We start from the raw sequence: 144179 nt of genomic DNA on the forward strand, positions 1-144179 counted from the left end.
GAAATTGACAAGGAGGATTCTGATGGTGAGGTGGTTTGTTTAAGTCAGGCACCCGGGGAGACACCTGTTGTCCGTGGAAGGAATATGGCCCTTGACATGCCTGGTCAAAATACAAAAAAAAATCAGCTCTTCGGTGTGGAATTATTTCAACACAAATGCGGACAACAGGTGTCAAGCCGTGTGTTGCCTTTGTCAAGCTGTAATAAGTAGGGGTGAGGACGTTAACCACCTCGGAACATCCTCCCTTATACGTCACCTGCTGCGCATTCATCATAAGTCAGTGACAAGTTCAAAAACTTTGGGTGACAGCAGAAGCAGTCCACTGACCACTAAATCCCTTCCTCTTGTAACCAAGCTCCTGCAAACCACACCACCAACTCCCTCAGTGTCAATTTCCTCCTTACCCAGGAAAGCCAATAGTCCTGCAGGCCATGTCACTGTCAAGTCTGACGAGTCCTCTCCTGCCTGGGATTCCTCCGATGCATCCTTGAGTGTAACGCCTACTGCTGCTGGCGCTGCTGTTGTTGCTGCTGGGAGTCGATCGTCATCCCAGAGGGGAAGTCGGAAGACCACTTGTACTACTTCCAGTAAGCAATTGACTGTCCAACAGTCCTTTGCGAGGAAGATGAAATATCACAGCAGTCATCCTGCTGCAAAGCGGATAACTGAGGCCTTGGCAGCCTGGGTGGTGAGAAACGTGGTTCCGGTATCCATCGTTAATTCAGAGCCAACTATAAACTTGATTGAGGTACTGTGTCCCCGGTACCAAATACAATCTAGGTTCCATTTCTCTAGGCAGGAGATACCGAAAATGTACACAGACCTCAGAAAAAGACTCACCAGTGTCCTAAAAAATGCAGTTGTACCCAATGTCCACTTAACCACGGACATGTGGACAAGTGGAGCAGGGCAGACTCAGGACTATATGACTGTGACAGCCCACTGGGTAGATGTATTGCCTCCCGCAGCAAGAACAGCAGCGGCGGCACCAGTAGCAGCATCTCGCAAACGCCAACTCGTTCCTAGGCAGGCTACGCTTTGTATCACCGCTTTCCAGAATAGGCACACAGCTGAAAACCTCTTACGGCAACTGAGGAAGATCATCGCAGAATGGCTTACCCCAATTGGACTCTCCTGGGGATTTGTGACATCAGACAACGCCAGCAATATTGTGCGTGCATTACATCTGGGCAAATTCCATCACGTCCCATGTTTTGCACATACCTTGAATTTGGTGGTGCAGAATTATTTAAAAAACGACAGGAGCGTGCAAGAGATGCTGTCGGTGGCCCGAAGAATTGCGGGCCACTTTCGGCATTCATGCACCGCGTACAGAAGACTGGAGCACCACCAAACATTCCTGAACCTGCCCTGCCATCATCTGAAGCAAGAGGTGGTAACGAGGTGGAATTCAACCCTCTATATGCTTCAGAGGATGGAGAAGCAGCAAAAGGCCATTCAAGCCTATACATCTGGCCACGATATAGGCAAAGGAGGTGGAATGCACCTGACTCAAGCGCAGTGGAGAATGATTTCAACGTTGTGCAAGGTTCTGCAACCCTTTGAACTTGCCACACGTGAAGTCAGTTCAGACACTGCCAGCCTGAGTCAGGTCATTCCCCTCATCAGGCTTTTGCAGAAGAAGCTGGAGACATTGAAGGAGGAGCTAAAACAGAGCGATTCCGCTAGGCATGTGGGACTTGTGGATGGAGCCCTTAATTCGCTTAACCAGGATTCACGGGTGGTCAATCTGTTGAAATCAGAGCACTACATTTTGGCCACCGTGCTCGATCCTAGATTTAAAACCTACGTTGTATCTCTCTTTCCGGCAGACACAAGTCTGCAGAGGTTCAAAGACCTGCTGGTGAGAAAATTGTCAAGTCAAGCGGAACGTGACCCATCACCATCTCCTCCTTCACATTCTCCCGCAACTGGGGGTGCGAGGAAAAGGCTAAGAATTCCGAGCCCACCCGCTGGCGGTGATGCAGGGCAGTCTGGAGCGAGTGCTGACATCTGGTCCGGACAGAAGGACCTGCCAACGATTACTGACATGTCGTCTACTGTCACTGCATATAATTCTCTCACCATTGAAAGAATGGTGGAGGATTATATGAGTGACCGCATCCAAGTAGGCACGTCAGACAGTCCGTACGTATACTGGCAGGAAAAAGAGGCAATTTGGAGGCCCTTGCAGAAACTGGCTTTATTCTACCTAAGTTGCCCTCCCTCCAGTGTGTACTCCGAAAGAGTGTTTAGTGCAGCCGCTCACCTTGTCAGCAATCGGCGTACGAGGTTACTTCCAGAAAATGTGGAGAAGATGATGTTTATTAAAATGAATTATAATCAATTCCTCCGTGGAGACATTCACCAGCAGCAATTGCCTCCAGAAAGTACACGGGGACCTGAGAAGGTGGATTCCAGTGGGGACGAATTAATAATCTGTGAGGAGGGGGATGTACACAGTGAAAGGGGTGAGGAATCGGAGGATGATGATGAGGTGGACATCTTGCCTCTGTAGAGCCAGTTTGTGCAAGGAGAGATTGATTGCTTCTTTTTTGGTGGGGGCCCAAACCAACCAGTCATTTCAGTCACAGTCGTGTGGCAGACCCTGTCACTGAAATGATGGGTTCGTTAAAGTGTGCATGTCCTGTTTATACAACATAAGGGTGGGTGGGAGGGCCCAAGGACAATTCCATCTTGCACCTCTTTTTTCTTTCATTTTTCTTTGCATCATGTGCTGTTTGGGGACAATTTTTTTGAAGGGCCATCCTGCCTGACACTGCAGTGCCACTCCTAGATGGGCCAGGTGTTTGTGTCGGCCACTTGTGTCGCTTAGCTTAGTCACACAGCCACCTTGGTGCGCCTCTTTTTTTGTTTGCATCATGTGCTGTTTGGGGACAATTTTTTTGAAGGGCCATCCTGCCTGACACTGCAGTGCCACTCCTAGATGGGCCAGGTGTTTGTGTCGGCCACTTGTGTCGCTTAGCTTAGTCACACAGCCACCTTGGTGCGCCTCTTTTTTTCTTTGCATCATGTGCTGTTTGAGGACTATTTTTTTGAAGTGCCATCCTGTCTGACACTGCAGTGCCACTCCTAGATGTGCCAGGTGTTTGTGTCGGCCACTTGTGTCGCTTAGCTTAGTCACACAGCGACCTTGGTGCGCCTCTTTTTTTCTTTGCATCATGTGCTGTTTGGGGACAATTTTTTTGAAGGGCCATCCTGCCTGACACTGCAGTGCCACTCCTAGATGGGCCAGGCGTTTGTGTCGGCCACTTGTGTCGCTTAGCTTAGCCATCCAGCGACCTCGTGCAAATTTTAGGACTAAAAATAATATTGTGAGGTGTGAGGTGTTCAGAATAGACTGGAAATGAGTGGAAATTATGGTTATTGAGGTTAATAATACTATGGGATCAAAATGACCCCCAAATTCTATGATTTAAGCTGTTTTTTAGGGTTTTTTGAAAAAAACACCCGAATCCAAAACACACCCGAATCCGACAAAAAATTTTCGGTGAGGTTTTGCCAAAACGCGTCCGAATCCAAAACACGGCCGCGGAACCGAACCCAAAACCAAAACACAAAATGCGAAAAATTTCCGGTGCACATCACTAATAAAAAGTACAAAAGCACATGTAGAAAAAGTGCAGCAGAGGCATGTTGATGGTTATCAGACATATGCACATGGGGTACCTGACAGCTATACCAAGTTACTACAGCAATAGCGCAACAGCAATAGGATGTAAATGGCACGCCTCTGCAAGCTGGTAAGTCAACAGCCGTTTCGGTGCTCGTATGTATATCTGTATATATTTTTATATATATATATATATATATATATATATACAGATGGACCCGCGCTCATCTGAGGCGGCCTCATCGTAGGCACGCACTCCTGGCATGACTAGGTGGCCGCCTTGTCATGCTGGAAGGGCACAGGGATGCTCCCATTGCGAGCGTCTCCGTCCGAGCGCGCAATGGCGTTCTAGTGAATGAAACGGAGACGGTCTCGGCGTTAGGCGCGTCTGAGCATGCCCGCCTAGGCACCGACGGTGCCACGACTAGAGTGGCTCCATTTGTACTTCCCATCCCAAGGTTATTTATATTATACCTTACAACAATCTGGACTTAATCGAAAAGGGGGTGAGGACTACTGGGATAGGGACATGGTACACTTAAAATAGGTGTAGCATGACAGATCAGGGAATAGTTTTACGATTATCAGACTGTATAAGTATACGTTAAACCAATTTAGTTCTATTTCTTGAAATAATAATAATATACATATTGGACCTGATTCTGAGCTTGGAGCAAAGCAAAAAGACCAAGTAACTGTGCACCTGGACAAAATATGTTGCACTGCAAGGGGTGCAAATTCATTATGTTTTTTTTTAATTTTGTATGCAGGGTAAATAGTAGTGATGTGCACCGGACATTTTTCGGGTTTTGTGTTTTGATTTTGGATTCGGTTCCGCGGCCGTGTTTTGGATTCGGACGCGTTTTGGCAAAACCTCACTGAAATTTTTTTGTCGGATTCGGGTGTGTTTTGGATTCGGGTGTTTTTTTCAAAAAACCCTAAAAAAACAGCTTAAATCATAGAATTTGGGGGTCATTTTGATCCCATAGTATTATTAACCTCAATTACCATAATTTCCACTCATTTCCAGTCTATTCTGAACACCTCACACCTCACAATATTATTTTTAGTCCTACAATTTGCACCGAGGTCGCTGGATGGCTAAGCTAAGCGACACAAGTGGCCGACACAAACACCTGGCCCATCTAGGATTGGCACTGCAGTGTCAGGCAGGATGGCACTTCAAAAAAATTGTCCCCAAACAGCACATGATGCAAACAAAAAAAGAGGCGCACCAAGGTCGCTGTGTGACTAAGCTAAGCGACACAAGTGGCCGACACAAACACCTGGCCCATCTAGGAGTGGCACTGCAGTGTCAAGACAGGATGGCACTTTAAAAAAATTGTCCCCAAGCAGCACATGATGCAAAGAAAAAAAGAGGCGCACCAAGGTCGCTGTGTGACTAAGCTAAGCGACACAAGTGGCCGACACAAACACCTGGCCCATCTAGGAGTGGCACTGCAGTGTCAAGACAGGATGGCACTTCAAAAAAATTGTCCCCAAACAGCACATGATACAAAGAAAAAAAGAGGCGCACCACAGGTATAGAATGTAGATGGATAGTATACTTAATGACGACACAGAGGTAGGCACAGCAGTGGCCTTCCGTATCGTACTGCTATATATAGTATACTGGTGGTCACTGTGTCAGCAAACTGCAAAACTAAAATGCACCACAGGTATAGAATGTAGATGGATAGTATACTTAATGAATGACGACACAGAGGTAGGTACAGCAGTGGCCTACCGTACTGCTATATATAGTATACTGGTGGTCACTGTGTCAGCAAACTGCAAAACTAAAATGCACCACAGGTATAGAATGTAGATGGATAGTATACTTAATGAATGACGACACAGAGGTAGGTACAGCAGTGGCCTTCCGTACTGCTATATATAGTATACTGATGGTCACTGTGTCAGCAAACTGCAAAACTAAAATGCACCACAGGTATAGAATGTAGATGGATAGTATACTTAATAAATGACGACACAGAGGTAGGTACAGCAGTGAAATTCCGTACCGTACTGCTATATATAGTATACTGGTGGTCACTGTGTCAGCAAACTGCAAAACTAAAATGCACCACAGGTATAGAATGTAGATGGATAGTATACTTAATGAATGACGACACAGAGGTAGGTACAGCAGTGACCTTCCGTACCGTACTGCTATATATAGTATACTGGTGGTCACTGTGTCAGCAAACTGCAAAACTAAAATGCACCACAGGTATAGAATGTAGATGGATAGTATACTTAATGAATGACGACACAGAGGTAGGTACAGCAGTGGCCTACCGTACTGCTATATATAGTATACTGGTGGTCACTGTGTCAGCAAACTGCAAAACTAAAATGCACCACAGGTATAGAATGTAGATGGATAGTATACTTAATGACGACACAGAGGTAGGCACAGCAGTGGCCTTCCGTATCGTACTGCTATATATAGTATACTGGTGGTCACTGGTCAGCAAAACTCTGCACTGTACTCCTCCTATATAATATTATACTGGTGGTCCCCAGTCCCCACAATAAAGCAGCACACTGAGCACAGATATGGAGTGTTTTTCAGGCAGACAACGTATACTGGTGGTCACTGTCAGCAAAACTCTGCACTGTACTCCTGCTATATAATACAGCTGCTCCCCAGTCCCCACAATTAAGCAGTGTGAGCACAGATATATTATGCAGCACACTGAGCACAGATATGGTATGGAGCGTTTTTTTCAGGCAGAGAACGGATAAAACTAGTGGTCACTTATCAGCAAAACTATGCACTGTACTCCTCCTAACAGCTGCTCCCCAATCCTCCCCACAAATAAGAAATAAAGTAAACCAATCAACTTCTACAATAAACGGAGAGGGCGCCAGCCACGTCCTCTCCCTATCATCTCCAATGCACGAGTGAAAATGGCGGCGACGCGCGGCTGCTTATATAGAATCCGAATCTCGCAAGAATCCGACAGCGGGATAATGACGTTCGGGCGCGCTCGGGTTAGCCGAGCAAGGCGGGAAGGTTCGAACCTGCCTCGGACCCGTGTAAAATAGGTGAAGTTCGGGGGGGTTCGGTTTTCGAGAAACCGAACCCGCTCATCACTAGTAAATAGTGGCTGCTTTTGCATACAGCCTACACATGCTGGACAGATTTTTTATTAAACTAAAATTTAGATTTTAGTTTGGACTTTGCGCATTTTAAATCTGTCCCACCTGTTGTGCAACATGTCTCTCTCAAAGTGCACAGTTACTTGCTGTTTCATGCTTTTCTCCCAGCTTAGAATCAGGCCCATTGTCAAGTGTTTTACAGAATGTCTAGTAACCATGACTTGTACAAGCCCATAATCACTATTATTATTTTATTTTTATAAATGTAAATATAATTACAGGTGACAATGGGTTTGGTGTAAGAAGCAGTTTTAAGAGTAGGGAAGTGGACAAGTGGAAAAGTTGCCCATAGCAACCAATCAGCTTTGAGGTAGCATTTATCAAGTACATTCTATAAAATTATAGGTAGAAGCTCACTTGTTGCCGTGGGCAACTTCTCCACTAGCCCACGTCTCCATTCTTATTACTTATTCACGCATCTACCCCTTAATTCTTAGTTACAGAATCTTTCTGCGCAAATATTGCTTGTGTAATGCATATTGTTTAATAATATACTGTTCTAACATACTGCTATAATGATAACAACAGTGGTAAATATAGTCACTAATATGACTTTCTTTTCATCTCACTATTCCCCAGTTTTCACTCAAGGTACGTAATGTATCCCTCTATCCTTTATGCTGGTATAATAAGAAAGTGGTAAATATAGTTGTGAGGAAATGAGGTCTGTGACAATTAATATAACTATGCCTCATTTCCCATGTCAAATATGTACTTTTATACCCATATCCGTACACATTCAATTCATCTGTTTGTTCATTCTCCCTAACATGTCCATTGCTGCTCATCCAATATTGTGGTGAAATCAATCTTAATATTGTTAATATAGTATATGCAATTGTGTTAGGTTATCTGTTACCCTTTAGATAATGTATTCATTTCTAGTTTGCTATTGTTTACTAACACCACAGTGGACACTCAAAGGGTGAGTCATATAAGGTACCACTGTCCCTTTTTGTTTACACCCTATTGTCCAACAGTGATCTGACCAGACAGGGTGGATCTCTGGCTGATGTAATCACCTTGATTAGAATTTGTATTGTATTCCAATGCTGTAAGATCCGAAGACAAAGAAGTCACACACACACACCTGCAATATGAAGCTTCTGGGGGTATAAGTAGAGCTAACCAGAGAGCTGGAAGAGAGATTCTATGCTCCTTGACTAAGAAGTAATGTTCTGTCAGGAGTTTGTAGTGGGAATTGTTGTGTGGAATTGGATTACAGGAGTGTGCCGAGCTGTTTATAACCCATTCTGTTCAATAAACCACTGTTGGCTTTTCATCTACCATCATGCCTGATTGATTTGGAACCCGGTATCTTCACAATAGTTATTAATATAAACTTTACCATTTTCTTTTCCTCTCACTATTCAACAGGTTTTACATCAGGTAGGTAATTTCTCCCTCTATTCTTTGCCAGGCTCTCTTCAAAACAGTGTATTAATTACTTTTTCTCACTTTATTACAGATTCACTTTACACAAACTGTGGTGGTCTCTTGACCCAAATGTATGGAAATATAACAAGCCCATTGTACCCCAGCTATTATCCTAACAATGCTCGCTGTACATGGGACATACGTGTCCCGGAAGGATATCGCATACAGCTGTCATTCCTTAATTTTGAGTAAGTTTAAGAAATTACTGTGGCACTCACAATGCACAGCTACTGTAACTGTATTATGTTTTATTATCTGGACCAATGGACCATGGAACTCATGTATGTAAGAATCATTAGATTGTTTGCACAGCACACACAGCAAAAGAAGCAGTGTCCTCACAGCTGTATTTTATGGCCTGCTGTAATTAGCATAGGGCCACATTCAGAGATGGACACAGGAGACACAGCAGCTGCGCTTTGGATACGTCTGCTGTGTGAAAATACGCTAATGCCGCAGGTGGCATCTTCTGTTAATAGACACGTCCTGCTGGCTTGTTTGATTCGCTGCTGCATCTTTGAACCATCTGTGTGAACTTCAGACAACCGAGTAACCATCAGCTTGCTTGGGATGGCTAGTGAATTCACGCTGCTGGGGCTAGTGAGGTCACGTTCAAGTACACAGCCATTGGCCTTGGCATGCCCAGAAAATGAGGGGCTGACATACCTCCACTTTTTGAAATGCAGCCGATGCCCACGCCTTCCGCACCGCCAAATGTCAATCATACTGCCGCTTTAGGCAGACATAGATTAGCACATGCACTGTACAGATCCTGCGCATGCTGAGATCTACAATCAGGGAAGAGCGCAAAACAACCGTTTAGCATATATATCTGAAATAGGCCCGTAGTATATGTAGAAGTGGCCAGCATAATGGGCCAATTGTAATGTGCCAGTTTAGCGTTCTCCCCCCCTCCAAAGGCATAACAAGGCCCGAGGTCATTTAGGTGGTCCTGGGAAAAATTACTGAGTTCCCCATGTATTCTAACAAACAGGACTAGGCTCTCGGACTGGTCCTGGTCCCAAAAGTATTGGGGCAAAAGACATAGGGTCCCCCGTATATTTTAAACCAGCACCGGGATCCACTAGCCAGGGAGGAAATGTAACAGCCCGGGGACACACTTATATGGGTCCCGGTGGCTGTAGCATTGCCCCCAACTAGTCAGCCCTGGCCAGGGATTCCAATAAAGACCCCTGCACACGTGTGTACACACACACACACACACACACACACACACACACACTGCCCAAAGCCAGGGCTGAAGCCTGAGGCTGTCCCTGGGCCCCTGAGCGGTGGGTGCCAAGTTAATAGCTTTGAACTGTAAAAAGTAGATATCATGTCTTTTTCAGTAGGACTACAGGTCCCAGAAAGCCCCCCTATACCCCAAGTACCGGAATGTGGGGCATTAAAGGGACTGATGATACCTGTAGTCCTAGCAGTACAAGGTTTACAGTTGTGTTTGCAGTAATGTATATTTCAAATAGGAGTCTGGGGTTTAGCTAATTTAATGACGGTTTGTGCATTGATGAATATACAAACATCAGTAAAAATCAAATAAATGACTTCCAAGTTCCTATATTGTTTTATTGTTCCCAAAGAAACATTTAGAGCATTAATATGAAATTAATAATCATGATTTTTTTTTTTTCTTTTCTGTCTTCCATATCACAGAATGCTCGGGATATCACAGAATCGTCGGGATAGCCACGGGTTCTATTCCCACTCTATGAGTGTCTTGGACACCCACGAGTGGAAATAGTCCCTGTTGGTTGGTATGCCGATCATCGGGATAGTGAGGGGACGGGATTCTGGGGGAGGTCATGTGACCGTCGGTCTGCTGACCACCGATTACATGAATACCACCCAATGAGAGAGGGGGGGCTCCTAACTTTATCCCCACTACAGGACACTGCGGCCAAGGAGTGTCTAAAGTAAAAATATGCCCAATGCAAACTTCTGTGATCCGCTGCTATGTTCAAAGATGCTAACATGCAGCATTAGATCAACTGGATAATTATTGGACACATGAGTAACCCTCCGGTTACTCTGGATGTCTAGCAAATCAAACTGCCAGGGCCCAATGAAGCTAAGTCCAAGGCAGTGGCGTATCTGTAATGGGTGCAGTCTGTGCGGTGCTCACGACCCCCTTGGTCCAGAGGTGGACCACACCACACACACTGCACCCATTTCTTCTATACTTACCTTTCCCGCGTCTATCGCTGACCGTGTGTGGGCCCCCTCCTCTCCCGTAGCCAGCACCACCACTGCTAGCACTCTGAGCACTAGAGACTCTGGCACAGTGCCAGAGTCTACAACACATGCACAGGACTCCTAAAAAATGTCGCGGTGGCCATTTTTTAGGAGTTCTGTGCTTGCACTGTAGTCTCTGGCACTGTGCCAGAGTCTCAGTGCTCAGAGCGCTAACGGCAGCTCTGAAGGCTACGAGAGAGAGGGGGTCCACACATGGAGACTGCACACGTGTCCCCTCCTCTCTAGATACGCCTCTGGTCCAAGGACACAGCCACTGGCTTTGGCACACTGAGAAAACTGGGCTGACACACCCACATTTTCTCGAATGCTCCCTGTCGACACACCCAAACACCAACTGCATGGCAATCATACTGCAGCTTTGGGGCACTGCTACTGACATCGCAGGACAAGATCTGCACTTGCACAGTGCAGCTCCTGTACATGTGTAGATAATGAAACATCATGGGGGAATGTAATATAGTATGAGATTCAGAAAGTGAGAGATTTTGTAAGAGTTCTCCTGTATTTTTTTTTTAAGTAGCAATCATTTACATGGCAAAACCAGGTTGACTTTGCATGTAAATGATTGCCACTTAAAAAAAATCAGGAGAACTCTCACAAAATCTCTCACTTTCTGATTCTCACACCATCACTCCCCCCTGATTTAGAGAATTACGTATCAGATTTACATAAATCTCTGAATCAGGCCCATGGTTTGAGTGATCGCCACATACTGTTATGTATGTTACCCCCCTCCTTTGTTTATACCTCTTTTGCCAGTATACCTCAACATCTGCATGCAATCCTCATGTACAAATCTTTGTATTTACTGTATTTTTTGCAATTAATCATTTTATTTTATTTTGTCTTTCACTTACTATGTACAAAGAAACAAATAGATTAGTCAAGATACCAGAAATAAAGCAAAGATTATTTACAGAAGTGATTTAGGTCTATTTTCATAAAAAATTTTCTTTATATGGACAGCCTGGAGACTCATCCCTCCTGTCATTATGACTGGGTGACAATATATGATGGGATTCCTGAGTACTCTCCCCAGCTGGCGAGAATGTGCAGTCTTCAAAACAATGTTTTCTTCTCATCATCTAACATCATGAGCATCGAGTTCATAAGTGACTCTTCTGTTCAGCGCACTGGCTTCTCGGCTGTGTTTTCAGCAATTTCAGCAAATGGTTAGTATTATTAGGTGATATGGTTGTATTATTAGATAATATTTAATGTTATACATTATGAACAAAAATATGAATCTAGTTTGTGGAGCTAGAGTAACTAGGCAAAAAAATATTAAGGATATGTACCGTCATTCATGGAAGATTAGTGTGGATTAAAGGGGTGATTCAGACCTGATCGTAGATGTGCTAAATTTATCACATCTACAATCAGTTTCTCTGACAGAGCTAGTCCACCCCGCATGTCAGGCTCTGCCTCCACGCAGGTGTGAAAGTATCCCACGGCGGTGTTACTTTTGCACCCTCCAAGTAGCCCCCTAGCTGCACAGCCTAGCTGCACTGGCAAGCGGTTACCTGCCGAATTCTGGGTCGCAGCACCTGCGTGTGACATCAGGCAGCGTCCACGGCCCACCCCTGCAACAGTCCGGACACACCTGCATTGTTCGGACTGCGCTCCACCAACGGCTTTCTAATGCCGTTGGCACGCTCCCTCCTGCCCCGCGACTGCCTCTGCCTGTCAATCAGCAGAGGCAATCGCCCCAGTGAGATGCTTTCACATCTCACTGGGTCTCACTGGGTACGCACGCACAGTGCAGCCACTGCGCGCGCGCATTCCAGAAAGCGCTTCAGGCTGCGTCGGGTCTGAATTAGGCCCTAAATACAGTACCAGTGATGGAAGCAGGCAGTTTTTTTTCTACAACCCTGTGATTTATTACTTATTATACTTTTTGCCATGCTGAATTAAAGCAGAGAATAAGTCTAAACAACACTGAGTAACTTACTTCCACATTGTTACATAATGTGACCTCCACCACAAACTGTAGTACACAGAGATCAGCCAACCCATTTAATCAGCAGAAGAGGGGAAGGGCTCACACCTTCCTCTGAGAGAAATAATTTCAATTCATTGACAATAAAATCACTCACTTTTATGGCTTGAATTGGGTGCTCATTGATACCACCATTGAGGGTAGTAAGTGTGGGCTTGTTGGGGTCTGATGTACAGTTAAACTCTAGTGGAAAACATGGAATGTGACAGCATGTGGGGCATATTTTTGCAAATGGGGCTCTGAGGGCATATAAGGGCATTTTGGGAATGTTCAAACTACTGAGATACTGTCAAATGCTTGGCTTTGGGGGCCACTTACTGGCTCAGCAGCTGGGTCCTCTCTCTGTACTTTTCAGCAGTGTTGCAGCTTCATGCCTGTCTGCCACCATCTTTCCTAAATTATAGGGAATTATCCATGCCCCGTTGTTGGCTCTGGTCATGTGACTGGTCTGGGGGCAGTGACACAGTTATATTGTCCTGGATGGCCTATTTAAACCTGCTAGTTGTGGCAATCAGTGCTAGTACTTCTATTCTTCATGGAATAAGCCTCTGGCTCCTGGTGCAGTTGAGTGTCCTAATTCTTTGAGAGCTTTTATCCCCAACTTGTTTGGTCTTCTCTGAGGTGCCTCATACATCACAACTTGCTGTTAGTGTCTGTATCTCTGCAGTCCTTTCTGCTATCCTTTGGTGTTTTAGCTCCACCTTCAGCATTACTGGTACCTCCTCGTTAGTAAAAACCCGCTGTGCTGCCTATTTTGTGCCTCTCAACTCACAATCCTAGTCAGCCGTGTGGTGTGCTCCATCCATCTTCTTTATCGTTCTCAACCAGTGCTACTTTGCAGGGCCATGACCTATGGATTCCAGGTAGTGCCCAGTTTATCACACTTTGCTGTGCTTCTTGGTGAAAACTAGGGAGTCCGTTAGACTCTGTGCCTCCTGGTTTAATAGTGCTAAAGCATGGCAGATTGGCCCAGGATCCTTCAGTTTGGAGCTTGCAGGCAAGTCAGCTTCAAATATTGTTCCAGTTCAGTTTTGGTTAAACAGGAAGCGACCCAAGCCCAGCTTAAACACTAACTTCAAGATTTTTCTTCTTGTGTAGATAATCTACAGTTTACTCTACTTTATAAAGTGTCTAATCAGTTGTATGTGACTATAGTTTTGTCTACACTCCCATGTGCAACTTCTAATCTCTGCTTTCCAACTCTCATAAAATATCCCTATAGGTATAAATTTGCTTACATTATCTCCCTCTTCTCCATTCAAGCTGATGCTGGGGCTTCTCCTTTTTGGGAGAGATATGATCCCAACTTCTTGGATACATTCTGAAGCATCTTTCTTGAGTCATATTGGGAATCCTCTTTTGCCTTTTCACAGCCTCCACCTTTGATTGGGGTCCCCTACTGTCTAGCCATATGTTATTCACTACTACTAAGGAGCTCCCAGATTCACTTGATGAACTCATCTCCTTGTGCAATAAAATCAATCTGGGTAAACTTGCCTCACACACTTTCTTAACTCACACTACTTATTGGATCCACTTCAGTCGAGCCCAACACTCCGCAGAGACAGCGGTGACTAAGGTAGTGAATGATCTGGTCACTGCAAAGTCTAAAGGCCATTGCTCACGTCTTATTCTACTAGATCTTTCTGCTGTTTTTGACACTGTTAACCACACTTTTCTTATACAAACACTACAATTCACAGGTCTTCAGGACACAACCATTTCTTGGTTCTCATCCTACTGAATTGCTCTTTCAATGTTCGTTTCTCTGAATACATCTCCTCTTTGCTACTTCTATCAGTTGGAGTACCGCAAGGCTCAGCCTTAGGTCCTCTGCTAATATCAATCTTTAGCACACCTCTTGGCAAACTCATCAGCTCTTTCAGATTTCAATATAATCTGTATGTGGATAATACTCAAATCTACCTATTCTTCCCAGATTTGTCACCATCTGTATTGGTCTATATCACTGAATGCATTTCTGCCATTTCAACTTCAATGTCATCTTACCACCTCACATGTAATATTTCCCAAAACAGATTTAATTATATTGCCTCTGGCAATTAATAGTTACCAATTGGATATCTCTATCACTCACCCTAATCTGGACAGGAGAGGGGGGGGGGGGGTCCACTTGCTGGAGGTGCAGGGAAAGCGGTGAGGTCCGGCGGCTGGGCAGTGAAGGGCACCGGTGAGGTCCGTCGGGTGGGTGGCTGACTGAGCAGCATGACTTCACGTCATGCTGTGCAGTGCGCACAGCTGGGGGAAGGGGTTCTGAGCAGAGGGAGCCAGGCAGCATCTGAGCCTCCTCAGGACACTCAACACTGCCCAGCATAGAAAAAAACTGAGGTGGTGGCCAATCCCGAAATCCTGGGATGTGAAGCCCCAATCCCTGGATTGAATTCTGGTTAATTTTAGGCTGGGATCACGCCAATCCCGATCCCGGCATTGGCCACCCTACAGCAGGGCAGTTGGCAAGGCAAATTTAATAACAATTACAAGAACTTAATTGTTGCAGACAAATAGATAAACTTTATTGTAAGCTTGAGAAGTGCTCCTTTAAATTAGGCAGCATGCCATACATTGTGTACATTATTTCTTTACAGTACTCCAAATGTATCTAGAAAAGGTACAAATGTCTATTTACATACCTGTAACTGCGTTCATTCTCCCCCCAGACATTCCTGGGTGCACATTTCATGGCACGCATTTACAGTGACTCTTTTGCAGGATGAGAGGGGACATACCTTTACCTTCAATTGGTTCAGTGCTTAAATCTTACACAGGCCCTCTACTTTTCTCACATTTTGATAATTGTATTACCTTTCAGCCAGGCCATAGAAACCAAAAGCAGCTGCTTTATTTCATTCTATTGTTACCTCCCCATTTGTGTACATAAACCTCTTCTATCTAATCATCAATACCAGTTGTCTCCTTGTCTCAACCACCACAATATCTACCACTCCTCTATACCCTTTATAGCAGCTAACTTCTGCAAAATCTGTTGAAGTGGGCGCATAATTCCTGACTCACAATTCATAAAACTCAAAAACGTATCTTCCAGATTATCGGTGGCCAACTCCTGTTCAATATGTGGAATAATTCGTTGGCACTAATTCTAAGTGTTCCCAAAAAAAGTTTCCCCATAAATACCCCTCTGGTCCCTTCCCTACACTCCCAGTCACAAAGTTTGGTTATATATTTCCATAGACTTTTGTTCTGAATTTGCCATCTTCATGTAAATAAAATACCATCTGGGTGGTAGTGAACCGCTTTTTTGAGATGACTGATTTCATTCCTCTGAAAGATTTTCCCTCTACAGTCGTTCTATCAAAGCTTCTCCTCAAGGAACATTTTAAAATCCATGGTTGCCCAGAAAAGATAACCTTTAATCCAGGTATCCAGAGATTCAGTTGTTCCAAAATACTGGATACCACCTTCAATCTAATGGCTATACTGAATAGGTCAATAAAGACTTGGAAATGTTCCTCTGGATGTATATTTCCTCTTCACAAGACAACTGGTGGAGCTTCTTCCTGCATCGAGTTCACCCATAATAACTATTTCCTCTACTCCATTTTTACATTGTTTGTACTTTGTGGCATGCACATCTTTCTGCTCCTGTTGTACAGTACCTGCTGCCAAATCTTTACTCCCAAGATTTTTCTAAAACCTGGCAGGTACAGTAGAATCTTAGATATAGGGTATGTCTTTCATCTCAAACTCTTCGAATTCCTTCTTGATAGTTTGCCACACTACATGAGGATGAATTTGAGGTCAACCAGATTCTGGATTCCTTATTTTATTTTTTGTTTGACAACTTACTTTCCCATTAAAAAGAAGTCGGGAATGTAACAGTGTGGCATCAGCATGCTTCATTCCTAGTTAATCTATGTCCACTAAAAACGCCCAGGACAGTCTCACCTCTCAATATAGCCATGTGATTTTTAGGGGTACAATGATTATACTTTGCATAAATGTGTATAATGTTTTATCAAATATCACAGAAGTAGAAAAACAAGTTTTGTTCTCCATATTAAAATGAATAAATTAGCTTTTTATCTAGAAAGGAAAAACATAGGAACATAGAATCTGACGGCAGATAAGAACCACTTGGCTTATCTAGTCTGCCCGTTTTTTACCATGTTTTTATCCAAACCTTATTTGATCTTCATGTCTTTGTAAGGATATCCTTATGTCTATCCCATGCGTGTTTGAATTGCTCTACTGTCATAGCCTCTACCACTTCTGATGGGAGTCTATTCCACTTGTCCACTACCGTTTCTGTGAAGTAATTTTTCCCCTTAAATTTCCCCTGAACCTACCTCCCTCTAGGTTCAGTGCATGTCGACGTGTTCTAATACTTCTCTTTATTTAAAGAATGTTTCCCTGCTGGACGTTGTTAAAACCCTTGACATATTTGAAAGTTTTTATTATGTCCCCCCTTTCCCTTCTCTGCTCCAAACTATACATATTGAGATTTTGTAGTCTTTCTGGGTATGTTTTGTGATATAGACCATGCAACATTTTATTTACCCTTCTTTGTACAGTCACTAATGTATTAATATTTTACTGAAGATATGGCCTCCGGAACTGAACACAGTATACTATATGAGGCGCTACCAATAACCTATAGAGTCATTGGTACGGCCTCATCTAGAATATATATATATATATACACATATATATGTACGCAATACTCCACCACTAGGAGCACACATTTAATATAAAACCGACCATATGTATCAACAACAATATGCAGAAAGGTCATAGTTCTAATTTATTCACAAATACTGTTTATAAACATAAATAAATCATTAAAATCAATAAATTACCATAAAATTGACCACATATAAGCTAATGTTAATTAATGGTCGTTTTTGAATACCACATCAGTTTTAAAAATGTCCCAGTGCCATAGTCCAGCCCAGTGATTTTAGTCAATTATAGTCCTACACATATGCATATACTGTAGCTGGCTAAAGCACTGTAGTATATTAATCAAAACTTATTCTCACCACTTCAGTAGTATTGCTTTTATAGTATTAGAAGCAGTCTTTGTTAGTGGCCTTTTACATACATGGAACTGGATTAGAGCAAACTGGGTTAACTGGGTTAAACACCTGATTAGATGTTGTGACACGCAGTTTGTTCTAAACCAGGCCAGTAACAAAGACTGTTTCTTTATTTTCTTTATACTGTAGCTTCTATTTTACTTTTAAATGATAGGACCAATTCCATGCAAAATAGTAACACAACAGTACCACATTGTTTGACCATCTGAACATTTCCTTGTATCAGTAACACTTTTTATTCTTAGACTCAGAATTCATTCATCTATGAACTGAAAATCCATTTCTTTGTTTTAGCAAGTAACCCTCTCCGTCTTGTGGGTGGCTGGGACAGATGTTCTGGACGTGTGGAGATCTACCATAATTCCTGGGGAACAGTATGTGATGATGGCTGGAACATCAATAATGCACACGTTGTATGTAGGCAGCTGAATTGTGGATATGGAGTATCAGCTCTACATAATGCATACTTTGGGCAAGGTACTGGGAGCATTCTTCTGGATGATGTGAGATGCAATGGAAATGAGCAGTATCTCTCCCAGTGTATTCATAATGGATGGGGAATACATAATTGTGTACACGGTGAAGATGCAAGCGTCATCTGTTCAGGTATGCCTCTGTCTGAATAGCTTAGCATTAATATCATAAACTTGTTTATTGTACATAAAGTTAATACACAGTAAAAATTCAAGATAAATATGCATGAAGCAATGTGAAACTATCTGAACCTAATATTCATCACCCTGTTAACCATTTATTATTTTATGATGTTGGCACTATTTAAGTAGCAATAATGTAATAAATACTTCCCTGGGGGGGCCCATGTGTAGTCTCTAGGAGGGATTTTTGAACTGCACAAGCACAGATCTTTGGGAAAATGGCATCTCCCGCCTGCACCATTTTCCAGTTGATACAATGGCATCGTCATAGAGGGGAGGAAATGCTAGGAGTCCAGGGTATATGACATATGCCTACCTGCATGCATCCATGACTATGGGCCTAATTCAGAGTTGATCACAGCAGCAAATTTGTTAGCAGTTGGGCAAAACCATTGACCCGATCGAACGCTGCAGTTTATCACAGCGGTGCGATCGGGTCAGAACTGCACATGAGCCGGCGCCGCAGTTCGCCGGCACATGCCAGACGGCCAAAGGCCATCATTGCCTAGCGATCGCCTCTGCCTGATTGACAGGGGGCTGGACGGCAGCGCAGTCCGTCCAACGCAGGCGTGGTTGGACTGTTGGGGGGGTGGGCCGCAGCGGCTGCGTGACATCACATGCACCCGCTGCGACCCGGGCAGCAAAGAGGCTCTCCCGGTCAGCCGCAGGAGCTGCGCAGGCAGGGATGTACTCTTGAAATGCGAAAGCATCACCACTGTGCAATGCTTTTGTACTTCTGCGGAGGGGTGGGGTGGCACTGACATGCGGGGCGGACTAGCCCTGTGCTGGGCATCCCCCCACATGTCTGAGTGCCTGATCGTAGCTGAGCTAAATTTAGCACAGCTACAATCAACTCGGAATGACCCCCCCATGTGCACTGCAGGTGGGACAGATATAACATGTGCAGAGAGAGTTAGATTTGGGTGGGGTGTGTTCAAACTGAAATCTAGATTGCAGTGTAAAAATAAAGCAGCCAGTATTTACAGAATCAAAATAACCTACCCAAATTTAACTCTCTCTGCAAATGTTATATCTGCCCCCACCCCACCCCCCGCAGTGCACATGGGGGGTCATTCCGAGTTGTTCGCTCGTTATTTTTTTCTCGCAACGGAGCGATTAGTCGCTAATGCGCATGCGCAATGTCCGCAGTGCGACTGCGCCACGTAAATTTGCTATGCAGTTAGGTATTTTACTCACGGCATTACGAGGTTTTTTCTTCGTTCTGGTGATCGTAGCGTGATTGACAGGAAGTGGGTGTTTCTGGGCGGAAACTGGCCGTTTTATGGGTGTGTGTGAAAAAACGCTGCAGTTTCTGGGAAAAACGCGGGAGTGGCTGGAGAAACGGAGGAGTGTCTGAGTGTTTGTGACGTCAAACCAGGAACGACACTGACTGACACTGACTGAACTGATCGCAGATGCCGAGTAAGTCTGGAGCTACTCAGAAACTGCTAAGAAGTGTCTATTCGCAATTCTGCTAATCTTTCGTTCGCAATTTTGATAAGCTAAGATTCACTCCCAGTAGGCGGCGGCTTAGCGTGTGCAAAGCTGCTAAAAGCAGCTTGCGAGCGAACAACTCAGAATGACCCCCATGGTTTTGCCCAACTGCTAACAAATTTGCTGCTGCGATCAACTCTCAATTGCACTGTTATTTTTTTATGTCTTGAATTAAAGCCCTACAATGTGTAGCAACAATATGGTTAATAAACAAGATTTTTCATTTTGAACACTAGCAAACAAACTGCATTAAATGAGGGTGTCCCTGTTTATATTTACAACAAATTGGGGGGAACCAGCCATCTCTTAAAAATATAATTTTGTGGTCATTGACATGTTATCATACAGTATGTGATATATTACCTTACTAGGTTAAAAGAGGAGAAAACCTAATTCAGATCTGATCGCAGCAGCATACAGTATTTGTTAGCTAATGAGCAAAACCATGTGCATTGTAAGTGGGGCAGATATAACATGTGCAGTGAGAGGTACTGTAGATTTGGGTATGGTGTGTTCAAACTGAAATCTAAATTGCAGTGTAAAAATAAAGCAGCCAGTATTTACCCTGCACAGAAACAATATAACCCACCCAAATCTAACTCCCCCTGCCCCCCCCCCCCCCCCCTCAGAGGCGTAACTAGGGTTTTCGGAGCCCAGGGTAAGATGAAGAGTGGCGCCCCCCCCCCCCCCAAAAAAAAAAAAAAAAAAACAACACACAAAATGAAGTATGTGCGCGCGCGGCGTGGCCAGGCACCAGAAGGGGTGCCTCTGCTATGTGAGGGGAGGAGAGCGCATCTCCTGCCCCTCAACGCTTCATGAAAAAAAAACACAAACACACACACACACACACAAAATGAAGCATATGCACGCGCGGCGTGGCCAGGCACCAGAAGGGGTGTGGCCACTGAAAATGGGGCGTGCCAACATGACTATCACCTACCCCCGTGTCGCCTCTCAGCACACCTTCATTCAATTTTTGCACAGGACGCATGCAGAGTCCCCTTTTTACACAGTGCCAGATACACAATTGCCCCACAGTGCCAGATACACAGTGCCCCACAGTGCCAGATACACAGTGCCCCACAGTGCCAGATACACAGTGCCCCACAGTGTCAGATCCACAGTGACAGATACAGTGCCCCACAGTGCCAGATACATTTTACCCCAAGGTGAAAGATACATATTGCCCCACAGTGCCAGATACAATGCCCCACAGTGTCAGATACAATTCCCCACAGTGCCAGATACATGCCCCACAGTGCCAGATACAATGCCCCACAGTGCCAGATACATGCCCCACAGTGCCAGATACAATGCCCCACAGTGGCAGTTACAATGCTCCACAGTGCCAGATACAATGCCCCACAGTGCCAGTTACATACCCCACAGTGCCAGTTACAATACCCCACAGTGCCAGATACATGCCCCACAGTGCCAGATACAATGCCCCACAGTGCCAGATTCATGCCCCACAGTGCCAGTTACAATGCCCCACAGTGCCAGATACAATGCCCCACAGTGCCAGGTACATGCCCCACAGTGCCATATACAATAGCCCACAGTGCCAGTTACAATGCCCGACAGTGCCAGATACACAGTGCCCCACAGTGCCAGTTACAATGCCCCACAGTGCCAGATACAATGCCCCACAGTGCCAGTTACATGCCCCACAGTGCCAGATACAATAGCCCACAGTGCCAGTTACAATGCCCCACAGTGCCAGATACATGCCCCACAGTGCCAGTTACAATGCCCCACAGTGCCAGATACATGCCCCACAGTGCCAGATACATGCCCCACAGTGCTAGATACATGCCCCACAGCGCCAGTTACAATGCCCCCCTGTGCCAGATACAATGCCCCACAGTGCCAGTTACATGCCCCACAGTGCCAGATACAATAGCCCACAGTGCCAGTTACAATGCCCCACAGTGCCAGATACATGCCCCACAGTGCCAGATACAATGCCCCACAGTGCCAGATACAAGACCCCCCCCGCCGCCACCGCTTACTTCAGTCAGGATCTCATCAGGCCGTCAGTCACCGCTGCCCTCTGCTATGTGAGGGGAAGAGAGCGCAGCGCACCGCCTCTCCTGCCCCTCAACGCTTCATGAAGTCCGGTCTCCGGCGGCGGCTATGTTAAATGTGGCGCCAGTTTGTTAGCCAATCAGAGCTCGCGGACCGGCAGCCAATCAGGAGCCGGTCCGCAAGCTCTGATTGGCTAACGCCACCGGAGACCGGACAGACACGCAGCGCGGCAGTGAACACATTGAGGAGCAAGAGAGACACTGCGCTCTCCTCCCCTCACTTTGCAGCGGGATGGGGGCGGATGGGCATGATGCCCTGGCCGCCGGTGGCACCCCCCTTTGCTGGGCCTGCCAAGGCACCCAGGGAACGTGCCCCACTCGCCCTGCCTTAATTACGCCTCTGCCCCCCCCCCCCCCCCCTGCAGTTCACATGGTTTTGCCCATTAGCTAACAAATTTACTGCTGCAATCAGATCTGAATTAGGCCCTATATTTCTCTATCGTCCTAAGTGGATGCTGGGGTTCCTGAAAGGACCATGGGGAATAGCGGCTCCGCAGGAGACAGGGCACAAAAAAGTAAAGCTTTACTAGGTCAGGTGGTGTGCACTGGCTCCTCCCCCTATGACCCTCCTCCAGACTCCAGTTAGATTTTGTGCCCGAACGAGAAGGGTGCAATCTAGGTGGCTCTCCTAAAGAGCTGCTTAGAGAAAGTTTAGTTTAGGTTTTTTTCTTTACAGTGAGTCCTGCTGGCAACAGGATCACTGCAACGTGGGACTTAGGGGGAAAGTAGTAAACTCACCTGCATGCAGAGTGGATTTGCTGCTTGGCTACTGGACACCATTAGCTCCAGAGGGATCGAACACAGGCCCAGCCGTGGAGTCCGGTCCCGGAGCCGCGCCGCCGACCCCCTTGCAGATGCTGAAGCGTGAAGAGGTCCGGAAACCGGCGGCTGAAGACTCCTCAGTCTTCATAAGGTAGCGCACAGCACTGCAGCTGTGCGCCATTTTCCTCTCAGCACACTTCACTGGGCAGTCACTGAGGGTGCAGAGCGCTGGGGGGGGGCGCTCTGAGAGGCAAATATAAACCTTATACAAGGCTAAAAATACCTCACATATAGCCCATAGGGGCTATATGGAGATATTTAACCCCTGCCTGACTGGAAAAATAGCGGGAGAAGAACCCGCCGAAAAAGGGGCGGGGCCTATCTCCTCAGCACACGGCGCCATTTTCTGTCACAGCTCCGCTGGTCAGAACGGCTCCCAGGTCTCTCCCCTGCACTGCACTACAGAAACAGGGTAAAACAGAGAGGGGGGGCACATTAATGGCTATATATATATATATATTAAAGCAGCTATAAGGGAGCACTTAATATAAGGATATCCCTTGTATATATAGCGCTTTGTGGTGTGTGCTGGCAGACTCTCCCTCTGTCTCCCCAAAAGGGCTAGTGGGTCCTGTCTTCATTAGAGCATTCCCTGTGAGTTTGCGGTGTGTGTCGGTACGTGGTGTCGACATGTATGAGGACGATATTGGTGTGGAGGCGGAGCAATTGCCAAATATGCAGATGTCACCCCCCAGGGGGTCGACACCAGAATGGATGCCTTTATTTGTGGAATTACGTGATGGTTTATCTTCCCTTAAACAGTCAGTTGAGGACATGAGGCGGCCGGACAATCAATTAATGCCTGTCCAGGCGCCTCAAACACCGTCAGGGGCTGTAAAACGCCCTTTGCCTCAGTCGGTCGACACAGACCCAGACACGGGCACTGATTCCAGTGACGACGGTAGAAATTCAAACGTATTTTCCAGTAGGGCCACACGTTATATGATTTTGGCAATGAAGGAGACGTTACATTTAGCTGATACTACAGATACCGTAAAACAGGGTATTATGTATGGTGTGAAAAAACTACAAACAGTTTTTCCTGAATCAGAAGAATTAAATGACGTGTGTGATGAAGCGTGGGTTGCTCCTGATAAAAAGTTGATAATTTCAAAAAAGTTATTGGCATTATACCCTTTCCCGCCAGAGGTTAGGGCGCGCTGGGAAACACCCCCTAAGGTGGACAAGGCGCTCACACGCTTATCCAAACAAGTGGCGTTACCCTCTCCTGAGACGGCCGCACTTAAGGATCCATCAGATAGAAAGATGGAAGTTATTCAAAAGAATATATACACACATGCAGGTGTTATACTACGACCAGCTATAGCAACTGCCTGGATGTGCAGTGCTGGAGTAGTTTGGTCAGAATCCCTGATTGAAAATATTGATACCCTAGATAGGGACAATGTTTTACTGTCGTTAGAACAAATAAAGGATGCATTTATCTATATGCGTGATGCACAGAGGGATATTTGCACACTGGCATCTCGGGTGAGTGCTATGTCCATTTCAGCCAGAAGAGCCTTATGGACACGACAGTGGACAGGCGATGCGGATTCAAAACGTCACATGGAGGTTTTGCCGTATAAAGGGGAGGAGTTATTTGGAGTTGGTCTATCAGACTTGGTGGCCACGGCTACTGCCGGGAAATCCACTTTTTTACCTCAAGTCACTCCCCAACAGAGAAAGGCACCGACCTTTCAACCACAGCCTTTTTCGCTCCTACAAAAATAAGAGAGCAAAGGGCTTGTCGTACCTGCCACGAGGCAGAGGAAGAGGGAAGAGACACCAACAGGCAGCTCCTTCCCAGGAACAGAAGCCCTCCCCGGCTCCTGCAAAAACCTCAGCATGACGCTGGGGCCTCTCAAGCGGACTCGGGGACAGTGGGGGGCCGTCTCAAAAATTACAGCGCGCAGTGGGCTCACTCGCAGGTAGACCCCTGGATCCTGCAGATAATATCTCAGGGGTACAGGTTGGAATTAGAGACGGATCCTCCTCATCGTTTCCTGAAGTCTGCCTTACCAACCGTCTCTTCCGAAAGGGAGAGGGTGTTGGAAGCCATTCACAAGCTGTACGCTCAGCAGGTGATAGTCAAAGTACCCCTATTACAACAAGGAAAGGGGTATTATTCCACTCTATTTGTGGTACCGAAGCCGGATGGCTCGGTAAGGCCTATTCTAAATCTGAAGTCCTTGAACCTCTACATAAAAAAGTTCAAGTTCAAGATGGAGTCACTCAGAGCAGTGATAGCGAACCTGGAAGAAGGGGACTTTATGGTATCCTTGGACATCAAGGATGCGTATCTACACGTTCCGATTTACCCCGCACACCAGGGGTACCTCAGGTTCATTGTTCAAAACTGTCACTATCAGTTTCAGACGCTGCCGTTCGGATTGTCCACGGCGCCTCGGGTCTTTACCAAGGTAATGGCCGAGATGATGATTCTTCTTCGAAGAAAAGGCGTATTAGTTATCCCATACTTGGACGATCTCCTAATAAGGGCAAGGTCCAGAGAACAGCTGGAGACAGCTTTAGCACTATCTCAAGAGGTGCTAAGACAACACGGGTGGATTCTGAATATTCCAAAATCCCATTTAATCCCGACAACTCGTCTGCTGTTCCTAGGAATGATTCTGGACACGGTTCAGAAAAAGGTTTTCCTTCCAGAGGAAAAAGCCAAGGAGTTATCCGATCTGGTCAGGAACCTCCTAAAACCAGGAAAAGTGTCAGTACATCAATGCACAAGAGTCCTGGGAAAAATGGTGGCTTCTTACGAAGCAATTCCATTCGGCAGATTCCATGCAAGAATATTCCAAAGGGATCTGTTGGACAAATGGTCAGGGTCGCATCTGCAGATGCACCTGCGAATAACCCTGTCACCAAAGACAAGGGTGTCACTTCTGTGGTGGTTGCAGAAGGCTCACCTATTAGAAGGCCGCAGATTCGGCATTCAGGATTGGATCCTGGTGACCACGGACGCCAGCCTGAGAGGCTGGGGAGCAGTCACACAAGGAAGAAACTTCCAGGGAGTATGGACGAGTCTGGAAAAGTCTCTTCACATAAACATTCTGGAACTAAGAGCAATCTACAATGCTCTAAGCCAGGCGGAACTTCTCCTGCAAGGAAAGCCGGTGTTGATTCAGTCGGACAACATCACGGCGGTCGCCCATGTAAACAGGCAGGGCGGCACAAGAAGCAGGAGTGCAATGGCAGAAGCTGCCAAGATTCTTCGCTGGGCGGAGAATCACGTGATAGCACTGTCAGCAGTGTTCATCCCGGGCGTGGACAACTGGGAAGCAGACTTCCTCAGCAGACACGATCTTCATCCGGGAGAGTGGGGTCTACATCCAGAAGTCTTCAACATGTTAATAGACCGTTGGGAAAGACAAATTGTAGACATGATGGCGTCTCGCCTCAACAAGAAACTGGACAAATATTGCGCCAGGTCAAGAGATCCACAGGCAATAGCTGTGGACGCACTGGTAACTCCTTGGGTGTACCAGTCAGTGTATGTGTTTCCTCCTCTGCCGCTCATACCAAAGGTATTGAAGATCATACGGCAAAGAAGAGTAAGAACAATACTAGTGGTTCCGGATTGGCCGAGAAGGACTTGGTATCCGGAACTTCAAGAGATGCTCACGGACGAACCGTGGCCTCTACCTCTGAGAAGGGACCTGCTACAGCAGGGTCCCTGTCTTTTTCAAGACTTACCGCGGCTGCGTTTGACGGCATGGCGGTTGAACGCCAGATCCTAAAAGGGAAAGGCATTCCAGAAGAAGTCATTCCTACCTTGATTAAGGCACGGAAGGAAGTCACCGTGAAACATTATCACCGCATTTGGCGAAAATATGTAGCGTGGTGCGAGGATCGGAGGGTTCCGACGGAGGAATTCCAACTGGGTCGTTTCCTACATTTCCTGCAATCAGGATTATCTATGGGTCTCAAATTGGGATCCATTAAGGTTCAAATTTCGGCCCTGTCAATATTCTTCCAAAAAAGAATTGGCCTCTGTCCCTGAGGTCCAGACTTTTGTCAAGGGAGTACTGCATATACAGCCTCCTGTGGTGCCTCCGGTGGCACCGTGGGATCTAAATGTAGTTTTAGATTTCCTCAAATCCCATTGGTTTGAACCATTGAAAAAGGTGGATTTGAAATATCTCACATTGAAAGTGACTATGTTACTAGCCCTGGCCTCTGCCAGGAGAGTATCTGAATTGGCGGCTTTATCTTATAAAAGTCCTTATCTAATCTTCCATTCGGATAGGGCAGAACTGCGGACTCGTCCGCATTTTCTCCCTAAAGTGGTATCAGCATTTCATCTGAACCAACCTATTGTGGTGCCTGCGGCCACTAGCGACTTGGAGGACTCCAAGTTGTTGGACGTTGTCAGAGCCTTAAAAATATACATTGCAAGGACGGCTGGAGTCAGAAAATCTGACTCGCTGTTTATATTGTATGCACCCAACAAGTTGGGCGCACCTGCTTCTAAGCAGTCGATTGCTCGTTGGATTTGTAACACAATTCAACTTGCACATTCTGTGGCAGGCCTGCCACAGCCTAAAACTGTAAAAGCCCACTCCACAAGGAAGGTGGGCTCATCTTGGGCGGCTGCCCGAGGGGTCTCGGCATTACAACTCTGCCGAGCAGCTACGTGGTCGGGGGAGAACACGTTTGTAAAATTTTACAAATTTGATACCCTGGCAAAGGAGGACCTGGAGTTCTCTCATTCGGTGCTGCAGAGTCATCCGCACTCTCCCGCCCGTTTGGGAGCTTTGGTATAATCCCCATGGTCCTTTCAGGAACCCCAGCATCCACTTAGGACGATAGAGAAAATAAGAATTTACTTACCGATAATTCTATTTCTCGGAGTCCGTAGTGGATGCTGGGCGCCCATCCCAAGTGCGGATTATCTGCAATACTTGTACATAGTTATTGTTAACTAATTCGGGTTATTGTTAAGGAGCCATCTTTAAGAGGCCCTTTCTGTTGTCATACTGTTAACTGGGTTTAGATCACAAGTTGTACGGTGTGATTGGTGTGGCTGGTATGAGTCTTACCCGGGATTCAAAATGCCTCCCTTATTGTGTATGCTCGTCCGGGCACAGTACCTAACTGGAGTCTGGAGGAGGGTCATAGGGGGAGGAGCCAGTGCACACCACCTGACCTAGTAAAGCTTTACTTTTTTGTGCCCTGTCTCCTGCGGAGCCGCTATTCCCCATGGTCCTTTCAGGAACCCCAGCATCCACTACGGACTCCGAGAAATAGAATTATCGGTAAGTAAATTCTTATTTTTAAATATCAATACAATTGCTTTATTTTATTACCAAAATTTTACAGATTATAAACTTTCATTTTCAGACTCTCAGAATGTATTCCCTACTACGACAACAGGTAAGCCATAAAATTAATGTATTTATTTTCCTTGTACAAGGAACAATGGGGGTTATTCAGGTTGCACTGCACTGCAAAAATAAGAATTTACTCACCGGTAATTCTATTTCTCATAGTCCGTAGTGGATGCTGGGGACTCCGTAAGGACCATGGGGATTGGCGGCTCCGCAGGAGACTGGGCACAACTATAAAGAAAGCTTTTAGACTACTGGTGTGCACTGGCTCCTCCCACCAAGACCCTCCTCCAGACCTCAGTTAGGATACTGTGCCCGGAAGAGCTGACACAATTAGGAAGGATTTTGAATCCCGGGTAAGACTCATACCAGCCACACCAATCACACCGTATAACTCGTGATACAATACCCAGTTAACAGTATGATAACAACTGAGCCTCTCAATAGATGGCTCAACAATAACCCTTTAGTTAAGCAATAACTATATACAAGTATTGCAGACAATCCGCACTTGGGATGGGCGCCCAGCATCCACTACGGACTATGAGAAATAGAATTACCGGTGAGTAAATTCTTATTTTCTCTAACGTCCTAAGTGGATGCTGGGGACTCCGTAAGGACCATGGGGATTATACCAAAGCTCCCAAACGGCCGGGAGAGTGCGGATGACTCTGCAGCACCGAATGAGAGAACTCAAGGTCCTCCTCAGCCAGGGTATCAAATTTGTAGAATTTTGCAAACGTGTTTGCCCCTGACCAAGTTACAGCTCGGCAAAGTTGAAGAGCCGAGACCCCTCGGGCAGCCGCCCAAGAAGAGCCCACCTTCCTCGTGGAATGGGCTTTTACTGATTTAGGATGCGGCAGTCCAGCCGCAGAATGTGCAAGCTGAATCGTACTACAGATCCAGCGAGCAATAGTCTGCTTTGAAGCAGGTGCACCCAACTTGTTGGGCGCATACAGGATAAAGAGCGAGTCAGTCTTTCTGACTCCAGCTGTCCTGGAAACATAAATTTTCAGGGCCCTGACTACATCCAACAACTTGGAAGCCTCCAAGTCATTTGTAGCCGCAGGCACCACGATAGGTTGGTTCAGATGAAAAGCTGATACCACTTTGGGGAGAAACTGGGGACGAGTCCTCAATTCTGCCCTATCCATATGGAAAATCAGATAAGGGCTTTTACATGACAAAGCCGCCAATTCTGAAACACGCCTGGCCGAAGCCAAAGCCAATAACATGACCACTTTCCACGTGAGATATTTCAAATCCACGGTTTTCAGTGGCTCAAACCAATGTGACTTTAGGAAATCCAACACCACGTTGAGATCCCAAGGTGCCACTGGAGGCACAAAAGGGGGCTGAATATGCAGCACTCCCTTAACAAAAGTCTGAACTTCAGGTAGTGAAGCCAATTCTCTCTGGAAGAAAATCGATAGAGCCGAAATCTGGACCTTAATGGAACCCAATTTTAGTCCCATAGTCACCCCTGACTGTAGTAAGTGCAGGAACCGGCCCAGCTGAAATTCTTCCGTTAGGGCCTTCCTGGCCTCACACCACGCAACATATTTTCGCCATATGCGGTGATAATGGTTTGCGGTTACTTCTTTCCTAGCTTTAATCAGCGTATGAATGACTTCCTACGGAATGCCCTTTTCCTTCAGGATCCGGTGTTCAACCGCCATGCCGTCAAACGCAGCCGCGGTAAGTCTTGGAACAGACAGGGCCCCTGCTGCAGCAGGTCTTGTCTGAGCGGTAGAGGCCATGGGTCCTCTGACATCATTTCTTGAAGTTCCGGATACCACGCTCTTCTTGGCCAATCCGGAACAATGAGTATAGTTCTTACTCCTCTTCTCCTTATTATCTTCAGTACCTTTGGTATGAGAGGAAGAGGAGGGAACACATAAACCGATCGGTACACCCACGGTGTTACCAGAGCGTCCACAGCTATCGCCTGCGGGTCTCTCGACCTGGCGCAATATTTTTTTAGCTTTTTGTTTAGGCGGGACGCCATCATGTCCACCTGTGGTTTTTCCCACTGGTTTACAATCATTTGAAAGACTTCTGGATGAAGTCCCCACTCTCCCGGGTGGAGGTCGTGCCTGCTGAGGAAGTCTGCTTCCCAGTTGTCCACTCCTGGAATGAACACTGCTGACAGTGCTAACACGTGATTTTCCGCCCATCGGAGAATCCTTGTGGCTTCTGCCATCGCCATCCTGCTTCTTGTGCCGCCCTGTCGGTTTACATGAGCGACCGCCGTGATGTTGTCTGACTGGAACAGCACCGGCCGGTTTTGAAGCAGGGGTTTTGCCTGACTTAGGGCATTGTAAATGGCCATTAGTTCCAGAATATTTATGTGCAGGGAAGTCTCCTGACTTTTCCATAGCCTTGGAAGTTCCTTCCCTGTGTGACTGCCCCCCAGCCTCGAAGGCTGGCATCCGTGGTCACCAGGACTCAGTCCTGTATGCCGAATCTGCGGCCCCCTAGAAGATGAGCACTCTGCAGCCACCACAACAGCGACACCCTGACCCTTGGAGACAGGGTTATCAGACGATGCATCTGAAGATGCGACCCGGACCACTTGTCCAACAGATCCCACTGGAAAATCCTTGCATGGGACCTGGCGAATGGAATTTCTTCGTAAGAAGCTACCATCTTTCCCAGGGCTCGCGTGCATTGATGCACCGACACCTGTATACGTATTAGGAGGTCTCTGTCTAGAGACAACAACTCCTTGGACTTCTCCTCCGGGAGAAACCCTTTTTATTCTGTTCTGTGTCCAGAACCATACCCAGGAACAGTAGACGCGTCGTAGGAACCAGCTGCGACTTTGGAATATTCAGAATCCAGCCGTGCTGTTGTAGCACTTCCCAAGATAGTGCTACTCCGACGAACAACTGCTCCCTGGACCTCGCCTTTATAAGGAGATCGTCCAAGTACGGGATAATTATTTCGGCCATTACCTTGGTAAATACCTCGGTGCCGGGGACAGACCAACGGCAACGTCTGGAATTGGTAATGACAATCCTGTACCACAATATTGAGGTACTCCTGGTGAAGAGGGTAAATAGGGACATGCAGGTAATCATCCTTGATGTCCAGTGATACCATGAAATTCTCCAGGCTTGCAATAATCGCCCTGAGAGATTCCATTTTGAACTTGAACCTTCGTATATAAGTGTTCAAGGCTTTCAATTTTAGAATGGGTCTCACCGAACCGTCTGGTTTCGGTACCACAACATTTTGGAATAGTAACCCCGGCCTTGTTGAAGGAGGGGTACCTTGCTTTCACCTGCTGGAAGTACAGCTTGTGAATTGCCGCCAGTACTACCTTTCTCCGAGGGCAACCGGCAAGGCTGATGTGAGGTAACGGCGAGGGGGAGTCGCCTCGAACTCCAGCCTGTATCCCTGTGATACTATTTGCAGAACCTAGAGATCCACCTGTGGGCAAGCCCACTGGTCCCTGAAGTTCCCGAGACGCGCCCCTACCGCACCTGTCTCCACCTGTGGAGCCCCAGCGTCATGCGGTGGACTCAGAGGAAGCGGGGGAAGATTTTTGATCCTGGGAACTGGATGCTGGTGCATCTTTTTTCCTTCTTCCCTTGTCTCTGTGCAGAAAGGAAGCGCCTTTGACCCGCTTGCTTTTCTGAAACCGAAAGGACTGTACCTGAAAATACGGTGCTTTCTTAGGCTGTGAGGAAACCTGAGGTAAAAAAAATTCTTCCCAGCTGTTGCTGTGGATACGAGGTCCCAGAGACCATCCCCAAACAATTCCTCACCCTTATAAGGCAGAATCTCCATGTGCCTTTTACAGGCAGCATCACCTGTCCACTGCCGGGTTTCTAATACCCTCCTGGCAGAATGGACATTGCATTAATTCTGGATGCCAGCCGGCAAATATCCCTCTGTGCATCCTTTATATATAAGACAACGTCTTAAATATGCTCAATGTTAGCAAAATATTATCCCTGTCTTAGCGTATTAATATTATCTGACAAGGTATCAGACCACGCTGCAGCAGCCCTATTTATGCTGAGGCAATTGCAGGTCTCAGTATATAACCTGAGTGTGTAAATACAGACTTCAGGATCGCCTCCTGCTTTTTATCAGCAGGTTCCTTCAAGGTGGCCGTATCCTAAGACGGCAGTGCCACCTTTTGACAAACGTGTGAGCGCCTTATCCACCCTAAGGGATATCTCCCAACGTGACCTATCCTCTGGCGGGAAAGGGTACGCCATCAGTAACTTTTTAGAAATTACCAGTTTCTTATCGGGGGAAACCACGCTTCTTTACACACTTCATTCATTCATCTGATGGGGGAACAAAACACTGGCTGCTTTTTCTCCCCAAAAATAAAACCCCTTTTATGTGGTACTTGGGTTCATGTCAGAAAATGCGTAACACATTTTTCATTGCCGAGATCATGTAACGGATGTTCCTAGTGGATTGTGTATATGTCTCAACCTCGTCGCCACTGGAGTCAGACTCCGTGTCGACATCTGTGTCTGCCATCTGAGGTAACGGGCGTTTTTTGAGCCCCTGATGGCCTTTGAGACGCCTGGGCAGGCGCGGGCTGAGAAGCCGGCTGTCCCACAGCTGTTACGTCATCCAGCCTTTTATGTAAGGAGTTGACACTGTCGGTTAATACCTTCCACCTATCCATCCACTCTGGTGTCGGCCCCACAGGGGGCGACATCCCATTTATCGGCCTCTGCTCCGCCTCCACGTTACCTTCCTCATCCAACATGTCGACACAGCCGTACCGACACACCGCACACACACATGGAATGCTCTGACTGAGGACAGGACCCCACAAAGCCCTTTGAGAGAGAGTATGCCAGCACACACCAGAGCGCTATATAATGCAGGGATTAACACTATAACTGAGTGATTTTTCCCCAAATAGCTGCTTGTATACATATATTGCGCCTAAATTTAGTGCCCCCCCTCTCTTTTTAACCCTTTGAGCCTGAAAACTACAGGGGAGAGCCTGGGGAGCTGTCTTCCAGCTGCACTGTGAAGAGAAAATGGCGCCAGTGTGCTTAGGGAGAAGCCCCGCCCCTTTTTCAACTGACTTTCTCCCGCATTTTCTGTAATACTGGCAGGGGTAATTTTACATCTATATAGCCTCTAGGACTATATATGATGTAGATTTGCCAGCCAAGGTGCCATATATTGCCCTCAGGTCGCCGCCCCCCCCCCCCCCCCCCCAGCGCCCTGCACCCATCAGTGACCGGAGTGTGAGGTGTACATGAGGAGCAATGGCGCACAGCTGCAGTGCTGTGCGCTACCTTGGAGAAGACTGAAGTCTTCTGCCGCCGATTTTCCGGACTCTTCATGCTTCTGGCTCTGTAAGGGGGACGGCGGCGCGGCTCCGGGAACGAACACCAAGGTCGGGTCCTGCGGTCGATCCCTCTGGAGCTAATGGTGTCCAGTAGCCTAAGAAGCCCAAACTACCACCAGTTAGGTAGGTTCGCTTCTTCTCCCCTTAGTCCCTCGCTGCAGTGAGTCTGTTGCCAGCAGATCTCACTGTAAAATAAAAAACCTAAAATATACTTTCTTTCTAGGAGCTCAGGAGAGCCCCTAGTGTGCATCCAGCTCAGCCGGGCACAAGAATCCCAACTGAGGTCTGGAGGAGGGTCATAGTGGGATGAGCCAGTGCACACCAGGTAGTCCTAAAGCTTTCTTTAGTTGTGCCCAGTCTCCTGCGGATCCGCTAATCCCCATGGTCCTTACGGAGTCCCCAGCATCCACTTAGGACGTTAGAGAAAAGCCTGACGGCAGCGCTAGTGCACACGTGCAGGTCCCGTCCTGTGCATGCGCTAGCAGTCAATGTGATCTGATCAAATTGGCTGCAAACGCATCTGCCTGATTGACAAGCAGAGGCATTCGGGGGGGCGGTGACGGTGCATTGTGGGGGGGGGGGGGGGGGCGGCGTGGGGAAAACTGGGGGGGGGGGGCGTTTTCGGGTTGACTGCGTGATGTCACACGCGGCCACTCTGATCAAGAAAATGATGATGAACCGCCTGCATATGCAGCCTAGCTGCAGGGGGTCATCCACAGTTGCTGCGACAGCAATTTAATTGCAGTCGCAGCCACTAGGCAGGCCATTTAGCATGCAGGGTGGCCTTGCCCTGCGATGGGTAGCACCCATCATGCAATAGAAAGGATGCACAATCTTCTTTTTTAATACATTTATTTACATTTGCACATGTGCTGTATGTCTCTGGTAGTGCTGCCACGGTTGTGCACCATGTAACACTGCTATTTAAAAAGCACTGTGAAAACAAATATAAATTATCCTCCTAAGTCACTAATTTATTTCTCAGATTGTTCCTAGTATCCATGGAGTATCCTCTTTTTCTGTCCCAATTGGCATAAGATAAAAATAAAAATCCCTCCAGCAAATCTGAAATCTATTTGTTAGTCTACCTATCAGTTCTATTTTCTCATTACAGGTTGAGTATCCCATATCCAAAATGCTTGGGACCAGAGGTATTTTGGATATCGGATTTTTCCGTATTTTGGAATAATTGCATACCATAATGAGATATCATGGTGATGGGACCTAAATCTAAGCACAGAATGCATTTATGTTACATATACACCTTATACACACAGCCTGAAGGCCATTTTAGCCAATATTTTTTATAACTTTGTGCATTAAACAAAGTGTGTGTACATTCACACAATTCATTTATGTTTCATATACACCTTATACACACAGCCTGAAGGTCATTTAATACAATATTTTTAATAACTTTGTGTATTAAACAAAGTTTGTGTACATTGAGCCATCAAAAAACAAAGGTTTCACTATCTCACTCTCACTCAAAAAAGTCCGTATTTCGGAATATTCCGTATTTCGGAATATTTGGATATGGGATACTCAACCTGTGATAGTTTAATAGCATCAGCTCTGCATAGTCTAATCCTGATATGAGCATCCTCAGGTGTCCCTATGAATTCCTCCACCCAACTCCCTACATTGTTTCTGTAAATTGTGTCTAACTACATTAGTTGCCATGGGGTATATTTACAAAAGGTAGATTTAATCAATTTTTATCGATTTTAAATTGAAGAAAATCAGTTCAGGAGCTAAAACACACACATTTAGTAACCAATTTTGTATATTCATTTTTAAATGTTAGTAAATGTGTGTTTTAGCCCTGGAAACACAACATCGACTTAGATCAATTTTAATCAATTTTAAAATGCTATATATACCCCCTAGTCTCTAAGATTGCCCTGTATTATTCAAGCCATGTGATCACTGCAGCTTTATGCAGTTGCTGCAGATTTGTTGCCTGCACCTTCATGCTGCAAATCTCCAGGGGCAGATTAAAGTTTGTGGGGGCCACAGGCAGGGCAATAATTAAGAGGTGTCTATGATGGCACTCACCAGGGGCCTTAGTCAACAGTTAATGAGGCAACAACCCAGCTCAGCCTGCCAACTCCTATGGAACCTTTATTATTATTTATTACATTGAGCGTCATTCAGTAGTGTCCAGATTCTTGACAATCAGCGGAAGGGAGTCCATGTCTTCTGTGTCTTAGTTGGCCGGTCCAGCGGTTGTACTTAGACCAAATGTTCCCAAACACGGCCCTCAAGGCACCCCAACAGTCCAGGATTTAAGCATATCCATGGCTCAGCACAGATGGTTAAATAAAATTAACTTAGGTGCTAATTAAGTTACCTGTGGCCAAGCATGGATACAATTAAAACTTGGACCATTGGGGTGCCTTGAGGACCGCGTTTGGGAACCTCAGACTTAGACTGCAGAGAGTTCTGGCTCCACAGTAGGGGTGAGCATCCAAATGGACGTTTTTGCACTGGTATTATTACATACCTCCCAACATTTCTTCTTTCTAAATCGGGACACACGCGCGGCAAAGCCGCGCGTGTGCTCCCGAAAAGGGGGCATGTCCTAAGAAAATGGGGGCGTGGCTTCATGGGAGGACCCGCGATCGCAAGCCACGCCCCATTTTCGTCACTGAGGGGGCATGCCCAGCGCTCTGTGAGCCGCTGGCATGCCCCCTCTCCCTCTGACTTCAGTGAATAGACGCTGTGCGCATGCGCACAGCGTCTATTCGCCGCTGTTCTGCTAAGCAGGGCAGCGACAGACAGAGCCTCCCGACTGCCCCCCACCGCGGGACAATGCGGCCCGCGGGTGGGACAGCGGGACAGTCCCCAAAAAACGGGACTGTCCCGCGAAAATCGGGACAGTTGGGAGGTATGTTATTAGTATACAAAAATGTACATAGTTCTGATTATACACTGCAGAATATCGTACCATAAAATGGTGTTGATGAACCCACACGCTGTGTGGAGAAATGCGTAAGGACTTGTGGGCTATACGATCATTGAACTGCTAATCGCAAACTGGCTTCCATGTAACCAGCCACTGAGATGGAGCCTACTTAGCGGAGAAGGTTTCCTCTGCTCACCGCTCCAGGTGCTGTGACTATGTTGCATTGGTGGGTCTGCGGGCCTCCAGGTGGTCCTCTGTTCAGCAGGGTGTCCAGGGTGCAACACCGCCAGGAGAAGCAGGGACATACCTAGGGTGTTAGTGTCAAGTGTCCTCCATGTGCTCTGGGAGCAGGGCGCCGCCATGTTACCCGAGGTCAGCAGACCGGATCACTGCCAATCCTGAGCTGATATTGAATTAGCTGACTTCTGCAGCCAATCCCCGCTGGCCAGGGTGGATAAAGGGGGCAGGCCAGGAAGTCTCCAGCTGCCAGTGTCACTGTATTCACAGCCCTTGCTGCTTGAGCAAAGAGCGCTTCTGTGTTAGAGCCTCAGTGTGATTCCTGTGCAATTCCATCTAGCACCATCCACCATCCACGATCGGTTCCAGCCGATAACCACAGACCATCAGCTCCATACGACCCCTACATCCTGCCCATTCAAAATCCTAACAGTCGGCATGCCGACTAACAGGGACTATTCCCACTCGTGTGTGTCTACGGCATCCATAGAGTGAGAATAAAACCACTGAGCCCGCAAGGGGCTTCATTGCGCCCCGCCCCGCCCCCCCCACCGGCATTCTGTGGCCAGGATCCCGGCGTTGGGATGCTGACCATTGGGATCCTGGCCACCGGTAACACAGCCCCAACCCATAACTACAGACCATTGGTTTCAACCAATAACCACAGACCAACAGTTCCCACCGAGAACCACAGACCATTGATTCCAGCTGACTTTTACTGCTCTGTGCACAGCAAGCAGTGACTGGTTATATACCCGGAGTCATGTTTTGTACAAGTGGAATTTTGACACTTGGATAAGTATGAGAACTTGGATTTCACTTCTTTCCAGAACCTGGTATATGGATGAAGTGCCCGATAGAGATGAGCGGGTTCGGTTTCTCTGAATCCGAACCCGCCCGAACTTCATGTTTTTTTTCACGGGTCCGAGCGACTCGGATCTTCCCGCCTTGCTCGGTTAACCCGAGCGCGCCCGAACGTCATCATGACGCTGTCGGATTCTCGCGAGGCTCGGATTCTATCGCGAGACTCGGATTCTATATAAGGAGCCGCGCGTCGCCGCCATTTTCACACGTGCATTGAGATTGATAGGGAGAGGACGTGGCTGGCGTCCTCTCCATTTAGATTAGGGTTGAGAGAGAGAGAGAGAGATTGACCTGAGGCTGTGATACTGTAGAAGAGAGTGCAGAGTTTAGTGACTGACGACCACAGTGACCACCAGACAGTGCAGTTGTTTGTTTTATTTAATATATCCGTTCTCTGCCTGAAAAAAACGATACACACAGTGACTCAGTCACATACCATATCTGTGTGCACTGCTCAGCCCAGTGTGCTGCATCAATGTATATATATATCTGACTGTGCTCAGCTCACACAGCTTATAATTGTGGGGGAGACTGGGGAGCACTGCAGTGCCAGTTATAGGTTATAGCAGGAGCCAGGAGTACATAATATTATATTAAAATTAAACAGTGCACACTTTTGCTGCAGGAGTGCCACTGCCAGTGTGACTAGTGACCAGTGACCTGACCACCAGTATATATAATATTAGTAGTATACTATCTCTTTATCAACCAGTCTATATTAGCAGCAGACACAGTACAGTGCGGTAGTTCACGGCTGTGGCTACCTCTGTGTCGGCACTCGGCAGCCCGTCCATAATTGTATATACCACCTAACCGTGGTTTTTTTTTCTTTCTTTATACATACATACTAGTTACGAGTATACTATCTCTTTATCAACCAGTCTATATATTAGCAGCAGACACAGTACAGTGCGGTAGTTCACGGCTGTGGCTACCTCTGTGTCGGCACTCGGCAGCCCGTCCATAATTGTATATACCACCTAACCGTGGTTTTTTTTTCTTTCTTTATACATACATACTAGTTACGAGTATACTATCTCTTTATCAACCAGTCTATATTAGCAGCAGACACAGTACAGTGCGGTAGTTCACGGCTGTGGCTACCTCTGTGTCGGCACTCGGCAGCCCGTCCATAATTGTATATACCACCTAACCGTGGTTTTTTTTTCTTTCTTTATACATACATACTAGTTACGAGTATACTATCTCTTTATCAACCAGTCTATATATTAGCAGCAGACACAGTACAGTGCGGTAGTTCACGGCTGTGGCTACCTCTGTGTCGGCACTCGGCAGCCCGTCCATAATTGTATATACCACCTAACCGTGGTTTTTTTTTCTTTCTTTATACATACATACTAGTTACGAGTATACTATCTCTTTATCAACCAGTCTATATATTAGCAGCAGACACAGTACAGTGCGGTAGTTCACGGCTGTGGCTACCTCTGTGTCGGCACTCGGCAGCCCGTCCATAATTGTATATACCACCTAACCGTGGTTTTTTTTTCTTTCTTTATACATACATACTAGTTACGAGTATACTATCTCTTTATCAACCAGTCTATATTAGCAGCAGACACAGTACAGTGCGGTAGTTCACGGCTGTGGCTACCTCTGTGTCGGCACTCGGCAGCCCGTCCATAATTGTATATACCACCTAACCGTGGTTTTTTTTTTTTTCTTTATACATACATACTAGTTACGAGTATACTATCTCTTTATCAACCAGTCTATATATTAGCAGCAGACACAGTACAGTGCGGTAGTTGACGGCTGTGGCTACCTCTGTGTCGGCACTCGGCAGCCCGTCCATAATTGTATATACCACCTAACCGTGGTTTTTTTTTCTTTCTTTATACATACATACTAGTTACGAGTATACTATCTCTTTATCAACCAGTCTATATATTAGCAGCAGACACAGTACAGTGCGGTAGTTCACGGCTGTGGCTACCTCTGTGCCGGCACTCGGCAGCCCGTCCATAATTGTATATACCACCTAACCGTGGTTTTTTTTTCTTTCTTTATACATACATACTAGTTACGAGTATACTATCTCTTTATCAACCAGTCTATATATTAGCAGCAGACACAGTACAGTGCGGTAGTTCACGGCTGTGGCTACCTCTGTGTCGGCACTCGGCAGCCCGTCCATAATTGTATATACCACCTAACCGTGGTTTTTTTTTCTTTCTTTATAGTCATACTAGTTACGAGTATACTATCTCTTTATCAACCAGTCTATATTAGCAGCAGACACAGTACAGTGCGGTAGTTCACGGCTGTGGCTACCTCTGTGTCGGCACTCGGCAGCCCGTCCATAATTGTATATACCACCTAACCGTGGTTTTTTTTTCTTTCTTTATACATACATACTAGTTACGAGTATACTATCTCTTTATCAACCAGTCTATATATTAGCAGCAGACACAGTACAGTGCGGTAGTTCACGGCTGTGGCTACCTCTGTGTCGGCACTCGGCAGGCAGTCCGTCCATAATTGTATACTACCTAACCGTGGTTTTTTTTCTTTCTTCTTTATACATACATAGTTACATAGACATCTCTTTATCAACCAGTCTATATTAGCAGCAGACACAGTACAGTACGGTAGTTCACGGCTGTGGCTACCTCTGTGTCTGCACTCGGCAGGCAGTCCATAATTGTATACTAGTATCCATCTCCATTGTTTACCTGAGGTGCCTTTTAGTTGTGCCTATTAAAATATGGAGAACAAAAATGTTGAGGTTCCAAAATTAGGGAAAGATCAAGATCCACTTCCACCTCGTGCTGAAGCTGCTGCCACTAGTCATGGCCGAGACGATGAAATGCCAGCAACGTCGTCTGCCAAGGCCGATGCCCAATGTCATAGTACAGAGCATGTCAAATCCAAAACACCAAATATCAGAAAAAAAAGGACTCCAAAACCTAAAATAAAATTGTCGGAGGAGAAGCGTAAACTTGCCAATATGCCATTTACGACACGGAGTGGCAAGGAACGGCTGAGGCCCTGGCCTATGTTCATGGCTAGTGGTTCAGCTTCACATGAGGATGGAAGCACTCAGCCTCTCGCTAGAAAAATGAAAAGACTCAAGCTGGCAAAAGCAGCACAGCAAAGAACTGTGCATTCTTCGAAATCTCAAATCCACAAGGAGAGTCCAATTGTGTCGGTTGCGATGCCTGACCTTCCCAACACTGGACGTGAAGAGCATGCGCCTTCCAAGATTTGCACGCCCCCTGCAAGTGCTGGAAGGAGCACCCGCAGTCCAGTTCCTGATAGTCAGATTGAAGATGTCAGTGTTGAAGTACACCAGGATGAGGAGGATATGGGTGTTGCTGGCGCTGGGGAGGAAATTGACCAGGAGGATTCTGATGGTGAGGTGGTTTGTTTAAGTCAGGCACCCGGGGAGACACCTGTTGTCCGTGGGAGGAATATGGCCGTTGACATGCCAGGTGAAAATACCAAAAAAATCAGCTCTTCGGTGTGGAGGTATTTCACCAGAAATGCGGACAACAGGTGTCAAGCCGTGTGTTCCCTTTGTCAAGCTGTAATAAGTAGGGGTAAGGACGTTAACCACCTCGGAACATCCTCCCTTATACGTCACCTGCAGCGCATTCATAATAAGTCAGTGACAAGTTCAAAAACTTTGGGTGACAGCGGAAGCAGTCCACTGACCAGTAAATCCCTTCCTCTTGTAACCAAGCTCACGCAAACCACCCCACCAACTCCCTCAGTGTCAATTTCCTCCTTCCCCAGGAATGCCAATAGTCCTGCAGGCCATGTCACTGGCAATTCTGACGAGTCCTCTCCTGCCTGGGATTCCTCCGATGCATCCTTGCGTGTAACGCCTACTGCTGCTGGCGCTGCTGTTGTTGCCGCTGGGAGTCGACGGTCATCCCAGAGGGGAAGTCGTAAGCCCACTTGTACTACTTCCAGTAAGCAATTGACTGTTCAACAGTCCTTTGCGAGGAAGATGAAATATCACAGCAGTCATCCTACTGCAAAGCGGATAACTGAGGCCTTGACAACTATGTTGGTGTTAGACGTGCGTCCGGTATCCGCCGTTAGTTCACAGGGAACTAGACAATTTATTGAGGCAGTGTGCCCCCGTTACCAAATACCATCTAGGTTCCACTTCTCTAGGCAGGCGATACCGAGAATGTACACGGACGTCAGAAAAAGACTCACCAGTGTCCTAAAAAATGCAGTTGTACCCAATGTCCACTTAACCACGGACATGTGGACAAGTGGAGCAGGGCAGGGTCAGGACTATATGACTGTGACAGCCCACTGGGTAGATGTATGGACTCCCGCCGCAAGAACAGCAGCGGTGGCACCAGTAGCAGCATCTCGCAAACGCCAACTCTTTCCTAGGCAGGCTACGCTTTGTATCACCGCTTTCCAGAATACGCACACAGCTGAAAACCTCTTACGGCAACTGAGGAAGATCATCGCGGAATGGCTTACCCCAATTGGACTCTCCTGTGGATTTGTGGCATCGGACAACGCCAGCAATATTGTGTGTGCATTAAATATGGGCAAATTCCAGCACGTCCCATGTTTTGCACATACCTTGAATTTGGTGGTGCAGAATTTTTTAAAAAACGACAGGGGCGTGCAAGAGATGCTGTCGGTGGCCAGAAGAATTGCGGGACACTTTCGGCGTACAGGCACCACGTACAGAAGACTGGAGCACCACCAAAAACTACTGAACCTGCCCTGCCATCATCTGAAGCAAGAAGTGGTAACGAGGTGGAATTCAACCCTCTATATGCTTCAGAGGTTGGAGGAGCAGCAAAAGGCCATTCAAGCCTATACAATTGAGCACGATATAGTAGGTGGAATGCACCTGTCTCAAGCGCAGTGGAGAATGATTTCAACGTTGTGCAAGGTTCTGATGCCCTTTGAACTTGCCACACGTGAAGTCAGTTCAGACACTGCCAGCCTGAGTCAGGTCATTCCCCTCATCAGGCTTTTGCAGAAGAAGCTGGAGACATTGAAGGAGGAGCTAACACGGAGCGATTCCGCTAGGCATGTGGGACTTGTGGATGGAGCCCTTAATTCGCTTAACAAGGATTCACGGGTGGTCAATCTGTTGAAATCAGAGCACTACATTTTGGCCACCGTGCTCGATCCTAGATTTAAAGCCTACCTTGGATCTCTCTTTCCGGCAGACACAAGTCTGCTGGGGTTGAAAGACCTGCTGGTGACAAAATTGTCAAGTCAAGCGGAACGCGACCTGTCAACATCTCCTCCTTCACATTCTCCCGCAACTGGGGGTGCGAGGAAAAGGCTCAGAATTCCGAGCCCACCTGCTGGCGGTGATGCAGGGCAGTCTGGAGCGACTGCTGATGCTGACATCTGGTCCGGACTGAAGGACCTGACAACGATTACGGACATGTCGTCTACTGTCACTGCATATGATTCTCTCAACATTGATAGAATGGTGGAGGATTATATGAGTGACCGCATCCAAGTAGGCACGTCACACAGTCCGTACTTATACTGGCAGGAAAAAGAGGCAATTTGGAGGCCCTTGCACAAACTGGCTTTATTCTACCTAAGTTGCCCTCCCACAAGTGTGTACTCCGAAAGAGTGTTTAGTGCCGCCGCTCACCTTGTCAGCAATCGGCGTACGAGGTTACATCCAGAAAATGTGGAGAAGATGATGTTCATTAAAATGAATTATAATCAATTCCTCCGCGGAGACATTGACCAGCAGCAATTGCCTCCACAAAGTACACAGGGAGCTGAGAGGGTGGATTCCAGTGGGGACGAATTGATAATCTGTGAGGAGGGGGATGTACACGGTGATATATCGGAGGGTGATGATGAGGTGGACATCTTGCCTCTGTAGAGCCAGTTTGTGCAAGGAGAGATTAATTGCTTCTTTTTTGGGGGGGGGTCCAAACCAACCCGTCATATCAGTCACAGTCGTGTGGCAGACCCTGTCACTGAAATGATGGGTTGGTTAAAGTGTGCATGTCCTGTTTTGTTTATACAACATAAGGGTGGGTGGGAGGGCCCAAGGACAATTCCATCTTGCACCTCTTTTTTCTTTTCTTTTTCTTTGCATCATGTGCTGATTGGGGAGGGTTTTTTGGAAGGGACATCCTGCGTGACACTGCAGTGCCACTCCTAAATGGGCCCGGTGTTTGTGTCGGCCACTAGGGTCGCTAATCTTACTCACACAGTCAGCTACCTCATTGCGCCTCTTTTTTTCTTTGCGTCATGTGCTATTTGGGGAGGGTTTTTTGGAAGGGACATCCTGCGTGACACTGCAGTGCCACTCCTAGATGGGCCCGGTGTTTGTGTCGGCCACTAGGGTCGCTAATCTTACTCACACAGCTACCTCATTGCGCCTCTTTTTTTCTTTGCGTCATGTGCTGTTTGGGGAGGGTTTTTTGGAAGGGACATCCTGCGTGACACTGCAGTGCCACTCCTAGATGGGCCCGGTGTTTGTGTCGGCCACTAGGGTCGCTAATCTTACTCACACAGCTACCTCATTGCGCCTCTTTTTTTCTTTGCGTCATGTGCTGTTTGGGGAGGGTTTTTTGGAAGGGCCATCCTGCGTGACACTGCAGTGCCACTCCTAGATGGGCCCGTTGTTTGTGTCGGCCACTAGGGTCGCTAATCTTACTCACACAGCTACCTCATTGCGCCTCTTTTTTTCTTTGCGTCATGTGCTGTTTGGGGAGGGTTTTTTGGAAGGGACATCCTGCGTGACACTGCAGTGTCACTCCTAGATGGGCCCGGTGTTTGTGTCGGCCACTAGGGTCGCTTATCTTACTCACACAGCGACCTCGGTGCAAATTTTAGGACTAAAAATAATATTGTGAGGTGTGAGGTATTCAGAATAGACTGAAAATGAGTGTAAATTATGGTTTTTGAGGTTAATAATACTTTGGGATCAAAATGACCCCCAAATTCTATGATTTAAGCTGTTTTTTAGTGTTTTTTGAAAAAAACACCCGAATCCAAAACACACCCGAATCCGACAAAAAAAATTCGGTGAGGTTTTGCCAAAACGCGTTCGAACCCAAAACACGGCCGCGGAACCGAACCCAAAACCAAAACACAAAACCCGAAAAATTTCAGGCGCTCATCTCTAGTGCCCGATACAGGTTCTATTGCTGTCTCACAGATAGAAGACTATTGTTGAAGTTTAGCTGAAGTAATATATCAGTTTATTGGCTTAGTATCACTGCTGAGTGAAACAGAGAAAAGCTCTTAAATATTAAAACAAACTTGTATATCTATTTGCAATAGTTACAGAGGTAAATTTACTAAGCACCGTGATCATTCGAGTTTGCAAATATGGATGAATTTTCTATCCTGGTAATTTACTAAATGCAAACTATGGCAGTGTTTGTTCAAAGGACAGATGTCACGTAGAGGCCCGCCATTCGGGAAAGGGAATCCATGGGGTATATTTACTAAGCTCCCGATTTTGACCGAGATGCCGTTTTTTCTTCAAAGTGTCATCTCGGTTAATCTCGGTCATTTACTAAACACTAATCACGGCAGTGATGAGGGCATTCGTAATTTTTTGCAAGTTCAGGTAAAAAATTACGAATGAATACACCATCGGTCAAAACGCGGCTGTTTAAGTATGAATCTCGGTCATTTACTAAGAAGTGCAAAGCCAAAAAAGAACAAACACTGCCGTGAAAAATTTCAACTCGTAAAAAAGTGCTAAAAAAAAACAGAACTTTTTTTTTAATTCGTGATTGGATAGGCATGCACGGATCCATGAGATCCGTGCATGTATATCAGTGGGAAGGGGTGGGAAAGTGCTTATTTTTAAAAAAAAAATTGCGTGGGGTCCCCCCTCCTAAGCATAACCAGCCTCGGGCTCTTTGAGCCGATCCTGGTTGCAGAAATATGGTGAAAAAAATGACAGGGGTTCCCCCATATTTAAGCAACCAGCATCGGGCTCTGCGCCTGGTCCTGGTCCCAAAAATACGGGGGACAAAAAGAGTAGGGGTCCCCCGTATTTTTAAAACCAGCACCGGGCTCCACTAGCTGGACAGATAATGCCACAGCCGGGGGTCACTTTTATACAGCGCCCTGCGGCCGTGGCATCAAAAATCCAACTAGTCACCCCTGGCCGGGGTACCCTGGGGGAGTGGGAACCCCTTCAATCAAGGGGTCCCCCCCCCCAGCCACCCAAGGGCCAGGGGTGAAGCCCGAGGCTGTCCCCCCCCCATCCAATGGGCTGCGGATGGGAGGGCTGATAGCCTTTGTTGTAAAATAAAAGATATTGTTTTTAGTAGCAGTACTACAAGTCCCAGCAAGCCTCCCCCGCATGCTGGTACTTGGAGAACCACAAGTACCAGCATGCGGCGGAAAAACGGGCCCGCTGGTACCTGTAGTACTACCACTAAAAAAATACCCAAAAAAACACAAGACACACACACCGTGAAAGTATAATTTTATTACATACATACACACATACATACATACTTACCTTATGTTCCCACGCAGGTCGGTCCTCTTCTCCAGTAGAATCCAAGGGGTACCTGTTGAATAAATTCTACTCACGAGATCCAGGGGTCCAGGCTCCTCGGCAAATCCAGGGATAATCCACGTACTTGAATAAAACAAAAAAACGGTTGCCCGACCACGAACTGAAAGGTGACCCATGTTTGCACATGGGTCACCTTCCCACGAATGCCAGAAACACACTTTGCCTTCTGGCTAAGTGGGTTTCTTCAGCCAATCAGGGAGCGCCACGTTGTAGCACTCTCCTGATCAGCTGTGTGCTGCTGTCCTCACTGACAGGCGGCACACGGCAGTGTTACAATGTAGCGCCTATGCGCTACATTGTAACCAATGATGGGAACTTTCTGCCCTGCGGTTGACCTAAAGTGACGTCACCGCTGAGCAGAAAGTTCCCATCATTGGTTACAATGTAGCGCATAGGCGCTACATTGTAACACTGCCGTGTGCTGCCTGTCAGTGAGGACAGGACCACACAGCTGATCAGGAGAGTGCTACAACGTGGCACTCCCTGATTGGCTGAAGAAACCCACTTAGCCAGAAGGCAAAGTGTGTTTCTGGCATTCGTGGGAAGGTGACCCATGTGCAAACATGGGTCACCTTTCAGTTCGTGGTCGGGCAACCGTTTTTTTGTTTTATTCAAGTACGTGGATTATCCCTGGATTTGCCGAGGAGCCTGGACCCCTGGATCTCGTGAGTAGAATTTATTCAACAGGTACCCCTTGGATTCTACTGGAGAAGAGGACCGACCTGCGTGGGAACATAAGGTAAGTATGTATGTATGTGTGTATGTATGTAATAAAATTATACTTTCACGGTGTGTGTGTCTTGTGTTTTTTTGGGTATTTTTTTAGTGGTAGTACTACAGGTACCAGCGGGCCCGTTTTTCCGCCGCATGCTGGTACTTGTGGTTCTCCAAGTACCAGCATGCGGGGGAGGCTTGCTGGGACTTGTAGTACTGCTACTAAAAACAATATCTTTTATTTTACAACAAAGGCTATCAGCCCTCCCATCCGCAGCCCATTGGATGGGGGGGGACAGCCTCGGGCTTCACCCCTGGCCCTTGGGTGGCTGGGGGGGGGGGACCCCTTGATTGAAGGGGTTCCCACTCCCCCAGGGTACCCCGGCCAGGGGTGACTAGTTGGATTTTTGATGCCACGGCCGCAGGGCGCTGTATAAAAGTGACCCCCGGCTGTGGCATTATCTGTCCAGCTAGTGGAGCCCGGTGCTGGTTTTAAAAATACGGGGGACCCCTACTCTTTTTGTCCCCCGTATTTTTGGAACCAGGACCAGGCGCAGAGCCCGATGCTGGTTGCTTAAATATGGGGGAACCCCTGTCATTTTTTACCCCATATTTTTGCAACCAGGATCGGCTCAAAGAGCCCGAGGCTGGTTATGCTTAGGAGGGGGGACCCCACGCATTTTTTTTTATTATTTTACAGTGTTTAATTAAAAAAAAAAAAAAAATTAAACCCCAGCACGGATCACACAGATCCGGCCGAGATTGATTGTAAAAAAAAACGGCAGTGTTTTGCTAATCACTGCCGTAAAAATAGGTAAAAAAAAACGAATGACATCGACATCGGAAGAAAAGAAAAACCCGAATACGACAGCTTAGTAAATCCATCGTAATCAATTCAAAAAGTTGCAGTTTTACACTGTCGATGTCATTCGTGATTGAACTTTGACCTTTTTTCGGAAATTACGAATCTTAGTAAATTTACCCCCATGTGTACAGATATGGTTTCCCTTATGTTTGCTGGTTTGGGCTTTTTTTTTTATTTTTTAGTTTTAACCACTGGAGTGCCGGCATGGAATGGAGAGGATCTATACAGGAAATAGGTGAGTATGTTTTTATTTTTTTTACAGGTTACCTATGGATTACTACTGGACAAGTGGGCCAATAACACTACGGGGGGGCAGTAGAAAAGTATGTGTGAGAGAGTGTGTGTATGTACTGTATGTAAGTGTTAGTGTGCAAGGGTGTTTTATTAAAGTTGTACTGTGTACAGTGTGTGTGTCCCATCTTTTATGTAATATTTGTTATACTGATGGGACTACAGGTACCAGCAAGCCCTTTAATGTCCCACATGCTGGTACTTGTGGTTCTCCAAGTACTAGCATGGGAAGGCATGCTGGGATCTCTAGTTGCACAAGCAAAACACAACATTAATTCTAATTTCTATAGTGAAATGCTACCAACACGGCATCCATGACCCAGAGATGCTGGGTATAGCTCCAGGCTTCATCCCTGGCCCTTGGGTGCCCCGGAGGGGGGGGGGGGGGGGGGCTTTATTGGGGATCCCTGCTCCACAAGAGAACTCTGGCCAGGGAATACTAGTTGGGGGGGGGGGGGTAATTCTATGGCTGCAGGAACCAGTATAAATGTGTCCCTTGGCTGTGGCATTATCTCCTTGGCTAGTGGTGACTAGCCCGGTAGTGGTTTTAAAAATGTGGGGGACCCCTATGTCCCTTTTCTCAAGTATTTTTTAAACCAGAAAAAGTCCACGAGCCCAGTGTTGGTTCTTTAAATACAGGGGGACCTTTTCCCCTGTAATTTTAGAAGCAGGACTGGCTCAAAGAGCCCAGGGCTGGTTATACTTAGGAGGGGGGACCCCATGCATTTTTTTATTTTATTTGAACTCTTTGATTAACTTTTACACAAAGAAGCACTGTACGGAACTGACTGATCTGTTCATGTTCGGTAGTGTTTGGCTGCTGGCAAACCCAACAGCCAAACACGAATGCATACACCATCGGAAAACACGAATACAGCAAACACGATTACCCAGATTTTTTTTTTTTTTTTTTAATAAACCTGTTTACGTTCATAACCAGCCAAGTTTAAACTTATCCAAAATACGAATCTTAGTGAATTTTCCAACCAAAATTATGTTTATTTCCCTGGAAACTCAACTGTGTAGTCTTCTTTGGCTGGAAGAACCTCTGTTTATTCAGCAATTATACCTTACAATAAATGCTAATATTACAAGGTTGTATAAAACAAGAAAAACAACAGTTTACAGTATCAGAAATATTTTTCAAGAAACAGTATAGTCACTTATAATTTCTTTCACCTTGGGCCCCCATAGCATTGAAAACTTGGGAATTTGGTGCTGTCGAAGGGAATATTGAAAATAAGTCAGGTTAAATCAGAGATGGAAAAGCACAAGAGGAAAGAGAGCCCTGCTTGTGAAAGCTATTTCTAAAGGTTAGGGGCACACAGACAGGGGTGACACAGATGGGGTTGGAAGTGAGAATGGGACAGAGAGCTTAGGATGAGAGACAGCTGTGTTTGGTGAAAAGGTGGTCTTGAGAGCCCGTTTTAAGTTTTGTAGAGTGGTAGATTGCTCGGATTTTGCGTCCCACCACCTGTGATCTGGAGCTAGCCTCAACCAAGCTTCTAGTAGGTTGTATGGATATAATTGGTCCTGTCTTTGCAAAAATTGTTCAATGCTCTTTGCAGACAGGCATTTTTCCTGGACCCCTAAAGGAAGCAATTGTTAGACCACTTCTTAAAAAACCTAATTTAGATCCCGACTGCATTACCAACTACAGACCGGTATCAAACCTTCCTTTCCTAGGAAAGGTTATTGAGAAAGTGGTTGCAAATCAACTGGAAACCCGCCTGACAACCCATGATATTTATGATCCATTTCAATCAGGATTCAGGAGAAGACATAGCACTGAAACAACCCTGGTGTGTGTGTTAAATGATCTTCTGATGGCAAGAGACAGAGGTGACTGTTCAATATTAATCCTTCTGGATCTCTCAGCAGCATTTGATACCATGGACCATGGGCTTCTGATTGAGCGACTGATACATTTCTGTGGTCTGGATGGCACAGTCCTAAGCTGGTTCAAATAATTTCTCACAGGCAGGTCACAGAGAGTATCATCTGGATTATACTCATCACCACCAGTGCCTTTGCCATGTGGTGTCCCACAAGGTTCTATACTATCCCCCATGCTTTTTGCAGTATACATGCTCCCATTGGGTGAAATAATCACGCGCCATGGCCTGGTCTACCACTGCTATGCAGATGATACACAACTGTACATGTCCTTTGCTCCGGGCACTGATAACCCAATAGCAACCCTAAATGGCTGTCTAGCTGAGCTACAGGAGTGGATGAGCACCAGTTGGCTGCGACTGAACCCGGATAAAACAGAGGTCCTTATGATATGACCGCAACATCAAAGGACAAGACTGCAGCATAGCCAACCAACTGGAATTACACTCGGGGATTCAGAATTACAGACCAGTGATCGTGTGCGGAATCTTGGCATTGTCCTGGATGGTGGCTTGACACTTAAACATCAGATATCAGCCACAATCAAATCCTCATTCTTTCACCTGAGGAACATAGCCAGAATCAAGCACATAATTCCCTCAGATGATATGCCAAAAGTCATACATGCATTTGTTTCATCTCGATTAGACTACTGTAATGCCCTCTACCTTGGTCTCCCAGCAAAAGAATTGCAACGCTTACAGCTGGTGCAAAACACAGCTGCCAGGCTGTTAACCAACCAGCCCCGTTCTAGCCACGTAACACCAATCCTCTACTCCCTTCACTGGCTGCCTGTAAGATGGCGAATCATCTTCAAGATTGGCTTACTGAGTTTCAAAGCATTACATGACCAGGGTCCAAGGTACCTGAAACAGCTTCTGACCCCATACTGCCCCACTCGATTACTGCGATCTGTAGATGAAGGACTTTTAGCAGTACCTAGAATCTACCGTAATTCATCTGGGGGTCGAGCTTTTAGTCATGCGGCTCCAACTCTATGGAACTCACTTCCCCGCACAGTGCAGAGGCCCCAACTATAGAATCCTTCAAAAGTAGACTCAAGACTTTTCTGTTTACTCAAGCATTTCCATAATGTCCCTTTTAGTATCTTCATGCTTCTGTATTTTATGAAAATGTACTTCATTATTTTCTGTACTATATTATGCTATGTATCTGTTAAGCGCCTTGGGTCCTATTGGAGAAAGAGCGCTATATATATATATATATATATATATATAAAATTATTATTATTATTATTATTATTATTATTATTATTATAGAGAGTCTGAGGGGGAGAGGTAGAGAATTCCAAAGAAAGTAGAGAATTCCAGAGTAGCAGTTGTCCTCTCTGTAATCCTCTCACAATTGATACTTTCTACTTTCCTCAATTGGCAACAATGTTTCTGTTTCTTCTGTGTATCAGATGGTCTCTAAACTCAGTGTTTTTACTGGAGGTTTAGCTGACTGAAGATTTTGGCAATTGTATCCTCTCACTGCTCTCTGGTTGGACGCTAGATGCTATTAGTTTCCAGTATACTAGGATTCGGGTATCCACATTTCCACTGCTTATTCCTGGTCTTCCCTGAGAAGTGTGGCTACCAACTGTGTGTGGACGGCTGGCTGTCTTACAGTAATTTCTTAAAATCAGACTCCTGGTCCAGCTGAATAAATGTAACTGTCTAGTCATTTAGGCTATGAAGCTATCATCGATGGCAGCAGCTGGTCTAAACTTGAACTTGCTAAAATATGGGATGAAATGTCTCTATTACTGATGGTACTCTGTTGTTAGTGTGATCAGAGTTGTGGGGCTACCTATTTGCCTTTCAGGTGCTAGTGTCATTTCTGTATTGAGAATGGGGTGTGATTAGTGTCTCTCTCCCTCTACGATGCTGTAGATCCCAGCACTCTGAATACTGAATGGCTGGCCAGCTGTGATCCAATCCACCACCAAGGGCTGGCTCTCACTTTTGCCAATGTCACTCACATGGACCTCCCCTTGCAGTCTCTTCCCTGTGTTCTCTTTATAGCTGCTGGGGTCCAGTGACAAACCTTCAGTCCCTCTCAACACCACCTCTTGGGACTGTTTAGGCACTCAGTGTACCCCTCAGCCCTTAGGTCCTTCTCTGCTCACTGCTATCCGTTGACTTAAGATGGCTGCATCAGCACACCAACTGTCTTTTTTTTTTAGCCTAGCAATTAACTGACCCAGTGCATGCTGACTCCTGCACATGTGACTCTCACTGAGCCAGCAGTGTCCCTCTGCCAGCTGCAGCATGGGACATGTCTTTAACCCTGTCCCTGCTGCTAGGCACAAAGAATTCAGACAGACTGCGTTTTGTAGGGGGAGTGCACAAAAGTCCATAACACATCTGCAGCAGCTTTGATAGGTTGACAGAATGATTGAGAAGTACCAGAGAGCTTACTGACACTATATGAGACTCTGCCTCTCTTAATTGAAGTCAGCAGCATTGTGACATTAGCATTGCAGGAATTATTGGAGACCTTCCCACATTCCCAGCACAGGTTATTATTACCTCTGGAGATGACTGATGTTTGTAATATTGGAAAATAAAAGGAGTGTAAATCCTCATAGAATGTACTTCAAATGATGTGAATGTGAGTGATGGAACCTGTAGTAGAACTGTGTATGTGAAAGATTGGGATAGTAATAATTCAATCCCACCTCCTTTACTGTTACCAGGCCTAGAGGTATGTGTGAAAAGGAGACCACCATATGACAGTGCTGCAGGGGAGGCCATGTATTATTGTGTGAGCCATGTTTCTGTTATAGCCAGCAGGCTGAAGTTGTTAGATATGAAAAGGTCATGGATGGATATTAATTTGCTACAAACAGAGCATGCATTCCATAATGCAGAATTTAGTGATTTGGAGGCTGATGGGAGTTGTGATATTTATGAGGTTAGCTGGATATCTATATTACTGCAACTCCAGTCATTGTGAGTGGGGCAAGTGGTCGGTGCCTGGATTTGGTGAAATGTCACCAGCTAATAGAAGTAAGAGATAGATACATATAGTTGCAGTTTTTTGAATATTTTTTATGGTAACATGTTGTTGATGTTATTGTCAAAGTATAAAGATAAGTCAAAAGCTCATGTATGTTAATAAGAGGGGAGTAAATAATTGAGGCGGCAATGTGTATAGAGGGATGGGTTGCATGGAGATTTAAGGGTGTATATGCATTGGAGAGAATGCCATGGAATGCAATGAATAAAATACATTTTTGGTACATGGTGTGTTTGAAAAAAAATGGTCAGTTGACATTATGATCATGTCCACATTCTCATGGTGACATGAGAATGTCAACATATACCAAACCCAATACAACCATAGACAGATGTGTTCTTGCTCATCTTACCCGCAAATGGGTCACACGTGTAATATACGTGTGTTATGTAAGTCTGAATATATGCATTGAAATTGGAGGACATAAGTTTTCAGTTATACTGCACCTGATTTCTTACCTATAATATCTTAATAATATGATACACAGTGCAAACCTTAAACTTTCCAAAATTCAGAGTTGCATATACAGTAATTGCACTTGCCATGCCTATTTGCATATGAAGAGATAGGTAATCTATAACCAGCACCTGCTACAGTCTTCAGTTAGGTCTTACTGTGGTTACCCGAATCATAAGGTTGATGCAGAGGTAGATTTTGATGTTTAAGCTAAACATCAATGTTTTAAGATCCGCATATGCTCAGTAGCTGCACTGCGCATGTGTGGATCTGGGTCTGTGATGTCACTTGCAGTGCTCAAAAAACGCAGCATAATTTATATGCTGCAGGCATTTGGGGGCAGTGACGAGCAGCAATCCTGTAAACAGGGGAGGGGGGGGTGATTGCCCTATTTTTGGGCATGCCAAAGACAGTGGCTGCATCTTTGTATGCAGCTTCACTGGATACAGCAGCATGATTTCACCAAATATCCTGAGGAACCTCAGGGTTACTCAGATGTCCGATGTTCACACAGATGGCACAGTCTTCTGATGCAGCAGCAGATCACAAAAGCCAGCAGTGGGCGTCTTTTTACTTATGATGCCTACTTTACATAATTTCACACATCCATTGTGTACAAAGATGCAGTGGCTGTGCCTTGTATACCATGTTCGGCCGGCACCCCGCATGGCCGCTGAACTCGAGCATCCTTACATCCGGCCCCTGGTCTCAATCAGCCACCATATTTCACTGGACCATACCAGGGAAATATTCAGTGTGTTACTCCCCTATTTTAGTGAAATACAGCCACAAATGTAAACACTGATACTACTGTATATATGGGATGGGGGGAATGCCACATTTGTCTTAGAATTTATGTTTGTTTGTTTTTTTAAATATATTAATAATGGTGATAACTGCCATATATTTGCTCTAGCCGGCTATATATAGTTTTAAGTAGCATGCATCTATTGATATGCAAACACTCATTTGTATTTCTGTACAGTATCTCCATTTTTAGACACATCTAAAATCCAACATTAAGTCAGGGCCATTTTGTTGTCTTTTTTTTTTTTTAATATAACTTGTCACTTTTTTTTTAATATAGTGAAAGGCTACATCATATGACACTTAGGTCCAGATTTATCATGCCTTGGAGAGTGATAAATTGCATGGCGATAAAGTATCAACCAATCAGCTCTTAACTGACATTTTTCAAACATAGCCTGTAACATTGCAGTTAGGAGCTGATTGGTTGGTACTTTATCACCATTCAATTTATTACTCTCCAAGGCTTGATAGATCTGGGCATTAGTTCTCGATTATGTCCAGAAACAATTGTGAGCTATGTTGATACTTATATTGTATTGTTTTTTTCTTAAACTGGATCATAAATTCTCCTGTTGACTTTATTTTCTTTATTTTGCAGTTTACCCCAATTTCACTTGGTGGCCGACAGCAGGTGAGTAAATTAATATTATTTTAATAAATCATTTTAGAGTACCACTGGTTGAACAAAACCTTCACTTATTTTTATTTATGTTTTAGCACCTAATTACACATGTGGAGGGCTTCTAACTCAGCCAACAGGAACATTTTACAGCCCACAGTTTCCAGGACTTTATCCTGATAATGCTCTCTGCATATGGGAAATCAGAGTTGCTCCTGGAAAAACGGTGGATCTTTCTTTTGTGTATTTGGAGTAAGTGTTCATGCAGATTTTTTTTTTTCTTCATTTTATTTGCTGTGGTTATAGTAACCAACATGGGGGCAGATGTATTAACCTGGAGATGGCATAAAGAAGTGATAAACCAGTGATGTCTGCAAGGTGATAAAGGCACCAGCCAATCAGCTCCAATATGTAAATTAACAGTTAGGATCTGATTGGCTGGTGCCTTTATCACCTTGCACATATACCTGGTTTATCACTTCCTTATGCCTTCTCCAGGTTAATACATCTGCCCCATGATTACTTCACGTGATAATGTTTTTTACAGCCATTAAAAAGTAGTACATGAGATGAACAATACCTTTGCAATTTTCTATTTACCATAAAATGAAATGTTTTGCGGCTCGAAAAAGGTGAAAACAATGGGTGAAAAAATGTCAAAACTTTAAAAGGTAAACATTTGAGATTGCAGGGATTCATCACACGCACGCAGTGACGTGCAGTAAGGTCAATGGCTGGGGAGGCACTGGCTAGTATCAGAGCCAGATTTACCCCATATACCACCCCATATACAGCCCATCCACTCTGCAAGCAGTACAGTAATGGTCAGCAATCATGGCCCTATAGGCATACAGTCCTGAGATGACAATCCATGTATCCATACAGATCACACTGCCTCCACACAGCCCCCCTAAGATCACACTGCCACCATAGTGTGCCACAGGGAATACACAGCAAAGGGGGCACAGGATAACACATGGCACAGGGTAATACATAGCATAGGGGAGCACAGGTTATCACATGGCACAGTGGGGCAACAAATGGCATAGGATAATGCATAACAGGGGGCACAGGTTAACGTATTGCACAAAGGGGGACAAGGTAATAGATGGCACAGGGTGACACATGGCATAGAGGAGCACAGGGTATCACATGGCATATTGGGGCAGCACATGGCACAGTTTGGTAACACATGGCACAGCATAATGCATAGCATGGGGGGGCACAGGTTAACACATTGCAAGGGAGGAACAAGGTAACACATGGCAAAAGGGGGCACAGGGTGACATTTGGCATAGGGTGAAAAGGGTAACACATGTCCCTGGCTCCTAGTCTGTATTTTGCTACTGTTATATGCTGGTTTCTCTCACACTGAAGGGGGGCGCCAGGCTGTCCCTGCAGGGGCTGTTCATCCATCGGGTGGCGGCAAGATCACCTTCAGCCTAACAGACTAGCATTTCCAGGGACAGTGGCATGACCACAGGAGAAGGCTGCTGAGACTGTGCAGCCAGGCAGGAAGCATAAGCACAAGGCACCCATAGACAGATCTGATAGCACCTCACTGGGTCCTTTTTCTATGTAGCATTATTGGCTGCAGCACAGCCCCGCCCCCACTTCCAGTCACTGTCTGACATACAGAGAGGAGTCTGAGCTGGTCACTGCCTGCCTCTCCTCTCTCCCTGCAGCTCTGTGTATTTGGAGACATTTGACTAAGAAAATTACTAGAATTACACAAAGAAGATATTTATAAGTTATAAATATCTTCTTATTATTCTAATAATTTTATAGTGAAAACTCTGGAGAAGTATAGCATGTGAGGCACTGCCTCTACTGACTGCGAGTCCCTGCACAAATGCATATGGAGATAAACCCTGCTTCCTAAAGACAATTTTATACCATTAAATCAACTTTCTACATATGCTTTTTTTGTTTGAACCATTCTAAAAAATTATGTTTGTCTAAAATAAACAAATATGCCTAATATTAGATTTTATCGGGATGCAGTCAGGATGCCGGCAATCGACATTCCAGCGATCGAAATACCAGTGCCGGAATCCTGACACGTGGCCAAAACCCAAACACCGGCATCCCGTATCGCACCCCATTTTATCATGTATGATAACAGTGCAAGGTTTAAAACAATAACAGTTTTGAAATAACTGACATATTAACAAAGACATAATTCATATATGAGGTTTGTGAAATGATATTTATTACTGATACAATATTTTCTAACAGCCTGGAGATTGCCAGTTCTTGTGGGTATGACTCTGTGACAATATACGATGGCCTGCCACTCAGTTCCCCACAGCTAGGCAAAATCTGCACTCCTGTCAACTATACATTTATGTCTACCTCTAATGTGATGGGTGTTGTGTTCCGAACTGATGGAAGTGTACGAAAAACTGGATTCCAAGCTGTTTACTCATCATCGCTCAGAAATGTCACGGTTCCAGGTAGCAATTTTTTCTCTAACCCACAGGACATGATCTGCATTATATATAGCTGCATTAAATATTACACTGATAAATTTGGCTTTCATCTGTTTAGGTTATACATTATTATGGTGGGTTACATTTTGAAATGTAATTGTTAATCTGAACTAAATTCGTTAGGATATCATTAAAACATATAAAAGTCCAAACTGTTTCCTTCAATTATATCAGAGCTTAACAAAGGAAAAAAAGCAAAAATCTTCCTTTTTCATCTAAAAGTGTCATATATAACACTGCCTTATTTCATACTAAAAGTTTTCCTTGTTTTCTTTCAAATGTAATGTGTTACTTTTATACCCTATGCAAATGAAAAGATTTAACTTTAAAGTACTTTTCTTGCAGTTAATTGTGGTGGGATCCTGACTAACCCTTGGGGAGTCATTGAGAGCCCAGCTTACCCTTATTCCCGCAACCCTGCAGACTGTGTTTGGCATATTCAAACCACAAATAGTATTATTCAGATCAACTTTAATGACTTTGCGTAAGTAATAAAAAAAGTTATGTGTTTTTTCCATTTCACTTTGTGAAATTTATATGTTATTCTGTGCAGGGTACAGATGTGTTCTCTTAGACTGTGGCTGCGATGTATTCACATTGCAGTACACAGGTCGCTACATAGCGTACGCTATACACTGAAGTGAATGGGAGCCAAGCGCGCTCCCACTCATTCTAATGGGAGCTGCTTGTGATGTGTACACATGCGGCATACTGCACTGCGTGCACATTGCAGTCCCGCTACAGATGCTGTTATATGCAGCTGTGCAGCAACACTGTAGAGAGACACATCTGTAAATACTGGCTGTTTTTGCATGTCGACCACAAAAATTAGACAGATTTATTTTTACACTGCAATTTAGATTTCAGAGTGGACACATTCCACCCAAATCTAACTCTCTCTGGGCCTAATTCAGACCTGATCGTAGCAGCAAATTTGTTAGCAGATGGGCAAAACCATGTGCACTGTAGGGAGGGGGGGCAGATATAACATGTGCAGAGAGAGTTAGATTTGGGTGGGGTGTGTTCAAACTGAAATCTAAATTTCAGTGTAAAAATAAAGCAGCCAGTATTTACCTGCACAGAAACAAAATAACCCACCCAAATCTAACTCTCTCTGCACATGTTATATGATATCTGCTCCCCCTACAGTGCACATGGTTTTGTCCATCTGCTATCAAATTTGCTGCCACGATCAACTCTGAAATACCCCCTCTGCTCATGTTACATCTGCCCCACCTGCTGTTCCGCATGGTTTTGCCCAGTTGTTTCCTTTGTGCTTTGCTTGCAACTCTGAATCAGGCCCAGAGTACAACATTAGAAGATGTGTGTGCTATAGCAGTGTGACAAGCACGCTAAGAAAAGGGCAAGAGACCGGGGAGCTGATATGTTTGAGCCACATCATGCGTCCCGCCAGGAAACATCGTGCCAATATTCACCACCACTTGCAAAAAACATGCACTTGTAAACCCTCAGAACACTACAATCCTGTTTGTGTGCAATTGTCCTCCAGGACATTCTTGCTCTTGCAGATGAGGGGGAGCACTGAGAGGCTCTATCAGTGCAAAAAACCCAAGTCAGGAAACATCATATTTTGATATCCAAGAGTGGATCAGGTTTCACATATATTAACTATAAACTGGTTTCGTAAAAAAGCTATAATACTTACCTGGACACATTGAATCAAATACACACACTGTTCTTCTCCAATTCTATTAAATATAGAATCAGTTGATAGGTAGTTGCCTTGAGTTTATTATCACTTTACTCACTTTTCTAAATGTGTAAATGTATTGTCTTCAATTCGTGATGGGATTTTTTCATTATATAAATGAATAAAGTTATATTTTAATAATTAACCTCTCAACGTGCGTCAACAAAGAGACAATCTTCCCTTTCGATTTTTTGTATCTATCTATCTCTCTTGTCTGTGACAGCACCCCCGAGAATGAATGGGACAGGTATATTCTATTTATAGTCCTTAATCGGGGTCATTCGTACACATAATACACCAAAAATTATTGGACTTGTGCAGAGTCTCACTTCCCCTTTCACCTCCCCTTTATGAAGGCTCTAACAGTGCTAAGAAATAATCAGCTCTGCACTAAAAGGCCAGGAAATTGGCATTGCCATGACTATTCTGCAGGAAAATACAAGTAACAAAGAGACCTAATCGCTACACAAGTTATAAGGCATAAGTAAAGTTGTATTTTCCATTTCTAACCTGTTGTTACTAGTGTATAGTTTGACATCTGCAGCCATAGTGTGTCCATATGCACAGTACTGGCCCGGCACATGCACAAAATACCAAACATCGGTACTTTGCAACATGCTGTCCTCTTGCATCAGAACTTTAATCAGGCCCAATGTCAGTATACACTACAGTATCTTGACTACATAATGCAGACATGTACTCTCTGTCAACAGAGTACATGTTGACATGTTCATCATGTCCAGATATACGATGTTAACTTGTTACATGCTGATACTGTGTCCATGTCAACATCATAATTCAACCTTCTTATATACGGAATGTTGAGAATCAAAGATAACTCTGGCAATTCAGTAGTAGTGACCAGTGCAAAAAATGAAGTAGTTATAAGTAGAATCTACCAATAACTGAAAAGAAGTATTAAGCTGCTGTATAAAGTTTACAGTTGCTAAAAAAAATATAACCCCCCCCCCCCCCCACATAAAAAAAAAACACCAGAAAAACGACTGAACTAGGCAGCGCTGCTTAAACCATAAAATCTTTACAACGAGTAACGAGTTGGCAGGAGACAGATGCACCAACATAAAATAAAACTTTAATAAGCAATGCAAAACACAGTAAAAACAGACAATGTAAAAATGTATACCCTGGAATGAAAATTAAAAAAATTAAAATATAAGAGTGCATTCATCGGTATAACCTCATAATAATTAGCGGACCAGATTGTAAATATATATAGTCTTTGCAGGACCAAAATTAACGTGGACATAGTCAATACATACTGGTCTTGGGGTTGCTCTGATAGGTGGCACATTCAAGTGGTTTTCTCCTGGAAGCAACTATTACTGTGATAGAAGAAGTGGCCTGTGTGGATAACATTTATTTTGTTTCCATACTCTTTGAGTGTCTATTGTTCCAAGGTGTTTCATATCAGGACTGGAACAGGTCTCTATGCTGCACTGTGCCAATCCATCCCTAAACCAGTGATACACTATGTCTGCCCAGAGCATCCAAGCCACATGCAGGTGCTGCTGGTAAGTGACAGTGCAACCCCAGGACCCTGCACCCTGGGTGAAGGCACCGCTCACACTCTCCTAGATACAGCCCTGTTACATATGTCAGTATATTTTGCTGATTTGTACACCTTGAAAGTTCACATTCCATTGCATTGGACTACTAGAATGTAATGACAGCTGAACATTCTGTAATCTATGCTGCACATTAACCACATTTTCCATTTCTAATTCTGTCTAAAATGGATTTGTTGACCATTATATTGTGTGTGCTGGAGTTGTTTAGTTAAGCACAGGAAAATGGACTTTTAAATGCTGTAGACTTTTATCCAATTTAACAATTGTTGGTAAGTGGATTCAAATTTTCCATATATGTGAATGATATTCTATATTTTAGTTTTCTGTAGTTTTATCAAATTTCCTAAACTAATCATATAAATGATTGGTTATATTGTTTCTTGGGAACCAGCTAGATAAACTAATTTTTAATCTTGTAACATATCCCAACAGACTTGAAAACTCAATTTATTGTTCATCTGGATCTGTGTCGGTATATGATGGGACACCCTCTGGTTCCTCATTGTTAGGACAGTTTTGTGGGACAGTGAGACGCAATTTCACCTCCTCATCTAACAGCCTAAGTGTTGTCTACACCAGCAGAGGAAGCAACAGCAACTATGTCCGTGGATTTCAGGCCAACTACGTCTCTATTGCCCAAAATAATCAGAGTGGTAATTATACACTGTGATGTAAAAATCCTCAATTGCTAATAAGCAACTGTTATTATTTTAATTCTGATAATTGTCAGGTGTAAAAGTGAGAGGAACTTTTGTTTTAACCATAGTTGGGACCCATAATGCAAGTCTACCAAGATCTGGAAAACAATGTGGCAGTTTAAAATTTTTCTGGTTCCTCCAAAAGAGGCAGCATAAAATAGATTGTGCATTTATAAACCAAGTACATAGTTTACACTCCTGTAATGTGCACACACACATATATATATATATATATATATATATATATACACACGTAGCAGATATTCGGCACTCCCATATGTGAAACTAGATCAGCTGGCCTGGTGCCCTCCACAGCATAGCAGCAATGTAGAATGTACAGATAGGCGGCACTCACGGACTTCTTGTGTACAAGAACAGAGATGACCCCCACTTGTTAGCTAACAAGAGGGGGTCATCTCTTTTCTTGTACATAAGTCCGTGAGTGCCGCCTATCTGTACATTCTATATATATATATATATATATATATATATATATATCTATATCAAAACGCCACATGAACCACCCTTTACCTGGGCCCATTGGAGGGGCCCCCCTTCTTCTTTCCTATCACAGAAAGCTGGACAGGAGAGAGGGAAACTAACTGCCGCTGCAGTAGCCACTCTCACCAGCCCAGCATATGCTGCTCAGTGCTGTGTGCTGAGCTGGGGAGAGAGGCAGCTTCAGTCTGTCCTCTCTCTTCTTGCATTGGTGGTGACCTTCATATAACCCTGTTATATGGTTATATGGTTATATGAAGGTCACCATCCAAAATTGATTGAACTGTATGATGGTTGATGTGGAATTGTTTTTAATGAATTCTGTTTTATGACAATTTTATTAAATAATTTGTTCTTGAGATTTGCCTTCTGTTGGTCAAAAATCTTGGTAAATATTCACATTTGAGTGCCCTCATAATATTGGTTTATATATATATATATATATATATATATATTATGGACAAGAATAATTTCTGACAGTGCATCTTATCTTAACACTTTGTATTTTATCGCATTTTCCATCTCTCCTTTTTACAGCGATCCTCTCATGTGCATCACACTATATGGAAGCTCAGATATCAATTTGGTATTTACAGTCTATGGGATATTCAGTAAATGACATTTTTCTGAATGATCCACAATGTCGTCCTCAAATTTATGGCAACTGGCTGATATTTTACATCTCATATGATCAATGCGGGACAATCAGACAGGTGAGATGAGTATATCCAACAAAAAAACGTTATCCATGTATGGCTGATTAGAAAATGACACAGAGAAAAAAAATCACACTTTAACTGAATTTGCTATTTCCTGCTTTAAATTATTAGTTACAAAAAACATATGGAGTAATGGTTTCTAACTTTCCCTAGATGGTATATTCAGAATACACACAGACTAAAAGGAAATCTTAAAACTAAATTACTGTAGATTGAGTTTCATGACTTATTATAGAAGACCAGTATGTAGTCCATAGATCTACACTAAAAAGGTCTAAAGTCAATAGGTTGACCACTAATGGTAGACATGTATTAGGTCGACGGGGTCAAAAGGTCAACATGTAAAAGGTAAACAGTTCAAAAGGTCGACAAGTTCAAAAAGTTTACACACATATGGTCGACATAAGTTTTTTGTTGTTCTTTTTTTCTTTTTTATACTTTACCATCCACATGGACTATTACTGGGAATAGTAACCTTCCTGAAGCCCGAGCCATGCGAAGTGACACGGTACACTAATGGGACTTTTTGTGGCAGAAAAGTGACAAAACACCCCAAAAACTAAAAAAAATGATGTTGACCCTTTTTTTATGCCATTTCCATGTCAACCTTTTCACCCTGTTGACCTTTTGCATGTTGAGCATTAGGTGTCAACCTATTTACTGTAGATTTTTTTTAGTGTAGATCTAATCATCCACACCTTTAAGACCACAGGGCAAGGTGCATATACTGTATACAGGGTATGGAATTTCAAGCTGATTTCTCATAAAAGGAAAATTTCCCAATCAGTGCAGTGATGACTTTAGCACTCCCAAACATATGTACAGTCCAGCAGCATTCAAAAAGCTTCAGTTTACTAAATTAATTTGCCATGACAAAGCTGCTCCTAATTTCCTTAAATACACTGAGGGTCATTTAGATGTGGATGGAGAAGCTAAATGCCTCCTGTTGCAGTATTGATCTGCAAATATTGATCTGATCTGCGTCCTGCAGCACTGGATTACTCATGAGGACGTGCAGCCGCCTGTTGCAGAGGCCATGAAATCTCAGTGCAACAACGGAGATCCCTGGTAAAATAGTGCAGCGGGCATCTTCCCAGTGTTTTACACAGAGTCTACTAGTGCTTGATACTAATTAGCTAGTAGCTAGAGAGGAGGGGTCCCAGAAGGGGCCTGCACATGGGCCCCCTTCTCTCTTAGTACACCCCTGAGGAGTGTACCAAAATGTCACTTCAAGGTTTATGCCAAATTGGTGCTTTATGAAAAAGCATCAGACACCCAGTGTTGGACTAAGCCTTGAAGTGTCCAACCGGGGAATACAGTGGTAGGGGCCCATGCTTAAGGGTGTGGCCAACCTCCGGAGGGGGTGAGGCTTAGCTAACAATTAGAGAGTCTATGGTCTGGGCCCCTTTAGAAATATATTCCTTACATGATATTTTACGAGATTAACGCACATATAGAAAATGCACCACAGTCCTGTGTAGTATAATGTAGTATAATGTGTCATATATACATAATGTACAGTTCAAATTCTCAATATGGAACCTGATCCCTAGAGGAGGGGGTGGACCCTCAATCAGTGTGGCCCACCGGGGGCTTCCCCTGTGATCTTGTGGGCCAGTCCAACACTGCATACACCTGTGTATGGTGGAAAAAGTGTAAATGCCACTTCAACTAAGTCCAACCCACAGTACTCTACTCTATTGTACTGTGATATCACTTAAGTACCAACTCATTTTGTCACCACTAATTTGTGTTATTGAAAGTTTTATTAGAATGCTTGAAATTCACTAAAAATGCTCTATTCTTCCATAGTGCAACTGGAATGTATTCCATTAAAATTCAGCTGCATGCACACATTAAAACTGGGGACTCATTTCTAAATGTGCTTTCCTCATCACATCCGTTGATTTAAATAATCCCTCACTGAAAATTATTATTATTTTTTTTCCACTTGTGAGCACTAGCCTTTTGGCCTACATAACCAAGCGGATGTTCATAAGATTGTGTGAAGTAGAGCAGCAGTAAACCCACAACACAACATTTGTGCTGCAGCTTTGTGCTTTATTGATAAATGAGCCTTAATGTGAGGAAAAAGTAATTGTGTTATCTGATGTCTGCAAGTGATAGAATTTATAATGGAGTTACAATGTCAACAGTGTTGAAAATTTTATGTGAATAACAATCTGTGGAACCGTCACATTTTCCATGGAGTATTACCGACCACTTCAGTTAATAATTTAAGTAACTACAAATATTGATATACTGTATTTATGCAGCTTCTAAGGTATATTGTGATACAATTACAATTCACTGAGGATATCTGTGACTAAATATAGGTCACAGAATCTACATAAATCTATGTATAATATACATTCATAATCATAATTTTTTTACTACACTGTAAACTACATTATTCGCTGTGCTACATTAAACTGCTGAACCAGCACTCAAAGCCAAACTGAAGACACTGTGGCCGTATATAGTTTTCAGTGACCAGTGCAAACAATATGACTTTAGAATCAAGAAATTAGTGTTTATAAAAATTGTGCATGATACATATTTTGGTGTTTATGGTGTTCATAGGTAATGATAACACTATTAGACATGCAAGCATCCACGGATATACATTTTAGGAGGCATATGTTTTTTGTGTTATATGAATGCTGCACACGTTTTGTCCACACAAAGTTATTTGACTGCACATGTCTTACAGGAGCTTTTGATCGCATTCACCTGAGAGGTAATCGGGCGACAGCTGTAGCACTGTGTGAACTAACATACTGTAGATATTTACGCAGAAACACCTTTTACTAATCTGTCACTGACTGCTCTCTTTCCAATCACAATAGGCAAATTAATGTCTGGGCAAATTCAGACACAGATTTTAGATATACTGTATACTAACTAATAGGTGTGGATCATCAAATCGACAGTGTCTAGGTCGAGACAATGTTTAGGTCGACCACTATAGGTCGACAGTTACTAGATCGACAGGGTCTGAAGGTCAACAGGGTTTCTAGGTCAACATGTGCTAGGTCAACAGGTCAAAAGGTGGACATGAGTTTTTAATGTTTTTTTGGTGTTGTTTTCTCCGTACAGTGACTGGGAAGCCCAATTAGTGCACCGTGTCCCCACAAATGGCTCGCTTCGCTCGCCATGCTTCGGGCAAGGTGCCTCACTTTGCTCGGCACAGATTACCGTTCCAATCATAGTCCACGTGGATCATTAAGTATGAAAAAGTAGAGAAAAATATTTTTTTTTTAAAAACTCATGTCGACCTTTTGACCAGTTGACCTAGCACATGTCGACCTAGAAGCACTGTCGACCTTCAGACCCTGTCAACCTAGTGACTGTCGACCTATAGTGGTCGACCTAAACATTGTCAACCTAGACAGTCTCGATCTCCAGACCAGATCCAGTCCAGCTACTCTTATGGCTACAGTAGTGTCACTTACATCCAAATGGGCAAAAAGGAGATCTGGTTTGGCAGTTTATATAGTCTTACTACTCCACTCATAAGGGACTCATAAGGGACTTTAAACTGGACTATGTTGTTTTTATACATTTATTCTCTTTATTTAGAGTTTCTACTCTTATTTGCGCTTGTGTGAGATACTTATTGTATCTGGTGTGTGTATATGAATATATGTTGTAATAAATATTTCTATTATATGTTTGGGCTTGTACAGTGCCTTTGTACAGATGATAATTTCTACAGCAGGGTACATTATGTTCCACATGGAAACATACAGGTGTAGAGTGGATCTTGATCCAGAGGCACCAACAGGCTAAAGCTTTAGGCTGTCCCAGATGCATTGGGGCCTCCTCTACAAACCCCGCCTTCAGGCACTGGAGTTAAGTTTCCAGATGGTGCCTGCAGCAGCAGGTCACTTAACAGGGGGGCTGCACTGGGTAGCCCTGAAAAGCTTTCTAAGAAGACTTCAAGGACCGCAGTGCTGATACAGTATGTCAGTGTGACATTGTGTGCTGCGGCTCCATCACCTCCCAAGTGGTGTTGCATACTACCGCAGCCTGTTCCTGGGTACTTGCGGTTGAGACACTCCGGCTTTAGGCACATGGTCACAGACGCTCTCCTGGTTTGTGTGGCTGCTATGGGGAGGAAGTAAGAGGCTCCCCCAGATGGGACCTGCTACTAAATCGCATTCCTGTCATGGTCTAGGGCAGGCCTGTCCAACCTGCGGCCCTCCAGCTGTTGTGAAACTACACATCCCAGCATGCCCTGCCACAGTTTTATCATTTCCTGAAAGCAAAACCGTGACAGGGCATGCTGGGAATTGTAGTTTCACAACAGCTGGAGGGCCGCAGGTTGGACAGGCTTGGTCTAGGGAGTCGGACCATGACGGTGGAGTGGACACTGTCACCGAGCTTGGACCCCACTAGACCGCCAGGGCATAGGAGTACAAGTTGGGTGTACTAACGCCCATTTTAATAAGACTCCGTAGTACCGGCAGTGAGGACAAGCATAGGGGAGCCGGCGCCTGACCTGTAGCCACTCCCCAGGCCCAGGGTGCCGTCTACTGCAGATTTTCCCACCCTGGAGCTGCCTCACACTCTCCCTCACTCCCTGACTGAGACACTGGGTGCCATCTTCTAACCATAGATGCAGCTGGTCTCCGGGACTGCAGGGCAAGATCTCCCTTGTAAAGCTGCCTGTATACAGCGCTGTGACTTTACAAACACTAGAGTATTCTACATGTCTTTATACAGACAGCATTAGTTAAGAAAAATTGTACCTATTACAGGATATATTGGCCCTCATTCCGAGTTGTTCGCTTACAAGCTGCTTTTAGCAGCATTGCACACGCTAAGCCGCCGCCTACTGGGAGTGAATCTTAGCTTATCAAAATTGCGAACGAAAGATTCGCAATATTGCGAAAAGACTTCTCTGTGCAGTTTCTGAGTAGCTCGAGACTTACTCTTCCAGTGCGATCAGTTCAGTGCTTGTCGTTCCTGGTTTGACGTCACAAACACACCCAGCGTTCGCCCAGACACTCCTCCGTTTCGCCAGCCACTCCCGCGTTTTTCCCAGAAACGGTAGCGTTTTTTCACACACTCCCATAAAACGGCCAGTTTCCGCCCAGAAACACCCACTTCCTGTCAATCACACTCCGATCTCCAGTACGAAGAAAAAACCTCGTAATGCCGTGAGTAAAATACCAATCTTCATAGCAAATTTACTTGGCGCATAGCAAATTTACTTGGCGCAGTCGCAGTGCGAACATTGCGCATGCGCAGTTAGCGGACAATCGCTGCGATGCGAAGAAAATTACCGAGCGAACAACTCGGAATGAGGGCCATTGTACGACTATTCTGATATATACCTCCGGTCTAGGACGGTGCTGTGTTATATATATATATATATATATATATATATATATATATATATATATATAATCAGAGAAACAAAGAGGCGGCACTCGGAGACTTGAAAATTCAAAGTGTATTCACAACAAGTGACATCAACGTTTCGGGGACCTATTCCCCTTCGTCAGGATAAAGTGACAGTGCATCAAACCAGTTTAAATAACATGACCCATTACTCACCCCATGTGCACATGTGTTCTATCATCTGCTTGTTACCAGCTGGCCACCCGTCGGAGCCTCCGCTCGGTGCTTCCGCCCGCGTCAGCGCGGACCGGAAGTGACGTTGCGGGACCCCTCCGCTGTGTCCATGGCAACACTGTGTGCAAAACAAATAAATCATCAGTGTAAACAGCGGCTACTGTAACAACATACCATGACAAATATCACATATTCCTTACTAAGTGCTTCAGTGTCAAGCATTAAAACAGTGTTGTGCATAACTTACTTAATATATTCCTATATTATAAAAATATTGTGAAACCTTATAGCTGTGACATCATAAAATTCTGATTAAAAACAATGGCGCATCGCAGATACCCCTGTAGCCCTACTCTCCTTCTTGTATTACCCGCCAGACACACTCTGTCTCCGGCTTCATTTCACCATATAACATTCACGTTGCTGCTAGAGTCTAATGGACAGCTTATCCAGTATGGCAGTCCTCAATCACAATCATTAGCCACATAGCTTACTAATTTGTCGATGTTGGTAACCGGTATGGGGACCACCTGAAGATATCTGAACTTTTATGGACCTATAAACGAGCCCTAGAAATGGATAGAAAACATTTTTTAAAAAGAAAATTATTCATGCAGGCGACCAAGCTGCAGAGATTTCTTTATACAAAGTTAATTAAGCCCAAATTATCATTGAGCCCGTTAGGTTTTAACGTATTGAGCCTATGGATCCACATGGATTCAAGTTGTAGGAGTCTTTTGCCCCTATTGCCCCCCCGACCTGACTCTGGGATATGGTCTATAATACGATGTTTTAGGGTGGCCATACTATGGCGATGTTCCACAAAGTGCTTCGCAACGGGCTGGTCACCCCCTCCTGTAGCCAACGCATTTCTAATGGCCTGCCTGTGCTGTGCAATCCTGACCTTGAACTGGCACTCTGTTTTGCCTATATAATAGCGCCCACAGGGGCACATAATGGCATATATCACAAATTTTGAACTACAGGTTAATGGCCATTTGATTTTATATCTCTTCCCTGAGCAGGGGTGGGCAATGGAATCGCCAGGTGACATATAGGTGCAAGTAGTGCACCCGGTGCATTTAAAGCACCCATTTTTTCTTGTCATGAAATGGGTGGGTTTTGTTTTAAATTGCGATGCGAAGAAAATTACCGAGCGAACAACTCGGAATGAGGGCCATTGTACGACTATTCTGATATATACCTCCGGTCTAGGACGGTGCTGTGTTTTATATATATATATATATATATATATATATCTGTACATATACTAGTCCAGTGCAGTTTTATTGTCACAATAATTATCTGCATTGCCCGTGACTGTGTGTCCCTGTATCTGCTGTGTGGTTTCACTTTAAGTGTTTCCCAGATATATCTATCACTATATTTTGTACCCTAAGGGACTAGGTGCATCAGGGTCACATATATAGTGCATCACAGTATTTACCCATTACATGTATTCTACTGTATACTCAGTCACATAATACCGGATTTATTCGCAGGTGTTGTATACTGTGTATTCAGTCACATACTAACCGATTTATTCGCAGGTATTGTACTTTGTCTTGCTTTATTATACTAAACCGCTAACTAAATAAGTCTTTGGACACTCCTGCCTCATGCAGAGCATGTGCCAAGGATTCACTAGAGGGGGAAGTTTTGTATGATGGTCTGTGTACTGTGTGTTATACATCTCCTAGTCAGTCCGCAGCTCCTGTAACCAATCAGGAGCCTACCTGGGCTGTGTTCACAAACCTACTAGGTACTCTGGTGGAATTCCTTACGCCCCCTATGGGACCGCCTGTGCAACTACAGCCACATATTGTCCCTATGGTTACTCCACCTTGGGTGGAAAATTTGTCTAACCAATTGCAGCAATTAAATCAATCTTTGGTCAGACAAAAACCTACTCCAGGTCACTCCTGTATCTCTGGGTCATCTAAGCAGGCTGCTTTCTCCTCACAATCCACAAATTTCTCAGATGTTTCATCTGAAGAAGAGGGGGAACATACAGTCCTGTCAGACACTGAATTAGGTGTTTCTGACGAGGAGTCTCCATTGCAAATTGATGTCCCTGCCCTTGTGGTTGCTATTAAGCAAATCCTACAAATCACTGATGATGAGGATTCCACTACTGTGGCTAAGAAAACTGATATGTTTAAACAGCAGAAGGTGGTTAAAAATCTATTACCCCATGCTGACCATTTGGTGGATATCAGGCAGGAACCCTTGTCTAATCCAGGGAAGAAATTCCCTCTGTCTAAATGGGCCTTGGCTCGCTATCCTCTCCCTGCAGAGTTATGAAACAAGTGGGAAAATCCACCGCCGGTGGATTCTCATGTCACCCGCCTAGTGGTGTCATCCACTCTGCCTGTCACCACTGTCACTTCACTGAAGGAACTGACAGATAAGCGGGAGGGATGCCTGAAGTCTATTTATTCCCTTACAGGTGCTGTATATAGACCCACTATTGCAGCCTCCTAGGCAGCAAAAGGTATTGAACCATGGGTTCAGGTATTAGAGGAAGAGCTGCCTGATGATATATCTGACAATGCCAGACAATACCTGTCTCACATTACCACTGCCACCTATTACATTCAGGAGGCGTACTCTGAGGCGGATGTGTTGGCAGCCAAGGCATCGACTACGTCTGTCCTGGCTCAGCGTATTCTGTGGTTGAGATCATTGAAAGTGGACCTGGACTCCAAAAAGACCTTGGAGGTACTCCTCTTTAATGGGGACATTTTGTTTGGGGAAGACCTTAATAAAATTGTGTCTGAGTTAGCAGCTGCTAGGCCTGCTTTTCTCACAAATACTAATCCTTCTGCACAGAATGCAAAAGGTACCACTTTTCGTTCCTTTCGGCCTCAAGGGAAAGCAAAAGGTCAGGCATGCTCCCAAAACCACAAAGCCCAGGGCTAAACAATCCTGCTTCTAAACAAGAGAAGCCTGCCCACGGTGGGAGGCCGACTTCTGCAGTTCACCCAGGTCTGATTAAAGACCACTTCAGATGCATGGATGCGGGAAGTTGTCTCTCATGAGTACGCAGTCTCACTCAAGAGATGTCCCCCTCACCAGTTTTGCACTACAGTTATCCATTTGGATCCGTTAAAGGCACAAGCTCTTCAAAAGGTTGTGAGTTCCTTCCTGAATACAGGAGTGGTAGTGCTGGTAAATTTGTCCCACTGAGGCAGAGGTTACTAATCGACCCTGTTTCTAGTTACGAAACCCAATGGGTCTTTCCAGCCTATACTCAACCTCAAATCACTGAACAAGTTTGTGAGAGTGTCCAAGTTCCGTATGGAAACACTACGCTCAATTGTACTGGCTATGAAGATTATATGGTATCCCTGTATATACAGGATGCGTACCTGCATTTACCTATGGCCATGTTGCATCAGCAGTATCTGCGGTTTGCTATTGGTGACCTCCGATATCAGTTCCAGGCTCTGCAATTTGGACTGGCTACGGCTCCTCAGATCTTCACCAAGGACATGGCTGCAATGACGGCCCATCTCCGTCGCCAGGGAGTCAAGATCCTGCCGTATCTGGATGACTTGCTGATTCTGGCAAACTCCCATGATGTCCTCCTCAGTCATTTGCAACTGACGGTAGGCTTCCTACAAGCCTATGGGTGGCTAATCAATTGGAAGAAATCCTCGCTTGTCCCATCTCAGAGCATGGTGCACCACACGCACTCCTGGATACACACAGTGACTGTTTCTGTCTCCAGAAAAAGTCCTGAAGCTTCAGGACAGGATAAGATACTTCATTTGTCGCTCCAGAGTGTTGATACGCTCGACAATGCAAGTACTTGGCCTGATTGTGTCGGCATTCGACATGGTAGAGTACGCTCAATTTCATTCCTGCCCTCTGCAGACATTAATTCTTTCCAAGTGGGGTGGCCTACCTCATTGGAACAGATCTCATGTGATCACTTTGAATCCAAAGGTTCGTCTGTCACTGACCTGGTGGCTACAGGACCAGCAATTGAGCAGGGGCTGGGTCCTGCTGACAACAGATGCAAGTCTGAGGGGATGGAGTGCGGTGTTGGAGCAACACTCTTTTCAGTGTCGATGAACCAAGGAGGAATCTCTCCTCCCAATAAACATTCTGGTGTTGCGGGCGGTGTTCAATGCATTGACTCTCTCCCTGCCTCTGGTACAGAACAGACCGGTTCAAGTACGGTCAGACAATGCCGCCATGGTGGCATACATAAACCATCAAGACGGCACTCGAAGCCACATGGCTATGGTGGAAATGTCAAAAATCCTTTCGTTGGGTGGAACGCCATCTGCCAACAATATCGGCAGTGCTCATTCTGGGCATCCTAAACTGGGAAGTTGACTTCCTCAGTCGCCAGGACATGCATGATGGAGAGTGGCGTCTTCATCCGGAAGTCTTTCAAGTCCTAGTGGACAAGTGGGGCTTACCAGATGTAGACCTGATGGCGCCTCGAAACAATCACAAGGTTCCAGTCTTCATATCAAGGACCAGGGATCCTCAAGCAGCGTTCGTGGACACACTAGCAATTCCATGGAACTTTCAGCTGCCCTACATGTTTCCTCCAGTGTCACTCCTGCCCAGGGTCCTGCCGAAGTTCAAACAAGAAGGAGGAATACTACTTCTAGTCGCTGCAATGTGGCCCAGACAGAGCATCCCCTTCTACTTCCTCAGTGCCTAGACCTCCTCCTACAGGGCCCTTGTCTTTATCCAGACCTGGCCAGACTGGCTTTGACGACATGGCTCTTGAAGCATCACTCCTGAGGGCCAAAGGATTCTCTGAGGCAGTCATCCAAACTATGTTGAAAGCCCGCAAACCAGCATCTGCCCAGATTTATTACAGGGTCTGGAATTCTTACTTCACCTGGTGTTCTGATAAGAATTATGATGCATACAGATTCAGAACTTTCAGAATTCTCACTTCTCTGCAACGTGGCCTGGATTTAGGCCTTCGTCTGGCCTCCCCCAGGGTTAATATATCTGCTTTGTTGGTTTGGTTCCAGAGGAAAATTGCATCTATACAGTACCTGATGTTCATACATTCACGCAGGGTGTCTTAAGGATTCAGCCTCCCTATGTCCCTACTGGGGCTCCATGGGATCTATCTGTTGTCCTGAATGCCCTGCAAGAGTCTCTGAACCTCTTGAGTTGGTGGACCTTAAATGGCTTACGGCCAAGGTCTTGTTTTTACTGGCTATTGCCTCTGCTAGAAGGGTATCGGACTTAGGTGCTTTGTCCTTTTGTCCACCCTTTCTGATATTTAATCGTGACTGAACAGTTATTAGAACTCGGACAGGTTATTTACCTAAGGTGGTGTCATCTTTTCACCTTAACCAAGAGATTGTGGTTCTGGCCTTTATCTCTTCTGATTTGTCCTCCAAAGAGCGGTCTTTGGATGCTGGTAAAGGCTTTCCATATATATGTGGAGAGGACTGCCTCCATCAAGAGGTCAGATTCCCTTTTTGTCTTGTTTGGTTTTCACAAATGTGGCTGGCCTGCGAATAAGCAAATCTTGGCAAAATGGATTAAAATGGTGATTGCACAAGCTTATGCGCAGGCTGGACTCCCAGCTCCTGCTGCTATTAAATCCCATTGTACTCGGTCTGTTGTACCTTCTTGGGTGGCCCGCCATGGTGCGTCCGCAGAACAATTGTGCAAGGCGGCTATGTGGTCCTCAGTGAACACGTTCATTCGGCTCTATGCCATTGATACTTCTGCCTCCCAGGATGCTTCCTTTGGATGCCGGGTTCTCATACCCTCTAAGGCACATCCCCTCCCTTGAGGAACTGCTTTTGGACATCCCCAATGTTTCCCTGTGGAACACAATGTACCCTGCTGCAGAAAAGTAGAGTTATGGTAGACTTACCATGGTGAACTCTCTTTCTGCAAGGTACATTGGGTTCCACAGGGCACCCACCCTTACGCACCTAGCTTCTATGGGTTTGTATGGCATTAGCCGCTGGTCCCTTCTCCTGTTGTGAGAATGTGGTTCTATGTGACTAACATCTGCCTTCTCTCTTGCCTGCTCCTGCATTTGACTGGTTAACGAAACTGAGCTCTAGTGCCTGGAGGCTGTGTTTATAGATGAGGCCCCAGTGAATCCTGTGACAGCCTAAAGCTTTAGCCTGTTGGTGCCTCTGGATCAAGATCTACTCTACACCCCAATGTTTCCCTGTGGAAACCAATGTACCTTGCAAAAAGAGAGTTAACCATGGTAAGTTTATCATAACCCTCCTTTTTATTACTAATAGAGAGATTATAGACTGGTGGAGCGCAGTTCCTACTTCTCCTTTTGTTTCTCTTAATAAACCCACAAAAGTTTTATTAGGAACAGCCGCTGAAACAGCGTAATTATCTATTCACACCTACAGTATTTATCAGGTCAAAGGAGCACTGAGGTTTTTTTTTCTCTGCATTAATAGAATAAGTAAGGGTTAGAATAGGCAAGGACCCATTTATAATGTTCTAAGGGGACAAAAGAGTGGCCCTGATTGACGGCATGATGGAAGTCTTCCATATTATGGTGAGTCTTATTAGAACAATTTGGTTCAATTTCAGATCATGGGACTCCCCGAGTTAGCATAACTAAATCACTTCAGAACATCATTGAACCTGTTCAAAACGTTGAAATGTGTACCCTCACGGACCCGCTTCACTCACCACTTCAGGCACGGTGGCTTGATTCACAGGTTATAGTTCCCAATAGATGTCTACATGGATAGTGTTCTGAGGCAGCTTAGTTATGCTAGCCCAGGGGTCTCATGTTCTGAACTTGAGCTTAATACAGAAAGCGCTAAATCTTTATATAAGAGGATTATGTAGTAAAGCACAAGTACAGTATCTATTTAGGAAACAATAAAATACATACAGTAGACACTAAAGAGCTGTAATGAGCACCTGATACATGGGCAATGATATGTGGTTAGAAGTTGATAAAACTGCAAGCAGTGCACTTTCGCATATCATATTTCTCAGTCAGATAGAATATAGCAAATACATTTCTCAGTCAGATAGAATGTATCAGGAAATTTACAAAATATCCTGATACAAATATCCTATGCTGGTATCAAAAAGTACTGTTTACCAGAAAAAATTGAGCAGGAGATGTTAGCACAAGGATTAGCGCTCAGACAGACATCAGTGTTTGTGTTGGTGTGCAGATGCCTGTCCACGAGCTCAGAGCCTCCTCAGGAGATTAGCTGCATGCCAGCAGCAATGTGGGGTTCCTTAGCAGTGGCGCACCCAGGGGGGGTTTCCGAGTACCCAGAAACCCGCCTCCACTAAAAAAAAAAAAAAAAAAAATTTTTTTTTTAAAGCTGCATGAGTATTATTAATGACTGTCTAGCGTCCTCTGCAGCCTGCTGTCTTCCTGGTGGCACTTGCAAGTGCAATAAAAGTTTACTTTATTTTAATTATAGTACATATATATCCATGTGCCTACATATATACACATGTATATACATACATATAAACACACACACACACACACACACACACACACACATATGATATATATATATACATGTGTATATATATGTGTACTGTATGTGTGTGTGTGTATATATATATATATATATATATATATGTATGCATGTTTAATATGCTATGTATATGTGTATATGGGTTCACTACGATCTCCCGGCGGCCGGCCTCCCGGCGACCAGCATACCGGCGCCGGGAGGCCGGCCGCCGGCTTACCAACAGTGTGGCGAGCGCAAATGAGCCCCTTGCGGGCTCGCTGCGCTCGCCACGCTACGCGCGCCACACTATTCTATTCTCCCTCCAGGGGGGTCGTGGACCCCCACGAGGGAGAATAAGTGTCGGTATGCCGGCGGTCAGGCTCCCGGCGCCGGTATGCTGGTCGCCGTGAGCCCGAACGCCGGCATACTGAAGACCACCCGTGTATATGTATGTGTGTATGTGTATGCGTGTATATATATATATATATATATATGTGTGTGTGTGTAGATATATGTATATACATATATATATATATATATGTGTAGATATATATATATATATATATATATATACACACACACACACACATACACACACACACACAGGCACACTAGTTTTACGGACCCAGCATATACTGGGTCACCTCAGTCCCCACCCCCGTGATTGGCTCCGCCCAGTTCTGGAAACCCCCCCATGCAAATCCTGCGTTTGCCACTGCTTAGTAATCCGCAAAGCTTTGAGGCTGCGTAATCACACACTGGCTGCTTGTCTGAAATTCTGACTCCACAGGTTCTAAATTGGTCAGAGGGTAAAAATGGCTGATATGCTGCTAGTATATTAAATTGCATATACCTCCTTCAGTCATGGTTGACTCGTTTTGTGTTTAAACTAGACACTTTGGGGTAAATTTACTAAGATGGGAGTTCTATTTAAGATGGGATGTTGCCCATAGCAACCAATCAGGTTCCAGGTATTATGTTCTAGAAGGTGCTAGATAAATGAGAAGTAGAATCTGAATAGAACTCCTATCTTCGTAAATTTACCCCTTTGTCAGTAAAGAATAATGCTATTGCTCCTCCCTTTTTTAAATCTAATTAGAGCATCAGTTATAAGGTCATTGCTAATAATATCTGGTGAGTTCAACTCTACTAACTTCAGTGTTGATTAGTAAAAATCATCTTAAGGAATAATGTTTACCACATTCTCAAAGTGCATCCTTGTGAAAATGGAATATAATACTGCAGAGTTGCTAAATACTACTTCAGAAATATTAGGAATAAGATTTAGCTGTTACCACAAACTAATTTGCATTTATTTTTAATAAAAAATTGTAAATTGTTATAGCAGAAGGCAAAAGCAACCCAGTTCTCGTAAAATAATTTTATTTTAAACTTTAAAATTGTGACTGTGCCTAGCATTCTACCACCTGTGCATAAATAATAAATGTGAAAATGTTTAAACCACTGAAATAAGAGTGCCTAATTACTTAATATTCTCCAATATTTGAACCTTAGCAATTAAGATGTTTGCCCTGCTTTCCTTCAATAGGGTGAGAGAGACACAATCAGCTACTCAAACACAGTGCATGGTTACCACTCAAATCAAGTGATTGAACGAAGCAGAATGCTCAGCTTGAATCTCCGTTGTCAGATGTACCAAAATACCATGGTGCAAATCATGTACCACGCAGATGATGTCACAAACCAAACCCTGACCCGATATGGCCTGTACTCTGCTATGCTGTACTTCTACCAGTCTCCAAGTTTCACCTATCCAGTCTACCAATCACCATATTATGTTGAACTGAACCAGAACTTGTACCTAGAGGCATCATTATATTCATCCGACTCCAATCTCACCTTATTCGTGGATACATGTGTGGCCTCTCCTGATCCGTATGATTTTGTGACACAGACTTATGATTTAATACGCAATGGGTAATAAATGTCACTTTATTTATTTATTTTATTTATTTATTAACAGTTTCTTATATAGCGCAGCAAATTCCGTTGCAATTCAACGGAATTATAACAATTCAATTGATAATTCACAGTTCTATGCAATATTTTCAGAACTGCACTATTGTAACAATTGTGAGCGATTGCTGTGCAAATTCAGTCACTAGTGCACATTTTACTTGCAAAATTCTAGAAAAACAATCTCTCCTTGTTAAGCTGGGTACACACTAGATAAAATTTTAAATGAAATTGCTGATAACGACACATCGTTACGACAAATTTGTTTTATCGTCCAGTGTGTACGCACTATGGGCCTAATTCAGACCTGATCAATGGGGGAGGGTATTTGAGCTGTGCAAGTGTGCGATACCATGTGTAGCACAGCTGCACAAACTGATTTTGTGCAGTCTCTGCGCAGCACAGGACTTACTCAGCCGCTGCGATCACAGTCTGTCCGGGACCGGAATTGACGTCAGATACCCTCCCTGAAAACGCTTGGACATGTCTGCGTTTTTCCAGACACTCCCAGAAAACGGTCAGTTGCCACCCACAAATGCCCTCTACCTGTCAATCTCCTTGTGTTCGCCCCTGCGATCGCTTTCTTCTCACCATCCCGTTGCTATGCACCAATGCCCGGTGCAGGCATCCGAAGCCCCTGCGCACTGCGGTGCATGCGCATACGCAGTTCGGACATGATCGCAGGCTGTGAGAAAACGCAGCCTAGCGATCAGGTCTGAATTACCCCCTATATTGCTAGCGATGCACACTCCCGCGGGTCGCTAGAGACGTCCTCTGTCGTCTGTACATGCAGCTCAGTTTTGAAAATTTTGCTAACATCTAGGAGCAAATTGTGTAGTGTGTGAGCTACCAACGAAAAAAACAACTAATTGAAATTAGTCTGAAACCCAAATATTTGGTAGTGTCAGACAACTCATATATATCATTTGGTAGTTTGTAAAATTGCTCCGTGTGTATGCACAATATAGTTTGTCCAGGAGATCTAGGGAGTTCAAGGGAAATCATGAGCGACATCATACAGTTTGCATGTTATCTAGTTTGTGTACCCAGCTTTACAGTATCTTCGCTAAACACAACATAGAATGTGAATGGTGCCAGACAATGACCCTCATTCCGAGTTGTTCACTTGCTAGCAGCTTTTAGCAGCCATGCAAACGCTAAGCCGCCGCCCTCTGGGAGTGTATCTTAGCAAAAGTGCAAACGAAAGGATCGCAGCGCTGCTACAAAAAAAGATTGTGCAGTTTCTGAGTAGCTCGAGACCTACTCCTAGCTTGCGATCACTTCAGACTGTTTAGTTCCTGTTTTGACGTCACGAACACGCCCTGCATTCGGCCAGCCACGCCTGCGTATATGTTCTAATATGGTGTTAGACAATGTATATAGTTCTAATATGGTGGTAGACAATGTATACAGTTCTAATATGGTGTTAAACAAAGTATACAATTCTAATATGGTGTTAGACAATGTATACAGTTCTAATATGGTGTTAGGCAAAGTATACGGTTCTAATATGGTGTTAGACAATGTATACAGTTCTAATATGGTGTTAGACAATGTATACAGTTCTAATACACCCATTTGTAATTACTGTAGCATTTTATTTTAACATCATGTAAGCAAAATCACACATTAATTTCATCTTTTGTTTTTCCTATATACAGTAATATACTATACGTATTAAAATTAACTTTAACTTTAACAATTTACTTTTTTCCTTTTGCTTTTCCAGATGTGTCAGAGATTCCACCTACGTGACCTATCCATCTAATCGCACAGACCATGCTCGCTTTGGATTCCGTGCTTTTGGGTTTGTCCAGAGATACTCCAGGGTCTATTTGCAGTGCCAACTAACTGTATGCCCAGTCAGAAGCTACAACACACGCTGCTCTCAGGGATGTATCACCAGACGAAAAAGGGCTTTAGCAACTGGTCAAGAGCAACTTAGTGTCTTACTTGGGCCTTTTGAACTAAAGAACAAAAATAATAAATAAGTATGCCCAATGTGTGTAATAACATACCTAGAATGAATTGTCAACTGCTGAATTGATAATATCCAGTCTATAAATACTACTTCACTGCAAATTCTTGAAAGCAGTTAGAGTAGTTTTAGTTGCTTCTTTCATTCTGTTGAATACATTCATTTAAAATGTTGTCTAGTGTATACCCAGCTTATTACATGTTCAATTTGCAGTGTTTAAAGATATGATTCTTTAAATAAAATGTATAATAAACAAGTATAGCTAGTATGTTTTTGTCTTCCTACAGTATCTTATTGATTGCTTGGCAATTTATCATTTCCATTCCGAAGAAGAGGATTTTATATATTTAACATATAGGGCAGTATCCAATTTGCCATGCTAATTGACTCACCTTGGGCTATCCTATTCGTTCCGATGCCTGCACTTTTCGGGGATATGAAATCCCCAATAAGTACGTTTTCTGTGATCACTGCCACTGAAACACATAGGTCCATGTGTTTCCGTGAGAAAACCAGTAATTGGTTGCACAAAAAAAAGGGCTATAATTGGATAGCCCGATAAGGTCAATGATAATCAGTCAAACAACGCCATAAAAGCCCATTTTTTCATGCAACCAAGCACCGTGGCTAAAAGGACACGCCCCCCTCCACACACACACACACACACACACAATCCTAACTTTTATAGCTGCAATGATCTTTGTCTAGCAAAAAGGTAGAACCTTTCATCTATATTCAGTGAATACCGTTATATACATCTGATATTCATTGTGATTCTAATCTGTGCATTATATTTGAAAGGAAAGGGATATATACAGTAGATGGTATCTCACAGTCACACACTGCAGACTTGGGACAAAGACAGTAGGATTCCCAAGTGCGGAAATAATAACCCTACTTCTCCTCTGCCAGGTTTATGGTTACCAGACCACATTTATACATATAACTTACATATTATAAGTACAGATGAGCGGGGTCGGTTCTCCAAAAACCGTACCCACCCAGACTTTGGGATCCAAGTCTGCATCCAAGTCCGGCTCGGGACTTCCTGCCTTACTCGGATTCCAAAACATAGCAAAGCGTCATTATCCTGCTGTCGGATTCTCACAGGTTTTGGCCTCTATAAAGGACCCTGGTGATTGGCGCCAACTTCACTCCGGCTGTGGAGAGAATGTACAAGACTTACTTGTCTGTCTCAGTACTGTGTAGTCTGGCGTGGTGGTGTTGGTGGTGGTGGTGGGGGGGGTGCTCTCTCTGCTGTATCTGAAAGGGGTGCTCTGCTGTATTTGAAAGGGTGCTCTGTCTGCTGTATCTGAAAGAGGTGCTCTGCTGTATATGGAAGGGGTGCTCTGTCTGCTGAATCTGAAAAAGGGGTGCTCTGTGTGTCCATCAAGGAGCTCCGCCCCCAGTGTAAAAGTAAAATAATAAAAGCTGAAAACGAAAAGCCGCAAAATATCTTTATTAAAAAATGTTTAAAAAAATTGTTTGTGCTGTACCCCAGTGTACTATCCAATTTTTGTTTCATAAATACTGTGACACTGCCAGTCAGACCACTGCATATTATTTATTTCGTACTCATACACATATTGTGCCACATTGTTGGTGAAGGTCAACTGTAGTGTTCGATCACTATTTCTGATACACACACGTATTGTGTGACACTGTGGGTGAAGGTGGTACCACAGTAATATATTTTATTTCCTACTCATACACATATTGTGCGACACTGTTGGTGAAATTAAACTGTAACATTAGATTATTATCTCTGACTTAAACTCGTATTGTGAGACTGTAGGTAGAGATGAGCGGGTTCGGTTTCTCTGCATCCGAACCCGCACGAACTTCATGTTTTTTTTCACGGGTCCGAGCGACTCGGATCTTCCCGCCTTGCTCGGTTAACCCGAGCGCGCCCGAACGTCATCATGACGCTGTCGGATTCTCGCGAGGCTCGGATTCTATCGCGAGACTCGGATTCTATATAAGGAGCCGCGCGTCGCCGCCATTTTCACACGTGCATTGAGATTGATAGGGAGAGGACGTGGCTGGCGTCCTCTCCGTTTAGAATAGATTAGAGAGACACTTGATTTACTAATTTTGGGGAGCATTAGGAGTACTCAGTACAGTGCAGAGTTTTGCTGATAGTGACCACCAGTTTTATTTATAATCCGTTCTCTGCCTGAAAAAAGCGATACACAGCACACAGTGACTCAGTCACATACCATATCTGTGTGCACTGCTCAGGCTCAGGCCAGTGTGCTGCATCATCTATTATCTATATATAATATTATATATATCTGATTATCTGTCTGACTGCTCAGCTCACACAGCTTATAATTGTGGGGGAGACTGGGGAGCACTACTGCAGTGCCAGTTATAGGTTATAGCAGGAGCCAGGAGTACATAATATATTATATAGTGAGTGACCACCAGACACACAGTGCAGTTTATTTAATATATCCGTTCTCTGCCTGAAAAAAGCGATACACACAGTGACTCAGTCAGTCACATACCATATCTGTGTGCACTGCTCAGGCTCAGGCCAGTGTGCTGCATCATCTATATATATTATATATCTGTCTGACTGCTCAGCTCACACAGCTTATAATTGTGGGGGAGACTGGGGAGCACTACTGCAGTGCCAGTTATAGGTTATAGCAGGAGCCAGGAGTACATAATATTATATTAAAACAGTGCACACTTTTGCTGCAGGAGTGCCACTGCCAGTGTGACTAGTGACCAGTGACCTGACCACCAGTATATATAATATTAGTAGTATACTATCTCTTTATCAACCAGTCTATATTAGCAGCAGACACAGTACAGTGCGGTAGTTCACGGCTGTGGCTACCTCTGTGTCGGCACTCGGCAGCCCGTCCATAATTGTATATACCACCTAACCGTGGTTTTTTTTTCTTTCTTTATACATACATACTAGTTACGAGTATACTATCTCTTTATCAACCAGTCTATATTAGCAGCAGACACAGTACAGTGCGGTAGTTCACGGCTGTGGCTACCTCTGTGTCGGCACTCGGCAGCCCGTCCATAATTGTATATACCACCTAACCGTGGTTTTTTTTTCTTTCTTTATACATACATACTAGTTCCGAGTATACTATCTCTTTATCAACCAGTCTATATATTAGCAGCAGACACAGTACAGTGCGGTAGTTCACGGCTGTGGCTACCTCTGTGTCGGCACTCGGCAGCCCGTCCATAATTGTATATACCACCTAACCGTGGTTTTTTTTTCTTTCTTTATACATACATACTAGTTACGAGTATACTATCTCTTTATCAACCAGTCTATATATTAGCAGCAGACACAGTACAGTGCGGTAGTTCACGGCTGTGGCTACCTCTGTGTCGGCACTCGGCAGCCCGTCCATAATTGTATATACCACCTAACCGTGGTTTTTTTTTCTTTCTTTATACATACATACTAGTTACGAGTATACTATCTCTTTATCAACCAGTCTATATATTAGCAGCAGACACAGTACAGTGCGGTAGTTCACGGCTGTGGCTACCTCTGTGTCGGCACTCGGCAGCCCGTCCATAATTGTATATACCACCTAACCGTGGTTTTTTTTTCTTTCTTTATACATACATACTAGTTACGAGTATACTATCTCTTTATCAACCAGTCTATATATTAGCAGCAGACACAGTACAGTGCGGTAGTTCACGGCTGTGGCTACCTCTGTGTCGGCACTCTGCAGCCCGTCCATAATTGTATATACCACCTAACCGTGGTTTTTTTTTCTTTCTTTATACATACATACTAGTTACGAGTATACTATCTCTTTATCAACCAGTCTATATATTAGCAGCAGACACAGTACAGTGCGGTAGTTCACGGCTGTGGCTACCTCTGTGTCGGCACTCGGCAGCCCGTCCATAATTGTATATACCACCTAACCGTGGTTTTTTTTTCTTTCTTTATACATACATACTAGTTACGAGTATACTATCTCTTTATCAACCAGTCTATATATTAGCAGCAGACACAGTACAGTGCGGTAGTTCACGGCTGTGGCTACCTCTGTGTCGGCACTCGGCAGCCCGTCCATAATTGTATATACCACCTAACCGTGGTTTTTTTTTCTTTCTTTATACATACATACTAGTTACGAGTATACTATCTCTTTATCAACCAGTCTATATATTAGCAGCAGACACAGTACAGTGCGGTAGTTCACGGCTGTGGCTACCTTTGTGTCGGCACTCGGCAGCCCGTCCATAATTGTATATACCACCTAACCGTGGTTTTTTTTTCTTTCTTTATACATACATACTAGTTACGAGTATACTATCTCTTTATCAACCAGTCTATATATTAGCAGCAGACACAGTACAGTGCGGTAGTTCACGGCTGTGGCTACCTCTGTGTCGGCACTCGGCAGCCCGTCCATAATTGTATATACCACCTAACCGTGGTTTTTTTTTCTTTCTTTATACATACATACTAGTTACGAGTATACTATCTCTTTATCAACCAGTCTATATATTAGCAGCAGACACAGTACAGTGCGGTAGTTCACGGCTGTGGCTACCTCTGTGTCGGCACTCGGCAGCCCGTCCATAATTGTATATACCACCTAACCGTGGTTTTTTTTTCTTTCTTTATACATACATACTAGTTACGAGTATACTATCTCTTTATCAACCAGTCTATATATTAGCAGCAGACACAGTACAGTGCGGTAGTTCACGGCTGTGGCTACCTCTGTGTCGGCACTCTGCAGCCCGTCCATAATTGTATATACCACCTAACCGTGGTTTTTTTTTCTTTCTTTATACATACATACTAGTTACGAGTATACTATCTCTTTATCAACCAGTCTATATATTAGCAGCAGACACAGTACAGTGCGGTAGTTCACGGCTGTGGCTACCTCTGTGTCGGCACTCGGCAGCCCGTCCATAATTGTATATACCACCTAACCGTGGTTTTTTTTTCTTTCTTTATACATACATACTAGTTACGAGTATACTATCTCTTTATCAACCAGTCTATATATTAGCAGCAGACACAGTACAGTGCGGAAGTTCACGGCTGTGGCTACCTCTGTGTCGGCACTCGGCAGCCCGTCCATAATTGTATATACCACCTAACCGTGGTTTTTTTTTCTTTCTTTATACATACATACTAGTTACGAGTATACTATCTCTTTATCAACCAGTCTATATATTAGCAGCAGACACAGTACAGTGCGGTAGTTCACGGCTGTGGCAACCTCTGTGTCGGCACTCGGCAGCCCGTCCATAATTGTATATACCACCTAACCGTGGTTTTTTTTTCTTTCTTTATACATACATACTAGTTACGAGTATACTATCTCTTTATCAACCAGTCTATATATTAGCAGCAGACACAGTACAGTGCGGTAGTTCACGGCTGTGGCTACCTCTGTGTCGGCACTCGGCAGCCCGTCCATAATTGTATATACCACCTAACCGTGGTTTTTTTTTCTTTCTTTATACATACATACTAGTTACGAGTATACTATCTCTTTATCAACCAGTCTATATATTAGCAGCAGACACAGTACAGTGCGGTAGTTCACGGCTGTGGCTACCTCTGTGTCGGCACTCGGCAGCCCGTCCATAATTGTATATACCACCTAACCGTGGTTTTTTTTTCTTTCTTTATACATACGTACTAGTTACGAGTATAGTATCTCTTTATCAACCAGTCTATATATTAGCAGCAGACACAGTACAGTGCGGTAGTTCACGGCTGTGGCTACCTCTGTGTCGGCACTCGGCAGCCCGTCCATAATTGTATATACCACCTAACCGTGGTTTTTTTTTCTTTCTTTATACATACATACTAGTTACGAGTATACTATCTCTTTATCAACCAGTCTATATATTAGCAGCAGACACAGTACAGTGCGGTAGTTCACGGCTGTGGCTACCTCTGTGTCGGCACTCGGCAGCCCGTCCATAATTGTATATACCACCTAACCGTGGTTTTTTTTTCTTTCTTTATACATACATACTAGTTACGAGTATACTATCTCTTTATCAACCAGTCTATATATTAGCAGCAGACACAGTACAGTGCGGTAGTTCACGGCTGTGGCTACCTCTGTGTCGGCACTCGGCAGCCCGTCCATAATTGTATATACCACCTAACCGTGGTTTTTTTTTCTTTCTTTATACATACATACTAGTTACGAGTATACTATCTCTTTATCAACCAGTCTATATATTAGCAGCAGACACAGTACAGTGCGGTAGTTCACGGCTGTGGCTACCTCTGTGTCGGCACTCGGCAGCCCGTCCATAATTGTATATACCACCTAACCGTGTTTTTTTTTTCTTTCTTTATACATACGTACTAGTTACGAGTATACTATCTCTTTATCAACCAGTCTATATATTAGCAGCAGACACAGTACAGTGCGGTAGTTCACGGCTGTGGCTACCTCTGTGTCGGCACTCGGCAGCCCGTCCATAATTGTATATACCACCTAACCGTGGTTTTTTTTTCTTTCTTTATACATACATACTAGTTACGAGTATACTATCTCTTTATCAACCAGTCTATATATTAGCAGCAGACACAGTACAGTGCGGTAGTTCACGGCTGTGGCTACCTCTGTGTCGGCACTCGGCAGCCCGTCCATAATTGTATACTAGTATCCAATCCATCCATCTCCATTGTTTACCTGAGGTGCCTTTTAGTTGTGCCTATTAAAATATGGAGAACAAAAATGTTGAGGTTCCAAAATTAGGGAAAGATCAAGATCCACTTCCACCTCGTGCTGAAGCTGCTGCCACTAGTCATGGCCGAGACGATGAAATGCCAGCAACGTCGTCTGCCAAGGCCGATGCCCAATGGCATAGTACAGAGCATGTCAAAACCAAAACACCAAATATCAGTAAAAAAAGGACTCCAAAACCTAAAATAAAATTGTCGGAGGAGAAGCGTAAACTTGCCAATATGCCATTTACCACACGGAGTGGCAAGGAACGGCTGAGGCCCTGGCCTATGTTCATGGCTAGTGGTTCAGCTTCACATGAGGATGGAAGCACTCAGCCTCTCGCTAGAAAACTGAAAAGACTCAAGCTGGCAAAAGCACCGCAAAGAACTGTGCGTTCTTTGAAATCCCAAATCCACAAGGAGAGTCCAATTGTGTCGGTTGCGATGCCTGACCTTCCCAACACTGGACGTGAAGAGCATGCGCCTTCCACCATTTGCACGCCCCCTGCAAGTGCTGGAAGGAGCACCCGCAGTCCAGTTCCTGATAGTCAGATTGAAGATGTCAGTGTTGAAGTACACCAGGATGAGGAGGATATGGGTGTTGCTGGCGCTGGGGAGGAAATTGACCAGGAGGATTCTGATGGTGAGGTGGTTTGTTTAAGTCAGGCACCCGGGGAGACACCTGTTGTCCGTGGGAGGAATATGGCCGTTGACATGCCAGGTGAAAATACCAAAAAAATCAGCTCTTCGGTGTGGAGGTATTTCACCAGAAATGCGGACAACAGGTGTCAAGCCGTGTGTTCCCTTTGTCAAGCTGTAATAAGTAGGGGTAAGGACGTTAACCACCTCGGAACATCCTCCCTTATACGTCACCTGCAGCGCATTCATAATAAGTCAGTGACAAGTTCAAAAACTTTGGGTGACAGCGGAAGCAGTCCACTGACCAGTAAATCCCTTCCTCTTGTAACCAAGCTCACGCAAACCACCCCACCAACTCCCTCAGTGTCAATTTCCTCCTTCCCCAGGAATGCCAATAGTCCTGCAGGCCATGTCACTGGCAATTCTTACGAGTCCTCTCCTGCCTGGGATTCCTCCGATGCATCCTTGCGTGTAACGCCTACTGCTGCTGGCGCTGCTGTTGTTGCCGCTGGGAGTCGATGGTCATCCCAGAGGGGAAGTCGTAAGCCCACTTGTACTACTTCCAGTAAGCAATTGACTGTTCAACAGTCCTTTGCGAGGAAGATGAAATATCACAGCAGTCATCCTACTGCAAAGCGGATAACTGAGTCCTTGACAACTATGTTGGTGTTAGACGTGCGTCCGGTATCCGCCGTTAGTTCACAGGGAACTAGACAATTTATTGAGGCAGTGTGCCCCCGTTACCAAATACCATCTAGGTTCCACTTCTCTAGGCAGGCGATACAGAGAATGTACACGGACGTCAGAAAAAGACTCACCAGTGTCCTAAAAAATGCAGTTGTACCCAATGTCCACTTAACCACGGACATGTGGACAAGTGGAGCAGGGCAGGGTCAGGACTATATGACTGTGACAGCCCACTGGGTAGATGTATGGACTCCCGCCGCAAGAACAGCAGCGGCGGCACCAGTAGCAGCATCTCGCAAACGCCAACTCTTTCCTAGGCAGGCTACGCTTTGTATCACCGCTTTCCAGAATACGCACACAGCTGAAAACCTCTTACGGCAACTGAGGAAGATCATCGCGGAATGGCTTACCCCAATTGGACTCTCCTGTGGATTTGTGGCATCGGACAACGCCAGCAATATTGTGTGTGCATTAAATATGGGCAAATTCCAGCACGTCCCATGTTTTGCACATACCTTGAATTTGGTGGTGCAGAATTTTTTAAAAAACGACAGGGGCGTGCAAGAGATGCTGTCTGTGGCCAGAAAAATTGCGGGACACTTTCGGCGTACAGGCACCACGTACAGAAGACTGGAGCACCACCAAAAACTACTGAACCTGCCCTGCCATCATCTGAAGCAAGAAGTGGTAACGAGGTGGAATTCAACCCTCTATATGCTTCAGAGGTTGGAGGAGCAGCAAAAGGCCATTCAAGCCTATACAATTGAGCACGATATAGTAGGTGGAATGCACCTGTCTCAAGTGCAGTGGAGAATGATTTCAACGTTGTGCAAGGTTCTGATGCCCTTTGAACTTGCCACACGTGAAGTCAGTTCAGACACTGCCAGCCTGAGTCAGGTCATTCCCCTCATCAGGCTTTTGCAGAAGAAGCTGGAGGCATTGAAGAAGGAGCTAAAAGGGAGCGATTCCGCTAGGCATGTGGGACTTGTGGATGCAGCCCTTAATTCGCTTAACAAGGATTCACGGGTGGTCAATCTGTTGAAATCAGAGCACTACATTTTGGCCACCGTGCTCGATCCTAGATTTAAAGCCTACCTTGGATCTCTCTTTCCGGCAGACACAGGTCTGCTGGGGTTGAAAGACCTGCTGGTGACAAAATTGTCAAGTCAAGCGGAACGCGACCTGTCAACATCTCCTCCTTCACATTCTCCCGCAACTGGGGGTGCGAGGAAAAGGCTCAGAATTCCGAGCCCACCCGCTGGCGGTGATGCAGGGCAGTCTGGAGCGACTGCTGATGCTGACATCTGGTCCGGACTGAAGGACCTGACAACGATTATGGACATGTCGTCTACTGTCACTGCATATGATTCTCTCAACATTGATAGAATGGTGGAGGATTATATGAGTGACCGCATCCAAGTAGGCACGTCACACAGTCCGTACTTATACTGGCAGGAAAAAGAGGCAATTTGGAGGCCCTTGCACAAACTGGCTTTATTCTACCTAAGTTGCCCTCCCACAAGTGTGTACTCCGAAAGAGTGTTTAGTGCCGCCGCTCACCTTGTCAGCAATCGGCGTACGAGGTTACATCCAGAAAATGTGGAGAAGATGATGTTCATTAAAATGAATTATAATCAATTCCTCCGCGGAGACATTGACCAGCAGCAATTGCCTCCACAAAGTACACAGGGAGCTGAGATGGTGGATTCCAGTGGGGACGAATTGATAATCTGTGAGGAGGGGGATGTACACGGTGATATATCGGAGGGTGAAGATGAGGTGGACATCTTGCCTCTGTAGAGCCAGTTTGTGCAAGGAGAGATTAATTGCTTCTTTTTTGGGGGGGGTCCAAACCAACCCGTCATATCAGTCACAGTCGTGTGGCAGACCCTGTCACTGAAATGATGGGTTGGTTAAAGTGTGCATGTCCTGTTTTGTTTATACAACATAAGGGTGGGTGGGAGGGCCCAAGGACAATTCCATCTTGCACCTCTTTTTTCTTTTCTTTTTCTTTGCATCATGTGCTGATTGGGGAGGGTTTTTTGGAAGGGACATCCTGCGTGACACTGCAGTGCCACTCCTAGATGGGCCCGGTGTTTGTGTCGGCCACTAGGGTCGCTAATCTTACTCACACAGTCAGCTACCTCATTGCGCCTCTTTTTTTCTTTGCGTCATGTGCTGTTTGGGGAGGGTTTTTTGGAAGGGACATCCTGCGTGACACTGCAGTGCCACTCCTAGATGGGCCCGGTGTTTGTGTCGGCCACTAGGGTCGCTAATCTTACTCACACAGCTACCTCATTGCACCTCTTTTTTTCTTTGCGTCATGTGCTGTTTGGGGAGGGTTTTTTGGAAGGGACATCCTGCGTGACACTGCAGTGCCACTCCTAGATGGGCCCGGTGTTTGTGTCGGCCACTAGGGTCGCTAATCTTACTCACACAGCTACCTCATTGCGCCTCTTTTTTTCTTTGCGTCATGTGCTGTTTGGGGAGGGTTTTTTGGAAGGGACATCCTGCGTGACACTGCAGTGCCACTCCTAGATGGGCCCGGTGTTTGTGTCGGCCACTAGGGTCGCTAATCTTACTCACACAGCTACCTCATTGCGCCTCTTTTTTTCTTTGCGTCATGTGCTGTTTGGGGAGGGTTTTTTGGAAGGGACATCCTGCGTGACACTGCAGTGCCACTCCTAGATGGGCCCGGTGTTTGTGTCGGCCACTAGGGTCGCTAATCTTACTCACACAGCTACCTCATTGCGCCTCTTTTTTTCTTTGCGTCATGTGCTGTTTGGGGAGGGTTTTTTGGAAGGGACATCCTGCGTGACACTGCAGTGCCACTCCTAGATGGGCCCGGTGTTTGTGTCGGCCACTAGGGTCGCTAATCTTACTCACACAGCTACCTCATTGCGCCTCTTTTTTTCTTTGCGTCATGTGCTGTTTGGGGAGGGTTTTTTGGAAGGGACATCCTGCGTGACACTGCAGTGCCACTCCTAGATGGGCCCGGTGTTTGTGTCGGCCACTAGGGTCGCTAATCTTACTCACACAGCTACCTCATTGCGCCTCTTTTTTTCTTTGCGTCATGTACTGTTTGGGGAGGGTTTTTTGGAAGGGACATCCTGCGTGACACTGCAGTGCCACTCCTAGATGGGCCCGGTGTTTGTGTCGGCCACTAGGGTCGCTAATCTTACTCACACAGCTACCTCATTGCGCCTCTTTTTTTCTTTGCGTCATGTGCTGTTTGGGGAGGGTTTTTTGGAAGGGACATCCTGCGTGACACTGCAGTGCCACTCCTAGATGGGCCCGGTGTTTGTGTCGGCCACTAGGGTCGCTAATCTTACTCACACAGCTACCTCATTGCGCCTCTTTTTTTCTTTGCGTCATGTGCTGTTTGGGGAGGGTTTTTTGGAAGGGACATCCTGCGTGACACTGCAGTGCCACTCCTAGATGGGCCCGGTGTTTGTGTCGGCCACTAGGGTCGCTAATCTTACTCACACAGCTACCTCATTGCGCCTCTTTTTTTCTTTGCGTCATGTGCTGTTTGGGGAGGGTTTTTTGGAAGGGACATCCTGCGTGACACTGCAGTGCCACTCCTAGATGGGCCCGGTGTTTGTGTCGGCCACTAGGGTCGCTAATCTTACTCACACAGCTACCTCATTGCGCCTCTTTTTTTCTTTGCGTCATGTGCTGTTTGGGGAGGGTTTTTTGGAAGGGACATCCTGCGTGACACTGCAGTGCCACTCCTAGATGGGCCCGGTGTTTGTGTCGGCCACTAGGGTCGCTAATCTTACTCACACAGCTACCTCATTGCGCCTCTTTTTTTCTTTGCGTCATGTGCTGTTTGGGGAGGGTTTTTTGGAAGGGACATCCTGCGTGACACTGCAGTGCCACTCCTAGATGGGCCCGGTGTTTGTGTCGGCCACTAGGGTCGCTAATCTTACTCACACAGCTACCTCATTGCGCCTCTTTTTTTCTTTGCGTCATGTGCTGTTTGGGGAGGGTTTTTTGGAAGGGACATCCTGCGTGACACTGCAGTGCCACTCCTAGATGGGCCCGGTGTTTGTGTCGGCCACTAGGGTCGCTAATCTTACTCACACAGCTACCTCATTGCGCCTCTTTTTTTCCTTGCGTCATGTGCTGTTTGGGGAGGGTTTTTTGGAAGGGACATCCTGCGTGACACTGCAGTGCCACTCCTAGATGGGCCCGGTGTTTGTGTCGGCCACTAGGGTCGCTAATCTTACTCACACAGCTACCTCATTGCGCCTCTTTTTTTCTTTGCGTCATGTGCTGTTTGGGGAGGGTTTTTTGGAAGGGACATCCTGCGTGACACTGCAGTGCCACTCCTAGATGGGCCCGGTGTTTGTGTCGGCCACTAGGGTCGCTTATCTTACTCACACAGCGACCTCGGTGCAAATTTTAGGACTAAAAATAATATTGTCAGGTGTGAGGTATTCAGAATAGACTGAAAATGAGTGTAAATTATGGTTTTTGAGGTTAATAATACTTTGGGATCAAAATGACCCCCAAATTCTATGATTTAAGCTGTTTTTTAGTGTTTTTTGAAAAAAACACCCGAATCCAAAACACACCCGAATCCGACAAAAAAAATTCGGTGAGGTTTTGCCAAAACGCGTTCGAACCCAAAACACGGCCGCGGAACCGAACCCAAAACCAAAACACAAAACCCGAAAAATTTCAGGCGCTCATCTCTAACTGTAGGTGGTTCATTTTTTGTACAAATTGTGGTGTGTGCTCTGCCCCACTTTGTCTGTGTTTGTTGATAGATATTGAGGTTGAACTGTTGAGAGGAGATGCAGGTGCTGCCACCAGTCATGATGATACAAGTCCGTCAATGTCATCTACTTAGGTCAGAGGCGTATCTAGGGTAGGGCGAGTGTGGCACGTGCCATGGGCGCCTTGGCAGGCACAGGAGAGGGGAGCACCGCCGGCGGCAAGGGCATCATGCCCCACTCGCCCCCGTCAAGTGAAAGCCACCGCCGCTAAAAGTCCTAGCAGCGCTGCCAGCAGCGCTGCTGTGTCCGGTCTCCGGCGGCCTTAGCCAATCAGAGCTTGCGGACCAGCTCCTGATTGGCTGCCGGTCCGCGAGCTCTGATTGGCTAGCGAACTGGCGCCAGACAGCCGCCGGAGACCTGGAGCGGTGAGGGGAAGGAGAGGCGCTGCGCTGCGCTCTCCTCCCCTCACATATCATCAACAAGCAGTGAGTGACCAGGGGGGGGGGCACAGTGGGGCATGTATCTGGCACTAAATGGGGCATGTAACTGGCACTAAGTGGGGCATGTAACTGGCACTGAGTGGGGCATGTATCTGGCTCTGAGTGGGGCATGTATCTGGCACTGTGGGGCATGTAACTGGCACTGTGGGTCATGTATCTGGCACTGTGGGGCAATGTAACTGGCACTGTGGGGCAATGTAACTGGCACTGTGGGGCAATGTAACTGGCACTGTGGGGCAATGTAACTGGCACTGTGGGGCATGTATCTGGCACTGTGGGGCAATGTAACTGGCACTGTGGGGCAATGTAACTGGCACTGTGGAGCATGTAACTGGCACTGTGGGGCAATGTAACTGGCACTGTGGGGCAATGTAACTGGCACTGTGGGGCATGTATCTGGCACTGTGGGGCAATGTAACTGGCACTGTGGGGCATGTATCTGGCACTGTGGGGCAATGTATCTGGCACTGTGGGGCAATGTATCTGGCACTGTGGGGCATGTATCCGGCACTGTGGGGCATTGTATCCGGCACTGTGGGGCAATGTAACTGGCACTGTGGGCCATTTTCAGTGGCCACATCCCTTCTGGTGCATGGCCACACCCCTTCTGGTGTGTGGCCATGCCAATTTTTTCGCTCCGAAAACCCTAGCTACGCCTCTGACTTAGGTCGATGCCCAAGGGCATAGACGGCTTAAATCAGGACATGTAAAATCAAAGAAAAAGTAAAAGTTGGATTAGTAAAAGTCAGATTAGTGCAATAACCAATAAAAATTGTTGTCTATGCAATAAGGACCATCACCAATGCCCCCACTGATTAATTTACCTTTTTAAAATCAAACAAGTTAAATCAAATTACTAGAGTTACGAGTTATCCATTGATGGTGATCATCGATGGATAACTCAACGATGGCCATCCCTAGGGGTAGCATTTGCTGGTGGGCACTAGCTCACCAGTGCTAAAATCCTCTCCCCCCATCCTCCCTTGTACTCTGCTCGGCTGGTGGAGTTTTGCGGAATGACGCAATCGCAGAGTGCAAGGAGGAGGGAGGTGGAGCAGTGGCATGCCTCGGAAAATTTCCAGGGTAGCCAGTCTGTACAGCGCAGTTGGCCCCGGAAATATCCGGACATACCACTGAAGCGGTTAACCAATTTGTCTGAACAATCGTTTTTGTCAGGATTTAGGAGTAAATGGTCAATTGTCATTTGTTCTCATCCATTACCAGATTTTCATTCCAACCAGCCATAACTGACAATAACTCTTTAGGTGTACGGGCAGCATTAGACTCAAGATTGTGACAGTGGGCATTGTGTAAGAATTCATAAATAAGTGTGTTTTCAGAGATTTTAAGGCTAAGGAATAGTCTAATAAGGCAATTCTATGTACATGAGGTGGTAATCAGAAAGAAGGCAATGAGCAGGTCAGTCGCGTTCTAAGTGGGCGTGCAAGAGAGTTTATGATACAGTATGAGATTAGGGATACATGAAAGTGGGTAATGATGAGAGAATGGATGAGAGTTTTGGTCGCATCTTGACATAGATAAGGTCACATAGTAGCATTGGGACATTAATTCTCAGCTGTAAGTAAGACATAACAAATTACAGTGATTTGTAAAAGCTACGATTGTATCCTTAAGGAAACACAGGCTTTTATCAACTTTCCATTGTCATGTTAGTTTATTGTAATTCCTAGAGTCCTCTAGTTCCTGAATTCATTTTTTGATAAATACCAGTTAGAGAAACAATTGTTAACTAGATATGTGCAGTGGACACTTTTTGTGTTTTGGTTTTGGATTTGTATCTCAGTTTGTGTTTTGGATCTGGATTGGTTTTACCAAAACCATCCTTTCGGGTTTTGGTTTTGGATCAGCTAAAATCACAGAGTTTGGGGGTATCTTTGATCCTATGGTATTAATAACCTCAATAACATTAATATCCACTCATTTACAGTCTATTCTGAACACCTCACACCTCACAATATTGTTTTTAGGCCAAAAGGTTGCACCGAGGTAGATAGATGACTAAGCTAAGCGACACAAGTGGGCAGCACAAACACCTGGCCCATGTAGGAATGGCACTGCAGTGGCAGATAGGATGGCAGTTTTAAAAACTAGGCCCCAAAGAGCACATAATGCAAAGAAAAAAAAGAGGTGCAAGATGGAATTGTCCTTGGGACCTCCCACCTACCCTTATGTTGTTTAAACAGGACATGCACAGTTTAATAAACCCACCACTTCACCAACAGGTGGTCCCCCTGGAAAAAGCTTGCCAAGTTCTCCAAATCATAGCTAGCTACAAACATACCACCTCCATATTTGATGACTTTTCACATTCTGAGAAGAGGCAAGAGGAAGAGGACAGTGTCAAGAAGGTGATTAAAAATTAGAGAGGCATACGCATTAATGAACTGTTTGGAACAGATAGGAATTTAACCAAGCAAATATACACTGCTCAAAAAAATAAAGGGAACACTAAAAAAACACATCCTTGATCTGAATGAATGAAAAATTCTTATTAAATACTTTGTTCTTTACATAGTTGAATGTGCTGACAACAAAATCACACAAAAATTAACAATGGAAATCAAATTTATTAACCCATGGAGGTCTGGATTTGGAGTCACCCTCAAAATCAAAGTGGAAAAACACACTACAGGCTAATCCAACTTTGATGTAATGTTCTTAAAACAAGTCAAAATGAGGATCAGTAGTGTGTGTGGCCTCCACGTGCCTGTATGACCTCCCTACAACGCCTGGGCATGCTCCAGATGAGGTGGCGGATGGTCTCCTGAGGGATCTCCTCCCAGACCTGGACTAAAGCATCCGCCAACGCCTGGCAGTGGCGTGCGGTGAGGTCAGTGGCTGGTGAGGCACTGCAGCCATAATGTCTGCCGAATCCTGCCGATGACCCCTACCACCGCCGAGCCAATGCCCGCTACTGCCTCTGAGCCGGTACCCGCTGCCACCGCCAAAGGCTTACAAACTCGCCCACAATCAACTGACTCAGCCCTCCGCCACTAATTTCTATCTCAGTCCGATGCCGCCAATGCCCGCTGCCTGCTCATCATACTTGTAGTGTAGTGTACTTGTAGTGTAGTGTACATTTTTATAGTGTACATTTTTATAGAAAAAATAAATAAAATTAGTGTTTAGGACTGGGAAGGGAGTGGGAGGAGGACATGAATGCAATTTTGTTGTCCAGGGCTTCCATTAACTTAATGGAGAAGGGTCTGAATGGGTTAAAAAAAAATGCGTGGGGTTCCCCCTCCTAATTATAACCAGCCTCGGGCTCTTTGAGCCAGTCCTGGTTGTTTAAATACTGGGAAAAAAATTGGACAGGGGTTCCCCGTATTTAGACAACCAGCACCGGGCTCTTAGTCCGGTCCTGGTTCCAAAAATATGGGGGACAAAAGATATAGGGGTCCCCCGTATTTTTAAAACCAGCACCGGGCTCCACTAGCCAGGGACATAATGCCACAGCCGGGGGACATATTTATGTAGGTCCCTGCGGCCGTGGCATTACCCCCCCAACTAGTCACCTCTGCCCGGGGTTCCCTGGAGGAGTGGGGACCCCTTAAATCAAGGGGTCCCCCCCTCCAGGCACCCAAGGGGTGAAGCCCGAGGCTGTCCCCAGCACCCCTGGGCGGTGGGTGCCAGGCTGATAGCCATGTGTGTAAAAAAAGAATATTGTTTTTTGTTGAGGAACTACAAGGCCCAGCAAGCCTCCCCCGCTTGCTGGTACTTGGAGAACCTCAAGTACCAGCAGGCGGGGAAATAACGGGCTCGCTGGTACCTGTAGTTCTACAACAAAAAAAATACCCAAATAAAAACACAAACACACACACCGTGACAGTAAAATTTTATTAATACACACTTACACACTCACACATACTTACCTACATCCCACGCCGGTCACGTCCACTTGTCCAGTAGAATCCAATAGGGCCGATACCTGTAAAAATGAGAGAGATTACTTACCTACATCCCACGCCGGTCACGTCCACTTGTCCAGTAGAATCCAAAGGGGTACCTGTAAAAATGAACATTATGCTTACATATGATACACAGGAGGGGGAAAGGAGAGAGAGAGAGAGAGAGAGAGAGAGAGAGAGAGAGAGAGAGAGAAAACGAATACACACAACACACAGAACTAACCTGCTGGAGCCGGCGGAGGAGGAAAGCCGCACAAGCCGCTGCTGGCTGTCAGGTGATCGGGAGCCGGGAGGACGGAGCCAGACGGGGGAGGACGGGGGGGGAGAGCTGCACACTCCTCAGGACCGCCGCCGCCGCTGGCAAGGTGAGCGGGAGCAGGAGGACGGGAAGGGGGGAAGCCGCAGACACACTGGCCACCGCTACTCCCGCCTATCATTCACGCCGGGACCCGCCGCCTGCAGCGCCGCATGTGGGTGATTGGACAAGCGGATCCAGCCCTGGATCCGCTGTCCAATCACAGGTGCCTCGCTGACATGGGGGTGGTGTCCCGGTCAGCGAGGCACTTGGAACAGTGACGCTTTCCCCATGTTTTTTCATGGGCTTTTACAGCCCAGTGATAGGCTCCGCCCTCCGCACTGTCCCGTTCCCATTATCCACGGGAGGCACCTGCTGTCAGTGCCTTCCAAACTGCTTTAAAGCAGTAAAATGAGTAGGATTCAATAAAGAAGATACTTATGACACAGAATATGTGTCATAAGTATCTTCTTTAAATTATTTTAATAATCACAGGGGAGTCACTGCCTCCCCTGCCTCCCCTGACTGCACGTCCCTGACGCCTGGACAGTCTGAGGTGCAACGTAGCGTTGGTGGATGGAGAGAGACATGATGTCCCAGATGTGCTCAATTGGATTCAGGTCTGGGGAACGGGTGGGCCAGTCCATAGCATCAATGCCTTCGTCTTGCAGGAACTGCTGACACACTCCAGCCACATGAGGTCTAGCATTGTCTTGCATTAGGAGGAACCCAGGGCCAACCGCACTAGCATATGGTCTCACAAGGAGTCTGAGGATCTCATCTCAGTACCTAATGGCAGTCAGGCTACCTCTGGTGAGCACATGGAGGGCTGTGCCGCCCCCCAAAGAAGTGCCACTCCACACCATTACTGACCCACTGCCAAACCGGTCATGCTGGAGGATGTTGCAGGCAGCAGAACGTTCTCCTTGGCGTCTCCAGACTGTCATGTCTGTCACATGTGCTCAGCGAGAACCTGCTTTCATCTGTGAAGAGCACAGGGCCCCAGTGGCGAATTTGCCAATCTTGGTGTTCTCTGGCAAATGCCAAAACTCCTGCACGGTGTTGGGCTGTAAGCACAACCCCCACCTGTGGACGTCAGGCCCTCATACCACCCTCATGGAGTCTGTTTCTGATCATTTGAGTAGACACATGCACATTTGTGGCTTGCTGGAGGTCATTTTGCAGGGCTCTGGCAGTGCTCCTCCTGTTCCTCCTTGCACAAAGGCGGAGGTAGCGGTCCTCGGGCTGGGTTGTTGCCCTCCTATGGCCTCCTCCACGTCTCCTGATGTACTGGCCTGTCTCCTGGTAGCGCCTCCATGCTCTGGTCACTACGCTGACAGACACAGCAAACCATCTTGCCACAGCTCGCATTGATGTGCCATCCTGGATGAGCTGCACTACCTGAGCCACTTGTGTGGGTTGTAGGGAGGTCATACAGGCACGTGGAGGCCACACACACTACTGAGCCTCATTTTGACTTGTTTTAAGGACATTACATCAAAGTTGTATTAGCCTGTAGTGTGTTTTTCCACTTTAATTTTGAGGGTGACTCCAAATCCAGACCTCCATTGGTTAATAAATTTGATTTCCATTGATCATTTTTGTGTGATTTTGTTGTCAGCACATTCAACTATGTAAAGAACAAAGTATTTAATAAGAATATTTAATTCATTCAGATCTAGGATGTGTTATTTAGTGTTCCCTTTTTTTTTTTTGAGCAGTGTATAATTACCACATTATTGGACAAACTGAAAAACTAAGGGTCAAAGCTTCTGAATTTGTACCCTCTTCTCCATATGCAGGGATTAAGATAATCACGGATTTAATGCTGGTATGCAAATAAACTGGTGTATACCACAGGATCAAGATTGGATATTTTCCCCTCCACGGAGTCTGGAGACTTTTTTTTGTGAAAATCTTGTGGGTTTTTTCATTTTTTTCATTGCATGTTTATTTACATATTTTGTGGCAGATGCCTTATTTTCATTTTTCACAGCTCCCAGTAACATGCAAGTGAGCATACCTGTGCGTCCCAGTTACACGCATGTGAGCATACCTGTGTGTCTTGTTTATTTTATTCACATTTTATTTTTAAGTAAAGCAGACCTTTAGATGTTTTAGCAGCCCCTCGTGAGCCCCCACAGCAGCCCTGGATCAGGCAAGTTGAGTTCAGGTGGATTCGGCACAATACTAAGCAGTACTGTGCAGTGATTTTTTTTGTTATTCAGCCACTAGTTGAGCTTACCACTCTACAGTTGCAACTCATTTCATACTATAAGTAGGACTGTGGGAGGAAGCAATGCTAACCTCTGTGTCACCAGCATGCCTCAGCCTGGCAAGCCAGACATCTTCCTAGCTATAAGTCACCATGAGACTCCATACTGTGCCTTATTCAGTAACTGTTTGTGCCTCACAGGAGCTCCTGGCCTATCTAGTGCTGCAGTGCAATGGAAAGTTGATGCAATGCAAGATCACTGAAACTGTTCTTCTAACACCGCAAGGTCTTGCTATAACCCTACGCAGCCCTTACATTGTACAATTATTATGGAGAAAACATTTACAAATTAAAGGAAAAGAACCCTGGGAAATGACACAGCATAGCAGACAGGCAACAGCACCCCTGGACTTAAATGGCAGTAAGGCAGCACCCCATATAGGGCAGCACCCTTGTAATGATATGGTAGAGAAAGAAAAGACGTGTGCAATGGAATTGTCCTTGGGCCCTCACACCCACCCTTATGTTGTATAAACAGAACATGCACACTTTAACAAACCAATCATTTCAGTGACAGGGTCTGCCACATGACTGTGGCTGAAATAATTGGTTTGTTTGGACTCCCACCAAAAAAGAATCAATTAATCTCTCATTGCACAAACTGGCTCTACAGAGGCAAGATATCGTGCTCATCCTCCGATTCCCCCCCCCCCCCCCCCTTCAGTGTTTACATCCTCATCCTCATAGAGAAATAATTCCACTCCGAAGAGGTGGCTTTTTTTGGTATTTTGCCCAGGCATGACAATGGTCTTTTTCATCCCATGGCCAACAATTGTCTCCACTGGTGCCTTATTCAAACAAAACCACATCACCATCAGAATCCTCATCATCAACTTCCTCCTCAGTGCCAGCTACACCAATATCCTCCTCATCCTGGTGTACTTCTACAGTGACATCCTAAAATCTCAATATCAGCAACTGGACTGGTGGTGCTCCTCCCAGCACTTGCAGGGGGCATGCAAATGGTGGTAGGAGCCTTCTCTTTCCATACAGTCTTGGGAAGGTCAGGCCTAGACATCATAACCGCGGACACACTTGTGATATCTCTGAACGCACAGTTGTTTTTTCTGGTGCTTTAACAAGATTTCTTTTTTACATTTTTTCAAGAGGGAGGAGTACTTCCATCTTCATGAGAAGCTGAACCACTAGTCATAAACATAGGCTAAGGCCTTAGCCTTTCCTTGCCACTTTGTGTCGTGAATGCCATATTATCAATTTTATGTTTCTTATTGGATAATTTTTTCTTTTTTTTGGTTCTTGATATTTGGATTTTACATGCCCTCTATGACATTGGCATCGGCCTTAGCAGATGATGTTGATGGAATTGCATTGTCAATGTCATGACTGGTGGCAGCAGCAGCTTCAGCACTAGTACTAGAAACTGGAAGTGGTTCCTGATCTTTCACTACTTTTTCCTCCAAATTTTTGTTCTCTATTTCATAGGACAGCACCCCTTTATTATTACAGCACACAGAACAGTGCCCCTTTATTTTCACAGCACCCCTGTATATTTACAGCACACAAGACAGGACCAGTATACTTTTTTTTCACAGCACCCTTGTATTTTTACAGCATACAGGACAAGGTCAGTGTACATTTATTTTCACAGCATCCCTGTATTTTTACAGCATACAGGACAGCGCCAGTGTACATGTATTTTCACAGCACCCCTGTATTGTTACAGCATACAGGACAGGGCCAGCACCCCTATATTTTAAGAACACCTCTGTAATTTTACAGCATACAAGACAGGGCCAGTGTACATTTTTTCCCCAGCACCCCTGTATTTTTACAGCATACAGGACAGGGTCAGTGTACATTTATTGTCAGGGCACCCCTGTATTTTTTACAGCATGCAGGACAGAACCAGCACACCTGTATTTTCACAGCACCCCTGTATTTTTACAGCATACAGGACAGGGCCAGCACCCCTGTATTTTTAAGAACACCTCTGTAATTTTACAGCATACAATACAGGGCCAGTGTACATTTATTTTCACAGCACCCCTGAATTTTTACAGCATACAGGACAGTGCCAGCACCCTTGTATTTTTAACAACACCCCTGTAATTTTACAGCATACAAGACAGCGCCAGTGTACATTTATTTTCACAGCACCCCTGAATTTTTACAGCATACAAGACAGGGCCAGTGTACATTTATTTTCACAGCACCCCTGTTTCTTTTTTACAGCATACAAGACAGAACCGGTACCCCTGCATTTTCACAGCACCCCTGTATTTTTACAGCATACAGGACATGGCCAGCACCCCTGTATTTTAACAACACAACTGTAATTTTACAGCATACAAGACAGGGCCAGTGTACATTTATTTTCACAGCACCCCTGAATTTTTACAGCATACAGGACAGGGCCAGCTCCCCTGTATTTTAACACCACTGTAATTTTACAGCATACAAGTCAGGGCCAGTGTACATTAATTTTCACAGCACCACTGTATTTTTTACAGCATACAAGACAGAACCAGCACCCCTGTATTTACACAGCATATAGGACAGTGCCCCTGTACAGCATAGTGACAGACAGGACAGCAACACCCATGTACAGCTGCAGCACCCCTAACAGCACATGAAACACCAGTGACAGCCAGGACACCACCCCCAACAGCACAGGACAGCACAGTGACAGGTTAGCACCCCTAGAGAGCACACACTGACCCCACCCAATGCCACCACCCACAGAGAGAGACAGAGGTCTGTCTCCCTCACTCTCCAGGTCTGGAGTGAAAATGGCAGGGACGTGCTGATCTGTATATGAAATCCAAAATCCGCAAGAATCCAATAGCGGGATGATGACATTTTGCCTCGTTCTGGGATCCGAGTCTGGTGGGAAGTCCCAAGCCGGACCCGGTTCCCGGCTCAGATCATGAAGTTCGGGGGGGTTCGGTTCTCTGTGAACCAAATCCGCTCATCTCTATTGTTAACAAGACTTGTCGGTGCAGGAGTATTTGTCAGTATATACTGTATACTCAGTTCTTTCTTAAAGAAAAGTTGGAAGAAGCTGATCTGTGTGATGGTAATTTCATAGATACTTCACTATACCCTCCAGTCCTGCATTTACAGTACCTGTATTACTCTCCTTCTTATAGTGAGGCACATCAGGTCTGTGCTTGCTTATATCAGCTGGTTCAAAATGTCATTCAGTGCGTGTACATCTGAGCAATAGTTAGCTCTTTGCTGTTACAGTATGTGCTACTCCTATTTGTTCATTTGATCTCTCATTTCAGATTATGCTTATTCACTGACCATCCTTAGCTGAGAGATATTAAACTGCAATTTCATAAAAATAACGGGCTATCACTACTTGTTGTAGTGCTTGCAAATTGGAACATGAAATAGCATCAAGTTAACCAAAAAAGTCTCAAACTGGATTTGGAGAACTTACTGGGATACAAATCAACCCATTTACTAAAGTGAAACTTTGCCAAACTGCATGACAGACCACAGCTGAATAGCTAAAACAAAATCCAGATATTACTGTGATAAACAAGATTGATCAAACCATGGGCCTAATTCAGCTAGGATCGCTATTGAGACAGAAATAGTGATTTTCACAATCCTGTTTCTGCTAAAAATCGCATCTGAAGAGCCACCCAGAAAGGTAAAAGACACCCACCGATATAATCCGAAAATTACGCATGCAATTCGCAGAATTGCGACGCATACACAGAAATCGAGTACTATCAACAATTGCGGTTGACCCTGGGCTCTTTAAAATAATGAGGATGCAGTCACACCGACACCATGGCCCTCATTCCGAGTTGTTCGCTCGCAAGCGGATTTTAGCAGATTTGCTCATGTTAAGCCGCCGCCTACTGGGAGTGAATCTTAGCATCTTAAAAATGCGAACGATGTATTCGCAATATTGCGATTACACACCTCGTAGCAGTTTCTGAGTAGCTCCAGACTTACTCGGCATCTGCGATCAGTTCAGTGCTTGTCGTTCCTGGTTTGACGTCACAAACACACCCAGCGTTCGCCCAGACACTCCTCCGTTTCTCCGGCCACTCCTGCGTTTTTTCCGGAAACGGTAGCGTTTTTTCCCACACGCCCATAAAACGGCCTGTTTCCGCCCAGTAACACCCATTTCCTGTCAATCACATTACGATCGCCAGAACGATGAAAAAGCCGTGAGTAAAATTCCTAAGTGCATAGCAAATTTACTTGGCGCAGTCGCAGTGCGGACATTGCGCATGCGCATTAAGCGGAAAATCGCTGCGATGCAAAGATTTTTACCGAGCGAACAACTCGGAATGAGGGCCCATGTTTTTAGTCACAATCCATTGCAACTGACATCAGATATATGCCATGAATATATGCCCTGAAAATGGTAATGATCCGTCTACGTTTTTTGTTAACACCCTCAAATGGTCACTATCTTTTAATCAAATTGCAATCATATTTCAATATATTGAGATTGCAAATTAGCCTTTTGAACTTGTGCAATGCGTTTGCAGTGCATGCACAGTCTGCCTATAATTGCCAGATCTGTGATTTTGCAACTGAATCTGAATTGGGCTCTGTGTGTGGTGTGAGCTACAGTATCTCACCTGTCAAAAAAGACAGAGATAAATCAAAATCAATATAAAAGCTTAACTGCACTCCCCTCCCCCCATACCCCCTGCACCCCCATTACCCCCCCCCCCCCCCCCCATCGGGCATGGGTTTGAAATCGGGTTGGGTGCGATAACCCAACAGTCAGATTACAGATGTCAAAATACTGACAGTGGTATCCTGCCAGTCAGAATCCTGACACATTTTGTTAAGTAGGCTAACTCTACCCATTACCTTCCCTTTAACCCTCCCTACCCACAACCTAACCCGAGTGCTCTCCTCCAGCAGTGTAACACTAACCCGCTCCTCCCACAGCCTACTGTAACTCTGATTGTGACTGTCGAGATTTCTGCATCGGGATTCTGATGCCAGTCTTGGGACTGACGGCATCCTGAATGTCGGAATGCCAACTAAACCAACTATATCCCCCGAAAATGTTCAAGGGGCTGTTATGAGCAATGTGGGAGTAGGCAGTACCATCAGGGCATGTACACCATCAGATCCACTGTCTCCCTAAATATGTAAGATATTAAAAATTACATAATTTTGTGTGCAAAATAGAAATATAATTCTAATACTAATTATTTCTGTATGTGTGGCCAGCTGGTAGCTTCTCATCATCATGCTGTTATGGACTATTTATATAAAGAGGCCAGGAGCTGATGTCCCATTTGCCCCATTGTTAATATGGCCCTGCTCTCCTTACAACTATCAATTCTCTGCACTGAGTAATATTTGCTATTTGTCACTGAAACAGACTTGAGGTGTCCACTTGGTAGTAGTAAACAGCACCAGGCTACATAGGTTGGGCTGTAGTAACACTATTAACAGAGAGTGAGCATGAAGCCTCTGTTGTGGGCCCCCTCCTCTTCTGCAGCTAGTAGACTCTGGCATAATGCGCAGGTCTCTGGGAACATGGCACCTGCACCTTATTCCTGCGGACATCTCCAGTGCGTATGCGCAAATCACTTGAAAATGACGGCCATTTTCCAAGTGATGCAGCTGTCCCTCTCCTTCCACATAAGCTGGCCGCCGCTTCTGTGAATGCTAGGATGCGCTTCCCTCATCCCAGCATTCAAGCGGCGGCAAATGTAGAAGGAGAAGGACAGCTGCAGTGGCGCCGCCACCAATTACTGTGCGCTGCTGCGGCTACCGAGTCCCCCTCCCTCCTCCTCCTCCCCTGCCTGGGATATGTCAGCAGCTGCACCGAGGAGCCTGACTGCCTGAGCCAGCGGAGAAACAGTAAGTATCTATTATCTATTCTGTCTCATCTATTCTATCTTATCTATTCTATCTTATCTATCTATCTATCTATCTATCTATCTATTCATTCTTTCTTCCTATCTATCTACCTACCTATCTGTCTATTTATCCAGGGCCGTAACTAGGTGGCACACAATGCATATGCCTATTTTAATTTGTAAAAGGGGGACTCTGCCTGTCGTAATGTGTAAAAAGGGGGACTCTGCTGTAATGTGTAAAAGGGGGACTCTCTGCCATAATGTGTAAAAAGGCGACTCTGTCTGCCGTAATGTGTAAAAGGGGACTCTACCTGCCGTAATGTGTAAAAGCGCTCCTACCTGGTGTAGTGACGCTACTCTTTGAATAATGAACACTACTGTGCACAGTAATATGAATTGGTATTATTTTGTGGCCACACCCCTTCCCCATGAAGCCACACCCCTATATTTTTGCCACGCGCCTAAGGCGCACACTACCCCTATTTTACATAATGGGGGGCGGCGCCAATGCCATTTCTAGCACACAGCGTTAAAATTTCTAGTTACGGCACTGGCAGTGTGAGCAGTGTGCCCTCCCGGACCTAGGAGCCTGTGTGCCCATTAAAGAAACGCCTATGCTTGTAATCCATAATGTTTCCTATAAAAATACTTGAATTAAAATCTATTCACTGAGTGGGCTAATCCTGAGGCTATGCCACAAAATGTGGTGAACTTCAAAACTATGTATTAAGACAGCCTATCTGTAATAATTTCTCAGCAAATCACAGAACAGCATCTTTGCCCCAAGTTAACTCCCAGTGGATATTTACTAATCGTTTTGGGCTGCAGTCCATGATCACCCCCATGATCGTCGGAACAGTTTGCGCTGCAACTCCCACATTTACTAGTAATATGAAGAGTGAAGACAAGTTATGCTTGACTGGTGGGGAAGGCACTTGACCTTTACAACTACATGACACAGAAGTTAAGCATTCCAGTGCACTGTTGTGTTTCCTGTGATGGGACTGTGATTAACAGCAGCCAGCAACGGTGGCAGTGGTGGGTGGTCGGGAAAGGGAGGGTTGGTGTGGTCCACTGCTGCTGCTCACTGTCTGTTCCCTGACCTGCTGGCTGCATATTGTGACTGACCAATCGGACCTGAAGCTCCGATCGCGGTAGCCAGCAGCCATCCAGGTGACCCAAACCTCTAGGCTTGGAATACCTGTAGGCATTTGCCTATGTTGCCTATGGCTAGGACCGCCTCTGAGTTCAGACACAATAGGCAGAGTGGCACTGATTCCACCTTTCTGCAGGAGTGGCTGGAGTATGAAGAGCCACTACCGTCAATAAGACTATCGGACATGGTACAGGCACTCCACAGGCAGGACATGGATGCCCCACCAAAATAGAGTGCGTAATATTCTAATGCTAATCTTTGTCATGTTACTTTAATGTGTTCAGTGTGACATAATGTTATGTTTTTTTGTAAAACTTTTATCCAAATCTGCATAGTAGTTTACAACAATCTGTGTTTTATGCAGAGCTGGAAATGAGAATTAGTTATATTAGCAAATATATGCAACCATTATCTTTTTGCTGCCCATGTTGTTTCTGGTTTTAAAATAACACAAACGATGAACCATCTGCATATTGGCCTGGCAAACTAATTACTGTTGTTATTGTTTTTTTGTGCGGGGACTTGCTGTTCTGATAACTTAGTATTTTGATCCAGACTCCACAATTGGTTATCGTGCTATGTCCACCCTTGTATTTCCTCCATTCACTCATACTAACCTTATGTTTTTCTTTATTCCCGCATAGTCTGGAGCAGGCATGGCTAACCTATGGCTCTCTAGCTGTTGTGAAACTACACATCCCAGCATGCTGTACCACAGTTTTACCATTCTCTAATAGCAAAACTGTGCCAGAGCATGCTGGGACTTGTAGTTTCACAACAGCTGGAGAGCCACAGGTTGGCTAGGCCTAGTCTAGAGCCTTTGTTCCCAACAGTCAAGTCACTTGAACTTCCAGAGAACACAGAAGAAGATGGCACATTCACTTCACACATTTCCTGTCACACCACCATGGCTACCGTACCAACACCAAGTCCACCCAGTACAGACTTACTGTACAAGTGCTACCAACACATACAGGTGCTGATGTTCCTCTTTTCCATGGCAGCATTCCATGACCGTCATGTGGCACTATTGGACATACAAATGAGACACTTGTCTCAGATTTCTAGGCATTTGTGAAAGTGTGGCAGCTATCCGCAATTAATGCAAGTATGGTGTTGTTAAATGAAAATGTGAGTTATATGAATACAGATTTACTGCTAATTTTAGTATTATGACTGGAATAATAGAGTTGAACCACTGTTTGTTAGAGACACAAACAAATGCTAACATTAGCTTTCAAGGACATTTTTACAAATATTTAATTCACAAATCAATGTCCTTAGGGATATCAACCAAAATCTCATGTCATCGGGTGAACAAATTGTTTGTCACATACCTGAGGTCTCACGTAGCAGCAGTACCAGTGATAACCTTTTCAACTGCACCAATGCCACCCAGGTGTGGGGCCCGCACTAGAAGTAATACTGCTCATCCTCGTCACTCTTCATCTTTCCCTAGGCAGTCACAGAATCACAATAAAAAGTGAAACAATGTTAGACATTTTTATGCTTCAAAGTATATTGTTTTGTCTTTTATGTTTATGCTGAAAGAAAAGCATTTTACACTATATTGTTTTGATACGAAAATCCTGTCATTTTGAAAATTGTTATATTGATAAGTATATTGATAAAATATTGATAAAACATTTTGTTTTCTTCATTGTTATGTTGATAAAAAATCTTTTACATTGTTATGCTAAAAATTTTTATTTTACATTGTTATGCTAAAAAACATTTTTCATTATTTTTGTATTCTTAAAATAATTGTTATATTTGTTATTTATAACAGATAATTATATTGCTATGCTAAAAAAAATGCATTCTCTGTTGTATGCACAAAATAAATTTCTATGTGTTATTGCTATGGTGATAAAAAAAAGCACATTTATTTACATTTGTCATTTCATTAAACACTACTTTAAGATTAAGTAAAAACAACTTTATATGACAAAACATGTTAACAAACTGTTTTTCTTTCATTGCTTTTAATTTTACTTTCATGCAATTAGTTAATTTGCAACATAACGCACCTTAAAAGAAGGGACAACTGATTTCTCTTACGTCCTAGAGGATTCTGGGGTCCATTTAGTACCATGGGGTATAGACAGGACCTTTGGGAGCCACTGGCACTTTAAGAGTTTAATAGTGTGGGCTGGCTCCTCCCTCTATGCCCCTCCTACCAGACTCAGTTTAGAAAATGTGCCCGGAGGAGCCGGTCACCGCTAGGGGCGCTTCTAGGAATTTTTCTAGTTTTGTTGTTTTCGAAGAGTTGTTAGGTACTGGAAAGCAGCTGGCAAGAGCTTTCTTGCTTTGTGGGACTTAGGGGGAAGTAGGAGCCAACTCTTGAAGTTAATGGTTCTTTATCTCCGCTAACAGGACACTGAGCTCCTGAGGGTGCTGATCGCAAGCCCACGAGGCGACAGCCCACTACCGCAGCACGGCCGCCACACCCTAACAGAGCCATAAGAAAGAAGAGTGGTGAGTTCAATGCCGGCAGCCCGGTTAACTGGTCGCTGTTGGAAATTGCGGCATAAGGGTGGGAGCCCAGCTCTGTCAGGCTGCACTCCAGGAAGGCTCAGCAACAGTTTACTGTAGATGCGGCTTAGGGGCGTCCTGGGCCAGCGCGATCACCCTGACACTGGTAGTGTAGCTAACAGGGGCTAATCCCACTGTTAGCATTAAAACCTCAGGCCAGTATAAATATAACGTGCGAGAAGCCGCGCACCATTTCAGGGGGTGGGGCTTCTACTCAGAGCAGATCCAGCACTCACCAGCACCATTTTCTCCCCGCAGAACGCTGAGACACGCTGACAGAGAGCAATGACCCTCCAGATAACTCCAGTTACTGCGGTACCAGGTTGTTATAGACAGGGGGAAGAGGGGGGGGGGGGGGGGGGAGTGTAATCTGTACTACTTAGCCTATTAAGGTTATTTAGTCGGCACCGGGCTGTTATCATAATAACTGCTCACTGGGGCGCTGTGTGTCTGGCTCCTTAGACTCTGTGACTCTCTGAAGGTACTCTGGGGGAAACTGTGTCTGACATTTTCCTGTTTCTGTGTGTGTGTGTGTGTGTGTGTGTGTGTGTGTGTGTGTGTGTGTGTATTTATCCAAATTACCATGTCTATGGGCTATGTATCATGTGCTGCAGAGTGTGTATCTTCTCCTGAAGAGTCGATCCCATGTACACAAGACTGCAATATGCTTTCCCAACCCTCTGAAGCTGAAACACCATGGGTGGATTCTTTAAGGGGAATGATATCCCAGATTTCATTCAAGGATGTCACATAATGAGAAAGAGATGCAGTTTGAGAACGTCTGTAGAGGGTTTGCAGCATTCAGCTCCTACTTCCTCAAATACCCCACCTACATACCCTAAAACAAATGTGCACTTGCCCAAATAATGCAAGTTGAAACGGATGCAGACTCTGATACAGGGGACGGTGATGGGGATATGATTGGGAGGGATGCCTCCCTTGCTATGGGGGTGCAGTTGATGATTGAAGCCATTAGGGATGTTCTACATATTACTGAGAAGGTAATTGAGCTGGAACAGGAATCTTACTTTACGGAAAATAAGAAATCCTCCCTCACTTTCCCGGCTTCTAAAGAGCTAAATACTTTATTTGAGAAATCCTGGGAAAACCCAGAGGAAAAATTACAGATACCTAAAAGAATTCTCATTGCTTTTCCTTTCCCTGAAGAGGATAGAAAGAAATGGGAAAACCCACCTATAGTAGATGCCTATGTATCTAGGTTGTCTAAAAAGGTGGTTTTACCTGTCCCTGGTTCAACCACACTAAAAGAGCCGGCTGACCACAAGATTGAGACTACAGGCGTGGCTTTAAGGCCCACTATTGCTTGTGCGTGGATTTCTAAAGCCATAGTAAAATGGTCAGGCACATTACTAGAGGACTTAGATACTATGGATAGGAGTGACATTGATTTGTTTTGCGTCACATACAGGATTCTGCTGGGTTCATGGTAGAGGCCATGAAAGACCTTGGAATGCTGAATGCAAGGGCTACTTCCATGGCGGTCTCGGCACACAGAGGACTCTGGCTACGCCAAGGGACCACGAATGCATAATCTAAGAGAAGTGTGGAGAACCTACCCTCCACAGGTCAGGCTCTGTTTGGGGACACATTGGATGCGTGGATTTCCACGACAACTGTGGGTAAGTCAACCTTCCTTTCCTCTGCAGCTCCACCGACTAGGAAGTCTTATCCTATGTCCACACTGCAGTCCTTTCGCACCGCAAAATGTAAAAAATCCAAATCCCCTTCCACCTTCTTTAGGGGTGGTCGGGGAAAATAAAAAAAACCTGCACCAACAGGTTCTCAGGAACAGAAACCAGGTTCTGTTTCCTCAAAAACTTCAGCATGACAGTGGACCACCCAGCCTTGGTGATCGGGCAGGTGGGAGCGAGACTAAAAAATTTCAGTCACATCTGGGCGTCATCAGGCCTAGACCCCTGGGTGACAGACATTGTTACCCAGGGCTACAGACTGGAGTTTCGGGAACTCCCACCTCCCAGATTCTTCAAATCAGGCTTACCAGTTGCGCTAACAGAAAGTGCTATCTTACAGGAAGCCATTCAAAAATTGGTCAAAACAGATGTTATCGTCCCAGTTCCACCTCACCTACACCGCAGGGGTTATTATTCCAACCTGTTTGTGGTGCCAAAACCGGATGGTTCGGTAAGGCCGATTTTAAACCTAAAGTCATTGAACCCCTACTTAAGGGAATTCAAATTCAAGATGGAATCTCAGAGCGGTGATCTCAGGTCTGGAGGAAGGGGAATTCCTAGTATCCCTGGATATCAAGGACGCGTACCTTCACATTCTGATCTGGCCGCCTCACCAGACTTATCTCAGATTTTTGCTGCTGGATTGTCACTATCAGTTCCTAGCGCTGCCGTTTGGCCTCTCCACAGCACCAAGAGTGTTCACCAAGGTCATGGCAGAGATGATGCTACTCCTCCGCAGGCAAGGAGTTAACATAATTCCATATCTGGATGATCTCCTGATAAAAGCATTTTCCAGGGAGAGGTTGCTGCAGAGTATTGCTCTCTCAACTCGATTACTCCAGGATCATGGGTGGATCCTGAACCTCCCAAAGTCACAAGGAGACTGCCCTTCCTGGGGATGATACTCGACACGGAAGTGCAGAGGGTGTTTCTACTGGTAGAGAAAGCATTGGTGATCCAATCAATGGTATGGGATGTCCTGTAGCCAGCCTTGGTATCGGTTCATCAGTGCATTCGCCTTCTGAGGAAGATGGTAGCCTCCTACGAGGCTCTTCAGTCCAGAAGATTCCATGCAAGATTTTTCCAACTGGATCTCCTAGACAAGTGGTGGGGATCACATCTTAACATGCACCAGCGGATACGCCTGTCACCAAAAGCCAGAATTTCAATCCTCTGGTGGCTGCAAACTTCTCACCTCCTCAAGGGCCGCAGGTTCGGGATTCAGAATTGGATCCTTCTAACCATGAATGCAAGTCTCAGAGGTTGGGGAGCAGTCACCCAAGGGGAAACTTTCCAAGGAAAGTGGTCAAGTCTGGAAACCATCCTTCCAATAAACAGTCTGGAACTAAGGGCCATATACAACGGCCTTCTACAAGCGGCACATCTTCTGCAAGATCAGGCCACTCAGGTTCAGTCGGACAATGTGACAGCAGTGTCCTACATAAACCAACAGGGCAGAACAAAGAGCAGAGCAGCAATGACAGAGGTAACAAGAATCCTCCTCTGAGCAGAAAAGCACGTGGTGGCGCTATCAGCAATCTTCATTCCGGGAGTGGACAACTGGGAAGCGGACTTCCTCAGCAGACACGATCTCCATCCAGGAGAATTGGGCCTCCACCCGGAGGTGTTCGCAAAGGTGACAAGCCGATGGGGCATACCTCAGGTGGACATGATGGCCTCTTGCCTCAACAAGAAGCTTCACAGGTACTGCTCCAGGTCGAGAGAACCACAGGCAGTGGCGGTGGACGCACTGGTAACTCCGTTGGTGTTCCAGTCAGTGTATGTGTTCCCTCCACTTCCGCTCATCCCAAGAATTCTCAAGCTAATAAAAAGAACAAGAGTTTAGGCGATCCTCATTGCTCCAGACTGGCCAAGAAGGGCTTGGTAAGCGGATCTTCTGGAGTTACTCCTGGAGGATCTGAGGCCTCTTCGCGAGGACCTTCTTCAACAGGGGCCGTTCGCTTATCAAGACTTACCGTGGCTACGTTTGATGGCATGGAGGTTGAACGTCAGATCTTAGCTCGGAAGGGCATTCCGAAAAAGGTCATTCCTACCCTAATTCAGGCTAGGAAGGGAGTTACGTCTAAACATTACCATCGAATTTGGAAAAAGTATGTGTCTTGGTGTGAATCCAAGAAGTATCCAACAGTGGAGTTTCAAATAGGATGGTTCCTCCTCTTTTTGCAGGCTGGTGTGGATGTGGGCCTACGCTTGGGCTCCATAAAAGTCCAGATTTCGGCCTTGTCCATTTTCTTCCAGAAACAATTGGCTGCCCTCCCTGAGGTTAAGACTTTCTTGAAAGAGGTTCTACACATCCAACCTCCCTTTGTACCTCCTAGGCACTTTGATATCTTAATGTGGTGCTGCAGTTCCTGCAATTGGATTGGTTCGAACCTTTGCAGGAGGTGGATGTCAAGTTTCTTACTTGGAAGACGGTCACACTGTTGGCATTGGCATCTGCTAGACATGTGTCTGAATTGGGGGCTTTGTCATGCAAGAGCCCCTATTTGATTTTCCATGAAGATAGGGCTGAGCTTAGAATGCTTCAGCAGTTTCTTCCAAAGGTTGTGTCAGCTTTTCATATCAACCAACCTATTGTGGTGCCAGTGGCTACTGACTCCTCAATTACCTCAAAGTCCTTGAATGTGGTGTGAGGGCTTTGAAAATTTATATGAAGAGAACTTCTCGTCACAGGAAGTCGGATGCTTTATTTGTCCTTTATGATCCCAACAAGGTTGGGTGTCCTGCTTCTAAGCAGACAATTTCTCATTGGATCAGGTTTACTATCCAGCACGCTTATTCTATGGCAGGCTTGCCGTGTCCAAAATCTGTTAAGGGCCACTCTACTCATAAAGTGGGTTCTTCCCTGGTGGCTGCCTGGGGTGTCTCGGTTTTACAGCTTTGCCGAGCTGCTACTTGGCCTGGGTCGAACACGTTTGCTAAGTTCTACAAGTTCGATACTTTGGCCTCTGAGGACCTAAAGCTTTGTCAATCTGTTCTGCAGGAATCTCAGCACTCTCCCTCCCATACTGGGAGCTTTTATACATCCCCATGGTACTAAATGGACCCCAGCATCCTCTAGGATGTAAGAGAAAATAGGATTTTAATTACCTACTGGTAAATCCTTTTCTCGTAGTCCATAGAGGATGCTGGGTGCCCGCCCAGTGCTTTGTATTCCTGCATTGTTACTTGGTTCAGTATTTTTGTTTCAGCCGTTGCTGAATTGTTCCAAGTTGGTTAGCTTGGCTTTCCTTTTTTTTTGTTATGTTTGAGCTGGTGTGAATCTCACAACTATCTGTGTATTTCCTTCTCTCGAAGTATGTCCGTCTACTCGGGCACAGTTTCTAGACTGAGTCTGGTAGGAGGGGCATAGAGGGAGGAGCCAGCCCACACTGTTAAACTCTTAAAGTGCCAGTGGCTCCCAAGGGACCCATCTATACCCCATGGTACTAAATGGAGCCCAGCACCCTCTACAGACTACGAGAAAAGGATTTACTGGTAGGTAATTAAAATCCTATTTTTTTTTGTACTTTTTATGGGGAAAAATTTGGCAATACACTGACATTTTAGTGAAAGAGTGTATGTGGCAAATACAGACACGTACTTTATCACAAAGTGATGTGTGTAATATTTGCGGAAATGGCTAGCACATTTTATGCCTCATAGAGGCACTCTAATAGTATGATAATTTCTGATGCTTCTAAGCAAAATCATTGTTTGCTGATGTGTTTGGTTCTTTTGAACTGACATGGGCAACTTCGAATACTGTAGATATTTTAAAAGAAGTTGTCCTTTCTTAAGAAACATTTTATGTTTACTACTTACAATGGATCAGATTTTAAGCACTCTTTCAGAATTACCTACTTGACATCTTTCAGGAGGGGCTACATGCTTTGTATCATAGGGACATTGGGGGTCATTCCGAGTTGATCGCTAGCTGCTTTCGTTCTCTGCGCAGCGATCAGGCAAAAAAATTGGCACTTCTGCGCATGCGGCGCAATGCGCACGCGTGTCGTATTATTGCAACGAATGATGTAGTTTCACACAAGGTCTAGCGAAGCTTTTCAGTCGCTCTGCTGGCCGCAGAGTGATTGACAGGAAGTTAGCATTTCTGGGTGTCAACTGACCGTTTTCAGGGAGTGTTCGGAAAAATGCAGGCGTGCCAGGAAAAACGTAGGTGTAGCTGGGCGAACGCAGGGCGTGTTTGTGATGTCAAAACAGGAACTCAATAGTCTGAAGTGATCGCAAGCCCTGAGTAGGTCTGAAGCTACTCTGAAACTGCACAAAATTATTTTGTAGCCGCTCTGCGATCCTTTTGTTCGCACTTCTGCTAAGCTAAAATGCACTCCCAGTGGGAGGCGGCATAGCGTTTGGATGGCTGCTAAAAACAACTAGCGAGCGAACAACTCGGAATGACCTCCATAGGGTAGTGTTCAATTAGCTGCGAAAAATGGCTATTCGTGGGTATACAATAATTCATTATTTATTTATTACCAGTTATTTATATAGTGCTCACATATTCCTCAGCGCTGTACAGAGAATATTTGTCAATTCACATCAGTCCCTGCCCCAGTGGAGCTTACAATCTATATTCTCTACCACATGTACACACAGACACATTCACGCTAGGGTTATTTTTTGGGGGAGCCAATTAACCTACCAGTATATTTTTAGATTGTGGGAGGAAACCGAAGTACCCACGCAACTACGGGGAGAATATACAAACTCTGCAAAGTTAGGGCCATGGTGGGAATCGAACCCATGACCTCAGTGCTGTGAGGCAGTAATGCTAACCATTACACCATCCGTACATGCTCCCGTTTTTTTACCAATTTAATTCCAAATGGGTTTCTTGTGAAAATGTTTGCAGTGAAAAATGTAGGTGAAAATGGGGAAATCAGCCCTTTACCCCCAAAAATGCTAAACTAACAGGATAACAGAAGATCACATTGAAGAGTTTTTGGGGACTTAAATTGTATGAAATGGCTGTTATATTATTTTTGAAAAGGAAGTATTTTGTGAAAAATGCATACTCTCATTAAGTTTGGGGTACATGAAAATGGGTATAAGTATATATTTGAATCATTTTAGGGTACTTTAAAAAAGTAGAAACAGACTGATTACTCCCACCTGCAAGCCTAAAAACACCTGTCCCACTCATAACGCACCCCAATATACCTGTCCCATACCTTGAACCCCAATTTCCATCACTTTGTACTTTTTCACCCCCAAAATGACATGTCATTATTGGACAATTAAAAATAATTAAAAACTTCAACGTGCCTAATTAGTCATTAAGGGGGGTGTTTGTCTCAGGGATTCTGTACCATATCCAAACATTTTTACCTTAAAATAGGAATTTTTCCCAACTTTTCACCTGCTCAGTTTACTGTAGGTGTGAAATTTGGGAAAAAATGATAACGGATAAATTATCCCAGATAATTTAATAGGCTGTAATTACGATTTACGGGAAAATTTCAGTTTTTCACACAAAAAGTCCGTTATCGCAGCTAATTAAATCCCCCCTCCCCCTAGACACAAAATATTTGACGGCAGGTAAGAATCACTTGGTCTGTCTAGTCTTCCCATTTTTACCATATTTTTGCCTTAAACCTTATTTGATCCTTATTTCTTTGTAAGGATAGTCTTATGTATATCCCATACATATTTAAATTGCTCTACTGTCTTAGCCTCTACCACCTCTGATGGGAGGCTAATACACTTTTCTACTATCCTTTCTGCAAAGTAATGTTGCCTCAAATTTCCACTGAACCTACTAACTTTATTTTTGCTGTTCATCACCTGTGTTGAACTACATTGGGGAAGTAGTTCACCACAGGTAAGGTCAAGCATTCATTTAGAGGCAAGGAAAGACGCACATAATTTCACATTTACTGGAATGGCAGGATTCTAAGTAATTTATTAGAATTTAGGAGATACTTTTTTAGTAGTTAAGGTAAAAATTGCAATGCTGTGTAATATGCTTACCGTGAAGTAGATGGCTATCACTGATTATCTAATGTACCTCCCACTCTCTGTTCTCACAGAATTGCCAGATGAAACTAGTAGCCCTGACTGCTGACTGTGTGTTTAATAATCCGGCGGGGGTTGTTGATTAAGGTACAGATTAAGCAGTGCATAGCAACAGAGCACAATGTCACAGATCTTATCAATGGAATATAACAACGTCCCTCCAGATCTATCAAGACAGGTGAAACTAGATTTTAATAGCCCAAATGTATGTTCTATCACAGTTTGTGGACTTATGTGCATCATTATACTTGTACTCAGCAGGACTATCAGGAAGTGACAATGGAGTCAGGAGAAACATCCAAACCTCTAGTCCCCTGTAGGGCAAAGAAAATGTATTTGAAGGTTAATATGGCCACATTTCTAGGTGTGTCATGAGAAAGTTACCAGAGGAATTTGTACTTACTTGGCATTTGACCCACCTTAAATTTGCACACATGGATGACGGACTGAGGATAAAGTAATCATGGCATATGCCAGGATAGCTGACCACAATGCTCATGATTTTTTGGTTTGAATCACTAACCACTTGCATATTGGTAGAATAGCTCTGGTGGAGATTCAGGAACATGTGGTTTCAGCATAATGTGCATGCAGTCTAGAACACCCAGGACATTAGGCATGCTTGCGATCCTATAAAAAGCTAACCTGACATTGTGCCTCTGTGACTCCAGGCTAGGGAAGCAGATATACAGTAGGTGCAGAAGAGGGTCTTGAGTGCAGCAAGGACTTGACCCAGGTAGTGTGAGAAGGTGGCTTGAGAAATACCTACCACTCTCCCCTGCATTGAGTGAAAGCTCCCAGTAGCAAAGAAGTGCAGAACAGCCAGTAAAATCAATTAGCCCCCCAGTCTCCAAAATCCTTATCCTTTGTGATCGCAATGAATAATTCTTAATCCTGTAAGTATACCCTTGCACCAAAGGCACAAGACAGACATGGTCAAAGACGATTCACTGTGTAGTACTGTATATTGACTTTTTAATTATAAGTTTCAGTGATGAAATTAGAGAGTGGTGGGCCCGGGTGCAACAATATGCATTGCTTCCCCCCATGTTCAAAATAGGGACAGTGCACACAACTCAAAAAAATTGGGTTTTGTCTCATTAAGAGGCATCGCCATGCAATAGTACCACAATTCAAATTTCCACACACAGTAGCACTCCTTATACATTTTACACCACACAGCAGCGCTCCTTATACATCTTATACCACACAGCAGCGCTCCTGATACACCTTATGCCACACAGCAGCGCTCCTTATTAACATTACACCTACAGAGCAGCGCTCCTTATACATCTTACACCACACTGCAGCGCTCCTTATACATCTTTCGCCACACTGCAGCGCTCCTTATACACATTACGCCTACATAGCAGCGCTCCATATACACCTTATGCCACACAGCACTGATCCTTCTACACCGTACCCCACACAGCAGCGCTCCTTCTACACCTTACACCACACAGTAGCACTCATTATACACGTTATGTCACACAGTAGCGCTCATTATACACATTACATCACACAGCTGCTTTCCATAGACATGTGATGCCACACAGCAGTGCTCCTTGTACATCTTATGCAACAAAGCAGTGCGTCTTATATACATTACATCACACAGCAGCGCTCCTTAGACACATTACCCCACACAACAGTGCTCATTATACATGCTACATCACACAGCAGCGCTGCTTAGACACATTATGCCACACAGCTGTATTCAATATACACATTACGTTACACAGCTGCGCTTATTATACACATTACGTATCACAGTAGTACTCCTTAGATACTTAACGCTACACAGCAGTGCTCATTATACACAACGCCACACAGTAGAGCACCTTATATACATTATGACACACTGTAGGTGTCACGAACCGGTCTCTCACCTTTGCGGGTTCTGGGGTTCATCCGTTGCCAGTGCGGTTGCTCGCGGTGCTGTGCGCCCGTGTGGGGACGCGGCGTGATCAGTGGCACAGGTAATGCAGAGTCTGGGAACTGGGAGTGCGGGGACCAAATAGCCTAAGGCACTGCGGTGTGTCTGCTGTATAGGAGGTGGCCATGTTGGAGACCAAATAGGTAATACAGAGCACTTGTGAAAACACCTGTGGGCAGGTGTAAGCCAATCCCATGCTTGTGCTGCCTTTAAGTAGGCTGGGATTATGTTACTCTGGGCCAGTGCTTTGTTGTATCAACGCTGTGCTCTAGCTCTGAGCTCTCTCCGTGCATTCCTGTGTGATTCCCGTGGTCCAGATATCGCCTCCGTTCCCAGAGGCCCGTCTGCAGCCTTCACTGCTAAAGATCCACCGGCTCCCCGCTGTGCTGTCAGTTAATCACGCACCTACTGGTAACAATTGGATTCCCAGAGTCTTGCATGAGGAAACCCTGTCTGCCTGCTTTCAACCATACAGAGTTTGGAGGATTCCACTAACTTCAGCTGTTCATTTGTTCTGCTCTGCATTTAACCCGTTCATCACTTATATCATCTGCTACAGTCTCACAGTGATCTCCGGAACTCGCAAGTAACCCAATTTAGTACTTTTACTTTCTATGTTGCCATTACAAGGATAATTCTTCACAGTCTCTCAGTTACCTCTCAAAACTTCATTGCAAATCCTCACAGTTATTTCTTCATGTCTGCATTACCCAGTTAAACACATTCTACAGTTCAGCATCAAAGCTTGTTTATATTTGGACAATTTAACATTTATTCTCCAGCCTGTTTTAAACGTAATTCCATGAACATTTCTTTTATTTTTTCTTTAAGATATATCCTGCATATTATTTCTATTATTCACGCAATACGTCAGTATACTATGGTGATTAATAACTTGCCATTTACCACTTTACTGAATTGTTATTTTCAATAAATACATGAAACGGAACTTTCTTCGTCCTCCCTGCTTTCTTCATACCCCAGCACCTACACCTGTGGTTGGCCCCGGGTTAACGGATTCACAAAAACACCCGGACCTGACAGTAAGCACTGGCCACATGGATCCGTCAAGTGACCAATTCGCAGGAGGCGGTGCTACGTCAGATATCCTTTCCCGTCTGGAAAACCAGGAGTCTATACAGACACAAATAGTGCAGTTTATGCAAACTATGGCAGACCGTTTAGAGACTCTTCATACGGCTATTAAAACATCTCAAGTCCAGATTCCAACTCCGGTTGTCCCAGTTACCACTACAGCTTCTCCTGTGACGCTACCTACGTCCCGCTTGCAGTTACCTTCTCCAAGTAAGTTTGACGGAACTCCAAAACTTTGCAGAGGATTCCTGAATCAATGCGAGATCCAGTTCGAACTGTTGTCCGCCAGTTTCCCATCAGCTCGTTCTAAGGTTGCATATATTATTGCCCTCCTCTCCGGTCAGGCTCTGGAGTGGGCATCACCATTATGGGAAAGAGGTGATCCTATCCTCTCTAATTACAAAAAGTTCGTATCATCCTTCCGGAAAATCTTTGACGAACCAGGCAGGACCACCTCAGCATCTTTGGAGATTCTCCATCTACGTCAAAGTTTACGTCCTGTCAGTTAATATATTATTCAGTTTCGCACGTTGTCTTCAGAGTTAAACTGGAATGAGGAGGCCCTGATCGCCGCGTTTTGGAATGGACTTTCAGAGAGAATCAAGGATGATTTAACTATCCGGGATGTGCCAACTAAACTGGATGAATTGATTTCTCTCTGTAACAAACTTGACCTACGCTACAGGGAGCGAAGTTTAGAGAAATCCAGGGCAGAGCGATCCAGTCCATGTTATCATCCTAGGCCTCGACAAGATTCTTCATCACAGTCTCCGGTAATGACAGAAGAACCTATGCAGATTGGGCGCTCTCGCCTCACAGAGGAGGAACGACTTCGTCGTCGACAGGGTAACCTCTGCATGTACTGTGGGTCCTCCGAACATTTAGTTAAATTCTGCAAACTCCGACCGGGAAACTCTCGCTCTTAGCTTATTCAAGAGAGGTTAAGCTAGGAGTTACTTTAGAATCACGTTCTGGGAAAGAGCCGACCTTGTCTATTCAATTAGAAGTTCTAAGTTCTACAGTGAAAGTTTCAGCTCTCCTAGATTCCGGGGCAGCCGAGAACTTCATCTCCTCAGCCTTTGTCTTACGGTCTAAAGTTCAAACCATGCCTCTGGAAGCAGCAGTTGCTGTTACAGCAGTGGATGGAAGTCGAATTCCAGATGGTATAATTACTCATCGAACCGTATGTCTCAAGATGAAAGTTGGTGTGCTCCATTCCGAATACGTCTCCTTCTACGTGATTCCCAAAGCCTCTCAAGATGTGATACTTGGTTTACCTTGGCTGCAAAAACATAATCCTCAACTTAATTGGCAAACCATGGAAGTCCTTTCGTGGGGTAAATCTTGTACCAAGGACTGTTTAGCCTCAATTGTACCTCTCCGGTCAATTAGCCTTCCCGACCTACCTCCGGTGTATCAATCCTTTGCGGATGTTTTCAGTAAACAAGCAGCAGACTCTCTACCTCCTCATCGCGAATGGGACTGCCCAATTGTCCTGGTTCCGGGTAAAACCCCTCCTAGGGGACGAATTTATCCGCTATCCATCCCAGAGAGACGCAAGCTATGTCTGATTATATACAGGAAAATCTAACCAAAGGATTTATCAGACCATCTTCTTCACCTGCAGGAGCCGGATTCTTTTTCGTTAAGAAGAAGGACGGTGGGTTACGACCATGCATAGATTACCGTGGACTCAATGAGATCACGGTGAAAAACAAGTACCCATTACCCTTAATTCCAGAATTATTTGATCGGGTAAAGGGAGCTACTGTGTTTACAAAATTGGATCTCCGAGGGGCCTACAATTTAATCCGCATCCGGGCAGGGGACGAGTGGAAGACTGCTTTTAATACCCGGGATGGGCATTACGAATACCTTGTAATGCCTTTTGGTCTTTGTAAGCACCTGCAGTTTTTCAAAGCTATGTGAATGAACTTTTTCGTGATCTTCTCTACAAGTGTCTAGTAGTGTACCTGGATGATATCCTAATATTCTCTAAGGATCTAAAGTCTCACTGTCACCAAGTTAAAGAGGTACTGACACGTCTGAGGAAAAATCAACTTTATTGTAAGTTAGAGAAGTGTACCTTTGAAGTATCTTCCATACCGTTCCTTGGTTACATCATTTCTGGATCAGAGCTATGTATGGATCCCGGTAAGGTACAAGCTATCCGAGATTGGTCCACTCCTACAACTCTCAAGGGAATTCAGCGATTTCTTGGCTTTGCTAATTTCTATAGGAGATTCATTAAGAACTATTCTTCGTTAGCTGCTCCCATCACAGCCCTAACTCGCAAGGGAGCAAATCCTACAAACTGGTCTTCTGAAGCAATCAAAGCCTTCTCTGATTTAAAGCAAGCCTTTGGGTCAGCCCCCATTCTTCGACAGCCTGATTTGAATCGTCCCTTTCTACTAGAGGTGGATGCATCTACAGAAGCAGTAGGAGCTGTGTTGTCACAAGTTTTTGAAGATAAAAAGGTCCATCCCTGCGTATATTTCTCCCGTAAGTTCCTCCCGGCAGAACGTAATTATGCAATCGGTGAGCAAGAATTACTTGCCATCAAGTTGGCATTTGAGGAGTGGAGATACCTTCTAGAAGGAGCACAACATCGCATTACAGTTTATACTGATCATAAGAATCTTCTATATCTGCAGTCAGCTCAGTGCTTGAATCCACGACAAGCTAGATGGGCGCTTTTCTTCACACGATTCAATTTCAAGCTCACATATCGACCAGGGTCTCAGAACAAAAAGGCAGATGCCCTTTCTCGGTCCTTTGCTTCTTCTGAATCAAATTATGCTACCACGAATCAAGCCATTGTGAATCCTACGTCCTTTTTAATGACTCGAACCTCTCCAGTTCCTCCGCTTGGCAAAACCTTTGTTGCCACAAATCTTCGTAAACGGCTGCTCACCTGGGCTCACTCCTCTTCCTTCATGGGTCATCCTGGGGTTCTAAAGACTCTCAAATTTATTCAACAGTCTTATTGGTGGCCACGTCTCAAAGCCGATGTCCAAGAGTTTATAGCAGCATGTCCTAAATGTGCCCAACATAAGAGTCCAAGAAGTTCTCCACCAGGTTTATTACATCCATTATCCATACCCAAACAACCATGGACTCATATCTCAATGGATTTCGTGACCGATCTACCTCCATCAAAAGGGCGAAATACCACTTGGGTGATAGTGGATCGATTTTCGAAAATGGCACATTTCATTCCATTAACTGGGTTACCATCAGCCCCTTTACTAGCCAGATTGTTCATCTCTGAAATCTTCAAGTTGCATGGCCTTCCTCGAGAGATCATCTCTGATCGGGGAACACAGTTTGTGGCCAAGTTTTGGAGGTCGCTTTGTTCATCTTTAAATGTCAAGTTGAATTTTTCTTCTGCATATCATCCTCAGACAGATGGACAAACTGAGAGAGTCAACCAAGACCTTGAAACATTTCTCCGGCTATATATATCGTCCTCACAGGATGACTAGGTTGACTACCTTCCATTGGCAGAATTTGCTCATAATAATCTCTTCCATTCATCTTCAGAATCTACGCCCTTTTATATTAACTTCGGCTTTCATCCTCGTGTGCCAGTGTTCCATCCATTGCCAGCCCTAGAGGTTCCAGCAGCAGATCAAGAACTTCAACGTCTATCTAGAATCTGGAGTTGTGTGCGTAAGTCGTTGGTCAAAACTTCCGCTCGTTATAAATCTTTCGCAGATAGAAAACGTAAAGCTGTACCGAATTACAAGGTGGGGGACCAAGTTTGGATTTCTACGCGCAATCTCAGGTTCAAAGTTCCTTCTAAGAAATTTGCTCCCAAGTTTATTGGTCCATTTCCCATTGTAAAGGTACTCAATCCTGTGTCATACAAAGTCAAGTTGCCACCATCTTTGAGAATTCCTAACGCCTTTCATACATCTTTATTGAAGCCTTTGATTCTCAATAAGTTTCGTACTACCCAGTCCAAATCTCCTAAAGTTGACTCTGTGCAAGATGAGGAATTTGAAGTTAAAGAGATTGTAGACTCACGTTCTCGATATGGACGTTTACAGTTTTTGGTCGACTGGAAGGGTTACGGTCCGGAGGAGAGATCCTGGGTTTTCTCTGAAGATGTTCATGCTCCAAGACTGGTACAGAAATACATCTCCAAAAATCCTGATAAGGTTCAAAGGTGTTCGGAGACCACCCGTAGAAGAGGGGGTACTGTCACGAACCGGTCTCTCACCTTTGCGGGTTCTGGGGTTCATCCGTTGCCAGTGCGGTTGCTCGCGGTGCTGTGCGCCCATGTGGGGACACGGCGTGATCAGTGGCACAGGTAATGCAGAGTCTGGGAACTGGGAGTGCGGGGACCAAATGGCCTAAGGCACTGCGGTGTGTCTGCTGTATAGGAGGTGGCCATGTTGGAGACCAAATAGGTAATACAGAGCACTTGTGAAAACACCTGTGGGCAGGTGTAAGCCAATCCCATGCTTGTGCTGCCTTTAAGTAGGCTGGGATTATGTTACTCTGGGCCAGTGCTTTGTTGTATCAACGCTGTGCTCTAGCTCTGAGCTCTCTCCGTGCATTCCTGTGTGATTCCCGTGGTCCAGATATCGCCTCCGTTCAGAGTTTGGAGGATTCCACTAACTTCAGCTGTTCGTTTGTTCTGCTCTGCATTTAACCCGTTCATCACTTATATCATCTGCTACAGTCTCACAGTGATCTCCGGAACTCGCAAGTAACCCAATTTAGTACTTTTACTTTCTATGTTGCCATTACAAGGATAATTCTTCACAGTCTCTCAGTTACCTCTCAAAACTTCATTGCAAATCCTCACAGTTATTTCTTCATGTCTGCATTACCCAGTTAAACACATTCTACAGTTCAGCATCAAAGCTTGTTTATATTTGGACAATTTAACATTTATTCTCCAGCCTGTTTTAAACGTAATTCCATGAACATTTCTTTTATTTTTTCTTTAAGATATATCCTGCATATTATTTCTATTATTCATGCAATACGTCAGTATACTATGGTGATTAATAACTTGCCATTTACCACTTTACTGAATTGTTATTTTCAATAAATATATGAAACGGAACTTTCTTCGTCCTCCCTGCTTTCTTCATACCCCAGCACCTACACCTGTGGTTGGCCCCGGGTTAACGGATTCACAAAAACACCCGGACCTGACAGTAGGGTATGCGGCTAAGATCCCTGCTGTTGGAATCCCGGCAGTCGAAATACCGACGTCGGGATCCCGACACCCATCAGAATGATGACATCAGAATCCAGACTGGGTCAGGAGACCGATGCCGGAACTCCAACAGCCGGGATCCCGATTGTTGTAAGTAGTGCAGGGCCAGGGGTGGGGGTTTTAGGTTTAGCCAACTCCAGGGGGGTTAGGATTAGGGTGCAGTGGCTGGGAGGTTAGGGTTAGGATGCGGACAGGAGGGGGGTTAGGGTTAGACACCATTGGGGTAAGGATAGATTTAGGCACTAAGGGGGGAGGGTTTACTTTGGGCTGTGGGGCGGGGGGGTAGGTTTAGGCACCATCAGGGGGAGGTTAGGGTTAGGCACTAGAGGGAAGGTTAGGCTGCGGGAAGGGTTAGGGTTAGGAGGTAGGGAAGGGGGTTAGCATATCATACTCATACCTGTCGGGATTTCTCCTTTCGGGATTCAGGCATCTGTATTTTGACCGCCGGAATCCCTTCCAGTGGTCATCCATACAGATTCATCCCCTCTGTAGTACTCCTTATACACGTAATGACACACAGTATGTGAGTACACTATTTTTATAGAAAGTTAAATATATACATACACAGTAAAACAAACACACACAAAACACACAGCAAAACACACATACACTCATAGCAACACTCACACAAAGCAAAACAATCACACATACAGCTAAACACACACAGAAAGCACACACATATATATATATATATATATATGTGTGTGTGCTTTCTGTGTGTGTTTAGCTGTATGTGTGTCGAGCAGCATATAATGAGTCAGTCTGACTCATTATAGCAGAAGTGGTGACATCTGTGGTACTACTCCTTGGAGGAACATGTGCCGCTCATCCCTGCGGTACATCACACAGTCTCACACTCTAAGATGGCGCAGAGGTGTGGAGTTGCCCATGCACAGTAAAGGTTGCGGTGGCCATCTTCATATACTGTAGGTGGCTGCATGGCCGTAACTAGGGGGGGGGGATAGGGGGGCATGCGCCCTGGGCGCCGGATCTTAGCAGGCGCAAAACCTTCCGTCAGCTCCCTCAGCCAGTTGCAATCAGTCCCCGCTGTGCGGAATCTGCGCTTGCTGCTTTGCCGGCATCAAAGATAAGATCGATTATGCTTTCTGCAGCAGACTAGATCTATCAACTGCAGAGCTCATCTGATTATCGTGACGTGAGCCTTCCTGATCCCGGGGCAGCAGCAGCTGCTGTATATCTCAATGACACTGCCAGCGTGCTGAAATCTCACAGCAGCAGCAGAGCCCACATTCCAGCAGTATCCTCTCCTACAGCCTTAAACGATGTAGGTATAGTGCTTTTAATATGGTCTTTCTACCTGCTAAACTGTTTATACCTGTAGCTGTGCTTGCAGCACTCAAGGGGTCTGCAATTGCATAATCTCTAGTGTAGCACACAGTCCTCCAGCTGCTTATTAGGGTCCTTAGATAGCTCAGTACTGTGGGAGTATTTTTAATTCACTTTTTTCTCACAATAAAGCTACCATCTCCATAGCTTACTGTAATGTATACCACAACCATAACTGATTCTTCATGATTCTACCTGCACAGTGGTATATTTTATGTAAAAGAAGCAATGCTATTTGGATTATTAGTACATTCTGTATGCAGGATATATATATATATATATATATATATATATATATATATAAAATTTTATTTATCATTATGTTTTATTTTATTTTTTTATTTTTATTTTTTTATTTTTTTATTTTTTTATTTTTTTTTTGTATTTTTTTTTTATTTATTATTATTATTCTTTATGTATTTATTTATTTAATTTGTGTGTGTAGGGGAGGGGGGCGCAAATTACTGTCGTGCCCCGGGTGATGAAAATCCTAGTTTCGGCCCTGGTGGCTGTCTGGCTACAACATGGGAGCAACAAGAGCACTGGGGTGCATTTTTCTCTAATAACCCCTCTCCCCCTTTCTGCAGACTGTTTCCAGCTACTACAAGAATATTAACCTCATCTCATGGACATATTGTAAATTTTCTGTAACTAAAACAGGGGTTATACATCAAACATCAGACATTGAAAACATATCAACATGTCAAATACTTTTCAATCCACATTTCCCTAAGAGCATGTCTAATACAGTAATTGTGATGTTAGACCCTTTGTGAACATATCATCAGGATTATCTTCACCTTCATCTTGCTACAAAAGGTAACACTAATATCTCCACTTTCTACTAATTCTGGAATGAAGGGGTGCCTGGACCGTCCGTGGTTCTTGGTGCACTAGGACAGATCAATGGTACTTTTGTTGATACATTTCACGTTGATACTGTAGTTTCATCTTGATACTAAAGAGTTAACTCTCACAAAGTTTACATTATCTGCTTCTGTAAATGACATGTACTCCATCTTAGTGGTAGATAGTGCTATAGTGGGTTGCTTTCCACATATCCAGCTGATAGAATGTTCACTCTGTGAATTTTAAGTTTAACTTTAAGGAAGACAAACTTTTCAAGTATCTAAAATATCCTTTAACTGCTCCAATATTGCTTCCCTGGGTTGATAACAAATTGTCTCATACAGCTCACAGCATGTGTGATTCTGGACGAGCTGCTACATTGGCATACTGTACAATAAACTTACAATAGTGCTTTGATAACATACATATCTTATGGGAAGGCAATCACAGTGCCGACTATCAGAATCCCGGCGGTCAGAATACCGACGCCGGAATCCCAACACCCATTGAAATGCCGGCAATCGGGATCCCCCACTTGGGTCACCGCTGGTATTCCGGCTGTCAGGATTCCATTGTCTGTCTGTTGACTGTCGGGATCCCAACAGCTGGATTATCTTAAGTCCCCCATCCACTAGTGCGATATGGGCTCTTTTTATGCAATTGAGACGAATTGCTGAGACGGATTGCATGAAAAGTGTCACATTGTATGTTTTTTTTTGTGCGACTGCTATGCGAGGCGCGTCCCGTGTGCCATGCATCACAGTCGCAGATCACACGGGCTGAGCACAATATTTATCTCAATCGCACAGAAATAGGTTTAATAACGTTAGATCGCATGAGATAAATCACGTAAAAAATAAACTCAAGTAGCAGATCGCAATCGCAGGGCTCCCGGGAAGCTGCCGGCCAGATCGCAGGAAAAAAGGATCCAACTCATTTCTGAGATAAAACTCACTAGTGGTTGGGGGCCTATACTGATTCCACCTATTGTCCTCTACTACTTCACTTGTAGATGACATGGCTTTGGTTATTTTAGTGCTCTTGTCAACGGGAGTACGCACTTGTTTCTCAAGTATTACTTCCCTTATTTATCAATGAGTGATAACTTTCACCATGAGTGATAAATTGCACCAGCCAATAAGCTCCTAACTTCCATGTCACACGCTGTGTTTGAAAAATGACAGGAGCTGATTCGCTGGTGCAATTTATCACTCTCAGTGAAACATATCACTCATTGATAAATAAGGGCAATATGGTTGCTGATAAAAGGAGATTTATGGAAAGAACTTACCTTTGTTAAATCTCTTTCTGCGAGGTACGCTGGGTTCCACAGGGAATAACATCGGGGTGTAGAGTTGGATCTTGTTCTGAGGCACCAAAAGGCTAAAAGCTTTGACTGTTCCCAAGATGCACAGCGCCGCCTCCTCTATAACCCCGCCTCTGTGCACAGGAGCTCAGTTTTGTCAACCAGTCCAATGCAGTAGCAGGTAATAAAGATGACAACCATTAGTAACCACATATACCACATTCTCGCAAAAGGAGATGGTACCAGCGGCTAATGCCATACAAACCCAAAGAAGCTAAGTGTGTCAGGGTGGGCACCCTGTGGAACCCAGTGTACCTCACAGAAAGAGATTTAACAAAGGTAAGTTCTTACCATAAATCTCCTTTTCTGCCTCCTGGGAGGTGGAAGTATTGAAGGCATAGAACCTTATGAACGTGTTCACTGAGGACCACGTAGCCGCCTTGCACAATTGTTCAAGGGTCGCACCACGTTGGGCTGAGTAGAATGGGCTTTGATGGTAGCTGGAGCTGGAAGACCAGCCTCTACATAAGCATGTGCAATCACAATTCTAATCCATCTGGCCAAGGTCTGCTTATTAGCAGGCCAGAAATATGAAACTTGAGGGAGGCCAGACGAAGGCCTAAGTCCAGGCGCTGTTGCAGGAAAGCCAAAAGTTTGGCAGTGCTGAACTTATATGCATCATAATGGTTAATCGCACACCAGGCGAAGTAAAAATTCAAGACCCTATAATAAATCAGAGCAGACGCCGGTTTACGGGCCTTCAACATAGTTTGAATAACCGCCTCAGAAAATCCTTTGGCCCTCAGTATGGAAGCTTCAACAGCCACGTCGTCAACGCCAGCTGGGCCAAATCCTGGTAGACACAAGGGCCCTGAACGAGGAGGTCTGGAAGTAGAAGAGGACGCTCTATTGAGAGACCCTACAGGTCTGAGAACCAATGATGTCTGGGCCACGCTGGAGCGATTAGAAGTAGCATTCCTCCTTCTTACTTGAATTTCCTTATCACCCTGGGCAGAAGTGACACCGGAGGGAACATGTACGGCAGACGAAAGTTCCATGGAATTGCCAGTGCATCCACGAATGCAAATTAATGATTTATTTCCAATTAATATGGTTAAAATCTTTAAAATGCACACAGTAAAACAAGAGTAATTACCATAAGACCAAAAAACATTAATTTTGTTAATTACTCCACATATATTAATGTTAGCTCCACACAGACTAATGCTTTGGTTAGTATAATGCTCATTCGGGTAAAAAAGGCTTAATTGCATGTACCTATATAGATTAGAACAAATATATAAAAGTTCTCCTTCAGCTGAAATGGTTAAGTTTCATGTACACATATAGACAAGATTGGTTTTAGTTCCAAGCAGGCTGGCTGTTAGTTGTGCAGAAAATAGATCACAAGAAAAAAGGCTTAATTGCATGCACCGGTATAGTTTAAAGAATTACAGGAAAGTTCTCCTTCAGCTGAATTGGTTTAATTTCATGCACACATGTAAGCAAGTATAGTGTTGGCTCCAAACAGGTTGACTGTTAACTGTGCAGAGAATAATCACAGGTGATGATATAATAACACGCCACTTAGAGGAAAGGTGCTATTTGTATTATAGGTGTTATTGAATACTTCACCCATCCATTAATATCAGGAGTGCTCCTGGAATGTGCAAAACCCGTGTGTCCTCCTGGTGATTCCTCCTGCCTGGTCCACAATGGCTGGGATCCTGGTGTTAGATGCAGGGGATGGGGGACTCGTAGCTGTGTCCACGGGTTCATGGAAACGCCTGAGTGTGTCGGGTGCCGCGACTTCCCGTTTCGGGCTTCCGGACTTTGCGTTCCACTTGTGGTTCATTTGGAAATTAGTCACCTGACGCGTTTCTCTGCCCAAAAAGATAGCAGTTTCATCAGAGGATGATAGACTCATTACCATGGTCTATTTTTATCCCCTCAAGGGGATCCCAATTGGATAATCCATATTAACTCTTAGTCTCCCTTAGTTGGAATACAATCCCATTCTATTCTATCAGCATTATTTTATAACCACAGCAAATAGTTAACAGATAGATCATTAGCTCATTAATGTGTCCTTGCTAACATTTACACAGTACAAAACCAATATATTATATTATTGAGGTGCCTGTCTATTACTCAATTCAGAGATATATAAAAATATATACAATCTATAATCAAACAATTATTAAATACTAAAAAAAAAAAAAAATATATATATATATATATATATATATATATATATATAACTGGTGAGGTTGGCACTCTGTAAAGTCCACAACTGCCCTGGTGCCCTCCAAGAAATCAATGTGTAGCAAACAATCATGCTTGTTGGAGGTGGGTATGTATCCATCCAATCCCTCTATTAAAAGAACAGGCGGCACTCCAGGGTCTGGGTGAGATATTCAGTGTATTGAAAAAAATCAATAAGAAATATGGCACATTGCGCCAACGTTTCAGCGCCGCGCAGGGCGCTTTTTTCAAGGCTTGCACACAGCCTTTAAAAAAGCGCCCTGCGCGGCGCTGAAACGTTGGCGCAATGTGCCATATTTCTTATTGATTTTTTTCAATACACTGAATATCTCACCCAGACCCTGGAGTGCCGCCTGTTCTTTTAATAGAGGGATTGGATGGATACATACCCACCTCCAACAAGAACGTTTGTTTGATATATATATATATATATATATATATATATATACACACACACACAATACATACATAGATGAATTCCTGGAAAAATGTCCCTTTTAAATATATAAAATATTAATATGTCTTTTCAGATTTCAATTAAATTTTATTTTTCATGTATATATTAATATTAAATGCTTGTTTGGCAGATTTTCTGTATACATAAATAACTATCTTATTGAAAAATGGAGTCAAATATACGCAAATACTTATAAATCAGATGGGTCAGAGTATATAAGGATGTTTATAGAAAGACAGTCATATATCCGATTATCCTATAGGAAGAGACAGAGATCATATATAGATACATAATATACAAATATATATGTTTTACATTATATATCATATATTTAATATTCAATATTCAATAGTTTATAGGGAGAAGACAAAGAAAGACAGACAAATAACATCCCCTTGGTTTTCCTTCTTATAGGGGGACAATATTTGTATATTCAATACCTAATCGCTATAAATACTAATTCAAATATATTTTATTTATATTCATATTTAAATAAGACTAGGAATAATAATTAAAGTCTACAAAGTACCAACTATTCAATTCAGAAAGATGCATCATAGTGTTTATATATAATTTAGTTCGATATTCTCGTTAAGCCCTAAAGGTTCCAATATTTTCAATCGGAATATCCAGTATGCTTCCCTTCTGCATAACAAATTAAACCTATCTCCCCCTCTTTCAGTTACTCTAACTTGTTCAATTACACATATAGTAATATTTCTTAATTCCCCTTTTTGGCAATGGTTTGTATGTCTAGATACATTGTGTAATAAACTTTTCCTCAGGACATACGTCTATGTTCCAAAAACCGTATTTTAAATTTTCTAATGGTGCGACCAACATATTGTCGGCCGCACCCGCAGGTAAGTAGATACACAACATAAGAAGATTCACAATTAATAAAATTCTCTATAAGGTGTATTTCTCCTGTGATAGTTGACTTGTAACTGGTTATTTTCCTTGAACCAACATAATTACAAGTGAGACATTTATTTCTAGCCCACTTAAAGAAGTCCATTGGTCTTTCTAATCCCCAATCTATAACACCCATGTTCTTTTCTATCTTATCATTCTCTTGTTTGGGTTTCTTCTTCCTAAACATGCTGGGGGCTAGTTTTGATTGCAAAGTGTCCGACTTCTTATAAACCACTTTAAGATTAATATCAGATCCTACATTCAATAAAGGGTCTACTTTCAATATAGCTGAGTTCTGATTAAAAATTCTTATGTCTGTAGCGTGAGTATTATACTGTGTCACAAAAACTGATGTATCCCTGATGGAGTCTTCGTTATCTCTTTCCCCTTCACTTTTACTAGCAATTCTGTTAATATTTTTATTTATATTTTTTACAAGTAGCGCACATCTATCTTTCTTGTTGGTATCTTCTAACGCATTTTTCAAAATATAAGAAGGGTAACCTTGATCCTCAAAAGCTTCATATACTATTTTAAACTGTTCTTGATAAATATCCTGTCTAGAACAGTTTCTTTTAATCCTATAAAATTGGCTTTTAGGGACATTGTCCCCCCATGTCTGCAGATGACTACTGTCATACCTAAGAAAATTGTTTGCATCAACTGGTTTAAAAAAGTCTTAGTTTCTATGTTTTCTGCCCTAGACAGGAGCACAACATCCAAAAAAGTAATAAAGTGGGGGTGTGCCGAGTGCGTAAATCCTAAACCGAAATTATTACAATTAAGGTGATTAATAAACGAAGTGATAGAAGTTAAATCCCCATCCCAAATAAAAAACAAATCATCAATGTACCGACTGTATAGGACCAGGTTTGCCCCAAAATCACCACCCCAAATGAGCGTATCCTCGAGTGCGCCCATATAGAGGTTGGCATAACTCGGGACGAACCTGGTCCCCATGGTGGTACCCCATGTCTGCAAATAAAATTGTTTATTAAATGTGAAATAATTATGTTCCAATATATATTTTATTGATGCCACTATAAACACCTTCAGTTTTTCTTGTAAGGGTGGATCTTTATCTAATACTTGAGTAATTACTTCCAGTACCCTCTCATGAGGGATGTTAGAATAAAGCGATTCCACATTGCATGTAAGGAAGTACTATGATTTTTTCCATCTATTTTCTTTAATAGTATTTAAAAATTGTGTCGTGTCTCTAGTGTATGATTCTAGTTTAATGACATACTTTTGTAAATGTGCATCAACAAAATGTGACAAATTAGAAGTGATAGACCCAATACCAGAAATAATAGGGAGACCCGGGGGTGAAATAAGTGTTTTGTGAATTTTAGGTAATAAACAGGAGTGATAGGGTAAGGGGTGTAAATGAACTGCCAAGTATCTTTGGAAATTGCGCCCCTGTCCAGGGCATCATCCAAAAGGACCTTCAATTTTTTCTGAAAGGTTAGTGTAGGATTAAAAGATAAGGTTTGATAAAACAGTTTATTACCCAGCTGAGAAGTGGCTTCTTTAAAATAATCACTTGTCTTGGATTACGAGACCACCGCCTTTATCGGCTTTCTTAATGGTGATATTCTCATTCATCATAAGACTTTTAAGAGCTCTTCGTTGATCATTAGTCAAATTATCTCTAAATGGAATTCTATCTGCTCTATCACATAATTTTCTAAAGTTTTCCATGGTGGTGTTATAAAAACTTTCCACCAGGGGGCCTCTAAACTGAAGGGGATAGAACTCAGATTTTTTCTTAAAGATTCTATCATCTTTTTTCTCAATACTATATATTTTAGTAGTAGTATCAGGGTTTAAAGTACTCTCCTGTCTCAATTCTTCCAAATCTATCAGTGCATCTCTGTCTATTTCATCAAGTAAGATGGGTGTATGTATTTCTCCATCCTTTTTATTATTCAATTTTTTCATAGCAAAATATCGTTTCCGCCTTAAATTCTTAGTAAACCTATTAAAACCACTTAACTGGCATGGTCAGATTTCATGCAACTGTGCTGTCCCACCCTGTCCTTCCGTTTTTGACGAGGAGTTCCGTTCTGCAGATGTGCATAATATAATGTTTAAATATTTTGAAAAATACTTTTTCAACTTTATTAAATAAAATAAATTTTAAAAAACAATGTTGTTAACGCTTTTGAAGGGAAAAAATCGTCAGTTAAGTGGGTCGACAAAGAGGGTGAATAGGTTAGTTTTTTTGGCAGGAGCATACTTCAGACCCTTACTTAACATCTGTTTTTCTGGGGTACTCAGTATTTTGGTGGACAAATTATATATTCCCCTATAATTCATACTTTTCTTTGATTCTTTTCCCTTCTTCCTCCTTCCTCCTCTACATCCTCTATGTCTCTGTCTCGACCTCTTTTTGTGTAATTCATATGAGTCTTGTTGAAGTATTTTGGCCTTTGGGGATGTGGAGTAATTAACAAAATTAATGTTTTTTGGTCTTATGGTAATTACTCTTGTTTTACTGTGTGCATTTTTAAGATTTTAACCATATTAATTGGAAATAAATCATTAATTTGTATCAAAACAGCAGTCGGTTAGTACATTTTGTGCGCCTTCACTTATATTTTTTGGTTCACATGTTAGGTGGATATTCAGGTCCGCATTGTGAAGGCAGCCAAATTTAGTTGTCCTCTCTTTTTATAGAGGTTTAGTACCTTTTTTATTAATTTAGCGCTAGACACATTGGTTCTGTTTTTTTTTTCCATCCACGAATGCTGCTTGAGGATCCCTTGTCCTTGCTCTGAAGACCGGAACCTTGTGATTGTGTCGAGACGCCATCAGGTCTACATCTGGTAGGCCCTACTTGTCCACTAGGAGTTGAAAGACTACGTCCTGACAACTGAGGAAGTCCACTTCCCAGTTGAGGACACCCAGAATGAACACTGCCGATATGGCTGGCAGATGGCGTTCCGCCCAACAAAGGATTTTTGACACTTCCATCATTGTCATGCGGCTTCGAGTGCCGGCTTGATGATTTATGTATGCCGCCATTGTGGTGTTGTCCGACTGTACTTGAACAGGCCTGTTCTGTACTAGAGGCAGGGCTAGTGCCAACACATTAAACACTGCCCGCAATCCCAGAATGTTTATCGGAAGGAGAGATTCCTCCCTGGTCCACCGACCCTGAAGAGAGTGTTGCTCCAACACCACTCCCCAGCCCCGCAGACTGTCATCTGTCATCAAAAGGACCCAGTTGGAGATCCAGAAGGGACGACCACTGCTCAGTTGCTGGTCCTGTAGCCACCAGCTCAGTGACAAGTGGACCTCTGGAGTCAAGGAGATCATGTGAGTTCTGATCTGGTGAGGCAGGCCATCCCACTTGGAGAGCATCAACCGCTGCAGAGGGTGGGAATGAAATTGAGCATACTCTACCATGTCGAAAGCCGACACTATGAGGCCTAGTACTTGAATCGCCGAGTATACCGAGACACGTGGGTGAGAGAAGAAGCATCTTATCTTGTCCTGACGTTTCAGGACCTTCTCGAGAGACAAAAACAACCTCTGGCAGTGGGTGTCCAATAGCGCTCCCAGGTGCACCATGCTTTGAGTAGGGACCAGGGAAGATTTCTACCAGGTGATGAGCCACCTGTGGGCTTGCAGGAATTGGATCATCAGTTCCAGATGACAGAGGAGAACCTCTGTAGAGTTCACTAGGATCAACAAGTCATCCAGATACGGCAGGATCCTGATACCCTGACGGCGGAGCAGAGCCATCATGACCACCATGACCTTGGTGAAAATTCTTGGAGCCGTGGTCAGACCAAAAGGTAAGACCTGGAATTGAAAATGTAGGTTGCCAATAGCTAACTGCAGGTATTGCTGATGTGACACTGCAATAGGTATATGCAGGTAAGCATCCTGTATGTCCAGGGATACCATATAGTCCTTGTGCTCCAAAGCCAGAACAATAGAGCGAAGCGTTTCCATACGGAATTTGGAAACTTTCACAAATTTGTTCAAACACTTGATGTTGAGAATGGGCCGAGAGAACCAATTCAGTTTGAGACTAGGAACAGTGTTGAATAGTACCCCCTGCCTCTCTGAGCCAGAGGCACTGGCACTATCACTCTTTTACCTGATCCGAAGGGTTGTTTGTTGAGCAAAATTGGTGAGGGGGACGTTTCTTGACAGAGATGGCGTACCCGTGAGTGATTAATTTCCTTACCCAGGCATCCTAAGTGGTCTGTAACCACGCCTGTGCAAATCGTAAAGTCGGCCTCCCACCCTGAGATCCCCCAGGGGGAGACCCGCCCCGTCATGCAGCAGGCTTGTCTGTTTTGGAAGCAGGCTGATGGGCAGCCCAGGCACGTTTAGGATTTTTAGAGGTTTTGGAAGTGTGAGCCTGTTTCGGGTGCGCCTGACCCTTTGCTTTACCTGGAGGTCGAAAGGAATGAAAGGAGTACTCTTAGCCTTCGGAGCCAAAGGAGAAGTACTAGGCAGACATGCAGTCTTAGCTGATGCCAAGTCAGCAACAATCTTGTTGAAATCTTCCCCAAAAAGAATGTTTCCCTTAAAAGGGATCACCTCCAAGGTCTTTTTAGTGTCCAGATTTACAGCCCAGGACCGCAACCAGAGAATACGGCGAGCCAGAATGGACGTAGTAGATGCCTTGGCCATCAGGACACCTGCATCAGATGGTGCCTCCTGAATATAATGAGAGGCTGTAATAATATATGAAAGACACTGTCTAGCATTATCAGGCATATCCGATGGTAGTTCCGCTTCAACATCCTGAACCCAGGCTTCAATAGCTTTGGCCACCCAAGAAGCCGCAATAGTGGGCCTATGCACAGCTCCAGCAAGAGTGTAAATGGACTTCAAGCAACCCTCCACATGCTTATCTGTTGGTTCCTTCAGTGAGGTTGTGACAGGCAGAGCAGAGTACACCACAAGACGCGCGACTTGTGAATCCACCGGCGGAGGTGTTTTCCCAATTTTTACTTAACTCTGCAGCGAGAGGAAAACGAGCTAGCATCTTTTTAGACAGGGAAAATTTATTTCCTGGATTTTCCCAGGATTCCTGACGAATGTCAACCAAGTGGTCAGAATGAGGTAAAACTAATTTAGTAACCTTCTGATGTTTAAACTTATCTGGTTTCTTAGAGGTAGCTGGAGGCTCTTCATCATCATCGATTTGAAGAATCAGCCTGATAGCCTTCAAGAGGTCAGGAACATCCACTTGTGACAGAGATTCCCCATCAGAAGCATCTGCATCAGTGTCTGAAGGGTCAGTGTACGCGCCATCTTCATCGAACAAGGTATCCAAAACATGTGTGGATTGTGAGGAAGTAATGGCCCCTTGGTCTTAGGCAGGCGAGAGTCAGGATTTTGCTTAGCCAGAGACTGATTTAATTGCTGTAATTGAGAGGACAGTATCTGCCCATGGTGGATTAACTGCAGGGACAATATGTGGCTGTAATGGCACAGGAGTTTTCCATAGGGGGCGCAAGTCTAGTTACTAGCGCAGTCAGTAAATTAGAGAAAGCAGCCCAAGGTGGGTCTTGATTTATCCCCATTGCTGCAGACTGACCAGGGGGTATAGAACCCCCAGTACCTGAACCCTCGGCTGCTATGTTTTCCTCCGAGCAATCTGTGGCATTAGCACGACATGGTGCAGGATCAGCCATAGATCTACCACCCTGTTTAGCAGACATTATATGTAAGCGTAACTTAAGGGTGAAAGAGTACAAAATAAGCAGACAAATTACCTGACAAAAAAACCCTGTGTAGTGTGACTGAAAAGTAGAGCACATACAGAGGATTTAAGAGGTATGTGGTGACTGTAAAACACAGAGAAAAATAGCAAGGTAGTATATCCTGTAAAACACTATATTATATGATAACCCTGACGCACTTACCCCCCCCCCTCAGGGTACAGAATATAGGGGTAGCAATATGTGTGAGATACACAAAATAGAAATCACACAGCAGCTATTGGCACACACTCAGTCTTATATACAATGCAGAAATTATTACCAACAATAAAACTGCAGTGGACTATAAATACTAAGTACAAACTGTACTACTAAATAAAGCTATATACAGTAGGTATTTATATATATATACATAACAATGCACAGTAAAGACTGGGGGCAAAATTTACTAATATTCGTGTTTGAGTCGGTTTGTGTAGTGTTTAAACTAGTTTTGTATCGGGTGAATTTTCATGCAACATTTTGAATCCATATACGCAAAGTTACGAAGCAGTCGACTTTATGGTTTTCGTGTTTTCCGATGTCGATGCCAGTCGTTTTTTTTTGGCACATTTACGGCCGTCATTGTCGTTTGCGTTCGTGATTTTGTTTTTTTTTCTGTTTTTTTTTTTCTAAATTAAACTCGGCAGGGTTTTTTTTTCATTTTTAGATTTGTTTTTCATCCCCGTTCGTGATTGGTTGTGTCTCAGATGGTAGGAGTGTCTGTGCGCAACCATATAAATATTCCCCAAACCGTCCGCACCTCGTGGGTTTAGTTAGTGATGAGGAGGAGGGAGGTTGTGCTGTGGAGGTAGGTGAATTTGTGGTTTGGTGAGGAGTGTTGGTAGCGATTTCTGAGTGTGGTATTGTGCTTGAAAGTCGTCTTGTCATTGATTTAGAGGTGGGTGAGGTGGAGGGTGTGAGTGAGGGGGAGGAGGTCGGTCAGGTGGAGGAGGTTAGTGTTAGTGAGGTTAGTGAGGTGGAGGAGGTGGGTGAGGTTGCTGCAGCAGCCTCAAGTGATAGTGACAGTCAGAGTGCTCCGCAGCCACTACTAAGACTGGGCGGAATGTAAAGTTTAGTTTTGCTGAAAATGTGGCATTGGTGCGTGAGCTGATGAAGTATCAGAGGCAGCTATTTGGGCCTGAGTCCGCCAAGGTGCCAACACGGAGGAAGACGGTGTTGTGGGCGAAAGTTGTTGCTGCTGTCAATAGTGAGGGGGTGGTCAAGCGGACGGAGGACACATGCCGCAAATGGTACTATGACATTAAGCGACGTGTCAAGTCCAAAATGGCCAAGGAGGCGAAGTCGGCTCGAAAAACCGGTGGTGGGCAGCCCTATATTGCAAGATATCTGGAGTATGAGGAGCCCATGCGGAGTGTCATACCTCCTGAAGTAGTCTTTGCAACCCATGTCCGGGATTCAGATAGGCCCAGGAAGAATGGTGAGCATGTGTATTTGCGTTAACATTCTATGACCTTATTTTTTTATTTTTTTTAAATGTGTGTCATGTCACGTTGCATATTACTCCTATCTTCAAGTGTGTGTCAGCAAATACATTGTTTTGGTTAATGTTTTATACAAAAGCCAATGTAACATCTTACTTTATTGTATGTCATGTGTTTTTATCAAAGATATTTTGCATGTGTAGTTTGGACTTGGTGTGTCACTGAATTGTCCTGCAATAATGTTTTCCTTTTGGACCTTTTTTTTTTTTATAATTGTGACTATGTTTTATATTTATGTTATCCATGTGCAATGTTTCAAAAACAGTGGTTGTCATGTTAGAGGCTGGAGAAGTGGAAAGTGGTTTGGAAACCACTTACATGTGTAATGTCATTATTACATAATGTAATATTTTTTTACAAAATACCACTATTTCTTTGATAATTTTTAGTTTGTATTTGTACCGTGACACCACACTGCAGTGTAATTTTTAAAATATTTTTACATTTTGGTTTGGCTCATATAGTGGTAATGTGTGTTTGGAGTGGCACATCACAGAGCAATTTATATATTGCATCTGTAATATTTATCCTTTCAATACAAAATGAAGATGTGTGTGTTTTTGGTTGTTAATGTTTGTTTTTTTACTTGTGGCCTATGTCAGTGTCAGTGGCGTAACTACTGCCCCCGCAGCCCTCGCGGTGGCTTGGGGGCGAGGGGCTGCGGGGGCGCCACTGATTTACAGCAGACTGACATGCGGACGAGCGTCCGCATGTCAGTCTGCAGTCTCCTTCCCTCCGCCGCTTTTTGGAGGGACACAGAGGGCACAGCGCGCCTCCCTGTGTCCCTCCTGCTGCATCATCTCCGGCGGCCGCTGGTCTAATAGGGGAAAGTGCCGTCCGTGAGCTCTAATTGGCTCACGAACCGGCACTTCCCCCTATTAGACCCGCGGCCGCCGGAGATGATGCAGCAGGAGGGACACAGGAGAGGTGAGCTGTGCCCTCCGTGTCCCTCCAAAAAGCGGGGGGGGGATATCTGGCACTGGGGGGAATATCTGGCACTGGGGCATATATGGCACTGGGGGGAATATCTGGCACTGGGGCATATATGGCACTGGGGGGGAATATCTGGCACTGGGGGCATATATGGCACTGGGGGGGGGAATATCTGGCACTGGGGGGAATATCTGGCACTGGGGCATATATGGCACTGGGGGGAATATCTGGCACTGGGGCATATATGGCACTGGGGGGGAATATCTGGGGAATATCTGGCACTGGGGGCATATATGGCACTGGGGGGGAATATCTGGCACTGGGGGGAATATCTGGCACTGGGGCATATATGGCACTGGGGGGAATATCTGGCACTGGGGCATATATGGCACTGGGGGGGAATATCTGGCACTGGGGGGGAATATCTGGCACTGGGGGCATATATGGCACGGGGGGAATATCTGGCACTGGGGGCATATATGGCACTGGTGGGGAATATCTGGCACTGGGGGCATATGTGGCACTGGGGGCATATTTGGCACTGGGGGGGAATATATGGCACTGTGGGCATATGTGGCACTGGGGGGCATATGTGGCACTGGGGGGGAATATCTGGCCCTGGGGGCATATATGGCACTGGGGGGGAATATCTGGCACTGGGGCATATATGGCACTGGGGGGAATATCTGGCACTGGGGCATATATGGCACTGGGGGGGAATATCTGGCACTGGGGGCATATATGGCACTGGGGGGAATATCTGGCACTGGGGGGAATATCTGGCACTGGGGCATATATGGCACTGGGGGGAATATCTGGCACTGGGGCATATATGGCACTGGGGGGGAATATCTGGGGAATATCTGGCACTGGGGGCATATATGGCACTGGGGGGGAATATCTGGCACTGGGGGGAATATCTGGCACTGGGGCATATATGGCACTGGGGGGAATATCTGGCACTGGGGCATATATGGCACTGGGGGGGAATATCTGGCACTGGGGGGGAATATCTGGCACTGGGGGCATATATGGCACGGGGGGAATATCTGCACTGGGGGCATATATGGCACTGGTGGGGAATATCTGGCACTGGGGGCATATGTGGCACTGGGGGCATATTTGGCACTGGGGGGGAATATATGGCACTGTGGGCATATGTGGCACTGGGGGGCATATGTGGCACTGGGGGGGAATATCTGGCACTGGGGGCATATATGGCACTGGGGGGGAATATCTGGCACTGGGGGCATATATGGCACGGGAGGAATATCTGGCACTGGGGGCATATATGGCACTGGGGGCATATATGGCACTGGGGGGGGAATACCTGGCACAGGGGGCATATATGGCACTTGGGGCATATATGGCACTGGGGGGGAATATATGGCACTGGGGGCATATCTGGCACTGGGGGGGAATATCTGGCACTGGGGGCATATGTGGCACTGGGGGGGTATATTTGTACCTGGCACATGGGGGGGGCTATATTTGGCACTGGGGCATGTGAGTACCTGGCACCGTGGGGGAATATCTGGCACTGGGGACATATGTGGCACTGGGAGCACAGCCCTAGCAACAAGGACTACCTCCTAGCAACGAGCATGACACCCAGTGCATGAAACACCTGGCAACGAGCATGACACCCAGTGCATGAAACACCTGGCAACGAGCATGACACCCAGTGCATGAAACCCCTGGCAACGAGCATGACACCCTGAGCATGAAAACCCCTGGCACCGTGCATGGAACCAAGAGCATGAAACCCCTGGCAACGAGCATGACACCCAGTGCATGAAACCCCTGACAACGAGCAGGTAATTGAAAAGTAATTAGAAGCCTTACTGTAGGACTTAATGTGTAATGGGCATTACGGTGTGTGGCATAACGTATCACGGACATTGCGGTGTGTGTCATAATGTGTCACAGGCATTACGGTGTATGGTATACTATATCGCGGGCATTGTGATATGTGGTATAATGTCTCAGGGTCATTGCAGTGTGTGGCATAATGTATCACGGACATTGCGGTGTGTGTCATAATGTGTCACAGACATTGTATGTGCTATAATGTATCAGGGGCATTGCAGTGTGTAGCATAATGTATAACGGGCATTGCGATTCCTGTCATAATGTGTCACAGGCATTACGGTGTGTGTCATAATGTGTCACAGGCATTACGTTGTGTGGCATAATGTGTCGGGGGCATTACAGTGTGTGCATATTGTGTCATGTGCATTATTGTGTGCGGCATAATGTCTAAGGGCCATTGCAGTATGTGGCATAATGTATACTGGGCATTACTATAAGGAGGAAAAATGACAAATAATGTAAGGGGCATGAATCAGGATTATTTTTCTTTCCTGTGGTGGCCAACGTATGGGCGTGCAGGTTGCAAAACTGGGGTATAAGGTAGTCTTTTCCTGCAATGCCACGCCCCTTTATGCGAAACCACGCCCATTCCAACGAAACCACGCCCCTTTTTGACGTGCGCGCCTCAGGCGCGCGCATATTTATCCCTTTCTTGCTCCCAATTATGGAGCATGAAGGGGGGGGGGGGCGCCGAAGAATTTTTTGGCTTGGGGGAGAAAAATTTCTAGTTACGCCACTGGTCAGTGTCCTGTACATGTTTTCCTGTGTTGATTTTTCCATAGTGCATATGTCTATTGGACAATGTTTATTGTTTTATGTATTGTATTTTTTGTTTCCGGTCCTTATGTTTTTATTAAAAATAAAGCAAGCATTTCTTAAATAATAAATGTTTATAAGCATAATGGGTGAATGTATCAACAATAGCATGAATACATTTTTTTTTATACAGTGTTTGAAAAAAGCAGTACTACTCGTCGTCCAGTAACTCCTATCACATCTGATGATGATGACGCTGCGGAAGCAGGTAAAGTGTCCATTGTAGTATAGGGTATGTTTGTAAAGGAATGGCCATAACAAAATTGCACTTTCATTAATAGGTCCATCAAAAGAAGTATGGAGCAGCAGAAGTGGGACTTCTGTAAGACATCACCACAAAAAATCTGTGGCCGAAAAGAAAGCAAGGTCTGATGTCCAGGGCCAACCACAGCAGGCTACCCCGCCACGAAGATTATCGACAGTATGTTCTGTCCCGCCACTCCAAATTTTGGACACACCTCCAAGACGTCATCCACACTCCCCTCATCTTGATTGTGAGTATCAAACTGAAATAAATGTAAACAATTTCAGAACGTAATCAAACTTTTTCTTAACCGCATTAAGTCAAAACACATCAAAAACTTAGATACTTACCGCAGTAAGTAAAACCTGAAATGGAATCCAAGCAAAATGGCCCTGTCCACATCCAGTAAAGATATGTATGTCCACTTGAGCCATACAGTATCACATTGTGTGTAAGATGCTGCAACAAAAAATCATGTTTATTTTTAGAAAAAAGTAAGGTTGTTTTTCCAAATTTCACATGTGTGTTTGAGCTAACATTGGCAAATACATATAAAAACATTACTATGTTTGTTTTATCAAAGCTATAAGGTAACACATTATGGATTCCTATGTGTTTTTATGGTGGAGTATGTCTGAGCTACAATAAAACTAAAGTGTTTGCTTTCACAATTAAGTAACCAGACACATTTGCCACAAACAGGCATATGTATGTATTTAAGTTATGAGTGATGATGTTGCTAGGCAGAATATTTGAAAGCAACAGTGAATGACATGTGTTCCATGTGTAGTGATTTGTTTACATTTCTCAAACATATGGATAGCTAACGGAGATTTGTTTAACATTTCAGCTTCTAGTCCTGGTAACAGCATCCCTCCGCAACAACAGCAACACAGTGACATGGAGGAGACAATCATCTTAGAAATGCAGCCATTAAGCCAAGGAATGAGCCCCTAGCACCTGTGAGTACACTACCACAGCAAAGCACACCACCACCACAACACAGCCCAACAACACCAGTAACACAAGGGCCTGATCAGGTGTTTTGGACCATTTGGGCTAGACAGCAGGCCACTAATGAGGATTGCCTGCGTAGGCAGACACAAATGTTTGCAAGCCTACCATGTCACCTCAGAAGAATATCAAGAAATATGAGTAGACAAAATGAACAAACAACCAGAATTGGCAATACCATGGAACTCATGCGTACAGACATTACACAGGTCATGGGCAACTTACAGCGCATAATGGAAGAACAGCACAGACTAATGGAAGAACAGCACAGACAACAGCAAAGTTATATGAACATTTTTCAAAACAATCAAAAGATTAATGAAAGTTTATTCCAAATTGTAGACAATCAAAATGCTGCTACATGTGAACTCAATGCCACCCTCACTAACC

At 44.7% G+C, this 144179-nt stretch overlaps 1 protein-coding gene across 1 annotated transcript; it reads left to right on the forward strand.

Annotated features, from left to right (window-relative positions):
- Positions 1–8266: 8266 nt before the first annotated feature.
- On the forward strand, positions 8267–79454 carry LOC134910008 (deleted in malignant brain tumors 1 protein-like). The gene is made up of 12 exons (XM_063917542.1): positions 8267–8427; positions 11477–11682; positions 17879–18190; positions 28002–28034; positions 54523–54555; positions 54642–54795; positions 56782–56999; positions 57381–57519; positions 60768–60988; positions 62069–62244; positions 76846–77234; positions 79003–79454. The coding sequence occupies exons 1-12, from the start codon at positions 8309–8311 to the stop codon at positions 79262–79264; spliced, it is 2262 nt and encodes a 753-aa protein (XP_063773612.1). The 5' UTR covers positions 8267–8308; the 3' UTR covers positions 79265–79454.
- The last annotated feature ends 64725 nt before the right edge of the window (positions 79455–144179 follow it).

This window comes from Pseudophryne corroboree, chromosome 4 (genome assembly GCF_028390025.1).
Source record: "Pseudophryne corroboree isolate aPseCor3 chromosome 4, aPseCor3.hap2, whole genome shotgun sequence".
In the NCBI taxonomy this organism is placed as follows: domain Eukaryota; kingdom Metazoa; phylum Chordata; class Amphibia; order Anura; family Myobatrachidae; genus Pseudophryne; species Pseudophryne corroboree.

Bases quoted from the DNA above. Each gene is read 5' to 3' on its own strand.
- LOC134910008 (XM_063917542.1), top strand. From the start codon at position 8,309: ATGTATGGAAATATAACAAGCCCATTGTACCCCAGCTATTATCCTAAC. The intron at 8,428-11,476 runs GTAAGTTTAAGA...TTATATGGACAG, and splicing joins CTGTCATTCCTTAATTTTGA to CCTGGAGACTCATCCCTCCT. The intron at 57,520-60,767 runs GTAAGTAATAAA...ATATCCCAACAG, and splicing joins ATCAACTTTAATGACTTTGC to ACTTGAAAACTCAATTTATT.